Source organism: Anas platyrhynchos, chromosome 7 (assembly GCF_047663525.1).
Source record: "Anas platyrhynchos isolate ZD024472 breed Pekin duck chromosome 7, IASCAAS_PekinDuck_T2T, whole genome shotgun sequence".
Lineage (NCBI taxonomy): Eukaryota > Metazoa > Chordata > Aves > Anseriformes > Anatidae > Anas > Anas platyrhynchos.
Window position 1 is genome coordinate 21,972,897 of NC_092593.1, and position 105,763 is coordinate 22,078,659.

Genomic DNA, 105,763 nt, shown 5'->3' on the forward strand with positions numbered 1-105,763 from the left:
CTCATCCTGCCAGGAGAGCAGAGGGGAGGCCGCCAGTGCATGCTGTTGGGCTTTCTCTTTGGGTACTTTCTGCACTGACTGCTTCGTGTCTTGGTAAACTCTGGTTAACTCTCGTGGAACACTTAAATAACGTGTTTTGTGCCCAGAAATGTGTACTTGTGCTCCACTGTTTTAACTTTTAACCAGCCTACCCCTTGCCTTGGGTAAAAGCCTCTGATGTTTGTGAGATCATTGGATTTGATTCACCGGTAAAGAGCATCTCCATGATTCATCCCGATACCATCCATCGCCGCGATGTATGGCCACGTACATGATGCTGTGCACCTCCTCACCAGTCACTGCGCTACGCGGCTGATTTTTACGTGGTGCACCGACACATCCACGTAGCAGCAGTGTGATGTGATGTGATGTGATGTGATGTGATGTGATGTGATGTGATGTGATGTGATGATGTGAGGGGTAACAGGGGGTTGAGGCACCAGCGGACATGAAGCCGCCGTGCAGGCAGTGCTGGCCACTCCGGGGAGCGTGGCAGGGCAGCGATGGGCCCTGTGCCGAAGCCTTCACGATGCCAACACGAGAAACGTGCCATCACGTCCACGGGACGCGTCTGCCCCAGGACAGCGATTCTGCTTGCCCCCGAGCCCTTTGAGTCACTTCCTTCAGACGTGACAGCCCGCTCCCCCATTCCCAGTCCCCCAAAAGCCCGCCGTGAGGGCCCAGCACCGCGCTGCCACCGACACCCTCGGGTAGGGGCTGCGCTGGGGACGGGGCCGCCTCCCCGCCTCCTGCCCGACCCGAGGCGGCCATCCGAGGGCAGCCGGGCCCGGGACGGGGCTGCACCTGCCCGTCGCGGCCCTCGGTGACCCGTCACGAGCCCACCGGTACCGCGGCTGTCCCCAGGGCAGGGGCTGCGAGCCCCCCGCCCCGCCCCGTCCCTCCGGCCCCGCGGCCCCCCGGGCGGGTGGTGCCGGGGCCGGGCGGCGCGGGGGCGGCGGCGGCGGCTCCCCGGCACGCACCGGAAGCGCGGGGGACGGGGCGGGAGCCGCGGTCGCGCCGGTTGCAGCCTCCTCTCCCCTCCTCTCCCCTCCCCTCCCCTCCCAGCCGCGCTCCCTCCCTCTGCGGCGCGCGGGCCGCGGCTTCGGGGTCGGCGCCGCTCGGGTCCCGCCAGCCCGGAGTCCCTCGGGGAAGGTGAGGGGCACGGACGGGACGGGACGGGACGGGACGGGACGCGGCGGGGCCGCGCGTTGCCGCTCGGCCGCGTGTCGGGACATGTCGGCGCTGTCGGGACATGTCGGCGCTGTCGGGACATGTCGGCGCTGTCGGGACGGGTCTGCGCTGGGGAGGCGCGGGGCCGGGGCCCGTTGGTGTTGCTGCGGCGCGGTGCTCGGCGTGGGGTCCCCCGGGCTGCGCTTCGACGTGCGGGGCTCTCCCCGCCCTCCTTTTCCCCTCTGAACTTGTGAAGTGCGCCGGCAGGCTCTGCTTCCCTTCTGCTGCTTCTTCCTTTCTTCTACTTCTTTCCTTTTTCCCTCTTTTGCCAGCCCTGCCCACGCCTGGCCCTTTCCACCGGAGGCTTCGTGTGTGCCGCTGGGGAGCCGTCGGGGGGCCCCGGGCCGCCGCTTCCCCGAGCGCCAGGAGCAGGGCTGGGTGGTTGAAGGCACGGGGCGAGCTCTGAGAGCCTCAGGGCTGCCCGTTGGCGCCGCGCAGTTCGGTGTTTCCAGGACTTTGGCCTCAAATTGTAAGTCCACCGAAGCTGGCCTCTTCTCCTGCCGGTGCGGCGCGCTGCAGGCGGTGGCAGCCCAGGAGCGCGGCGTGGCCCAGGCGAGAGGGCGTGCGGGCGCTGCCACGACGAAGGCCGGGGTCCCGTGGCCACGAGTGGTGGTGCCCAGGTGGGGCTTTGCTGTCCCCTGGGCCCGCACACAGGTGTCAGTGCGGTGCCGCCGCTGCCGCACCTCGTGCAGGTTCCTCCCGGCGGGCACCGCTGTGAATGAAGCGAGGGCAGCGGCGTTGCCCTGAGATAAAATGTTTTCTATTTAAAGAGAGGCGTTCAGACCCTTCGGCCTCCGCCGTTGGTGCAGATCTGTTTGAAAATAGAATAGTTTGCTTCCTGAAGTACTCAAATTATTTAGGCTGAGTTGAGGTCTTTTTCCTGTAGCACTGATGTCTATATAAATTCAAATAAAATTAGAAATCTTATTAATGGAAGTTTTACAAAGTTCTCGTGCTCTGACAAAGGCTCGAGTGTTGTTGCTCTTGTAGCCGAGGTAGGCAGAACGCTGCCCCGAGTCCCAGCATCTGCACTGCTGCTGCTAAATCAGATCAAGAAAGTTTAGGAAATCCAGGGGTTGTTGGTTTTATTTTAACCTATTGGCAGATTGAGATATATTGAGTTCAGGAGTGTGCAGGGAGTTTGTTTGTATCTTACCAATTAACAGCTCATAATATGATTAAAGGGTCTTTTATTTATAAGAACTTCTCTTTCTGCAATACCTCTTGCAGGTCGATATTACTACAACTCCGTGTCAGTGTTCTTGTTAGAAAAGACAATGGTTAACCATATTTTGGCTTGGTTTTCTTTTAGTGTGCGTTTTCTTTTAGTTTGTTTTGGTTTTGAAGTCAAAATAAGTGTGCTGCTGCAGAAATCCAGGTTGGTATCTTCGAGGACTGTAGGCCATGTTGGATACAAAGGATGATTAGGATCTAAAAATGGATGGTCAAAGATCCTGGAAGCAAAAGGACTGTTTTGCCAAATAAGGAAACTTGGCACATTCTGCTGTGTATTTTAAGATAGCACAAGTGTAGTGTGCTACTACTTTATTGGCAATATGTTGGCAGGATGCCTTCCCGAAAGAAGCACTGAATCAGGCTTCATGGAGTCACACAGTGAAGTTGGGGGAGAGAGTTACAAAGGCATTTCCTTGAATAAATTGTCAAGGTTGTTTTTTTATTATTACTTTTTGAGTGATCGGATATTTCAAAAGCGTCAGGTGCACATGCAAGGTGTGGGATGCAATTTAAAGTTGACAGGCGTGCACCGAGCTGCAGTTACAGTACAGTTTGTGCTAAATTCTTCCCTCCCTCCTGTCTCTAACGTGCAGGCCCATCAGGGGAAGCCACCCATGCTCGGGGAGCAGTAGCTGAGTGACAAGCAGCAGGGCCTTCTGGTTTGTGCTGGAATATAGCAGAGTGCTGCTGAGTGGCAGTTTCCCTGCTGCGCGGCACTTTTTTTGGGCACTGGGGTACTGCTGAGTGCATCCTGTTTCAGTACGTGAAGGTGCAGGGCAGTGCGGTTGTGCCAGTTGCTCCCCCCAAAATGCTTTAATTTCAAAAGGTCGGTAATGGCTCGTTGTAGGCGGTTTCACACACTCAGCATTTATATTACTGCACTGAACTGAGCATGGCTTAATACCTTGCTGGAAAGTGGCTCTGGGTAATAGCACCCTGTTAGTACCCTGCATGCTAAATACTGCCAGAGGCGGCTTAGATCTGTTTCGTTGTGGTGTGAAATGACCAGCTTCTAATGTCCTGCTCAAATAAGTTACTACAAGGAAAACAATCTACACAGGAGAAGGTGGTGATATTTCTTGCACGATTACAATGTGACTTGTGACTTGTTAGAAATACACCTGAAGAGGCACAAGCTCATTTTTCCCCCAAAGATCCCGCAGGAATAATTGCAATAACCAGCAATCAGATGATTTCTTCGAATACTTGTCGTTCAGTTTCTGAACTGTGACACTTTCACTGTATAGACAGCGAGCAGCAGGGTCCCTTGAGGTGGCATTCCCCGTGCTAAATGACAGCAGTAGTTGGGGAGCCCGAGCTGTGCCCCCTTGGAAGGGCAGCGCTGATGCCAAGCCCTCCTCCTGCTGCGTGCCTGCTCAGCAGGAGCTGCCTGCTGCCTCGCCGCGGCCCCAAGCAGGGGCTGCTCTCCAGGCTTGGAAAGCCTGCGGCCTGAAAATGTGCGACACGTGGGCAGAATGATGCACTTGTTTTGGATAGAAGTAGAAGAATATGGAGTTTAAGGAAATACCAGATATTTTTCTTAACCAATGGTGTAAACTAAGATTGTTAAATATCTCTTAAAACACGGTGACAAGTTAATAACTGTGTGTGTAATTGTCACATGCAGTTGTTACTCTAAACAGTTGTTTTCTCAAACATAACAAAGGGATTGATCCCTCTAATTGAGGATTAACTACCTTGCATCAAGAAAAATGGAGTAATATTTAAACGGGTTTATTCTTTCATCTAGAGGAAGAAAACTGTATACCTGACTTAGGCTGTCATTAGTTACCGATCTCTCTTCATTTAGCATCCTGGGTAAATATCTTCCACTTTCTCTGGAAGAAAACTTCTGGGGGAACTTAATGCAAATCCATGAATCATTCTTTATATTATATTACTTACTGTATGCTGGTGACGGTAGCATCTGCAGCTGACTATTGTAGATACATTTGAAAAGGTGTTTAAATAATGAACAGTAGCTTCTGCAAGTGCTTGTGTGCCGGGCACTGCACTATAATTGCAGAAATGTTTAGGAATGGGTAATTTTTTAAACAGCAGGGAGGACACACAGAAAGGTACTTGCTTGCATTTAACAAGTGTCTGGTGTGGATTTTGTCCAATACTAGTAAATGTTGATGTCTGTTTTCAGTGAAATCTTAGAACAACATTTAGTTCCATGCTGGTGTAACTTTCAAAAGTTAAATAATTCACTTGTTTGTATGCATAATTTGGTTCTTTTGGGTGAAGAGTAATTTAAGATAATTTGACAACTTTTCAGAACTATTGAATTCAGATAGTAAAGGCCAGAAATAGTTGTTTCCTTTGATGCATTTTTGTTTTCGCTTGGTTTTGTGTTCCTTCTGCCATCTCCAACACAACCATCTGTTATCAGCTGTTCACGCTTTCCTCTTTAATTTATGGTCCAGTTGTGGTGCATATACTTTTGCCTGTGAGTGACATTACTCTTCTGAATAACTCTGTCATCAGTAAGGAGATTATTCACCAGAGCATAATTATCCACGTGCTTAAATGAGTCTCTGGATTGTGAAGCTTACCTGTTTTATTTGCCTATAAAGTGTCACATATGCGTGAGATGCATGTACACAGCATTGCCTTTGAAGAACTGCTGAGTTAAAAATGACAAATGAGCTTTTGTTTCTGAGGACCAGGTAATTAAGCAGCATTGGCAAAGAAGCAAAAGTTAGAACAGCCTTCATTATGCTCCTGATTTGCAGAAGGGACTGATTTCCTTTCCCTTCAGCTTTCCTTAAAGAAAGTATATGATGGGCAGTACAAAGGATGACTCTAATCTTCTGTAGGTACATAAGAGATGAAAGGAAATCAAATGACAACATTGACAAGGTTAAAACAAGAACAAAAGGTCAAAAGAAGAGTTCAGGCACTTAGAGAAGGAGCTGACGGGATACTGGAAGGAGACTATTTCCTGGTGCAGGGATGACCCTTGTGCTAGCTTGCAGAGCTGGCAACAGAAACTGTTGCCTCCTGCAGAGCATTGCAGACTGTTTGTCAGCAAGATGCATGGTTGAAGCCAGCTCCCTCTAAAACGTGATGCCTTCTATAAACATGTTAAAGCTGTCCTGGCCTGGGCAGCCATTGCCTTTACCCTTGTGGGTAGTGAAGAGACCTGCAACACACCATGCAGTTTCAGAAAAGGCTGTTTGTTATCTTATACAACATACAGAAAAATACTTTGGTATCCTCATCTCTCAGTTAGAGAATTGCTGCAACCAAATGGGGACAGAAATTTCTCGTCAAATGAGATCTCAAAATGTTTAACAAATTATGCACAAATTCAGGAGAGCTGGGAGAGGAAACGTGTGTCTGTTTCTGTTACAAAAGGGACAGCTTTTTTTACAGCAGGCAGAGCTAGGTATATCACAGATGCAGTTCCCAAGCACATGGTGTCTTGTACTATCTCAGAAAGCCCTGCAGGCTGGAGGCTCCTGAACTTGTGTTGTATTTTGATCCCGTAGATAGATCAGTATAACTGGAGGTGTAACTTTCACCAGCAAAACAGTATCTCTTTGTTTATTTTGCTCAGACCTATCTCTGTTTCAGTTTACACTGATAAGCTTACTTTCGTTAGCTGCCTGTATAGTGACTCTTGGTGGGGATTAAAGCTTGTTGGTCTAAGCTGGTGCAGGTTCCTACCACAAGCCTCAAGGTCCTGCAGACAGCATGTGGCAGGTTCTGCGGGATCCTGCCTGCTCTGCGCTCCTCCAGAGAAGTTGAAGCTTTCCCATCTAATACCATTTAAAAAAAAAAAAAAAAAAAAAAGATAGAAACCTAAAATTAGTCATTGTTCACTCACTTAGGTGATAATATTGCTTGAAATTTGCTGCAGGCATGAGGTTTATCACTTTGAAATCTCTGAGAAGGACGTTCTGTTCTCCTGGCAGCAAAGATGGATCGTCTCTCAAAACCGCCGAAGCCGGTCTTGGCACAGGCTGCAGAATTTCACATATTGCAACCCAGATAAATTACTGTGTGCTTACACTTTGTTGTAACATGTGAACAGAACTGACTCATTTGGAAAAAGACTTTTGTTGTGGGCAGGTTTTTCTGCACCCTGGTGAAGAGTGCTGCTACCTGGCTGGCAGCGCGCGCCCCGTGTGTGCCGCCGTGCGCCTGGCAGCCCGGCGCAGGGTGCTGTGTGTCGTGCAAAGTGATCACAACAGGCAAGAGCGCGTGCTTCGCATGCCTGAGCTCCTATGCAAGCTGGGATTTGAAAGCACATTTCCCGTCCGTCAGCGGGCTCGGTGCTGGGGAGCGTGGTGACGCGCTTGCGTTTCGCACAGCTCCTTCCAAGGTGCTCGGGAGACCTCCGCGTAACTGCAGAGTATTTTTAGTCCTTTCTGTCTCCCAGCTGTTCCTAATAGCTTGTGCAAATAATGTAAACATTTGCATAGCCTGCTGGGCTGCGAGCTCCTAGACTTTTTCCTCTTATGCTCGGTGGATTTTACTGCAGTGTGCTTGTTGCAACAGGTTCTTGTTTTGGGGTGTCTGAACATAGGTAAGAATGTCCATAAATCCGTGGAGTGAGTATTAATTACAGCTTTTCTCTTCACAGATTTTGCTGTGGTATATTTTGTCATTATGAGATGTCGTCTACCAGTGCTTCATTTGTGCAAATTAGATTTGATGACTTGCAGTTTTTTGAGAACTGCGGTGGAGGGAGTTTCGGGAGTGTCTATCGAGCCCGATGGATTTCTCAGGACAAGGAGGTGGCTGTAAAGAAGCTGCTCAAAATAGAAAAAGAGGTAAGAGTTTACTTTTAATTTCTTTGTCTGCTGTGGAAACAAGGACATACATTCAATTCTTGAGTTAATTGAAGCAATCCAACTTGTTTGTTTAATTACAAAAACCTGTAACTGGATGTTGTTACAACAAATACATACTGAGGGGGCTCTGCCTGAGTGTGTCTGATTTAAAACATTCTTGTTTTACTGTGTCTTTGCTGCCCTCCCCTACCTTTCCTGTGTAGCAGCTCCTCTCTGTCATGACCCTGAGGAGGAGAAAAGCTCCTGCACTTGTGGAGCTAGTAATTTCCACTTGATTCCACTGGGCACATTGCTAGGCAGGAGTACTTAGCATTCACTGGCTCTGCCTGCCTTGCTTTTGTCCTTACATGTAGTCTCACAAGAGCTGTGGCTGGTGCCTGTACGTTTGCTGTAGGCATCACATGTACTGCTAGGTGTTGCCTCTGCCCTGCTGCTGCAGGAGCTGTTCATGTGGGGCTCTGTGAGCTCTGAGCTGCTCACAGGTGCGCCTCTGCCTGGCCCTGTCTCGCGGTGTGGTTAAAGGCTAACCATTATACTAGTTGCCTTCTCCAGTGGCTTCCTGTGTGGCTGGAAGACAGACGGGTCCTTCAGCACTTCTGTGGGAAAAGGCAGAATGACTACTTACTGCAACTTGGCCAGCCGTAAGAGGTTTACCTGAAAATCCTCTTGACCCTTAGCTTTCTGCGGTGCCTGCAGTCCTCCAGAGCTCCAGTCTGCGTGCAGGTCTGCCACTAGCGCAGCAGCCAGGCTGCGCTGGTGTAGCACTGGACAGCACTGGGCTGTCATTCCAGCATGGTATATCTTACACATATGTATGCATCTTATGTCTTCTATGCAATACCCTCAAAGTGTTTTAGGAAGAGAGTTAGAAGCTGAATTGTGGCAAAGCAGCTCTGAGGACGACATGCTTAGCAAATAACCAGACACCAAGATTCACCTACTGTTGCAGCAACAGAGTTATCCCAATTGCGTCATGCATAGTGATGTGATAAGCATGTTTGATCATGATTAAGCAAGTTACTGTGTAAAATAATGTGGATCTCATGTTTTTTCTATTGAGGATGGTAGAAGAGGTACATGTTCTGTCCAATGTCAATTTGTATACTTTTCTCTTTGTCTTTTAACATTAACAAATATTAAAAATGAAAAGACAAGTAAAATCAGTGCTAGGCGACATCAGTAACATGCTGCTTGAAAATCATCTGACTGGCGGATCTCAGCAGTGATCAGATCTTTATTGAATATATGTGTCTGTATTAGTTAGACCTGTTACATACTGAAAGACTACTTAAAAACAGTATTACTACAACTTGTGATGGCATAAACCTTAGTGGAATGGGAAATAATGGAGGAAGTAGGACAGTTTATGTATGACCTGACGCAGCTGGACCATTCCGATGACATTTTTTCTAAACATTGAAATGCAAAGTTCAACTTGTAGTGAGGGGTACAGGTTACACACTGGGAAAAGGAAACTGTATGCTAGAAATAATATAGTATAGTTTCTAGCTTATCATGGTGCTGTTACAAATAATGTCCTTGCATATACAAATGAGGATCAAGTCATTTGTAAGAAGCGGGCATGGTTTGTCTGGGTAAGTCGCGCTGGGGAAAGGGTGTTAGGCAGTGGGAGCAGTCCTCCTTGGATTGTTTCTAAAGGAATGCTGACAAACTGGAGGGGCAGCCCAGGGGAATTGCAAAATACACTCAGCGAGTGGAAAGTATGGGGGTGCAGGGGAGTGTGTCTGTGGGTAAGACAGAAAGGATTGTCAGCAGAAGTGGGCAAGTGCCTTCAAGTACAAAATCTGCGTGTTTTTCTTCATGCCAGTCACCACTTGGAACCTAAGCTAGCAAGATGGGTTCTAGTTGTGAGCAGCATGGTATGGGCAATTTATCTTGAAAGGTTTCTGGAGAGGCAGCATAGAGGCAAGTCGTGATACCTTAGGTAAGTCTAGAAAGATTTGCCAGAATCAGTCTGTTGAAAACCTTGGGGAATTAAAAAAAAGTAAGAGCTTGTTTACAACAATTGCATTTTCATATGGAGAAAATGCTCTGGGCTTGTTTAATCTAGTGTCAAAAAGTTATTACAAGAACTAAAGGTTGGGATCCGAAGCCAGACAAATTAAAATGGGAAATAAAGCACAAATTATAAGGAGTGAGGATGAGTAATACTTGGAAAAGACTACATGGGGATGGAGTGAAGATGGAGAATCCTTTCCATCTCTTCATGTCTTCACATTGAGATGTCTTTTTGGACAACTGCTTCTGTCATGGTGTTGAGTTCAGCAGAAGAGAGCTCGGTGAGGCATGGTGGCCTGTGTGTGGTACACTGGAGGCAAGACTCAGCTATCTGAAGGTCTTTTCTGACCCTAATGGCTGTCAGTCTGTTTACATATGTAGTATGCAGCATGTTTGTCCATAGTATGTTTATCTGTAGTGATGACAATATTGAACGTCTGTGACTTAACTGTGCTTAAAGTCATGGTGAGTCAATGACTTTTCGGATAGCACTAGAAAAATAACTCGCTCAAACTGTATGTAGATATTTGGACAGCTTGCATTTAGTCCGGAAAACTAATTGTTGCCCTTTCTGACTTCTTTGAAAGGAAGTGTCCTTTTTAACTCCGTGACTGATTGTCTTTCATTTCTCTTAACTGCTGCCAATAATCCATAACAACTGAATAAAGAGAAAACAGAGGCGTTGGGAAAAGCTTGCTCAGAGGAATTTCATGCTTGCTGAGTCCAAGGGCACAAGCCAAGTCAATAGAGCAGTGGTGTCATTCTGCAAATATGTTGTATCTGTGCTTCATTTTATTAAACAAACCAAACAAAAACAGTAAATATCTTGAAGGCTTTCTATTAGCCAAGTGACTGGTAGGTTCTGACATGTAAAACAAAGAGTTTTTTGTTCCAGTATATAGCAGCATCTCATACTAAAATATGTACTCGGAAAAACTAATAAATACTTGAAAGGGTGTAGCTCAGGCAGATTTCTTCAAAAGTCTTTAAAATGTGGAAAATGGGAAGATCTCTGCAAGACATTAACTTCTTATGGAGAGATAGTAAAATCTGACTGTACAGGAAGAGGTGCATGTTTATGTGGATGAGAGCAGCTAAATAAGTGTACTGAGAGAGAGAAATACTCTGCCAGGCCTTGATTAGAGTATCAGATCTGCAGCTCTGGGCAAGACTTAGGCCGATTAGGTAAACTGTAAGAGTGTGTCTTGAGTGATTAAGTAACAGCAAAAACAAAATTAAATTGCAGTTTTACTGTCTTGTACAGGCACTTTAGCAGGGTTTGGTTTTAAGCAAGGAACAGTAGTTCCTTGTGAGTTGTTTTATGGAAAATGAAACTATCAGCATGACGTTTGTGATGCATACAGGGGAAGCAGAAATGTCTCCTGTAGTAGGATGTGTGCTTGCTCCTTCTGCCCCAAGTGATAATTATGTGCACTCATTGAAGAAAATCACACACCTTCTACTCAGAAAGTTATTTGGTATTTTTGTGAACAATTTGTGTGAGTTATTGGATAGGCCCATAATTTGTCTCCTGCTGAAGCAGATGGGAGTGAATGGGCCAAAGGCCTTATTCTGCAAATTGCTTGCAGTTTTTTGACTCCATTATCCAGAGCAGATACCTGCCTGAGCAAAATGTTACAGCCTGCTGTTGGATGCCTTCGCTGTTCACCAAACAGCATCTACCTCCTCTGTCTGTCTGTGCGGCTCCCAGGTTCACCTGTTGGCTGTCACCGTGTTGAAGGCTGTGTTTTTGGTGCTGTTTTTCAGTCCTTCTTGGCACCCGGTCAGGACTGCGCTGCGTCACTGTGAGGTTTATTGCTGCTGGAGCTTACCTGAAACTTGTGTTTAATTGCAGCGTGTCTGCTCTCTGGAGCCATGAACGGCCTCTGTGCAGTTGATGGGCAGCAGCGTTGTTTGTGGTTAGCTTACTTCAGCTGCTAAACCACAGGGCTGAGGTAGAGGGTGGCTTGGTTTCACTCAGTATGGCTGGTCCTGGACCTCCTCCCAGCACAGGCCCTGCTCTGAAGCAGCCACATGCCAGTGACGGAGAGAGGCAGGAGTAAAACAGTGTAAAATGCACCTGAAAGCTATTGGAAAGTGCTTCTGACGAACTAACAGCCACTCGGGCATAAAAAATGTTGAACTGAATACTGTTAACTGTGCGTGTTTTGTTCAGTCATGTCTGAGTGATGGAATGGGATTTTATGAGGCTTGAGAACAAAAACATGTTCTTACAGGTTTTGAGGCAGTATTGCTGGAAGTCTGGCTACCATAGAAATTAATTCTATATTGTCAGGTTTATTTTTTTTATTTTTTTTTTTTTTTGTACATATGCATTATATACAATAAGCTTTAGGGGATCTTTTCAACTGCATCATATCATAAAACTTTTCATATGGAAAGTAATGCAGCTTGTTCCCTCTTTTTATTTTATGGTTCCTTTTGGAAGAGACTGTCCAGAAGGCATTGATTGTGCCTGTAACATCCAAACTGAATGAATTAAGTTTAATCATAGGCATGTCACTAAGCTTACCTCAGTCATGTTTGTACTCTTAAAAGAGTATGTGGTAATTTTAATGTGGGTCATAAGAGTAAGGACTGGGAATGACTTTCAAGAGTAACAAGAGAAAAACAACAGAGTAAAATAAAGCAAAACAAACCAAACCGAATTGAAATTGATACGTAGCCCAGACAGGACTAAAAATAGTAGATGTTTTTGCTTGCAGTTTATAGCTATTAAGGGTGCTTGGGTGCCAGCCTTGAATGACTTGTCCATTCTGGGATCTGGCTGTAATGAAGAGCAGTTTTGGTGCTTTTTAAATTATTTTATTAGCTCTTTCTAGGACATTCTACTCCCTTACCCCTTTCATTTCTGAATCGGTCAGTTTTTAAAGTGATTCAGGATGACATCTGTCAGGAAATGTCTACATTTACTTGATTGTGACACAGAGAGGAGGGGCAACAAACACACGGATTCCAACATGTGATCCTGGGATGCACACAGTATTGCTAAAGAGCGTAAAAGATGACCTAGAGTATATGTTATAGAAGGTGTAGGCATGAAATATACAAACTTTCCAGAGAGACATGAACAGATGAAGGAAAACTAGAATTCACTTTTTTTAATTAAACATCCCTGAACTAAGTGATCTCATGGGAACATTTTCAGCCCCATCTTTATTTAAAGAAATGCTGCTGCATGTTGTGAACAGCTGAAAAGAAATAAAACTGTATTTTACTATGTCGAAGGGGGATCTTAAAATGTCTTTTTTTTTTTTTTAACAGAATGGTTATTTTGTAGGATTTTCTGTTTCTTTTTATAATTTGGTAAAGGAAATGGCTTTTCCCACTTCTCTGAGCACTAAGGTACCCCCATAATGGTATCAGGATACTCAGTATCCTTGCTATTCTGTGGCAGTTGTGAAAATCAGTTCAGATGCTGCAACTGTTTTATATTCTGTGCCTCAGAATAAACCATTTTGATAGTACAGGCTTCTGCAACAAATCTCTGGCTGTATCTGCTTTTGATTTTACCCTGCTTTTGGCCTACATTCAAGGGACATTTTCTGAAGGACATTATTTTTTAAAGGAATTACATGTTCTCAGGTCTCAAGAAAGTGTAAGAGACTTTCGGAGTGGATGCTTTGGATAAGACTTGGGCAGAATATGTGTTGCAGATACCAGCCTAATGAAAAAATGATGTAACATTATCAGAATACATTTATTCTTGGGAAGAACAGGCATTATTTTAATTTTGTCTGTTTTAAAGAGGTATTTTATTCCTCTTTGTCTCTGCTCCTCAAAATTTTCTCAGAAACGTAGCTGTCCAGGCACAGAAACATACTGGTCTGTATTTTGCTGCATTTTATTGGGGTGGATTTTTATTTTTTTACTCGTGTATTTAAACATTTTGTACTAAGTTTTTCATGAGATGAGTAACATCTTTCAGAGTTGCTTCATCTAAATAATGAGTATTTGTATTACAAGTAGTGTAGCTTAGTGAGATATTTTGTCCAGCTTAATTTGAGCTTCTTACTGGTTTGTATATACGCAGTTCTTTTAAATCAAGCCAATTTTGGCTTAATTTGATTTAAACATCAACTTCAATGAAACTGGCGTGGCACAGCTCAGACTGGCACTCTGTGGTTTCAAAAGTTATTTTGGGTCACTTGAGACGTAGTGACTGTTGATGTTGTTATCTTAGCTTGCAATAAATGAAAAGCAGTTTTACAAGTGTTTGTGAATCTTGCTGTAGCCATATTTAAGAAGTTACCCTATCCCTTTTTATCTGCTAAACCAGCAGATTTTGTATTGAAACTGTAAAGGATTAAGTTCATGTTTCCTTCTGTTGGCTGATGGACAGCTGTGAACAATAACAAACAAGCCTGATAGACAGGTAAATTAATAAAAAAGCAGCAGGTTTTCTGTGTTGCTTCCTTTCACTTGATTCTCTTGAATTGTCTTGAACTTTGTAAGAGTGAAGCTGAACTGCTTTGTCGGTGCTGCTGGTCAGGAGTATGCAGGCAGTTGCCAGAGCTTGGTTGATGCACAGAAACATGTCGTGTATCCAATCCCTTATGTAGGAGTAGTATCTCTGTGAGGTCTTGGATCCTTTCAACTCAGTTATCTTTACATTTCCCTTTTCAGAAGGTGCAACTCATCAGGTGAACAAGTTTTAACACCACAATTCTACAAATTGTGAATAAATATTGTTTTTGTAATGGAGAAAACCTGTTTTTGTCAATTATTAAAAAAGCACTGTCTTATCCTTCTTGCTGCCCGCAGTATCCAGCCTGTTAGGGTATTCCTTAATATTCTTCCATTTTTCCATTTCACAATTAATTTAATTCCATTCTGTATTATTTTCAATATTATTCTGTCAATCTGCTGCAAATTTTTGTTGGCAGTAGGCTGGAATTGGCAGTAGGTACTAAGTAGATACTTAGCCATGATTAAGTTTTGGTTTTGTTTTTCCCGTCTAGATATATTTTTCCCTTTTCAGTCGTCTTTTTGCATGGGCTCAGCTATTATTTACAATTTGGAGGAGAGGTTGCATTGCTTATTTCTCCATGCCAGTAACCCTTGACATCAAATTGTGGCTCTTTTGTGTCCCCTCCCACGACATTCACTGACCCTGGGTTTCTGTTGAAGTGATCAACTGCAAAATGGTATTCTGGGATGTTGAAGCTGTACTGAAGCATCACTAGAAATCTCATGGATGTAGAAGAGCTCCTTTTCTCTTGAGGTGCTCTTTGCAGACTCAAGAAGTTGTGAGACAGTTGAAGTTAGTTTTTATGTAACTGTAGTTTAATTTAAGTGTGTAAGTTTCTTAAGACAAAGTTACAGTAACAAAATCCTGCTGCAGGTGAAATCTGTTAGTAACTTTATAGTAAGCACTTGCATGTTTGAGTATCAAGTGCTTTGAGGGATGGGGACAAGTTAAAGGTCTGGGACCAGCACTGAAATCCACTGCTGTTGCAGTCCCTGGGGGTTCTAATTAAATAATGCACATGCATTGCAGTACGTGGAATAACAAATTATTGTTTCTGTTGGTAATAAAGTTGCTGCTGAGTATTTTATGAATCTAATAACATTCCTAGATTGTTGCACATAAGTGTGTGGTTGATCAAATGCAGTTTAGTGTTTGTGCTGGAGCTGTGATCTGAGTCCTGTCTTTTGGGGTCATAGCACAGTTTCTACTCTTTGTTACATTTAAAGCTGAGTGCAGGAGATGCAGTCTTTGGTTGGGGGTCCCCTGAAATACCTGCTATGTGCGTTGCAGCAATGGCATATTGAACAGTGAGTTTTGTCCTCCTAAGAGGGCAGTAAAAATCTCGATAGGACTGGACACGCTCTTCTTTTCTAGCCTCTTTTTTTTTTTTTTTTTCCTTTTTGTCCTTAATTTTTGTCTGGTTACACATGAGCTGCAAGAGGGTCTGGGGCAGAAGATTTCATTGAAAACAAAGCTGACAAGCATATAGATTCTAACTTTAAGGGACACATCAAAATTAATCTGGTTTTAATTGTAAATGATGCAACTCTGCCTGTAAAGGTTATTGCACGTTTACCTATTGCCACTTATTAAGGTGCTGACAGAGAAAGTTTCCTTTTTAAGAGGACAGTATAAACAGTGTGAGGCAGCTTTCAGACCTGTTTATGTTAGTGGGAGGCTGCAGAGGAACAGCTCCAGTGTTAACCCTTTCTCTCACACTCAGTTAATGGTGCTAAGCCAACAGGGGCGAATAAGGAGCTGCTTGCCTGATCCAGCTGCCTCCAAACTGCCCTGTGTTTCCTTAAGTGTGCTTCACTTCAACTTCCCCCATTCAGCTACTGGGGAGGAATCCTTTTTGCAAATACACATTGATTTACTGGATTCATCTGTGAATTGTTCTGCCTAATTTTCCATTTCAAACAGCAACCACCACAAAGGAGTTGGGAGGCAGAAGTAACAGCAACAGTGCCCAAAGGGCCAGGAGGGGCCTGAGGCGCTCGCCCAGCCCTGGGCAAGCTCACTGCAAGGGGAAGGGGCCATGTCCATTCCCTTCCTCCTCTCCACCTCTGTCTGGCTGTGTGTTTCACTCCCAAGCTTCCAAAACTCAAGGATTGTGATGTCTATGTGTTGTTAAGCAAAGCAGAGAGAAAATCATGTCATGAGACTTGCCTGCACAAATGTTTACATTTCGTGTGTGTGTGTGTTGGGTATGTGAGTTTCTAGTGGCCATATCAAAAATAAGCTTGCTTTATAGAAACAGAAAACCCTAAAACTGACTTTTGAGTTGCAGTAGGAGAAGCAAGGAAGCTCTTGGTGGACACAAGATGAGATTCAGCTGATTAAGCTCATATTTGGAAAGTGGGGAAGAAACAATAGGCATGCATGCAGCCTGGGCTGGCATCAGCTTTTAAATGAAAGCTGAGGTTCTCTATGAATTTTTGTATAGCAGAGGCAGAAAATGAGAGAGGTACGTAGGTGGTTGTTCTGGAAACTTGTTTTAAGATCATCTAGTTGCTGCACCCTCTGGTGAGTGATTGACGTTTTCCAATGCAGAACCTTTCTCTTCCTTGGAAGAGTCACAGAGCAAAGAAAATGTGCATGCCAATGTGCAGATAGAAGGGAAAAAAAGTACAGAAATTACTTTTTGTCTAAGCATATAGTAACTTGTGTTTTAATAATACTAGATGCGTTTGAGACAGACCTGTCAAAGGTGATTGTGTATAAATAGTGATTGATGTTCTTCCAGTGAACTGTGCACCTTTGATTTTCTAAACTGACGAAAAGACTTTTTACTTTGACTTCTTTGGGATGTGCCTGTGTGTGCTGGGGTAACAGGTAAAATTCAGAGCTGTTGAACTGCTTTTGCTTTTGGATGTTGCCTTGCTAATACCCCCTTTAAGAGTTTGTGTGAGGGCCCTAAAGGCAAGCACGAGATCCATAACCCCACTCTTTAGGTCTGCAATCTTTGGAGCTCTGCTCTTCACTTTTGTTTTTTCAGTTGTTCATGACTTTGTACTTTATTGTGAAGCTTTCTCTCTAAGCTGTTCTCTCTTCCATCTTGTGTAGAAGTTGGCAGTAATGTGGTTGCTGGCACTACGTCCCAAGTGCTCTGCTCTGGTTCCATGGCAAACCACTTCCCTGCTAGTGCGGTAGATATGGATGGAGGGCTGTAATTTCTCACTGACAGGGAATAAGGCTCAATCCTCCCAGGGTAAACATGCATACCGCTGTTATTTAATGAATTTGAAATTTGCAGTGTGAAACCTCCTGCCTTCTTATTCGTGTGTTCTATGGTACATTGTAAAAAGGGAGAGATTCCTTGCTTGTTCCAGGCTGTGTTACTGAGATGAACGTTAAGTAATGGCACTAACAGGGTGCCTGCCTCAAGAAATTCTTTCAGGGTAAGTGACACTTGATTCTGTAACAACACTGGCATCGGCTGTTAGCACGAGTGACATGTTCGTTGCCTTGAAACTGTGACCCGAGTTTCTTTTTTGGGAAAGAAAAAACCCGCAGACCCTTTCAAAGACTAGGGCAGTTGCTTTGTTTGTCTTTTAAAATCTGTATTTCTGCCTTTTTGCTTGGTCAGTGTTTAGAACCATTAAAAAAGTAAACGTGACATGGGGACCGAGGTCCTGCAGCTAAAGCTCCTTTATAATTACATATTCAGCCACAACAGTACAAAGGAAAATGAGAGTCCCTTTTTCTTTATGTACCACATTTCAGTTTTCCCTTAGGTTTAAATTGGCATTTTGGACTATGCTCACTGGAGCCACTGAAGAGCTTATCAGAAAAGGAAGGAAACAGAGGGAGGGAAAGAAAGATAGATTTCCAAATGACAACCTTTTGAATAGTCCAAGTTCAATCCCTAAAACAAAAAGTGGAATCTTTTTTTTTTCTAAATAATGTGCTCTACAGTCTCACCTCTCATCTTGAGAAACATGAAAGAACAAGTAAAAGAGATGACCCAAATCACAGAGTTCCTTTGAAAGAAGAAATTCAGCTGTTTTGAACACTTACAATCAAAGGAAGTGGTTTCCCTAATTACATGAACTATGTGAAAGCTCTCAGAATAGCTCTTCCACCCCAGGATTCCTTGCACTTTAGAAGTTTGCATAAAAGCTCACATGGAGAATCAGATGCAAAGTGTTTGATTCAAATTTTATTAGGCAGAAGTGAGCATACATTCGTACCTCTGGGTTTGACAGCTGGTTGGGTTTGGACCACAATTCTGGTTTTGATGGATTTCAGTCCTATACTTTAAAATCTTTCACTCTTCAGGTTCTCTGGTGAGACACCCCTTTCAAGAGAAAAGTGGAAATGAAAAAATGGAGAAGGGATAGAGGGGGCCTTTTGTGAGCTTTCAGTTGAGGATTCTTCACTCTGATTAGGCTATTCATCGTTGTAAAAATCCATCCTTGTACACAGCTTTTAAAAGAATGAGGGATTATATTTCCTCTCATTTTAAAGAAGCCATATATCTTAAAATATATATTTTGAAGAATTGGGATCTGAACTCTATAACTTTGGTATAATTCCAGTACCACCATTTCCTTCAACCTGTCAAAGTTCTGAATTCAGTACAGCTTTTCAGCAAAAAATTGATGTGTTCAGAAGGCTGTTACACCTTACGCTTTCTTTTTGTACATACAAAATAATAAAGGTATGTTAGTCTGAACTAAATAGTATATATAAAAACAGGCAGGATACTTCTAAAGGCTAAAGATCTGTGTTCCTCAAAATTTCCTATTTAAAAAAAAAAAAGGTTGTGGGTTTTTTTTGGTGGTGTGGGAGTAATGGGAACAAGTTGTATCATTAAAGAAGAGCTTAAAGCAGTATCAAGATAAATTTCAAATGTAGGTACCTACAGTTAGAGGCATCATTTACCCAGTTGAAATGCTTTGTTTTAATAAAACTCCAAATTTTGGCAAAGCAGAGTAGAATATTTCATTTGTTTGTTTTGGTAGGAAATGTCTTTATTTCTCAAACAGTTTTATTAGCTAAAAACATAGAGTTTAGCAAGAATTATGAGCCTCTATCCTCTAAGTGCTAGAGATAGGTATCTAGTCTTTACCTAGTTAAGACTAGAAATGATAATTCCTTGCCAAACTTCATCTGAAACTGATAGGACAGTCCCTGAAGGCATGATACACAGTTACTAGTGGGTGAAATCTTAATTAGCTATATTTGCCAGCTTTGCAATAATGCAGAACTATCACACTTGCTCTTTATAAGCATAATTTCCAAATGGTCCTATATTCTCCCTTCAGAGTCAACTACAGCAAATTTATCCAGATTTGCTAAAGACAGAGATAATTGATGAAATTGGTGTTGAAGAGAATTCTGAGTCCTCTAAATTGCACCAATTCAAACTCAAGAAGGAAAAAAGCTGGAAGGGTTGTGGGTGCCTTCTGGATGCACAGGATCAGCCAAACTCTTTATATAGTTAGATTAATAATATGATATCACTACCTGTTTGAAGAGAAGAGAGATCTTTCTTTGGGTGCTTCTTTCCTACCAACAATGCATCTTTCCTGTAAGAGGTAATTATCCTAAGCTCCGTGTCTTCTTTTTCCAGGCAGAAGGAAAGACTTTTTCCCTGGAATCAGGGCACAGTGTCCCAGAAGCAAACACCCTCAGCAGACCAGTAGTGTTGCAAGTACAGAGTGCAGCACAGTAGCAGTACATACTGCAAAGCAAGATAAATGTTGCGTAGCCATGCAGTGCGCTGGCAGGGTACTGGCTGGGTAGGAAGGAGTTCTGCCAGTGCCTTCTAGAGACCTGTGTCTTGGGCAGTGAAGCATTGCAGTCAGCTTTGTTGGAGGATGATATTGTTTGGATGAAGGAGAATACTTAAGGTTATCCCAGCCTTAATTGTCTTGAAGGTGGCATAGAGAGGCACATTTGCTCGTGTATGGTCCTTGTTGGGGGTTGATTTCCCTCCATTCATAAATTAGAACAATTCTGAGATGAGTTTTGGCATACATCTGGCATTGGAAAGTGGGAAGCAGTGGAATACGTGATGCTGTTTTTCTCCCACACCAAAAGACGTGCTCTAAGTTTGAAAGTGCTTCGTGCCAGGGATGTAGCTCCTGGGCCCTGGATCTGGCTGCTGATGTCTGTTCGTTGTAATGGACTTCACCAGTGTAACCCTTGTCGTACGTGGAATAGTCAGTGTGTGGGGACTGTGGGCCCTGCTACAATAGGGCTCTTACAGTTTTATGGTTGAAGGACAGATAAGATACGTTAATGAAGAAAGAGAAAGCTAACTAGGTAGCATTTGTGACAGCATTTAGTACTGAGCACTTCCACAAGTGCTGAGCTCTCTGTTTTTCCCAGCACTGTTTTCTGCCTCAGGCAATGTAGGGTCAGATAGATCTCCGTGGAGCTCCACCAGGAAACTGCGTGAGATGCTCACCAGGCAGAAGTTAGACTGTGAGACATTTATACTTCTCCTTAGTGTCTCCTCCTATTGTTTTCCTTCTGATGTGTAGATCTTTACTCCATCAGACGTTTGAAGGAACTGCCTCACCTCAAGACCTGCCTGGCCAAACTGGAGGAGGGACAAATATTTTGGAGATACAATTTTTTTTTTTGCGGCGCTCAGGTTCCGGCTGGATCTTTCATTAGCTAAAGCGTGTTGTCCTCTTAAGCTTTTCAGGTACAGCCCATGGGAGAGAGGTTTCATTGTTACGCAGCACAATGTGACTATGGCCCTGAAGTTCCTGTGAGCTCATGAAATACGATGTTCCAGCTTCCTCTTTACTGTTTCATTTATTACAGATCCTCAGGAAGCACAGTGCAAAGTGATAGAGGAAATAGTGTGAGTGAGTTATTTTGTAATCACAAAATAGAGTATCTCAATTTTCTATCTGGCCTTTTAAGTGTTCTTAATTTCCCATTAGTTTTCTATATGGTCCTCCCCACATTTAATTCTGTCTGGAATTTTTCTAATAAAATGACGAAAGAGAAAATTAAGATGAAATCTGAAGGTACAGGTTACTGATATGGAAGTAGAAACTCACAAATGGAGAAATGGCAAAGCTGAATGTGGTTGCAAGATGTTCTTTCCCTTTACGCGTTTCCCCTAAAATACATTGTGGTTAAGTAGTGGAGTATTATTGCAGTAGTGTTGGTTTTGCATTCAACTGTCTATTTACTGCTTTTTCCTACATCTGTATTCTTTTAGAAATTGTGGTATGCTTGTACATACAAGTTAGAGAAGTTTGAGAATTAATGGCAGGTGTGACACTGATTTCTTCCAAGCAACTCTCTTAAGAGGAAAAAGACCTGGTTGCATGTGCTCTCTTCTGCAAACCATCATAAAGAATCTGGAAGGGGTCTCAGGCTTCACAATCCAAGTTTCGCTCACAATTCAGTTTTGCTTTTCCTGGTTGGTTCTAACTGCAGAATCAAGTTTGCAGCATAGACATGCATCAGGGTTGTGGTACAGCTGCTGGCTGTGTCGTAACTGGGGAAGGACCTGTCTTTGGGGCATTAGTATTTGACTGGAGAAGAGTAGTCAGAATTCTGGCTTAATTTGGAATCCTGATACAAAAGTTGTGCAAGCCCACTGCTCTTTGTAGGTCTGCTGTTCATAAAACTCAGAGCAACTGCCTTCGCAGGATACAGGATCAGTCTGTAAATAGTATCTGTCCCTCTTCTAGATAGGGTCTTCTAGATTTCCAGTTTCCGCAGAGTTCAGAGATGCTGGTATTCAGGTTATTGCCTTTTTAAAAATATCTATTTTGAGGCTTACAGCTTGTATTCATATATAGATGAAGTTAAAAAAAAAAAAGAAATGAAAGTTTCTTTTCTGAAAACAAGTTTAGTATAATGAGGAATAGAAATAGTTCTTAGTAAGCAGATGGTTAGAATTAAGTCAATATAAGGAATTCATCAAAGAAAAGCTACATCAGAAATATATAGTACAAAAGTACTAATAAATTTATTTTTGATACTAAAATTAATTTTTAAATATTGCTATTTTCCCCTAAAGTTCTTAATTTAGTCATTGTTTTATTTGAAGTTTTTTAGTCTTAATGGCAAAAGAATGAGGTTCCATGAAGGCAGCGTGAAGAGCACTCCCCAGAAAATAAACACTGGATCTACTTTAAATAAAAGTAAAAGCTTCAAATTTCAGGAGTTTTGTATTGTTTCACTTTTTTGACCATCGCTACCCAGTAGGGGTAGCATTTGAGCCAAGTTTCCAAGTAAAATTCATTTTTCAACTTAGATAAAGAAGAATAACTTTTCTGAAAAGCAGGAGAGGAATTTGTCCTGAAACCTTAGTTTTGTTGGGAATGGTGCCTCTGATCATAGTGGTCTAGGTGTTGACTTAGCCAGAGAGTGCTGAATTGCAGTCTGTGGTTCTGGCTGTTGCTTGATGTGGTGGCACTGGCTGAAGGGCGGTGGTACTCACTTGGAGAAGGGACAGGTCAGGTTTTGGTGCAGTGTGTGGTGTCCTGTGTTCCCAGAGGCTGTTCTTGCTTATTGTTAACCTAAAGTAGGTGAAAGGGAGATCTGCCTGTAACCTGAGGCAAGAGGGATGCTTACTGCTTAAGTAGAGAAAGAAGATGTGGTAAGTCACATTCCTATAATACATAGCGGTCAGAGATTCAAATTATAATGATGACTTACTTTCTTGAAAACCCCAGATCTTGTGAACTTGTGCCATGGCATAAGTAAATGTGGTGTGAGCAATGCTTCACTGGAGGAATCTCAGACACTTCAGCAGAAGAATTGTCTGTAACTAGTGATTATTTTCTCTCCTTCATTTTATGTCAGCTGGTTACAGCTAGAATTTCTGTGCTGAAAACTTTGTCTTTTCAAAGTAGGTGGTCTCTGAGTAGGGAGCAATTCTGTGGTTTTCTGTAGTACCCAAGGAACAGGTAATTTTTGAGCGATAACTGAGGGGAAGCCTTCTTCAGAGCTACTACAGCTGCTGTTATCTTTGTTGGAGTCTTAGTGATAACTGGTCAGCAAAAGCCACTGTATAATGAGATTAGACTTGTTCTTCTAAGTTCTCTTATCCAGATCCCTTACTAATACTCTGTAGACCTCCAGGCTGAAAATCAGTGCTCTAGTTGGATAAATACGGACTTAGTCCAGATACCTCTTTGACATTATTTTCTCTTCTGATGTTCCTAAGCATTGCAAGAAACTTCGTTGAAAGGGGTTTGGCTTTGCCCATCACTGTCATACCAGTATGTCTTTCCACAAGGCTGATATGAGATTTGTAGTGACTTTGATCTCAGAAATAGTTTCCATAGATATTATTCCATTTGTTGGATTTGAAAAAGATTAAAATGTTGCATGTTAGCCATGATACCCATGATATTTTTGGCTGGAGGAGGAGAGCGGAGTGGAGTGAGCAGGGAGACAGAAAGTTTTCATGTTTCATTATTTCCTGGTATTTTCAAAATGTTGTGGGTTTTGCTGCTGTACTCCATATTCAAAGTAAGTTTGTGTTCAGAATACATGAGAGGAAATGGAAAAATTTCCTGACATTGTGAGAAGAAATTATTACTGAAAACAGACTGCTCTATAGGAGCTCAGGTATTTCAGATGTGCTGTGCAGTCCACACATCGATTGTTTCTACTCAGTTGCTGGTGTTGCCTTGCAGTTGGAGACAGCTTCTCACTGTAAATTGACCTGAATAAAATATTTATGATATTGCTTATTTCTAAACTCTTACACCATTACAAATACATAGTTTGTGTTTTGAAGGTTCTACTAACTGTGAATACGTATACATGGTATCTGTGCTTTGTAAATAGTAATGTAGTCATAACTCAAAATGCAATTTTCAAGCTTATTAAGCATATGTAAGGATTTTCTACAGACAACACAGTTATTTAATTGTATCCCAGATGCTGTGGCTTTATTTATACAGCCTCTTCTCTTTTTAACCCCCTGTCATGGGGAAGACCAACAGCATGATCCTGCAATCACTTGGTTACTTCTGGGTGGACTGTATTTGCTCAGCTGAGGTCCTGCAGTGGCAAGATCAAGTCAGTTAGCTTCATCTAAATTCTTTTTACTGTATAAGGCAAAGGGTCTGCTGCCACATAGCAAGGAAAAATCTTCCTTTGATTTTTGGGAGGGACTAACTTGCTTTCCATGAGCTGAGCAAACCTTTATTTTACAGTATTTTGATGGGGATGTTCTGAATTCACTAGATAGTATTTCTAATGCCATAATCTTCAAATTGTCTTTAAAACTGCAAAGTTAGATTAGTATGAAAGGTTACTGGAGATTGTGAAACTCAGTTTTCTTTTCAAATGGTCAATATCCAATATATTTTACTACCAAAAAAAAAGGCTACAACCCAGAAGTCAATGCAAGGTATTTTAAATTGTCTGTTTCTGCCACTGTATTTCCAAAAATGAGAATAAAAATTGTGTGGTGATACAGTACAGCAGATTTAAAATGACTATAAGACAATTGTATAGCAATGAGAATTTGTTACTTTCCTTTATTTTTCCACTTTTAATCTCTGGAGCTTCAACAGCATAGGACATAATTTTGGATGCAAATTTGATGCTTTGAAATGTGCTCAATCAAAATTCTTTTAAATACATGTTTTGTATGTCATAGTAGATGTACTTAGGGGAATGTAATTCTGCTGTTTACAACATTGCTGGTGGTATCAATCTGAGAATGTAATTTAACCCTTATTTTCTATGTGGTTTACAAAACAGTATCCCAATAACACTGAATATATAAGACTGAATACATAAATGCTGAGTTTTAACTGCTCATTAATGGGCTATAGAAAACACCTTTTAATAGGGTAAGTGGTCCTCTAAGTGAATACAAAAAATGAACCCCAGCCTCACACAACTTTAAGTAAGATGCAGCAATAGTTTTAAGTAATGCAAGTGCCTTTTGAGATGGGTGACAATAGGTTTGTGCTGTAAGAGTGCCACACTCATCAAAACATGTGATAACTGTTTATTGTAGTTAAAAGATCTCACTGAGGATTCTTTGATTTTGCCATGATGATGTGCTTTTCTTCCTGCTTTCTTATTATCAAAGACAATTTGATAGGTTTAACAACCATTCTCTTAATGGGATTATCAGTGTGCTTTGCTTATTAATAGCTTTCTTTTTGGAGACACCAGAGCACAAAGCCTTTATTTTTTTGTTACAAAACTTTGAGAAAGCAGATGAAACAGTAGGCAAATTCCTAAGGTTTTGGTTTGTATCTGCTTGATTTTCTTTTTAATGTTCCAAACTGTAGCAGTTGAATAATATCCCTGCTGTATAATTCTTCTTAGGAGTTTTATATTTCTGAAACTCTTTAGGTCTTCCTTTATTTATTGCATATTTTGACTTGAATGTTTGTCACCAATAATAGATTGTGGCATGAAAATAATTTAGAAGGAGCTAAATTACATAAACTGTTTCCATATCCTGCTCATTAAGAGCTATATTCAGTTTAACTTTTTAAAAAGGATAGAAAGAATGAAGTAATGAAAAATAATTTGCTTTGGGTAATTTCTGGATGCTGTCAAAACCTCAGCATTATTTTCAAAGAATCTCCATGGCATTGTATAATATTTATGTTAAAACATGTAAAACATAAATATCTTCTGGAAAAGTATCTGTTTTTTTTTTTTTTTGGCTTAATGATTTGTCAGCATTACATAAAGAAATCATAAGCCTGTAGTTTTAGTTGCTGATTATTTTTCAGACATATTATTAGACAATGTTTCGGGCTCCTTTACCTAGGGAAATGAATCTTATATGATAGCTCTGCCTCCCTCCTTCCAATAACTTCTGAGCTAATTTACTCTCCTGTTGTCAGCTGAAAACAAAAGTTTTCATAGAGGAGAGAGGTCCCCCACACACCCAGTAGATTAAAAAGTGTATTGTAAGGGGCAGTGTAGTGTATTAGACATCAGTTAATTCACAGGAAAGCATTTCTGAGGTATTGGTAAGCTGCAATTTTAATGGACAGTGAATGTATTTTTCATCAGAGATCTGTAAATAAAAGTTTAGGATTAATCTGTGTTAGCATTCTATTTTTTTATTTGATTTGATTGTCAGAATCATTTTAATAAAGCATCATCTGGCCTCTTCTAGCTGCCCTTTTAATAGACTGTTAAGACATGGGAGTTGCTAAGTCACAAACCTCCCAAGAACATGACAAAGGTCAGAGCCTTTAAACTGCTACAAGACTTGGAAAAAAATCTTTTTAAAGCTGCCTTAAGTGTGTGTAAATACCTCCTTAATAAATGTGACAAACATTTCTTTGGAAAAGTAAATAACCAAACTACTGCACAATATAATAATAAATATTAGAAGGCACTTAAGGATTGTTGTATTAATCAGATTCCTTGAGTAGCTAACCATTTCTAACCCTGTAATTTTGCACAGAGCGACAGTGCTTCTTGCTGTGCAATTAACTGATTTATTAACAGCAGAGTTTGTTGGCTGCTGGCTGCCTTGATGGCCTTGCATTTATTTCCCATGTACGTCCCAAACCAGCAGGCTCGGGCCAGGGTAGAAGGCAGGCAGTACTTTGTCCTCCCCAGCCAGCTGCTCCACAGGTACCCAGAAGAAATGGTGATTAAGTTGCTGTGGGACTGCTTTGTCCAGACTTGAGCAAAAGAGTCTTTTGATGCTGAGAAAACACTGTAGACAGATGTTCTTTTGCAGATCCAGCTGTGCTGGTGGAATAAGTTCCTAGCTCAAGCTCTCAAATCATTTCTCTTGACTAGAAGTGTGAGTTTAACAACTTTCCAGCCCATTTTCAGGGCAGAGAAGAGTAACTCCATCAGAGTGAGTAGATTGTTCTTTGCTAACTTCAGCTGAATTGGGACAGAGCTCTGACGAGAGCAGCTGGTGTGAGGAGCTGGCAGGCAACAACACAGCTGTACGCAGAGTGCTTCAGTCCGCAGCCTTGCTGCGTCTGCGGCTGCAATTAAAGATTTGACGATGAGGCCTTTTCTGCGTTCCGGAGTAGTGCCAAATCAGCATCGGATGGCCATTGCCCACACCTGCAGTCAGTGTTGACCTTGAGGATGTTTTCAGAGCTGAGCTGCTTTCCGTTCCCACCACGTACTTCAGTGGGCCTTGGGTCTACTGGTACCAACACGGTGTTGCCCTGAGCAGGAGGCCTCCCAGGAGGAGCTGCTGGAGGCTAGTGGGGGCCCTGTCCAGTTCAGGCCTTCGACTGGCAGGGTGGTTTCTCATGTCTTGATCCACATCTTGGTGGATCTGTAGGGCAGAGTAGGCATAAATGCAGTGACAGCAGGCTGTTTGGTGCTAGCACATGGTGTCCCTGCGGCTCAGTTTGCCCGCTCATGCTGCTGGCCACACTGAAAAGCCGTGTGGATGGTGTCCACTCAGAAATTGCTAAATAGTGACAAGGCCAAGAAGAGAACCCTAATCTTACTTGCGGAAAACATTCAAGATACTAGTTACTTCTTCATAGCTATTTGAACTAGAAGGGTGAAAGCAGTACTAGCAGCTCTCAAGGCAGCTGTAGTAGCGTGTCAGCCATAGATGAGGTAATTGACATTTTCACTTATGTCAATAGGCAGAGATTAAACAGGCATAAAAAGAAATTATCCATTAAGCACTGTGATCCAGTCCATGGTTCATAGTACCCAATTAGTTTGTACACTGAGGGATTATCTGAGTTCCTCCTTACACTGTAGTTGTGTCACGAATAACTGAGTGGATTTGATTTACAGTAGTGCTACAAGAACCAATAAGTGAGAATTCAGTTAAAATGTTTTTAATGTAACTTGCTCTGACCTTGACTTCTTTATAAAATTCAACCACTATCAAGAGTGTGTATTAGGTTTGTTTAGACTTCTGAATCTCTTTGCCTTCAAGAAGTGGTATCTAGTCTGTTGTTCCCTTCAGCAACACTCAGGCAAGGAACACCATTTCACCCATGCTTGTGGTGTAACTACAAGGTTGATAGTTCTAGCATGGTTTGTTGATCAGTAACAGACTGTGACTAAGCTTATCGAGTGTCTAAACACAATATTCAACACCATTGCAATCACCTTGTGTGTCTGAAGAAATCCAAAAATTTTGTATTGGTGTGTTTGGGATGTACCTTTCCTTCAGCTGAGCATCCTCTAGTTCTTGTTTCAATCCAATATTAAAAAAAAATATATATATATGATAAAGTAACCCAAGACCTGTTACTTGTCATCACCATGGCTTTAGAAGGAAATTGATGCTCATTTAGGTTATATAAGATAGATAGCACTTACCAAAGGAAGTGAGTGTGTCATACCCAAGCCAGAGAGGGCTGCATTCTTAAGTGGCCTCCAGGTAGATAGATGCATAGTAAGATTTTCTTCCAGGCATCTAGGAATTTGGGATTTAACTAGGAGTTTGGTGCTTAAAGGTGATTCTAAATGTTCTCGTAAGTGCCTAAGAGGCCTTTGAAATACTGGTCTATAACCACCACTTTGTAATTTGTTATATGAAGGTCACAATCTTTCATTGAAATATGGCACTTTCTTGTCAAAAAAAGTACAAAAGCTTCAAAGATGTGGAATGACTTGCATTTGGTTCTCACTGTAAGGAGTGGGTGTCTTTAAATTGCCTAATATATTTCACAGCTGATCTACAGCAACTGAAAAGAGCAAAGCATAAAAGGAATAGTCTAGAAGTGCAGTGCTAACAACAGCAGAGTGATTAAAACTGTTTAGAAGGATTTCTTTTACAAGTAATGGTCCTTAGAAAGAGTTGGCAATTTCTTCCTTTCTGGTTCCTAATTTGGGATATCTATGAGCAATTAGAAGGTGCCTTTCCTTATGCTTAGATGGAAGCTTGCTTTGGTGTCTGTTAAATCCAAGTTTAGAATATGAACGTCAATTTTGAGATGATGTTAATAGCCTCAGTTGACACAGCATTTCTTCAGACTCCTGGAACGTGATCTTAGTGTGCAGTATACTGTAAATAAGACAATCTTGGAAATTCAGAAATAATTATTTCTAAGCAATGAGAGCAGTTACAGCCCCTCCTGTTGCCCAGTGACTCCCGTGGGGCTCTTGGGGGCTCAGCAGCCTCTCATGTGGGGCTGACAGCAGGCAGTGGGCCTGGCTGCGGTGGGGCAGAGGGCTGTGCTCCTTGCCTGTGCTCATCCCAGGGTGGTTTTGATCAATCTCCCAAAGATCTGTCGAGTGCTACTTCTGTGGCAATAACCTGAACGCCTCATGCCACAGGAAGGTTAAATGGGGGGCCAGTCATTTCAATTCTTTAATGGCCTATTTTGGTACATACGTTGTAAATGCCAGCAAGTAGTGTGCGCAGTGTTTTGAATACTTTTAAGTACTTTTTTTGAATACTTTTTTTGAATACTTTTAAGTATTAAGATTTTAAGTACTGTTCAAGAAAATATGGTTGATTAAAGAAAAGACAGCCTAGATAGTTTGTCCAATGATGCTTGTGGCCTGGTGTACCTGTTTCATTTCTAACAGTATTTAGGTAGACAGTCAAGGAGTACTGGGTCTCCTGGTTATCCAGCAGGAGTGCTGGTAGGAACTAGAGGACATTCTTCAATTTAGTATTTCCTGAAGAAGATTAAAGTGTACTACAAAAATTTTTGAAGCGTAGGGGTCTCTGCTAGCTCACGTAGGTGGAGTTTTGAATGAGTAGGCTGTCATTAGTATCCCAGAGGATGCTACCGAAGGAGGTTGGAGGGTGCTGCGTGTACCACGAGCATTGCTGCAACTGCAGGGGTCTGGCGCAGAGCAGGTGGAGGGCAGAGCTCCTGCTGCCACAGCCCTGCCTGGCCTGGCAGATCCCGTTCAGATCCTGCAGCTGCCTGTAGGAGTATTGCTGTTCATCTGCAGGCGAGTCTTCCTACGTTTGCTTAGATAGCTGCCAGTTAAGCTCTTGGGTGGCCTTGCAGATGAGTTGTGGCCTGCAGTGTGATTTACTGGGAACAGCACAGGTTTTAAAAATGATTTTTCTGATACTGTCTGTAAGTAATGCATTGTTAGAGGAAAAAAGTATGTTATATATCTGTATTTGCACAATACTTACATTTGTTTAGAAAAAAATGTTTCTAAAATATCTTGAATATTTATTTTAATACACTATAGAGGTAAAAAGAGGTAAAACTGTTGTGAGACCTCAAAGGAAACATCTGTCTTTTTCCCTCAAAAAACAGGGGGACTACTTGTCTTAATTTATGTGGATACATTCTCATTTCTTGCAGTCTCTCTGTCAAACCTAGGAGCATTTTTCAAGTGGAATTCAAAGATTCTGTTTATTTATCCAGGTTTTTTAAACATCTGCAGCCTTCTCTGAGAAGCAGTTTCAACTGCACCGCTGGCTATTTGGCAATCTCAAGCATGCTTGCTGTGCATATTCGATTAGACTCGACAGCGCATGCCTAGCAAACTCCATGTCTCCAGTAAACATCAGATTGAGCTGTGTGTGCACGGTATGCTCCAACAGCCTGGAGCTCTGGACTTACTGAACCCACAGAGCTCTGTGCACAAACACAAATTCTGGATAGAACTGCTACAACCCTGCCAAAAATCCTGGGTCTTTCTTTGAACAAAATTTTCCAGAGCCTTCAGTTTTTCCAAACTTATCTTCTACATCTGTGCCTTGGTCATGAAAGAATTGTATGATCTTTTTTCCAAACATACTAAGCATTCATGTGCCAAACTATCTCATGTGGTTTTTGAATGCCAATCATTTGTGAACAGTCTTTCCTATATGCGTGTGTGTGTGTATATCCATGGGGGTCTAAAATAAACTAATATAGTAAATGCACTGTTCTTAATTGCCTACCTTTTATGTTTGCTTGTTTTCAACAGGCAGAAATACTCAGTGTGCTCAGTCACAAAAACATCATTCAGTTCTATGGAGCTGTCATTGAACCTCCAAATTATGGCATAGTTACAGGTAAGCATTTCTCGTCTGACCTTCATCTTGATTCTGTCAAACTCTGATGTTAGGAAGTATTAACTTTACCCAATTCCATTGTTTTCTTACTGTTTTGGCCTCCTTTGAATGTTACAATGCTCAGCACCACCTACCTCAACATGAATGGGAGTGCTGGAAGTGGGAACCATACTGCTAGCAGTTGGATCCCGGGGCATTCTTAATGCCCAAATTCAGCACTCCTTTAGATGGAAGCTTTGACTGTGTTTTCTTACCCTTTTCTGAGATTTTCAAAAGTTCTCGCAAGCACTGTGAAAAGAGAGAGAGAGAGAGCTTGAGGCTGAGAGTCTGCTCAGAGCAGAGTTGCACCATGAATTCTGCCTGTACTAAAAAAAAAACATGAGAATCTACATTGTGAACTTCCCTACCATAGGAAGAGCTTGAAACAGAGTCAGGGATTTATTAGACACCATAAGACAATTCCCATTATTCACTAGAACCTGGGTTTCATTCATTCTTGCATTTCTAGAATTATGTGGAGGTTATTTTTAAGTGTGTGGTAGTGGCGGTGTTTTTCTTATGACCCTTTTAAGCTTCCTTCTCTTATCTTAAGAGTTGGTACAGATAAAAAAAAATACATTACAGATGATGGTTTTTTTTTTTTTTTTTTACCTTTTCATGTACAGGAGAAACTAGGTAAGACGGTAGCAGAAAATACACCTAAAGCAAAGAAATCTACAATCTGCAGAAACAATGTTTGGAGAGAGAAAAAACATGAAAGTGTGGATTAGGGGATGTCTTTCAGTAGGGCTGTAACACATCAGAGAATTTGACTGTAAAGAGTAGTGTACTGACAAATGCATCTGTTACAAATCTAAGGGTTTTTAATGAAGATTTTTACCCTTGGCTTCCACTATTTACTTGTCCACTTTGTGTACATGATTATTGGGCTGATGCTCAGCAAGCACTTTTCTGTACTTTTCTGTTATCCAGTGCATACAGTGGTAAAGAAGTTGGGAATGTTTTTCCTGATCATTTTTACAGAAGAAGAGAATTCCCTTGACTCGATCATAATGCTCTTCTTCAAAAAGGACTTCTTTACTTTAGGCATAGAGGACATTTATCTCATCACCACCACCTATATAAGGTTTGCATGTGACACAGTGTAGTATCAGTTTGAAATGCTGCCATTTAGTTTTTTACTGTTCTCAGAATCTTTATGAAAGACAGGTTTGGAGCATGTATTAATGTACTCAGCTCTTTCTCTTCCCATACAACATTTTCAGAAACCTCTGATTAGAGAGGCAACCTTCAGCACTGCAGTTCTGTTTGTGTGGCCTCAGGCATAGGGTTGGTGCAGCTGCCAGGAAAAGGCATTACTATCACAGAATTGTCTAGGTTGGAAGAGACCTCAAGATCATCCAGTCCAACCTCTGACCTAAGACTAACAAGTCATCCACTAAACCTCGCAACATCCTTATAGTCCTCCCGAGTGGCCCGCCCTCCTCTCCGAAAACTTGTAAACCCTCTTTTTTCTCCTAAGCTCAAGCCACAATTCTCTGTTCAGCCAGGCCGGTCTTCTTCCCTGCCGGCTCGTCTTTGGGCACGTGGGGACAGACCGCTCCTGTGCCATTAAGATTTCCTTCCTGAAGAGCCCCCAGCCTTCCTGGACTCCTCTGCCCTTCAGAACCACCTCCCAAGGGACTCTACCAAACAGTGTCCTGAACAGTCCAAAGTCAGCCCTCCGGAAGTCCAGTACAGTGGTTTTACTGGTCCCCTTCCTGGCTTCTCCAAGAATGGAGAACTCTACCATTTCATGGTCACTCTGCCCAAGACAGTTTCCAACCACCACATCTCCCACCAGTCCTTCTCTGTCTGTGAAGAGAAGGTCTAGCGGGGCACCTCCCCTGGTAGGCTCACTGACCAGCTGCGTCAGGAAGCTATCTTCCATGCTCTCCAGAAACCTTGTTGGCCTTCCCGCTGATCCTAACCCATAGGGACTCACCCTTATCATTCCCAGCCTCAAGTTCCGCAACATCAAAACTCTCTCTGATATAGAGCCACGCCACCACCCCTTCTATGCTGCCTGTCCCTTCTGAAGAGCCTATAGCCAGACATTGCAGCACTCCAGTCATGAGAGTGGTCCCACCACGTTTCTGTGATGGCAACCAAGTCGTAGCCCTGCACCCGGAGACCTGAACTGCCGCAGTTTTGAGCGGGCAGTCGGTCTGGGTGTGCACAGACTTCCTGGAGAGCGCTGTGCCTGGTGTACACCATTGCAGCTGAGCTAGCGCTAGACCGCCGGTAGAGGAGGTGTTCGTATGGGCGGGGGGGAGCGCTCTGCCCTCTCTGCTCGCCCTAACTGCTGCGCCCCGCCCTGCCACGCCCTAACTGCCACGCCACGCCCTAACTGCCGCGCCATGCCCTGTTTGCCAGTCCTGGTCACTGCGCTCCTGCTCACTCGCGCTCCCTAGGGGCAGCTTTTGAACAGCCGGGGAGGGGGCGCTGCTGGCTCCGCCTACGCCTCCTTCTCGCCTCGTTCACCTCCCTCACGAGGGCTGCCGGGTCCTGGCGGCTCCCTGGAGTGGGCTTGGTGCCGGAAAAATTAGCCCTGCCTGTCTGATCCCCCGCTCTGCTGCAGAATGCGTCTGCCCTGGAGCCAAGTGGCACAGGGCTGTGCCATCATAGGTCTGTCCCACCACAAAGCAGGTCTAGCTGTGGTCTGTCACCTCCTGGGCAGAACCTGGTCTTTATGAATGTAGATAGCACCAAGCTGTCTGTAGGCAGTATCATCTGCTTGTTGACCTTTGCTGCCCTGGCCAGGGCTTCATTTTAGTGTAAGTTTCTCCAGGAGCTTCTGCTGCAAAGGGTCCACCCAGCATCACGTGCTGGAAAAAAAACACAACTTCTAATCAGCTGTAGAAATCCCCCTGATTGTGGACAGAACCGGTGAAAATTCAGTTATTTCTACCTGTGTCTTAGACCTCCTGTTATCACAGCAGATGGCAGTGTAATCTGGTGGGAGCACTTGTGAGATACAGAGCTGCTGTACCTACAGGCATGTCAGGCTACTGGAGGTCGCGGTGTTGATGAAGCCAGTACTACGGGGGTGCATGAAGGGTGTCCACAGCCTGCACCAATTGGAGCATGGACTGGTGATAACATATCAGAAAGGAACTTAAATACCTGGTTTAAGCAATAAAAATAGTAGAAAGTTAATAAGTCAGGTCATATAATTATTTGTAATGTAAGTTTAATAAGTGTAAACCAGAGAGCAGACTAACAAAGCAAATGTGTAATCAACACCTCAGAATGATGTCTGGATCAGAAAGTCCTCAGTTTGATCTCACAAAAGGTCAGTGTTCAGAGAAGGTCATTTGACCTGCTTGCCAGTCACAGGACAGAGAACAGCTAAAGTGGTTTATTATGTCATTGGGAATGGGGACTCTTTAACTGTCTGTGGGAAGGAGACTATACTCTGTGTGGTCCAACCACTTTGCTATTTGAGAAGCTCTGAATCCATCCTGGCTAAGGAAAAACATTTTATTTTTAAACTGCATTGGGTTCTCCATGCAACTTCCAAGGAGTCTAGAGTCCCTTGGGATGGAAGGGGAGCAAGGCTCCATTTCCCCAGTTTTCAAATGGGAGCGTGGCTACTGAGAAAAGAAATGCTAATTGTGCTTGACTTATCTTTTAGAGAGATGTTCGCTCCATGGTCTTCTGGGTAGTTTTCAGTGCTGCAGTTTCAATCTTGTGTTTAGTCAGAGATCCATGTCTTGAAAGAGAAAATCCCAAGCAAGAAATCCTAAGAACTTAATAATTCTTGAAAATGATGGAGATTAGGGCATTCAGCCAAGCATTGGCATGTGCTAAGTATTGGCTGTACATAACATCTTATGTGGGATTGTCAAATAGTTCTCTGAGAATGCCCCATAGGAACGAGAAAATCTACATGTGCAGTCAAAACATGTTTCCCCCACTGGGATGTATGTCAGTGTTACTGCTCATCATCCAGCCCCTCGAGCTGCTGACATGAATCACATAGTTCTAGATGTCGTTGACTGCCAACAGCAGTCTTGATGTCTAGCTTTCAGATCTGGTTTTTGATCACTGCTGCTTCTTCCCTAAAGATTCTTGCAGCTTGTGTGTCCCCTCTGTGCAGAAGCATATGATGTATCCCACAGGGAAAGGACAGTTTGCTATTCGCAACTTTTCTTTCTAAAGCAAATACCTCTTATCCTTTATTGAAAAAAAAAATACCCTGACAATATAATTTTCAAATCTATATCCCTCTTGTAAAAACCCGTGGCACAATAGGTACAGAGGAGAAATACTAAAGGATTGAGCTGTGTTGCTTGAAGATTGCTTGTCTCCATTCACACAGAGCAGTGAAGGGCTCAGGGATCTCAGTTATCCCTGACCCTGGCAGATCAAATTATGCATTGTAAAGGCATGCAAAGTGTCCAGCCAGCCTATTCCTGAAGAATCCATTTATAAGATATATAATGACATCATGGGTAAAAAAAGCTGATGTTTTAATTGAGTAAATGTGCAGGTCAGCAGCTTGGTCTTCTTTCGGTGACATCAGAAGCAGCGTGCCTGTCTCCTGCAGGGGCTACTTGCAGCTGATGGTCCTGCAGCAATGAACCAAAACTAACTTACCACTAGCGTTTGCTTGCAAGTGACTTCCTATTTACTCCCTCTTTCCTTTCATTTAGCGATGGGATCTTCTCATGTGGCCTCCCATATTCTAGGCTGCAGATTCTGTCTTGTCCCAGAGTTTCCTTCCCCACTCAGTAATCTCCCCATGGTTTCAGTTTCGTTGGTGATGAGCAATGTTTGCTTTGTATGCATTTACCCTACGATGATCTATCATTCATTGATTAATACTATTACAAACAGCAATCCAGATATATTTTTGTTGTCTTAGGTGGGATGGATTTTGTTGCTGCTTTCAAATGGCAGAAATTAGGCATTTCAATTGTATACCAGCTGGTTTGCCTCATTAGCTATGAAGATTTGGGGAATCTTGTTTTAAATTCTGCAGATTGCCCAAAGAGCACACTGAACAGCCTTTGGAGACAGGGGCAAAAGGCTTGGAATTGCTTCTTGCATCCCCTTACTCTTTGTGCTACTTGGACTACACACAGCAGCGTGTGCTCACTCTGTCCTGGCAATCAGAAAGAAGAAAATGTATCAGCTTCTTCAGCTGATGAGCAACATCTTGTATTTGTTCATGGTTCACCAAAAAAAATAAATAAGCATAAAGCTTATTTGGGAAATTACAGTAAATACTAAACAAAGAAGCTACAGCCTTTAGGCTGCTGAGTGTGACCTGCTGCACATGGAGATTGCCCAACTTTGCTTTAGTGTTAAGTCCATAGTTTCTTCCTTTCATTTTTTGTTAATGAATAAATTACTTGATCTGCTCTATTCTTGGATGGGGAAGTAGGAAATTTATTTTTTTTATGTCCCTTTCTACTTGCAAACCTGTTCTTCCTAACAGAACACCGTATATTTAATACCTGATTTAACTTTTTAGAAAACAAAATAATTATCCTTTGTTATGGAGCATAATTTAAACACAGTACTGCTGATTAGTGGGGAGTATCCTCTTTGAAATAATAGGGGAGATCTGGTACCACCAATCTCATCTGTTAACTGCTGTTCTGGTTGGGAGAGGAACGTTCACTGTTTAAATATGGAAGAATTTCAAGCTATATAGAAGTGGCACTGTGGAGGTTTCTGTTGTTTCCAGTTCCCCATTTAAAAGTGTGTAGGTGTAATGAGCTTGGTATTCCAGCTTGCAGCCCTGTGAGCCCTGAAAGTCAGACTGGATTCTGTCTGTCACACTCGCAAACACTGACAGGCCAAAAAAGCCTTTGTTTCTACCTGCATGATCCTGCTGTGGGTTTCTGTAGGTGTAGGTGAAAGAAGTTAGGAAAAGCTTCTGTTGATGCTGAATAAGGAGTGTAAGAAAACATCTTGCTTTCTTAGCTGTGCTGACTTGCCCTAGGCCAACAGAATATAAAGCAGTGAAAGCTTAACACCATTTGCATGTCAGCTGTAAAGTCACAAGTGGACTAAACTGCTCAGTGGCGTGTTACCATTTTTACATAGGTCTCTCTCTGAACAGAACTATCCTTCATAAATCTTTAAAAAGAAAATAATCACCAGAACCTTTTACTCCAGAATTTGAACTGCCTTGCCTGAGCTCTCTTTACACTAGAGCTTTCTAACGCCTTTTAATTTTAAAGCCTGTCATTATAGATTATTTTACATTTCTTTTCCTGTAGCAGTAAATTATGTCTGTGCTGGGACAGCCGGAACAAACTACTACTCTCCTACTACGCTACTAATAACGTTTGCTGCTGAATGCAAATTCTCTGTCATTAAGCTTGAAGTTGGCTGCTTTCTGCAGCTGGCAGAGTTTCTATTAGATCTTTGAATTTAGGTGCAGTGTTTAAAACTGTCATGTGCTTTTTTTCCTTTTTTTTCTTTTTTTTTTTCTAATAGAGTATGCTTCTGCTGGCTCACTGTTTGATTACATTAATAGTAACAAAAGTGAAGAGATGGATATGGATCATATCATGACCTGGGCAACTGACATAGCTAAAGGTAAGCAAGACCAGGGTATGTTATGTCTTACACAGTCAGCAGGGTGTAAAGCTGGAGATTCTTTCCCTATGAAGTCAGAAAAGCTTTTCTATACTTCCTTATTCAAATTGCCAATAAAAGAAAACAAACAACAACAAAAACATCAAGCATTCACTGTTTAATATGTTTCTTGATTATTTTGAGTCGGAAATCATTTCAGGAGTGAAAATGCCTTCTGTGAGCCAGTTTTACTTATGGTTTGCCCCTAAGTCCCAAGAGGATAATCTTGCTGATGTAGTGTAATTATGAGGTAAAGTGCATAATTATCCTTACATTTTATTTGAATTGGTATATTTAAGGAAGCTTGTTCTCAGTAAACATACTGACATTTTTCATATAATGATACAGAACAAACTGTTCTGTCCTTTGGGTTCTCTGTGACCACACAAGAATTAGTGTAAACTAATGAACATTAAATTCATACCATTCATTTCTCTACACATTGGAGAAAATAACTAAATATGACGTTAAAAAGCATTAACATACCATATAGGTGCTCTGAGAGATATATGAGCTTTGCTTAGTGATTTTTACTCAAACAGGTTATGGGGACCTTTGCTTTTCTCGCATCCGATCAATACAGCCTGCACATATGCCAGCCTGTAATGAGGATGAGTAATGGGGCCTAAAAAACATGACTGCTCATAAGTGAGGCCACCCTCAGCCTGCCTAACAAGACTGTTCTCTTGTTTTGTGTAGGAATGCACTATTTACATATGGAAGCTCCAGTCAAAGTAATCCACAGAGATCTGAAGTCCAGGAATGGTAAAGTAGCAAAACAATAAAATGCTCTGTATTTACTGTTACCTGTAATTGTAGCACTCAGATCTGTACCTGAGCTTTGAGAATGTGCAAAACACCTTGGCTGTCAACAAGCTGCACTGGCTGTTGCTGTGGCACAGAAAAGTCTATTTCCTTCTCCTCCCTCCTCTCTGTTCTGAAGCTGTTGGAGCTCTACTACTGTCCCTGGCGTCATTTAGAGCATTGTGGAGGGCTCTTTTCAAATTGTGTCTGGCTGACCGTGATTGTGTCCATCTTATCAGCTGTCAGAGATTGCCTGGACACTCCTCACTTGTTTTTTCTATTCAGAACTGTTGAGTACCAGGAAAGACTGGCATGCACCAGACACAGTAGACTGGATAAGACCTATTATTTCCTATCTGAAAATCTTGTTTTTGTCATGGCCTGTTTTGTGGTTTGACAGATAGTCATGCTTTTGAGTAATGCACACTCAGCATAGAGCTGCACTGTTTAGACTGTACTTGGCAGTTGACAAGCATTTATGAAATTTGCTGAATATTGATTTGAACTGAAACATTATCTAGTAGTGGGACAGGAGGGACTCAATTTTAATAATCTGCACAGGGGAATCATAGTTACAAGAAAACTAGATCTAATTTCAGTTGTAAATTATCTCCTTTTTATTTATTTATTTTTTCATTTAACAAATCTTTTCGAGAGTTTGTTGTTAAGCCTAACTGCTACATTGGAGACAAGGGAGCTTATCTGTATTTTAGTTATAGGTGTGTTGCTGTCTTTGAACTTAGTAAGACCTGAAAGGCTTTGCAGTTGTTCAGAGGCTTTCAGGTATTCAGCAGATGGTCTCCAAACCTGCTCAGAGAAACCAGGACAATTGTGAATGTCTGCATATTTGGGTGCTCACTGAGCATGGAATTGCTTTCTTGATAAAGTGCAAACTTTTTTTTTTTTTTTTTCTGTGAAAACATATCGCATTTGTTTTTAAAGGCATTCTTGTAACCTATTGTTTTTTTTTTCATTTTTAGTTGTTATAGCTGCTGATGGCGTGTTAAAGGTATGAACACTTTAATTATGTGAGGGATGCTGCTACTTGATCTTTTGATGGCTGATAAATTAGGTTGACACTCTACTATCTGTTTATTTTTGCCAGATCTGTGATTTTGGTGCCTCAAGGTTCCACTCACATACAACACACATGTCATTAGTGGGCACTTTTCCATGGATGGCTCCAGAAGTCATCCAAAGTCTCCCAGTGTCTGAAACATGTGACACATACTCATACGGAGTGGTAAGTGCCTCTAATTTCTCTCTGCATAGTAGCAGAACTCCAGTGTAACAGAATTCATGGGATGCAAGAACAACAATTCTAAATAAGGACAGCAAAAAATATCACACTTTTTCAGGCCTCACCCATAATTTATAATTACGTGTTTAAAAATGATAGGAAGAACAGTCTTGCATGTTTGGTAAGGCCCATATCTGATTAGATTAGCAGCATGCCAGTGTGAAAAATGCATGCTTTACCGCAAGTATTCAGCATATGTCAGAAGGCTTGCAGGAACCACTGAGCAATCTGCATCATTAATCTCTGCTTGTGCTTTAGTGAAGCAGAAGAGAAAAAGGTTGTATTGTAATAGGTGTATACCAGAACTGCCATAAAATGGAGTGTCACTGAGTTTATATCAAAAAGGTAGCCACTTTTCTATGCTTAACTGTTTAAAAGATTCTGGTATCGTTACCTGGTAGCTGAGAAAATAGAGGCTGTACCTCTTGTGGAGGTAGAGGCCCAATCTAAAAATACAGAGAATGCCAGCATGGTTTTGTCATTTATATGAAGGAGAAATAATCAGTAATAGTGCATTAGAATGTCAGATTTGTAGGTAGAGTCATGTGAACTATTTCACTTTGTCCACAGTCAAACTCTAAATTGGTTTTGCTCTGCAATACAAAATAGGATAGAAAGAGTACTGGTCAGACCAATTATGAATCTTGCCCCATAGCCTTTCCATGACAGCAGTAATTAATACTTTGGGAGGAAAGAAAAAGGAAGTGGGGTTATAGTCTGCATGCGTATCTGTTTATATAGCTTTTTGGGTTTAGGTTCCACTGTTGGTGACAGAATGGGGAGTTGTTTCAGAACAATATATTATAAAATATTGCCCCTTTCCCTTTGAGGGGTGGGAAGAGATGTAAGGGATGCACCACTGTATTTTTAAACTAGCACCTATGGTCTTACATAGCTAAGCTTATGTCACGGTGGAAGGCTACATAGATTACATAAACTTTTTGTCAAACATTTGTTTATAGTGAAAAAATATGAGAGATGATGTTGGGGTATCTTACAAATGAAAGGTTGACAGTTTGTAAGGGGAAAGAAGAAGCCTATATCAGCAGATTTAAAAACCCTTGCTTAACTAGGGCACAAACAGTAATAGAACATAAGCTAACAAATGTAAATGTTAATGTGAACTGTTACTGGAAGCAATCACATATTATCCACTGAAGGGAAATATTCCAATTCCAAAACAAAGAAAAAATGTTAGAGGAGAAATTCCAGAAAAGGTCTTACAGTTCAAGACTGCTCACATAGTCATCTTGGTGTGAATTGACTTCAAGTAACATTCTAGGAGTGGGAGAAGGTAAGAAATCGTTTAATATTCTATCATATCAAGTATTACCAGATGTGTAGGAACAGTATGTCACAGAGTTTACTTTACATCCAAAAAGTAAAGCTCCTTTGACACTTCTGTTCTTGAAGCTAAAACTGAACTGCTCTCAGTATGAAACCAGTTTAGTGTTACTAGAATATTTTAATGTGGTTATGGGTGTATAGTGCTACCTCAGTATGCCTAATAATATTTGACCCACATTTTTTAACATACTGTTTTTGAGCTAATGTGCTCTACTGTGGGTAAAAGCTTATGAATTCATAAACACTTAGAAATCGTTTTATAACTCCAATGCTATGTCTTGGAACACCATTGTTTTCAGAGGAGATTCAGGGGTAGAAATGAAGAATGGCAATGGCCCAAGTTCTCAGTTGATGAAATTACTGACATAATGGAGTTGTCAGAAAGCAGGAAATTGTCAGAATATAACTTTGAAAGTTGGAGTCTCCCTGCTATAAGTGTTGGATTAGCAAAGAATTAGTTAGGAGACTGAAAACAAAAAAAATCTTAGAAGGGGTATTTTTGTCTTGTCAAATGATTATCATCTGTAAAAACAACATTTAAAGAATCCTTTTTCAAAGTGTAACACTTGCCAGCAGCTTTTGTGCTAGAGAGACAAATCTGCATTTCTTCAGTTAAAGGCTTGTTAACAAAGAACAGAATCATTTCAAATGTAAACTAATAAGATGCTAGGAATAGATATTCTGTTCATGGCATTTGTTACCATTCCTATAAGTTTCTTTAATTTGTTATCTTTTTTTTTTTTTTTTCCTTTCCTGGCTGGCTTTTCTTTCTACAAACTAATCTGTGATTTTAAATATTCTGCTCAAGTCTGAGAGCACTTTTCCTGTGAAGTGTCAAAGTCTTCCTGTACATCATAAGTCCAATTTGCTTCTCACCTGAAATGAACTTCCCTCTTTGCAAACAGTTGCATATGTATTTGTAGCTAATGTTCATGTTAGCTTCTCATGCTCTTCCTGGGTGGATAAACAGTACTGTATATTCTATTTGAGATAAACAGTAAGTAATACATAATACAGCCTAGGAAATGCTAAAGCTGAATATTCTAGGAGATTTATTATGCCACAAAGATAGATTTTGAACTTCCTTTAGCCATGCTGTGATTCACTTTTCTAATCCATTTCCAAATCCATACTCTTGAGCAAGTGCCACAAGTGATCTACCCATAAGTTCACTCGCATCAGTAAGGATATCACATCAATGTCTGCATTGCTCAAAAATGATTTTCTGCTTCTCTTCAAGATATGGAAGTGTCTGTGGAGCTACAGTGTTCTCTCTAAAAGCTGTTCTGAAATCATGAAGATAGATGCTCGGAACATGTTAGCTTGGCAAAAGTGTTTGTAGTGGATGGTAGTGTGTGTTTGTGTACCTGTATAAGTACACAATGTAATTTTAAATGCTTACAAGAATGAAAAAGTAAAAGCATTAATTGGCTATTGGTAGCACAGAGATGAGTTAAATGTAGCAGCTGTTGCACTCCTAGCAATAGTTCATACATTGCTTTAGCTATGAGGACATATGTTATTTATAGAGGGAATGTTGGCCAGCTTCAGGGGTTATCCCTTACTCTTTTTTTGAAAAGAATTATGAGATCTTTAACTTCCACTTGGATCAATCCAGAGGAGACTGACCTAATTTTCATGGCAAAGGGCAGTACCTCTAAGAGAACAACGCTTTCTGCTCATGCTGTACTTCTGATAACTGTGGCTCCTGATCCTCATCTGTGTACACTTTCCTATGAAGAGAAAGCATTTCTTTTTTTTTTTCTTTTTTTTTTTTCAGTGAAGGTTTTCCATGCTTGTTGTTGTTTTTCCTCAAACTACTTATTTGGATGTTCCCTGTCCTGTATGGCACTTTCAATTTTTGTTGGCTTCGCATGGGGGTTGGCATTTTTTTCTTTTCTTCTCTAGATTGTTGTCACATAGATGACAGGATAAGAATTGAAATGCACAGCTGACCTGACAGAACTGAAGACATTTCATTCTTATCCTCAGCTTCATGTATGGAAAGAACATTCGTACCTTTATCTCTCACTTTATTTCTCTGTATGCAGAGATGATCCTAACATCTTCACATGCCACAGCTTACAAACCACTACAAATGATCTCAATTTGTTTTCCATCACCGTATCTAACTTGGCTATTTCTCTGTGAACACCTGCTGTCTGTCATCAGAGGGATGTCATGTGATCAAGAAAGCAGGTGATCTTCACCATCAAAGATGGGAGTGGAAGTGAATCATGTCAATCTCTCAAATTATACTAGAAAAGGAAGCTAGGTTAGGTTCTGTATGATAGGAGCTGAGGACCGAGTTCAGAAAATGGTCAGAGTGTATATTGCAATAAAGAGGCCAGGGTAAGTCAAGTTCAGGTGCGTTTTCTGCTGCTGAATGACCCTGGGGACAGGAAGCAGCGAATGGGAATACAGAAGATACCCATTTGATGTTGTTTTGTTTTTGTTGTTTTGTTTTGTTTTTGTAAAACGAGTAATGCTCTCATTCATCTTAGCTTATGATTCAGGGTAGCTGATTCATGAGACAGGTTGACGGTCCTATGAAACTGGAGATACTGACACGTCATCACTGGAAGGAAGATCTTTTTCTACACCTTTGGCCTGAATATAAAATTTATGTTGTTTGAATGTTGCTCTAAAGCTGTGTAAATCAATGCAAGGGTTTCTGGCATGCCAATTTTTGTTGTTTTTTTTTTTTTTTACTTTCCTATCCTCTTAGTGATAAATAAAGCATTAAGAAAAATTCTTCATGTCTAGTCAGACAGCTTTTTTCCTCTCAAACTGTGTGCAGTATAGAAGTATTTTAAGCTGTCACTGTTGGTTAGGAAAGTAGTGATCCATACAGGCAGTGGAAATAAACACTAAAGGTGTCATGATAAAGGAATTTGTTGCAAAATGTTCTGCACAGACTTACGTGCATGAATGAAACTAGACAACCCTTACAATTCAATCTTCTGAAAGAAAATAGAACAGTAGAGTTTTCCAGCTCAGGGCTCTCAGAGACATTTAATGTGTATTTCATTGTGTTCTGTACTTGGAAGAAGTATTTAGATACTGCTTGCTCTATGTGATGTGCAAACTTGGGTTTCTTCTTCATGGTTTCCTATTATTCAAATGAGCTGGTTCTGGAAGACTGCTCCACTGCATGTTTGATTTGGTCCAGGGTTTTTTGTTTTTAAACGGTTTTGTACACTGCTTCTCTGACTGAAGTACCTTGGGCTGCTAAATTATTTCATTCTCTCACAGTTAAATGTCCTTCTCAACCAGTAGAGAGGTGAGAATTGGAATTATAAATCAAAGTGCTTTTCTTCTTCTAAGGAGAATGGGTTGGGGCAAACAGGAGAAATGAATAAGTCTATGAATAGCTTTCCTCATATATTTTTTATTCTCAGGAAAACTGTTCTTTTACTTATTTTTCCAAGATATATTTACCTTTACTATTCAGTCTTCTGACTCAAGCAGAATTATTCAAATAGGTCTATTGATGGAGTACCCTGTTCACTTGATTAAAGGCCCAACTCTGCTTCAGTGCATTTTTTTCTGCTTGAGCAGCATCTGCCAATATTCTCTCATTTTTCTTTTAATTACCTTCATAGTTGGCCAGAATCCATTCAAAATGATGTAGCTGGAATGAGCCTGGGTACTAACCCAGCCAGTGAGGATGTAGAGACTTGCATAAGGCTCTTAATACATTTGGTCACATGCTAAATAGATTATGTCATTTATTGTTGTTGTGTTTGGCATGTGAATGGAAGAAAGTTTCTATGCAGACATTTGTAACAAGATAAGTATATGAAGGTTCTGATAAAAAATAGACACATACAAGTGAAGGTACAAAGTGCCTGTTAATTTGATTGAATGCCAAGATGTAGTCCCTGTGGCAGAAAAACAAGTTAGGTTCAATGACTTGCAAGCCTCTTTGGTGATGCCAAACTCTTTTCTACAGAGCAGCTCAGATTCTCATGTACCGTGTTACTAAAATGCTGAAAGCGTGTGAAATTAGGAGGTTTTTTTTGTATCTATGATTAGTGTGTCCATAAGATATGGACAGAGAATAGAATAATTGTCAATAGGCTGTATATTGTTTAGTTTAACATAATCACATACTTGGGGATTAACAATTACGTCTTTGCTTGCAATATTATATTTAATGTTTTTGTAGGCATTTTATAGGAGCAAAATACTTAATGGATCAGATTCTGACTACTTAAAAGCACTAGTTGCAATCATAAATAAATATTTTTAAATGCAAAATGACTGAAAAGCAAAGATGTGTCTACTTGGGGCTGAGAAGGAGTGGAGGAGTTCATTGTCTACCCAAGTCTCAACTGCCAAATGTGACATAGTGTACAGAGAAAGTAAAAAGCAATTCCCATGGCTCTCACAAAATTGCAGGCATTAGACCCCACACAACCCATTTTTTTATCTGGGTTGTACTGTAGAGGAAAAAGCAAAAACATCCAAATTAATTTAGTCAGAGTATCTTGCACACAAACAGTGGTCCAAGTTCCTGCAAATGGTTACTGGTTGCCTGATAATTGGATACAGAATAGTGCTGTATCAAGGTTTAATAATGTATTTTAAATACAAAGTACAGAAATAAAAATTCTTTTCTTTTTTTCTGTTCCAGGTTCTCTGGGAGATGCTAACAAGGGAGGTCCCCTTTAAAGGCTTGGAAGGATTACAAGTAGCTTGGCTTGTAGTGGAAAAAAACGAGGTAAGACTACGTTTCTACATTCAGGTACATAGATCAGAAAACAGTATTGGGGTTTTGCAAAAGACTTTTTCATCTTCTTCAAATTGAAAGTAAGTTCACGCGTATGGAAAGATTAGCAGTAGGAGCTAACACAAAGGGTCAAAGTGATGTTATTCCTCATGAATGGACCCTTTACATCTAATTGTTGCAGCTTCACGTCGTGATGCTGTAGATCAAAAATTGTACAAGTACTGTACTAGTTTCTCAGTCTCAATTGTAAAACCTAGGGGTTTGTTCTTAGTGATGAAAGAAGCCATTGCGTCCAAGGTAGGGGAACAGTTTAACTCCATCTCCTGCGTTTAGGACATCTTTTTACTGGCCGGGAGTTGATATATCTGTAAGAGACCTTCAGCTACTTCAACTTAACTCTCCCAGCAGGAGTCACTATAGTACAAGAAACTGCCGCTTAGATGAAAATTTCAAAAATAAAAGAAGAAAAAATAGTTTTAAAAAAAGAGAGAAATTACAGTTTTGCCACCTACGTTCAACACTACATTGAAGATGAGCTCCTCACTGGTATCGGCAAGGCTGTGGCATAGCTGCAAGCCTCCTCATGCAGAGTCTTTCCATTTCAAAAGCACTTCAGTGGTGTAAACACCGTTTGTACAGTGTCCCCAGCCTCGCTTTTCTTCTTCTCACAAATTGAGGCTTTCAGTTAGTTGGACATGTGAGCGTATATCTGAACACATAGTCCCTTGATATCAAAGACAGTAACTACATTTAAAAAACATTTAAAGTTGTGACTGTACCACACACAGACAAGCATGGAAATCCTCCACAAAGATGAAACCTCCTCTATCTAGACACAGCGGAAGCTTGGGAAACATTACAATGGTGAGGCAGTGCCTGTACAATACAGATTTCTATTATTCTACATAAACTGTTTCTCAAAATGCTTCAGAGTTAAACAGTAGAGTTAGGTTTCCTCCTCTTAGTTTAATATTTTTTGTTGGTGTTTTTTTTTGTCTCTTTTTTTTCTTCTGCTTGAGATTAATTCCAGTGAGTGATACTGTGATATACTCATTAGTTGGAAATGCTACATTAACAGTCTGAAGATTATGACCGTGGTCATCTACAGTGTGTAGCAGAGCAGGAGGCACAGTAAGACTCTTTCTATTAGTTTAGGAAGAGCCTCATCTATCAGTTTGAAGAAGGTGGAACCATTAAGACTTCCATCAACAGTACTACATTCTACTCTAAATGTACAGGTTTATGGAAGGGACACATAGTGGCATTGGGAATGTTGTAAAGAGATTCAGTCATATAGTGAAAGATGGCACACATTTCTCTACAGTTTTCCAGAGTGAGGAACTGTGTAAAATATAGTATGAGAAAAATGTGGACGTGACAGCTATTACACTCATGGCTGGAGAAATCTAAGGGTTGAAATTTTCAAAGCCAGCAGTATATCTGCCAGGTACCACTAGCCAGTTGGTACCATCTTCTTTGTAATTGTTCCAGGAAGCTTTGAAAACGTGAACACTTGCTTATATTGTTATTATTTTCTTTGCCTGTGACTTAGGGACCATGCCCTGCATAAGCCTTGTAAGAGTTGGCATACATTATGCTTGTATTTTTATTCCCCAGTTTCTATGTCCCAAAGCAAGTATGAGGACCGGGTTCTGTTCTCAGTTCCATCTATTGACATTAATGGGCTTTCATGAGTCCAGTTCACAACAGAATTGAGTCACTGTTGAGCCAGGCCTTCATTCTTTACACTCTAAGTCTCTTGTTAAAAACAGTGTGGGATTGAGGCCAAAACATAATTGCTGAGGTTGAAAATCCCACTTTGCAAATCTGGAGCCCAGCAAACAAAGCGGATTTTAACGACTCTATATGGATCTCTTTTGACACTCCACATTATTTCACAGTGTGATTTTTATTCTGCTAGAGTTTCTATATAATTATATATATTTTTTAACCCAGAAAAGAAAAACATGGGAGTTCAGATTATGCTAGCTATGATCTCATAAACTGCTAATGAGAAGTGTCATCTTTATTATTATCTGGTACTTTTGGAACTTGCTACTTCTACACTACTACATAAAACTCTGCCCAAGGGAGACACATGTAAATGATGATTGCAACTTATTTTCCACCTCCTGGAACAGTGAGGGTTACAGACAAATACTGTAGCAAGACTAGCCAGTGTATTTTTAGGTTAATGACTCAACCAAAAATCAAGCAGCAGTACAATTTGTTTATGCATTGTACAAATTTCTGTGTATTTCTTGCATGGAAAGCTTTGCACCTTAAGGTATTACATTATTAAAATAATCATACTTCTGCAGTGCCCAGACTCTATCTCCTGTTTCGAGTTTTCATAGTATTTACATGCTTGTGCAGCAGAACTTGTTAACTCTTACTTCGGCTGCTGTGGTTTGTAAGGCTTTGCAGATCATGTTGGAGTCACATAATGGTGCAAAATTTGACACAACTTGCTCTGGTTTACATACGAAATGTCAGAGTAGGACAGATCAAAGGGTCTTCCTGGCAGGTTGGTCTAAACAGGACTGTAATATCTTTCTTACCTGCTACAGGACAAGGAAACCTTTTACTATCTTGATTCCTCATATTTGGACTAATTTGCACTGAGGAACTGTTTTTTCTATCTAAATATTTCTTTACTTCAGTATGAAACATCTGAAGTCAATTAGCTGCCTTATCGAGAGCAGAAGGGATCTCCTTATATGTGTAACATATAAGCAACTGGAGAGGCTTGTATTCATGAATATATACACGAATACACAGATTTGCTTTTAGGCTTTCCAATCTGGGGACAGATTTTTTAAACTAAATGTCATTTAAGACTGTGAAAGAATTTTTTTTCACAGATTAAAACTCAGCAAAGGAAACCAAACCAGCTTCTAATTCTGTGTAGTCAGTTGTCCTGGCTATAACCAGCAACTCTTTGTCTTCAGTTATCAGAAAATATTTATATGAGTTCACTGTGCTCTGTGAGTGTTCTCTGAGATCTGCATGTCCTCACTAATTGTTCTGACCACAGGCTCATGAAACATCTCTTGTGTCATGTAGAGCTTCACTTAACTCTTTTTAACTCAGCGTACTCTATATTTCTGCCACTTGGTATATCAAAACTGATTATGGTGTTATACATCAGTGTGGGAGAAAGGAATTAAGCCAGCCTGTACATTATACCTATCTTGACAAGCATCTTGTAAGACAATGCAGTGCAGTAGTTATCTCTACAGACTGTTATATTTTAGTACTAATATCTGTTTGCCTCATTTTTACTTCCTTGTCTCCTAGTTTTTTTGAGCAACTCCACTGGTATATTTGTTCCATTCCTTCTTTATAAGTCTACTAATTAATTGTATGTCTTACTGGTGTTGGTCTTTTTCTTTTTTTTTTTTTTTTTTTAACGTCAATCATCAGTTTTTATATTGTGTTTAAAATGAAAGAGGAGTGTGTTTTACTCGTTTTAACTGCTTTGCTCCTACAGAAAATGTATTATTAGCACCTTAAAGGGAAATGTTTCTAATTACTGGTCTTTTTTCTTATCTCCATTAGAGATTAACCATTCCAAGCAGTTGTCCCAGAAGTTTTGCAGAACTGATGCATCAGTGTTGGGAAGCTGATTCAAAGGTAGTTTAATTTGTGTCTAACATCATCCACTGCTTGTTTTGCTATGTATGTTAGCAAATCTTTCTTTGGAGGACAAGTCTGAGCTACAATAGTTGTTGCCATGTTGGTACACCCATTTCTTCACAAAAAAATAGCTTGGGCTGTCTTTTATATATATATATATATATATATATATATATATATATATATATATAATATTCTGATATATTTGTACCTAAATGTTTCTCTTTTCCTTTTAGCTAAGAGTTCTTAATTTTACTAAATTACCTAACTACTAAAGACAGGCATTGTAAATAGGGTGAGATGGCAAGAATGCCACCATTTTTTTATCAAGTGAAGAATTATTTTCTATTTTTTTCAATAGTCAATTTTTCTTGGATATACATGAGCATTACATGTGCAATAACTATTTCAAGTTCCAGTTTTGATGTCTTTCTTGTGCTGGAAGTGTATAAAGAATAAGTTAATCCATGGAATATGGACAGGAACGGCAACAACTCTTCTAATTTAGTATTAAAAATTTCCTAGTCTTTTCCCTTAAGATTTTGAATTCAGTTTTATAATGATTATGCTGTAGTATTATAATAATAGAAGTACGGTAATATAATGCTTAACCTGCCCCTGTAAGAATAAACTAAAAGAGAAATTAAAGAGTATTTACTCAGTAAAAGCTTTTGTAGATCGTGATGATTACCTTCCTTAAATTGATTCTGCTACCATTCTATTATGCATGAACAGGCTGGAAAGAACCTGGGTACATAACAGTTTTGTTACCAAATATTATCAGGTATTTCCTTTGCCTATGAAGGTAGTTAAGAGAGGGAAGGATAAGAAACTATGCTCTTTTTCTCAGGTCAAGGCAACAGGAAGAACTCTGTTCATTTAAACTCTGAAGAAAGTTAACTACTACTTCAGAACCAGCAAGATTTATACCAAAATAAATTACAGCACTTAGGTGCTCTAAAGCCAGAACATGTTATCACTGGAGAGTAGTCATAGGAAAGCAGTGCAAGAAAGGAGATTTCCCTTTTTTTTTTTTTTTTTTTTTTTTTTTTGCCTTGAAGCAAGGAGTTACTTTCCTATAGAATGGATCTGGAAGCCTGAGATTGATCAGCAACTTATTGTCCACATGAATGCCTATTTAAATGGTGTTCCCTTAATATCGCCCTCTTTCTCCTCTCCACAAAGGGGAGAAGAAAAAATGCTTTGAATCTTTGCATCTGTTAAGGGGACTGTTTAAGTTCTAAGTCAGTAATTAGTGAAGAGCCCTTCCAAGTGGTAACTACATGTCTTACTAATAACTACCACCAAGCATCAGCTTCCCTACCAAAGGCCGCAGACTGAACTGCACATACTAGACCAGCTCACTCTTTCGATCACTCCAGCCAGATATGTGAGACTCCAGAATGCTGTTGCTGTATTTCCAGGAGAGGGAGGGATCTGCACATTGTAAAACAGGGATGCCTGAGCAGTTAACTTGGGTTTGGCCCGAGTTTCTGAGGGTGTTGTTCCCAGATCTCTCTGATGTGTGTAAAGAGTAAATGTCGGGTTAGCTGATTTTTTTCTGACAGTCTGCTCTTTGCTACATTTTTCACTCAGCTTCTCTTTTGTTAAGCAATTATAAATGCTTCATTCACATGAATGAAATGGAGTAATCTCTGGTCACATTTTGGGCATGTGACTGACATACTCAGTCACATGTTGGGTAAGGATCACTACTTACAGCTCTCAAAATGCCTTGATAAAAAGGCTGTGTGGCCTGCTTGAGCCAAAAGATGGAGCACACTCCTCTGAAATACTGCACTGTGCAACTTTCCCTTTGGCCAGGATTGGCTTCAGAAAAATGGATAGTAGATACGTGAACAAGTTACTGAAGATCAAGCAAGGGTGAGTTCAAGGATGTCAACTGCTCAAAAGCAATTGCTTGTGTACATACATCTAGCCCACAGAAAGCCTCAGGTATCTATAGGTGACTTACCCCTGAGAAAAGGGGGATGTGCATTTACTGTGGGCATAAGGAGGTACACCTGGACCGTTGCTGCAAAGCAGCCGGAGTATCAGATACTGCTCACGCCATAAATCCCTCATGGGAAAGAACACAGTTATTAACTGTGCTTTGAATTTATTAGAATTTGTTCATGCCTGGAAGATGTCCATAGTACACTGCTACAGGTGACGTGTGTTGGTAGTCTTCATTCAGTTTAAACCATGCTAGTTAAACAGTCCTGTATGGGTTCAAAGCTTTTTACTAAAATGCTAATTACTAATTACTTTAAGTCAGTAGTAATTAAAGAACAGTCTCTGTGGTAACAAGTATCTTAACTACCCAAATATTAAAATCCCTACCAAACAAGCTACTTTTGCTAGGGTATTAGAAAATTGTACAAATAAGGTTGCTTATAACTAATGCCTTCGTTTACTAGGGATTCCTGCTTTGGAAACACAGGTGACTGCATCTTTCTTTTTGATTTCATCTGTTCCTTCCGTTTATCCCCACTTTAACATCAAAGATGATTATAAATTATTGAATATTTTAATGGAACTCAAATCTGTGAATAGAGAAGCAGAAAGAAAGAAAAGCCATATGTATTAAGTATCTTGGTTTTATGCAGACCTGTTTAGTAAGAAATACTGAGTGGAAGGCAATAGTGAAAACGTTAGCCAGAATTATTTCTAAAGGGGAATACATTAAAAATTTTTGCATGAGACATCATAGATATGAAGGGAAACAATTTTCAAAGGCAACTCATGCCTTGATATTTTGAGAGTCTCTTGTAAGGAACCACTTAAGATGCCTGACTTTCTAGGAAGTGCCAAGCAGCCACCCACTGAAAATAAGATTGTTTTTTAAAGAAAGCTTCTCAGCTTGGATTCCCAACAATCACTTCTCGCCAGTTTTACCCAAGTTATCAGTCTGTACCTAGACTGCTTTATTAAATTTTTCATTTGTTTCATTTGGGGGAAGAAACCAACAAAAACACGAAGTAATGTAGGTTTGTGTCTTCCTGTCAGCTGCACCTCCAGGGAAAGCTGTAACCAATGTATCTGGCATCTGTAAAGCTGGCAGGATAGCTGGTGGCTGTTGATGGAAATTACACAGGCCAACGAGCTTTGTCAGTACTATGTGACCGTGCACTTGTTCCAGCTGTAGTTGAGCAACACAACAGCCCCTTTGCCTGTAAATATTTGCTGCATACCAGCTTGGTTCTGCTCTGCGTAGGACCCAAAGAGTGCATGTTGCTGCTCTTCCCAAATCAGTCCATCAGTGCTTTGAGCTGCCCTTAGTAAAAGCGCTGTTCTCTGTCATTGTTATCTCAACTCCAATTATTCTAGGCAGGCCTGATGGCAGTGTTGACTGTGCTTACTTGAAGTGAGCTCTGCCCAATACTTTCTTCCTAGTATAATCCTGAGAACAAGCAAGCAACGCACACAGAATCATTTTGTAAAGGACACCTAAGTAAGCCATAAAATCTTGTAATTTATGTAACAAAGCGATATTTGCTCTTCATCTGCCCCTGAAAATAGAATTAGTTTAGTAAAGGTACATTACACACCAGCTAGTCAGTCAGACAGTATATAGCAGCAGCAGTTCCCCAGGGCTTCTGTGGGGACTGGGCATTGCATGGTGACCTGAAAGCTGTCTCCAATTCGCCTCCTACAAGAAAATGCTGGTGAGGGAAAACCGTCAAAATAACAACAGGTCATTCATCAAACCATGTGCCACAGTCTTCTGTCTGACAGCTTCTTCAGCATTTGGGAGGAATCCCCTCGACACTTTGCACCCACTCAGGTGGTTACAAGAGATGGAACTGTAGCAACAGGAAGGGCACGAGGGCTGTCTGAGTGTCCTTCTTCTCCAAAACTGCACAGGCCTGTCCAACCATGTTGGCACTAGTCATAAATGTTGTGCCCATTACCCCCTGGTGCTGCATGCTCCCTGACCAGGGAGAGTCGTGCCCCTGCAGGATGCATTCAGTGGGTCTGCTCACCATGGTGAGTCCAGCAGCATCGTGCATGCAGGGGGGCTGCTGCTGCCTCCCCCAGCCTCTCTGTAAGTGCAGCTCCACAGGCAGGGGTCCCCGCTGGGCTTCCGCACTGGGAGCATATTGCTCCCATGCCACATGATGGGAGGCTCCCGTGGCTTGAGGCACCCAGGTTGCTGCTCCACAGATGATGGGCTGGAGGCTAGGTTGCGCAAGAGCAAATGACTGGGGCAGGTGCTGCAAAGAAAGGCTGCGTAGCTCACCCAACTGCCCATTTGCCTAAAATCATGGAGATGGACCAAAAAACGACAGACAAAGCCTCCAGTTGCAGCCAAATAGTGCAGCATTACAATATAAGAGAGCTTGTCTTTTTTTTTTTGTTATGCATTTGACACTTTTTCATGCTGTTTGACATTTAAAATAAAGAAATTGTCTTTCTTTTATAATGTGGAAATCACTTGGATCTTCCTGGGAGAGACACCTCAGCATTGTTCCTAATTGTTTTTGTGCTCCCAAATTAAAATGCACGTTTTAATTGCGGCATCTGTAATTTTAGCAGAAATGGTATAATTACAGGCGAGATACAGAGAGAATGCGCATCATCCCCTTATTATGTATCTACATTTTGTTTCAACCTTTTGTCTCAACCTTGTCTGGGGTCTGTCAAACAGACTAACAGAGTCAGTGCTCCTTGAAGAAACACATTTAACTGTGGCTTTTTCAGTTATTATCCTAGTTAGTAGCTTTTTTTTCGGGACTAAGGGGAAAGAGGAAAATCCAGAGAAGCTGCAACTGCTCTCTGTATGTGTCAAGGTGGTTGTGCAGTCAGCAGGGTGGGCGCTGGGTGCAGAGCCTGGCGACAGAAAGTTCAGTGAATGAGCCCAGCACAGGACCAGCTGAGGCACTGTTAGTGTAAGCTCTGCTGGCATCCAAAGCATTGCTGTGTAGCCCAGATCTTCACTTCTTCCCCGCCTACCCATGGGTTAGCTAAGTGAGAGGGTTTTCTGGAAAGTGTCCTTCCCTGCAAGTCGCAGCCAGGAACCCATTTGTGATGGGCAGCTAAATAGCTTGTTCACGCATTAAAGAGTTTGGGTTAGTCCCTGTAAAAGGTTGTCTGTCTAATGACCAGTTGCTAATGGGTCCAGCCTTCTCTTTCAGGAAGTATTTTCCTTCTTAGCTTGAAAACTTTCTTTTTATTCTAAAATCTTTATAGCTATTAAACAAAATCAGTACTAATAACGTTTTTATTGATACCACAAAGAGTACCGAAAGGTTTTACTGGTGGATACAGGAGAGTAAGCAGAGGCTTGAGTCCTGCTGGCTTATGTGACTTTTTCCAAACTGACCATTTCTTCAACTTGAAGAACAATAGCAAAATCAAACAAAAATTACAACTTTACAGTCCTCATGTAGATGTGGTATCAGAAAGCAGTATCCCAATTTCTGTTGCTTGCCATCTGTCACTTTGAAATTTGAAATTGAAGAAATTTTGTGAATGGTTTTACATGGTAACATAAATGCTGACTTTTCTTTTGTCCTCAGAAAAGGCCATCTTTCAAGCAGATCATTTCAATTCTGGAGTCCATGTCAAATGACAGCAACCTTCCAGACCAGTGCAACTCATTCCTGCATAACAAGGCAGAGTGGAGGTAAGTTTCCTGCCTTCCAAGATGGAATGATGTGGTTTTCTGAGTCCGTACTCTTTGCAGATGGACATCAGACTCTGATGAGGTATCAGTAGAAAAATATCTGCTTTGTGCTTCAGATATTTTTAGAATGTAATTTACCTTGTTGTTTTTCAGGAATGCAGAGAATGCTGTGAAACTTGTATTGGGAGCCAATACACTTAGCTGAACACTATGTTTATTACATTGGTTTAGGTATCATGTTATTTATGGTTTTGTGATTCACGTCTTAAAACCAGCTGCGTGTTCTCAGTGAACAGTGTGAGGGCCAAGCAACTCAGCTATAAGTACTGTTTGATGCAGTTCTCACAGAAAGCAGATAGGCATATCTTTATATTAAAAAATGATAGAAGACATAAAAGAATAAATTTTCAAATCAAATTTCCATTTGTCTTCACTTCCGATTTGCCATTTTGTGCATTCTTTCGCTTGTATTGACTTTGTATCCATGAGTTAAACATATGCCCGGGCTAGGCCTGCTTTTGCAAATTGCTTGAGCATATGGTTTTACCTATTGCTGATTGCAATTTATATCCGTAAGTGATTCTAAATAGAGATGAGATTTGAGAAAATGGTATTACAGGACCCAGTTTTACAGTAAAAGCGTCAGCCTATTTCTCATACGTGCCAAAACTTCAAAAAATGTCCCCAATGCATATTTGTCAGTTGGAAAGCCTGCAGCTTCACAGTACATCCCTGTGTTTGGAAAAGCAAACTGAAAACAGATCTGCATAGGCAGAAGATTTTTACCAGGCGACTGCGCTGCGGTCTATATTAAGAAGCTTGGCCTCTCTCCAGGTGAGCTGGGAGCTGAAGCTTCCCTGAAGGCCGGAGCAGGGGGCGGCCGGAGGAAAGGGACAGAAAGGAAACGAGCCTCGCAACAAAACCCGAATCCCAAATTCCCCTCGCGGCCTTCCCAGTAAAATCAAGACGCGCACTTTTAATTGCGGGGAGTGGAAAAAGTGAGCTGGAGCCGGGACGCTTCCCCGGTCACATGGCGGCGGTATAAATAGCCGCCGGGCGCTGGGACGGATCCTGCCCGGGCCGAGCCGCACTCGGCAGCGGCCCCCGCACCGCCGGCACCGGCGGCGGCAGCGCGACACCTGCTGGCGGCCGCCCGGCCTGCGCCTGCGGCCCGCTGCGCCCCCGGGGCCCGGCCCCTTGTGCCCTGGTACTCGGCCCCTTGCACCTCGGAGCCTGGCCCGCAGCCCCCGGGCCCCTGCCCGCAGCCCCAGCCCGCCGCCGCCGCTTCGTCCCCAGGTGGGGCGGTGTCGGTGCTTCCTCTAGCCTTCAGCCAGCCCTCGCTTGGCTCTCAGTGGTTTCAGCCGTGGCGTGGTTTTTGCTGCACACTGCTTGCACTCCCCCCCCCCCCCCCCCCCCCCCCCCGTATTTCACGGTTTGGCACCTAGCATGTAAAAGCTTGTTTCTTGGCCGCTGTCTGCAGGCTTCAGGCATCATACTGCGTTTTCAGTTGTACGGAGATGCAAAAAATCTCCCAGTGAGGGGTTTCTTAGACAAGTGTTGTATTCCATGGGTTTTCTGTTATTTTCCCTTTTAAAATTTGCACAGATAGGGAAAATCCATTTTTTTGCTATTTATTACTATTCCTATTTGTGCTGTTTTGGAGGCTAACCTCTTCATTCTGCAAAAGCAGACAGTAAAATCAAACTTGCCGAAGTGGGTTTGTGGAAAGAAATATTTGTTTTAGTGATGAACAAGTACTCAAATTCCTTTGGCAAAAGCGAGTATCTACTGAAATCTCACCGATACAGCAGATTAAAAACCCATGCTAGCTGACATTAGGTAAACTTCTATTTTTTCATGAAGTTGATTTATTTTTTCTAGTGTGAGCAAAGTAGCCCAAGTATTGAGACATCTTACAAAAACTATTTTGATGCATCTAAGTTGTTACAAAAGGTATGGCTGACAAGTCATGGAATAACTTCTTTACCATGGAAGGTTGTTAAAGGTAAACTTGGCACATTTTTGCCACTTGCCGAGGCGATTGGCTCCGGGGCAGACGCGTTCTGCAGCAGAGCAAGGGATCAGACAGGCAGGGCTAATTTTTCCGGCACCAAGCCCACTCAAGGGAGCCGCCAGGACCCGGCAGCCCTCGTGAGGGAGGTGAACGAGGCGAGAAGGAAGCGTGGGCGGAGCCAGCAGCGCCCCCTCCCCGGCTGTTCAAAAGCTGCCCCTAGGGAGCGCGAGTGAGCAGGAGCACAGTGACCAGGACTGGCAAACAGGGCGTGGCACGGCAGTTAGGACAGGGTGCAGCAGTTAGGGCGTGGCAGGGCGTGGTGCAGCAGTTAGGGCGTGGTGCAGCAGTTAGGGCGTGGCAGGGCGGGGCGCAGCAGTTAGGGCAAGCAGAGAGGGCAGAGCGCTCCCCCCCGCCCATACGAACACCTCCTCTAACGGCGGTCTAGCGCTAGCTCAGCTGCAATGGTGTACACCAGGCACAGCGCTCTCCAGGAAGTCTGTGCACACCCAGACCCACTCAAAACTGCGGCAGTTCAGGTCTCCGGGTGCAGGGCTACGACTTGGTTGCCATCACAGAAACGTGGTGGGACCACTCTCATGACTGGAGTGCTGCAATGTCTGGCTATAGGCTCTTCAGAAGGGACAGGCAGCACAGAAGGGGTGGTGGTGTGGCTCTATATCAGAGAGAGTTTTGATGTTGTGGAACTTGAGGCTGGGAATGATAAGGGTGAGTCCCTATGGGTTAGGATCAGCGGGAAGGCCAACAAGGCAAGCATCCTGGTGAGGGTCTGTTATAGACCGCCGAACCAGGATGAGGAGACTGATGAGGAGTCCTACGGGCAGCTGACGAAGTTGCGAAATCGTCAGCACTTGTTCTTGTGGGGGACTTCAACTTCCCAGATATATCCCGGAAGCACAACACAGCCCAGAGAAAGCAGTCTAGGAGGTTTCTGGAGAACGTGGAAGATAGCTTCCTGACACAGCTGGTCAGTGAGCCTACCAGGGGAGGTGCCCCGCTAGACCTTCTCTTCACAAACAGAGAAGGACTGGTGGGAGATGTGGTGGCTGGAAACTGTCTTGGGCAGAGTGACCATGAAATGGTAGAGTTCTCCATTCTTGGAGAAGCCAGGAAGGGGACCAGTAAAACCACTGTACTGGACTTCCGGAGGGCTGACTTTGGACTGTTCAGGACACTGGTTGGTAGAGTCCCTTGGGAGGCGGTTCTGAAGGGCAGAGGAGTCCAGGAAGGCTGGGGGCTCTTCAAGAAGGAAATCTTAATGGCACGGGAGCGGTCTGTCCCCACGTGCCCAAAGATGAGCCGGCAGGGAAGAAGACCGGCCTGGCTGAACAGAGAATTGTGGCTTGAGCTTAGGAGAAAAAAGAGGGTTTACAATTTTTCGGAGAAGAGGGTGGGCCACTCGGGAGGACTATAAGGATGTTGCGAGGGAGTGCAGGGACAAAATTAGAAAGGCCAAAGCTCATCTAGAGCTCAGTCTGGCTACTGCTGTCAAAGACAACAAAAAATGTTTTTACAAATACATCAATGCTAAATGGAGGTCTAAGGAGAATCTCCAGCCTTTACTGGATGCGAGAGGGAACTTAGTTACAAAAGATGAGGGAAAGGTGGAGGTGCTCAGTGCCTTCTTTCCACTCAGTCTTTCTTTAGTGGCAAAACCAGTTGCTGTCTGGATAGCCAGTACCCTGAACTGGTGGGAGGGGATGGGGAGCAGAATGTGGCCCTCACTATACATGAGGAAATGGTTGGTGACCTGCTACGGCACTTGGATGTATGCAAGTCGATGGGGCCGGATGTGATCCACCCGAGGGTACTGAGAGAACTGGCAGAGGAGTTGGCCAAGCCACTTACCATCACTTATCAACAGTCCTGGCTATCAGGGGAGGTCCCAGTCGACTGGCAGCTAGCAAATGTGATGCCCATCTACAAGAAGAGCCGGAGGGTAGACCCGGGGAACTATAGGCCTGTCAGTTTGACCTCAGTGTCAAAAAAAAAAAAAAAAAAAAAAGCAAGGTTCTTTTTGTATATAGTAGCACAAAAAATGCATATCCAATGCTGAGTAGACAGTCTCTTCCATGTTCTCTAACTGGCTGGCATGAAAACAGAATGCATTGAATCCATCCACAACTGGCAGAGGTGATGGGTCAAAATGTCATATATCTTACCTTTAACGTGGTCTTATTAGCAGCATTTACTGATATCAATGTTTATAGTAACAATGTGTTTTAATGTGCCTGTTCTATTTTTTCCTTAAAATATCCAGTATCTTATTTCCTAACCCTTACCCTTAACATCTTTATTATTAATCAAAAAGGGGTACTGCCTTACAACTAAGTTGCGCAGATTTGCCTTATGTTTATGTTCATATTCTGTAATCTCTTTAGAGCTCTTTCTCAAGTCGCTTTTATTATGGTAGGAAAAAATGACTATTGAAGTAATGATGTTCCAATTCAGTGAGAGATCACATTTGTCTGCATTTAGTCATATATACTAACTGCATTTTTCCTTCCATCCTCGCCCTACAAATGACTGTTCTAATGATTAAAGCAGTCTGTGATACTTACATAGTGTATCAGTAGCAATTCAAGACATACAAACAAATACCATTGTTTTTAATCTGTGAGTGTTTATCATTATAGTTTCTAGCAATAGAATACACATTATTCAGTGTCACAGAATGAGATTATTCTAGATAGCAAGCAAGCTCGAACTGCAGAGCTACAGACGTGAACAAATACATGTGCCCTACAATGTATAATGTTTCAAGCTGCTTCATTTATGAAGACTCATTAACTGGGCAATGTACGGTAGCTTTCTCTTTAATTACACAGTTTTATTATCCAGTGGAATTATTTTTCAGAATGCAACTGTTTTTGCAGACTGACCTTTTATTATAAGAGAAGTTTCTGTCTAATGAAGAGAGGTAATTACAGCACAAAATAGACTTTTGACATATAGAAAGCTATTGTTACCAGGACATTGCTAGTAGGGATTGTTATTTAAAAGAGAACCTTAATTTACATATTTTAAAAATTATAGAGTTGCATATAAGTAGAAGTGATGTGGAGAGACCAACTAAGGAAAGCAGTGTGCAGCTATCCTCCAATTGCTGTGTAGTTCCCACAGCAGTTTGCATAGTTCATGTTGCACTGGGCAGGAGGGTTTGATGACATGGAAATGAATGTTGGGAGAGGAGTCCCTTTTTGACCTTCTGTTCAATGCTTTTCAGTTTTGTTCCTTTAAAGAGTCACAAGATTTAGTCAGAGTTCTACCAAATGTATGCATCTGTACATCTGTCAAACATTGTTTGCAATATGTTCTAGACATTTTAAAACAAAAGTTGAATTTGTTGTTTATTAAGATGTGTGACTATTTTCTACCTAGCACAAAGATCAGCCTTGACCTTTGCATGCCTAAACATGACTGAGATTTTTTCTTGAAATCTGAAGCATAATAATTGCAAAGGACATTTGTTCTGACCACCACACTGAACAGCTCACTCAGCATGATTTAAGTGGGATAAATGCCCTTGCCCCAGGCGGCTGATTTTTGCAGTAGAATTAAGCGTGGTGGTAGAGTTTGCAGTAGTTTGCTAGTTATTCCCACTCTTGAATCTTTTCACTGCACTGCTGTGTGACAGAGATGTCTTACTGAAGTAGGACATATGTAAGATTTTGGTTATTTACATTCTTTTATTTATTTAAATAGGCATTTTGGGTATATGCTTTCCCACATTAAGAACCGGAACTCTTTTAGATTGCTAGTGGAAAACAGCTAAATAATTCCATGATAGAACAGGGTATTTACAGGAAAAATACACACATTTTTTCCCCAAATAGAAATGATAACTACTGTGTCAATAGTAGTTTTATTTTCTGTCTGTAAACATCATAAGGAACAGACTTTTTGCAGTGTGTTTACAAAGAGAAAATGTTGAGAAAGTTTGAACAGATGTAGTTGACACTGCTTAGTCTCAATAGCTATCTTAAGAGCTCTCTTCAGGATCTGTCTCTTTAGGAGCTCTCTCTATAGGAGCAAAATGAAAACAGTGTGATGAATTATTCTCATAATGTGAATGGGAAATAGTTGAAGTAACAGTCAGGATACAGGTGGCAGGCAGCGTGCAGTCTACCAAACAAGTCACAAAAGCTTTTTGCTAATAACTTCCATGCAAATAAAGTCTGTGATACAAACTGGAAGATTTTCTTTGGTTATTACACAAGCAAAATGTAGCTGAATTTACTGAGGGAGTTATTTTTCTCTATGTTGTAGTACACACCCATGCCTTTGTAGTGCAAAGCTTTTGTTAAACTCTTTTCCAGGAGCAGTTCAGTTCATTTGTTTAAAAGATACTGTTCATTAGAAAGAATGTCAAAGGAAATCACTTCTTTATGGGACAAAATATGTGAAGTGTAACCCAAGAGAGAACAGGCTCCCCAGGGAAGTGGTCACTGCACCGAGCCTGTCTGAATTTAAGAAGAGATTGGACTGTGCACTTAGTCACATGGTCTGAACTTTTGGGTAGACCTGTGCGGTGTCAAGAGTTGGACTTGATGATCCTTAAGGGTCCCTTCCAACTCAGGATATTCTATGATTCTATGATTCTATATCTAAGGTCCTTAGAGCACAGCCTTTGCTTCCTGTCTGCCTTGTTTTTCACACCTCTGCATGTATGGTGAAAAGCAGAAAAAAAGTAAATCAAATCCTTTTATTAATTGTTCCTAACTTGAGAAGCTCATAAACATTTTCAGGTCTGGGTCATATCATACTTTATATTGTTCCTCATGTGTGTGTACTCTTACATCTTAACCTAGAGAAACAGAAAAGTTAGCGGCAAAAATACTGAAATAGTGTTTAGGTGTATGATGAACATGAGTCCAAATAAATTTTATGGCCACATTATAAACCCAGGCAAACTGTCTTCTCTAGACTACTTGGATTGTATTGCTAATGGTTGTTCCATTATTACTACTTAATGCAGATTCTTTAGGGATAATATATTTCACAATGTTTGGGTAAGAAAATGCCATTTTAGTTTTTTGAATTGTGTTATTAGATGGCATTCCTACACCCTTTTAAATTTTATTTTCTTCAGTTGAAGGTATTGTGGTTATTCTAAAGTATAAACATTGTCAGTTGTTCTTAAAGCTTTGAAAGGCTTTGCATTTGGTAATTAAATGAACTGCCTGAGTTAGTATTGTACTTTTTAGTCTTTCACATTTAATTAACATTCAGGTGGGAATTATGAACAATTTATATCTGTCAGGAAAAGACAAGACATAACAAATTGTCTCTGTGCAGATGTGAAATTGAAGCAACCTTAGAGAGACTAAAGAAACTGGAGCGTGATCTGAGCTTTAAAGAGCAGGAACTAAAGGAACGGGAGCGACGTTTGAAGATGTGGGAGCAGAAGTTAACCGAACAGTCCAATACTCCTGTAAGTAGACAATAATTCAACCTTTCATCTTACTTCAGAAAGCATTTGGAACTTTGTCTATGCAAATCTCAGGACACACCTTGGAAATAGTGCCCCCATTTTCTTTATTTGTTGCATTGAACCAATTAAAGTCTTATAACATCACTGCAAATAACTATATATATCTATATATCTATATATCTATATATTTAATGATCTAATACATTAGATATCAGATACTTTCTGTAGTTTATTTTGTTCCATGGGTCCTTGAGTAGTTTTCCATTGATTTAATTACACTTCTTAGCTTTAAAAGTTGATTGCATTCAATAAAGTCATTTTGAACTAGAAAGCTGTTGACTTTAAATGGATGCAGGATTGGTCTTAGGAGTAAAATTTGTTTCTTAGAGAAGAAAACTTGAGAAACCTATCTAGATCTTTATAGTCTCTCCTTTTGCTATGAGAAGAGGCAAATTTCCATGCCATGAAAAGCAGGTCAACGTTTGAGGTGTTAATTTAGGGCTTTGTTCATAATTACAGTTAATGTACTTGTACTGGCCATTTGTTAGCTATTAGAACCACTGCATTTCTATTAATAAATTGAACAAAAAACTTATTTGGGTTATCACAAATTTCTTATTGAAGTATGATATTCATGATGACAGATTGGCAGAAAGAGCACTACAGGGTTAGTGCCTGACTACACATACTATGACAGAATTGTTAAGAAAAATACCACAATTACCCACTTGTCTTTAAAGTACTAGCCAAAACAAATACGAAATTGAGTTTGCAGTAGCATATGATTTACTTCTCCACAATTTTATCCTACTTATAACATTGATTCTAGCCAGAGCCATTTACATACAACTTATTTTTAAGGCATGGCTTATTCCTGTTTTTTGAATGAAGTTGCATTCATGTTCCAGCTGTGACCGTGTAATGAAATGATGAAGAGTAAATGTTTTCATATGTGCAGATACTATGTGTTCCTAGTAGATATCTGTATGTCTGCTTTAATGCTTGCATACTTCTAGTAACTGAGCTGTAGACCATCGTCTGTCTTGCACACAGCATGAGACACGGCCTTAACGAGCAAAGCTTTTCACGAGCAAGACCCTAGGGTGTTTTTTTATGCTGTATTTGCCTATGACTTCTACTTTTCACTTGTAGCTGGTATTGCTGAATAAAGCATTGTGCTAAGGCCTATTTCACTAAGCATGAACCGTCTTTCTGCATAACATTAACACAACTCTCCTATTGCATTTAAGTGCAATTTCCTATAACAGAAAAAGACAGGTTTGTTTTTCTTTTCCGTAGATCTTTAATGAACTGTTACACGGAACAGCTTTAAGAAATTAAAAAAAAAAAAAAAAAAGCCCTTTTCTTGGAAAAATTTGACTTTGGTGAAAATTGGCTTGTTCTAGTAGGATTTGTTTCTTCAGAACAAATGAAGTTCTACAAGGCACTGGTTACAAATACAACTCTCTTAAATTCATAGCTGTAAATCCTTTGGAAAATATCCCTGGGCATTCTCCTTGCAAGTTGTAATCCTTGGAGTCAGGTGTCTCCCTCCATCCATCCCTTGGTTCAGGGTATGTCTGCTCAGTAATGCCAAGCCATATGATTGCAGCAGGGAGGTGCACTGCTTGATTTTAAGCTACCCTGGCTGTAACAACAGTAGTAAAGACATGGAAATCTGGAGCTAGTAACAGCTTAGGGTGCCCACTAAGCTTATACCTGGTTCTTAGCCAACACTAGGCCCATTTGTGTCTCAGATGGTACTGTCATCCCTGCTGTACATTCTGCAGTCACTTCTTTGTTTTGCTCTGAAGCAAAGGGCAGAGGCCAGCAGATACTGTTGAAGTGGTGTGCAGGAGGAGAAACTCAAACCACGTGAAAGGAGAACGGGGAAGCTGTCCCTGCCACTTGATTCTCCAGTGTTTTAGAGTTAGTATAGAAGTTTCATCCTGCCATCCCACATGGTAGGTGGCTCTCAGTAGCAGGCTACTCCTACTCTAAAGAATAAAACATAGCTTTACACACATCAACATGAGAGAGGGATGAGACCATTCCTCAGAAACGTTTCTGTGACAGTGTTTGTCCCTGCTTTTGTTTTGACTCTGTTTCTGCTGTGTCTTATGTGTCAGACACCTTTGAGTCTGATCCCTGAAATTCCCTCTGTGCAGATGTCCAAGAGCCTCTTGCGCAAGGGAATCTGGAGCCTTGTGGAGGAGTAAAATATAGCCACAGCTGTAGTGACATGGGAGACTTCTTTTGAAAGAGGACCTGACTTTAAGAAGGGAGGGTATGTAGCTAAGCCAAATCTTATATTTAGAGAAAGACAATAAGCAAGACATGAATATAAATACTAAATACTCACTTGTGGTGCCACGCACCTGCAATTGATAATTTAAGAACAGTGACTTGTATAGAGATTGGGGATCCCAGTCATCTGTAAAAGTCTCCTTGAGATGGTCACTATATGTAATATGATACCAAAGGCAGGTCTTGGCACAAATAAATCCTAAACTTTCCATATAACAAAAGGTGGCAAAATGTGGAGGAAGAGAGGCATTAAGCTAGAAAAATGAGCCGCAACTGTGGCCCACTAACAGCTTACCCCATTGCTGAGCGTTGCACAAACACTGTCTGAGAAATGTGTTTTAGAGGAAAGCTGTTTCGCAGCTTTATTGATTTTTGTAGAGGGTTCTTCCCATGTGTCAAGGGATGCAGTTTCATGGATATAAAAGTACTAAAACTTCAGTAGCAGATGAAAGAACTGCCTGGCACTAAATCATGTGTGGTGGGCATCTCATTTCTGTGGCTAGTTCTTGTTTTTTAAGTGACCCTTCCCTATATTAGTAGGAGCCTTTGGTGTTCTTGATCTGAGTAGTGTTTTGGTGATTGTGTGGTCATTTTTTCCTGTACAGCCAGGTGTCTGGAGCCTTAGTTGGAGATTCTTCCATCACATAGACAGCCATAGGAAACAAAAAGAATATTTAGTGTTCCGTATCTCTCCAACATTTTAATTTACTTTCATTTCTTAAACACTGACCACTAACTTTTGTCACCACAACACAAACAGAAAGCCTACATACATAGGGAAAACCTGTGAGGACAAAAGACAGATATTCTCCTTTTTTAACAGCTTGTTAATGTAAGTGGTTTTGCAAAGAAATGGGCACTCTTTGAGCAGCGTGGCCATGAAGCCTCCAATATGACAGATGATGGCATCACCATAATCTCCCATGTAACCTGTTGTGATCAACTGTTGTCAACACTTCAGTCAGTTTTCTAATTAGGTTAAGAAAGATGTGGAAAAAAACATGGGCAGGTAGTTTTTCAAACAGCTTTGGAGAGAAAGACCATTTGAGTTGTTCATACACTGCTCCTTTGCTCTTGATTTAGTAGGCAGCTTAATTTGGGATTGAACACCTGAGTTTTTACTCCCTGTGAAGAGTAGGCAAGCATGTCACCGAGGTTACTCACTTGGTCACTCTGAAGAGGTGTTAATCACTATTTAGCTGGAAAGGGCATGTTTGATTTGTGGAAAACACTGTAATAACAGACTGGGAGAGGAAAACACCATTATCTTTAGGTGAAGATTGAATCAGTAGAGATTTAATATCTCGTACAACCAAATGGGGAAGATCTATTGATTTTGTTGAAAAAAACTAGTGAAAAAAAAAAAGCCAACCAACCTGAAGAAGCTGACCAGCTGACCAAACAGCCCCCTCTTCCCATTCCTGTTCCTCCCTGGGACAGCTTCCAGAAGCAATGTGCTGGCATGGGCTGGAGGCCGGTTCCTGTCTCCTTTGAGTTGGTGAGAGGCTTGTTTCTGACTGCGGCCATAGCAGGGTGACCCCTTCTTCTCCTTTTGACCATATACTCAGAAAGAATCTTTGCACAAGTAATAATACTGCTGCTGTTATTTCTGATATTTGGAGGGCTGCTACTTCTGCACCAAACTTTGGGAGCTTGTTTGGGTTCTCTAATCTTAACATGATTTATTCTTCAATCCTGAAAGGTTCAGTTAAGCAACTCACTCACACTTGTGTTGTACCTGCGTTGTCCCAGGAGCCAGTCTACCTGGCTAGGAAACATCATAATCTGTTTGATGCTATACAAAATGAAGGATTGAAGAGTTTGAACCTCCTTTTATCATGAAAGCTCTGCTACCTGTGGTTCTTGCCATGTGATTCAGTGATTTTGCATTTTCATTTAAGAACAATGACCACAGAATTAAGCTGTCTGTTTGAATGAATTCTTGATCTCCATATTGAGATTCACTAATCGTTATGCTTTCTGTTTATTGCCAACTAATCTGGTGGTGTCTTTTTCCTTGATTTTTTAAAATTGGTTCTAACTTTCACTTTTGCTCTGTCCTTTCCTCCTTTAAATAGTTTTTCTTACCTCTTGCTGCAAGAATGTCTGAGGAGTCTTACTTTGAATCTAAAACAGAGGAGTCAAACAGTGCAGAGATGTCATGTCAGATCACAGCAACAAGTAACGGGGAGGTAGCTGGCATGAACCAAAGTCTGAAGGCCTTGATGATGACGGGCTTTGGGGATATCTTCTCTCTGAACCAAGCAGGATCTGTCCTGCGTTCTGGAATGCAGATAAACATGCAAGCCAAAAAGAATTCTTCTAAAACCACCTCTATGAGAAAAGGAAAGAAAATCAACATGGCTTTGGGTTTCAGTGAATTCGACTGGTCAGATGACGATGGTGATGATGATGATTATTTTGATGACACAGATGATAGCAGCGAATGAAATCAGTTATAGAATTAAATTGAAATCGGTTTTAGCAAAGCAAACCAATAAAGTTATAGAACAAGAATCCTGTCAGTTTGGTCTGTTCAAATCCTGTAAAAGAAAAAGATGTTTTCCTGGCTGAGCATGTTTGTGTGTAGAAAGACATGTTGTTTTTGTTTAGATTGTGTTGACTTATTTCTGCTTTGATGAAATTTGGAATTAAACTTTCCAAAGTAATTGAGATTACTATTAAGAACCATGATTATATCTATAATTCTTGATGCCTGATTACAGAAACTATGGCTTGATAAACTTAAGATCTGAAAACATTGGGGGAAACTTCAATGCCTTTAATGCCATTAATGTACTTCAAATTTTTCTTTTGTGTTTTTTGTCATTTTCCTTACCCCTTTAATTGTCAATCACATGAATATATTTGTACTTCCAGATTTGCTATTCTCTACAATCCAATCTTTCTTGCTGTTGCAGTGAAGGGGTTTGCTGTGTTTCTAATTTAAAGCCTTTTTCAAGGCGGTTTTGTGAAAAGTCACAAATACATTTCTTAGGAGAAGGGAGGCTTGGTTGAGAGAAATAGAGGGGTTAGTTAAATATACAGGTTGAAAACTGAATAGCAGCAGAATCTAGATAATCCCTATTAGTTGATGATTTGTATAAATGTTCTTTTTTTCCCTCGCGTGTGTGTGCATGTGTATATAATTCACTCTAGCAAAGCGAATTGCAATCAGACCTCTGCATCTATTATCAGATATTGTGATCTAGAAGCTAATTTTCAGTTATGTTGATGTAAATCCAGGAAGCCTCATTAACTTTGATGGACTTATTCTTGTACCTGAGAGTAAAAATGGGTGTTAGCAAATTTTGATTCTGTTGCACCTCTTAAGCCCTGTGTGCTAGCTATCCTTGTGAAAGGACAAAGAGAAGTCACAATGACATTTCAGCTTGGGCCCTGCTACTGTGGCTTATGTGAAATTGTCAGTGATGGCAGTAATGTGAGGAATATTTACGAAGCTCTGAGTATCTATTTTTTGTAGCTAAATCACTTTTAAAGTATTGACACTGCTGTTATGACTTAGCGTAAAACTCAGTGTGTAACAATCTGCTACAATAATTGCCTGCCAGGCACTTGTGTTGAGAGCAGTGAGTACGTTTCTCCTGATGACCCCTTCAACAGTGATGCAGGAGGAGGGAGGGAAACCAGCACAAACACAAATGCAGGTTAGAAAGGAAGCTGATGTAAAATATTTGCCCAAAGAAGAAGGGCAGCATTTCAAAAGAAAAATGTTACTGTCTAGTTCAGCTGTAGTGGGGATAAGTCGTCAAAATCCCATTCTCAATTACTGGAGGGGTTTCTTTTATGAAAACTTCTGTTTTTGAGTGGCTTCTTTAATTATAGGCTTGTCTGTTACACAGCTCTAACCTACGTATTATGGTGAGTGTTTTTGTAGATAGCTTAGAGAAAAATAGATACATTAGATAACAGCAGGCCTGAAATCATTACATGTTCAGGCAACAAAAGAGAAAGTTCTTTGAAGGAGTTTTCCCAGAGTGACGAGTGGGCACCTCTTCGGGATGTGAGAGGATTGTTTTATTCTTCAGCATCAGCACTGGTCTGGTAGCCTGTGAGGCGGCGAGCACTTCAGTCCAAGCTCTCTTGCTCTGCTCGGTTTTCACAGGACAAGTCCTTCCCAAATGCTCAGTTTCAGTAGGATATAATTCCTCATTTCACCTTCTTCCTAATAGTTGCAAACCCATTGGCTTGAAGTTAACCCTCGTGGATCAGGAAGCTTCTGTCACGATAGAATCATAATTTAAATGATGTAATAAGCTTACTGTGTATCCCAGGGGGAAACATGCTCCTTCAGCACAGATAGGGATGGCATTTTAGGTCCATCAAAGCAACCTGACTGTAGAGAGAACAAGGGACATTGAAAGGCAAAAAATGGAAATATAAGCAAATAGGCTATTTCCAGTGCAGATTTGTACTATTTTTGTAAGTCTATGTCTGCTAACACCCACTTGCCACATTGCACACAGGAGAATTTGATTTATTTCTGTAATCTAATAGGTGCACTTAAGACCTTATGATGTGTCATTGTGCATAGATCACTGTACCACATATGCAGTGTAGTGTTGTACAAGTTTAACTGAAAATGAAATTTGGTTCAATAACATTTAGTGTTCAAAACTATATCTGTATCTAGCACTGATGTTTTGCACTTTTTAGCATCTGACACTCTCAGAGCACTTTATACACATTTATATTTGTGTGGGTTTCTAATTGAATTTTTAAATCCACTCCTTAATCTTTACAGAATTAAAAATAGTCCTTAAGTAGTATGGCTTTCTTAGTTATAAAATGACAAGATTTAAGTCTCTTTACAAATTTTTGTGCTTATTACCCTCACGTGTAACTTATTTCAGCAAAATATTGTCAGAATTTGGTAGCATCCTCATAGGAATTTCTACTATTTACTTAGTTCCAGTTCTTTTGTGAGGAAAAAAAAAAAAATTACTCTTCCCCATTCTTTCACCATATGTTATTTTTCAAAGCAAATAAAGCTATATTAAGGAAAAAAATAAACTCATAAAACTTGCTTGTGCGTTCAGAGCAGCAAAGGTCTCTGAATTGTAGAGAAAGTTAAGGATAACATGACACATACATACTGTTGGTGTGGTTCCCTCATGACAGTGTTATACTTAGGATATTGGCTCTGCTTATAAGAAAAGAATGGTATTGATTGCATTTTTACTTTCCTGTGATGGCTTTCATAACAGGTGTCTGCAGTTTACAAGCCAAAAATCATATGTGAGAATCAGCTGTGTTTTTCCTGCTCCTGTTATGCTCCTAGCTAGCTACAGATTTTGGAAGTGTCTCTGTAGGGCCTGTATGTTGGTTGGAGGAGATCAAAATATTTCGTCTTCCACAACTGATTTTGCTCTGCAGTACAGCCTGGTCTATCTTCTGCCGATGTCAGCACCACAACAGTCCACTGCCACATGGTACCTTCCCATGCCTCATAGGCCTCTCAGCACAGTTGTCCCCACTGGGCATTTTGGGATCCCAGATTTCTCTACCTTCCCTAGTGCTCTGCAGGTATCTGCAGTAAAGTAGTATTGCTGTAGTTGTCAGAGGGGGAATGCAAGAATTGGGCCTGAACTTCTCATTTTTACCAAGCTGTTGTACTGCCAGCATTGACTTGGATGTGTGGCCCAAGAGAAGAATGGTGAGGACTGTCCTTTGGCTCGCTTAAAGATGCAGGGTGAGCTGGGACCAAGACAGGATGTCCTAACTCCCAACTTTTCCTTCAGCACTGGGGGAAAAAAAAAGGGGGAGTAATTAATAGGGTGGAACTCTTGATCTGTTTGTTCTTGTGACCATCACACCAGTAACTCCTTGGAGTAGCAAGTGTTCTGAGGTACGGTGTGTAGGTGTGCTGCATCCTCAGGCTGGTCGGATGCCTGGCTTGGAGTTTGTCCCCTCTAGATTTAAAGGGCTTTTGGTATATGAGGTCTGGAGTAGCTCCTTGTCGCACAGTCGTGTTCTTGACTTGTCATTTGTTTATTGTTTGAGCGGTTTTGTTAGGTGTTGACTCCCTCTCCTTCTAGGTCTTAAAGCGGTTATTCTGAGTTAAATATATGTTGCAATAATGATTCATATTGCTATCAACAGTAGTGAGTCGGTAGTATGCATACAGCTATTCAGTATCCAGCAGAGTTACTGTGTGTCTTTAGTACTGTAGTTCCTTTTTCTGTAATCAGGCAGCTTTTACAGGTTTTTAATACGACCTCTAACTTGACAGAGGTTTTAACTACAGTCCTATGTAGAATGTTCAGGTAGAAAGATAAGTTCATTTAGTAATTTTCACAGCCCTTAAAATGCACTGGTAGGAATCTGGAGGAGAATCCTTTCCCTTTTCCCCCAGACTTCCAACTTAGTGTACACTGTAAAATCTGCACAGAGATTTCTGATGTGTGAAAATTAAATTTTAAAACTGTAGAACCAACAACCTTCTTTAAACATTTTATATTGCGTGCTAAAATATTCATAATGCCTTTCAAAGTCAGATATAGTCCACTGCATTTCTTGCTTTTGCACTACTGAAAAAGTTTTGTACTGAATAATTGAAATTGATTCTACTTACACTTCAAGTGTGAACAGGTGAAATTTGAATAGAAAATATTTTCACAGTGTTAATTTTTTTCTCCCTTCTGAAAAAACAATGATGAGCGCAATGCCTGTGCCAAAACTCTTGTGCTGTAAACTGAATATATAATTTGTGTGGAACATGCGATGTTACACTTCTGTGTGGTAAAACCTTGCAGCGTCAGTTACTCTCTTTATTGCACTTGACATATGATGTCTTGTTTTATTCACACTGTGGATTTGATTTTCCAGTGTAAAAACAAAGCAAACAACCAAAAAGAAACCATGCAATGTATTCAATTTCCTCAATTGGTGTCATAAACTTTCTTTTGATGTGAACTTTTTTCTTTGCTTCTCTTTGTTCCAAACTTCTATTTTGCAATAAACATTTTGACAGTAAATTTTATGCATCTGTGTCCCTGTGTAAAATGCTGATGTTTCAAGAGGTTCCTTGTTGTCTGCTGGTTTAAGTCATTTTTTATCTTATTTGGTGTGTGACATTTCTATTTCTTTTTTTTTTTTTCCCTGAATTTTGAAATAATACAGAACATATTCTGCCTCTGGTTATATTTAAACATGGGAAAACCTGAAAAAATTCATTGTGCAACCAAAAATACAATAATGGACTTCTGCAGTAAATGATTTAATCTCATACAAGTCATTCTACCAGGCTCCTCATGCAGCACCAGCCCGTTTGACTATTAAATACCCACAAAAGGCACACCCCACTGCCTTCATAAGGATCTTTGTGGTGACCACTTGACCTCCTTCGTGCTCAGGTGTTACCCCAGCATTACTTCTGCCCCACAGACTCCTGCACAGGCTGCAGGTAACTGTGGGCCTAGGGTATGCCTGACTAGCAGTAGGTTGAGAAGATTGTCTTTACTACACCATTTTTTCAGTCAAAAAGTCAGGAAGGTCTCGTTTTATCTAGCAAGCACATCTTCCCACCTGCCACTTCACCGTGATGCCTTCGGTGCTGTCCACTTTTGGGGAGGCAAAGGGATGGGTGTGAGGGCCTGGTAGGTCCTTCTCACAGAGGCGTTTTCAACTGGTCTCATGGATGGTTTGTGCCCAACAAGGTTTGGCTGTGATGGAGGTGGTGGAGCAGGAGGAAGAGGGTCTGAGGAGTCCTCAAGTCAGGCTGGGCATCAAGAAGTTGTGGTTACGGAGGCAAAGTCGAGGGGCGTCAGGCAGCCAAAAGCACTTCAATGGGAGTTTCACATGGATACTACAAAGGGCGTGGCTGGAAGTTGTGGGTGAATTACTCTAGAGCCTGGTCTTGGTGCCTAGAGAGCAAGGGAGGTGCTCATGCTGGACCAGAACGGGCAGCCCTGCCCTGGGGATCGGTACTCAACTGGACATAGGCAGGGTGAGGGCCTGCTGGGGAGGTACGCGTGGCCTGTGGTGGGGGGCCAGAGTGTTTGCGGGCCAGCAGAGCCCACAGGAGGTAATCACACAAACCCCTGGAGGCTGGTGGGTAACCAAACTGGCTCTCTTTTGAGTCAGTGTTACATACATCAACTAAGTTTGCAACTGCATTGTGACATTGAGCCTTTGGGAGATGCATACGTACAAATTAATGTTAACCCTTTATCCAGATAAAAATGTAAAGAAGGTGAAGCCTGGGGTAGCATATTCCTGAGTGAGTAAAACAGAAATCAGTATTGCAGTGAGGTCTTCTGTGTCAGCCTTCAAATCATCCCAGAATTTCACATCCATCCTCCTGTGCATCTTGGTGGTGTCCTTTATGCTTCAGGAGTTAACGGCATTGTGCATGCAGCGTATGTACCATGCATGGGCTGCAACCCTGGAGGGGTTGGGGATCCGACACTCACAGAGCCTCAGGCGAGGAGTTACGAAGTGTTGGCAGAAACCAAAGGAGAATTGTCCTTGTGGGATGACTAGCTACAGTGGCTTGACTCCGAGTTCTGCTTTCGCTACTGATTAGTGGCAGCTTTACTTCCATCTGCAGAAAGTACCTGGTGTTCTGGAGAGTGTCATAATCACAGCATTATTTTCATTGCAGAAATCAGATGGTATCAAATGTGTAACAAAAGCAAAAGCCTTCCTGTAGCATCAGAAACCAGAGGCAAGATAGCTGGAGAGTCAGCCTGTGATCGGTCTGAATTGAAGGGCTCAGGCTGTCAGCCATGCGAAGGGCTCTCAGTATGGGAGTCACAGTCCAACAGCCTCCCCTTCGCAGGAGAAAAGGAACCAAGTAAAATTGTCTACGGGAGTGAAATTTGGGTGGAGGGGAGAAAAACAGTCAGACGGTTTTCTTTTCAATCCGTATCTCTCACACAGTTGCTGCCCTCCTTTGATATTTGTGCATGGACTGAAGAAGATGTGGTGAGTATCTTGTGCTAATGCGGCCGGCGTTGCGCTGCTGGAGCTCTCTAGCAAATTGCAGTGGGTATGGAGGGAATGCAAGTCAGATCAGAGTATCTGGGTGAGATTGTGCTGCTAGTTGCTTGGGGAAACTTGTGTCCCAGAAAAGCTTTAAAATGACCATGGATAAATTAAGTATTTAAGTGACCTTGATAAAACAGCCACGTTCTTCAATGCCCAGAAAATTTGTGCTGTGAGTTTTCATCAGCCAGCACTGAATTCCTAAACAATCATTAAGGAAACATGGAAGTGCTGCAAGAAGATCTAAGCAAGACTTGTCCTGGAGAAGACAAAATGGGTTTGGAGGTTTCCATGTTGCTGGGATGGAAATTAACTGAGAGTTAAGGGCTTTCATGGGGTGTAGCCTTCTTTTTACTCTCTTGTTCAGTTAAATTGCCTAATACCCTATCTAGCACTCTCCTTGTGTGTGGTGCAACATGAGGTTGTTCAGCTAAGGCTTACAAAAAGATTGCAATGCCAGAGCAAAAGTGAAAATAGCCCTGGCTACTGCTAAGGGCTTAACTTTGGCCCTTTTATCAAATGACAGATTGATAAACTTTGCCTCAGTCCTGTTGTTCCTCATAAAAATAAATTAAGGAACATGGTTGCAAAGTAGAAGGCAGTTAAAAAAATGTAATCACTGATGTTGGAGAATCTTGAGTCCTTTAACCCAAAATACATATTTTAAAAATTATTTTTAAAAAGGAATGATTATACTTGTATGCTCCAGATAACTGTAGTATAAAATTTTGCTGATGTGAACTTCAAAATTGATTGATTTTTTTTTTGCAGTTTTTGTGGATGCAACAACTTACTAGAAAAGGTAAAATCTATTCATGTGTACCTTCCTGTTCATATTCATGAATATAAATACCTTTGTTTATCTTTTCCTCCCCTCAATGGAAAGCCCTGTGGATTTCTGAATAACCTCTCTTATCTTAAGGCGATGCTTCTGGTGAAATGAGTGTATATGCTAGATTGTTTAAGGAACATCATATCACTGGGAAACGATTGCTTCTACTAGAAGAAGAAGATTTAAAGGACATGGGAATTGTTGCCAGAGGACACATCATCCATTTAAAGGTATCTACTAGTATATGTTGAAAGTTAGAGTAAATTATAGTGTAAATATTGAGACGTATTCTACAGTTTTACAGTAATACTAATTAAACAAACAAACAAAAAAGTTATAAAGCAAAATAGCTTGTTTGGTACAAAAAACAAACAAAAAAATAACAACAGATAACAACAGAGTTACAGATTTATATGGCCCTGGAACCCAAAGCCACCTGAACATTCTGTGAGGTGTAAAAATGTGCCATGATCTTCATGCTCCTCCACATTTCTTAGTTTTGTTTGGGGCAGGACAAACAGTACTGCTGGGAGTTTGTCTATAGGGGCCATTTACCCAGAAGAAAGCTTTGGGTATCTTCAGAGAGTGCTCCCTAAGATTTCTCCTCAGCTAAGAGAAGATCAGATATTGAAAAAGTTATTTGAACCTAAATCTCCGAACTTCTCCACTTTCACATCTTGCCTATAACTTAAAACCTACTTTGACCAACAGAACTCCCTTAGACAACTTTTAAGCTAGTTGATTGACAACTAAGTTGCTTTGCTCTTAAGGCTTAGTTTCATGTTTTTCTGAATATCTAATGTTTGCAACGAATTTAGAAAGCTGTAGTCTGGAAAATGTGATCACAGCAGCAGTAACAGTGTTAATACTGTAGCCACAGGAGATAGGTTTCCTGGCAGCCAGCTTTGGAAAAAGATTTCGCTAAAAGCAGCGTCTGGAATTCTGTTGGGTCTCAATGACTTTACCACAATTTACTAGTAAAGAGATACTTCTATCCTAATTGCTAATCCTGCAAATTTAGCTTCATCTCTGTAAGTCACAGAGATTTATTCCCCTTTTGCTCATCAGCTGTTTTTCCATAGCACACACTATTACTGATATCTTTAATTTACATTTCCTACAGGGAAAATTATTGAAACTTAATAAAGTCAATAATGCCCAGAATGAAAGATTTCAGCTTCCTGGGTTGACTGAGCATAAATAAAAACAACCAAAACAACCCCCCAAACATCTCTTTTTCTGATTAAGCAGATCTGACTTAATGTGAAATGGGGTCGATCTAGCGAGACAGTTTCCAGAGCAGAGCTGTATTTTAAACTGCTCTCACATGCCCTAATGTATCTACAATGAAAAGCACAGTGTATGCTGAACTGCCCTGTTGTTTGTGCTGGTATTTGTGGTATTAATACAATACTGAATAATGCTCATCTGATTTTGTTGTGTTCTTTTTTTTATAGACTGCGATTGAGAAGCTAACCCACGACTACCTAAATCTGTTTCATTTTCCACCATTAATTAAGGTAAGTCTGATTGTTTATATAAGAAGTGCTTCTCATGTTGGTACAAATATTTTACTGTTCTCATGTCTCAACTTTCCTGCCGTTGGCTGGAGGGTGAGGCAGCCTCTCACATAGTGGGTCCGTCACTGCTTTGACAAATGCGGGGGGTCAACAGCAGCAATGGGTCTCATCAGAATAAGTGGTATAATACTAGAAGTTGTTTTCAATGAGGCTCTAAGATTTTGTCATGGAACCAGTGCTTCTAAATTAGAAGTCTGCTGGTTGCAATTCCTTTGCTATCATTAATCAGAAATTACATCTAAGAGCCATTCCCTTGAACAAGTCCTGCTGACTGCTTACCTCCAAAGAAAGGCAGACCTCTGAGGAATGAGCCCATCATTCCTCGGTTTATTGACGTTGCAAGGGAGAAGAATTATTTGTAATGTCTGGCTAGCCATGTGCTAACCTGTTGGTTTTCTGATCTCCCTAACAAGAGCTATGGCAAAGGGAGGGAATGTTTGGGAACTTCGGGGTTGCCGGAGCAGATATTTGCCTGATTTAATTCTGGGAGCTAATCAAGCAATTCTAGATTCCGGAGCCAAAAGGAGCATTTTTAGTCATAATTTATTGCAAGGTGATAGAGTGAAATCCACTTAAAGCAAATTTACATAAAGTGAAACACTGTTCCCCGAAGGGGAAAATGAAAGCCTGGATGTTGCTGCTATGCCATGCTGGCTGTAATTCCAGTGAAGGTGGCCACCATGGCATTATGCTGCCGAGGAGCAGCTCGATGAGGAGCAGGGACCACCCAGCACCTCCCAGGTGTGATAGGGGCAGAGTGGTGGCTTCTCATGCTACCTGGCAGGCTTGTAATGCTAGAAAGGCAAACCCCTGCTCCCACAAAAGGCTTTGTTTCTGCTTCCTGGAGGTCTGGGGTAGGCATAAGCTCTCACTTTACCTTGTTTTGGCAGGACTCTGCAGGTGATGCTGAAGAAAACATAGAGAAAGTAGTGAATCTCGAACTTGTTTTTGGCTACCACTTAAAGCCAGGAAATGGTCCAAAGGTAAGCTGGGAATATTGGATCAGCTTGGCTATCTTTTTAGTTACTAACCAGGGTGTCCTGTTTCTTCTGGATGCAAAAAATCACCTGCTGCAAGAGGCTTCTTGTGTTGGAATATGCTGAACTAATATCAAGGTAGCAAGTAGGGCTGAGCCAGTGACGGGCAAGCATGCCTGAGAGTGAGCTAGGAAGAGCATAGTGCTGCAGAACGCTTTGAGTGAAAGCTTTTGTTTCCTCATGAACAATTTTTCTAACCGTCATTTTTGTAATTCGGGCTTTGGCTTTGTTCCCTGTATCCCAACGGGTGTGCAGTAACAATCCATTTAAGCAGAAGAGCCTGTTGCAAATGGAGGAGGTTAATGCTGAGGGACAGTAGGGCAATGGCACATACCTGATGTCAGTGGACGTGCATTAATTTTGTCTTGGCAGAAAGGTGGCGTCTTATTCTGTGACCAGGAAGAGAGGAAAATGTGTGGCATGCTTAGCCGCTGGCTGGGGAGGTCCCACTGCTGCCTCTCTTCCCTCACAGCCCCAGGCAAGGTACAGCCCACTGCAGACAGCAAAACTTATGTGCAGGGGTCCAGCATGCCATATCCATACAAAACCCTAGCTCCATGCTATGTTGATTCAAGTACCTCTCATTGCACCCTGTGTAAGGGGAGTGTTGACAACCCCAGATGTTCCCGCAAAGCATTTCCACCATGTTCTCGAAAGTGAGGATTATCCTGTGCCTTTTATTTTCTTTATCCAGCCTGCCACAGACTCTGAGTTCAAGGGTTTTAGAATTAATCATCTATGTGGAAACGGTGTGCAAAGCATTTCTGAGTTAGAGTCAGGGGTTGTGACAGCAGGATTTGTTTCCTTTTGTATTTGACAAATCTGCATTGTGTGTCCATCCCAAACTTGTGGGTGGCTGACTTTCATCTTGTGTTATCTGACTGCTTTGCTTTCAGGGCATATTGTTTGCAGAAGTCTCTTGATTTCTGTACTTGGTGGTGCTTGCAGAGAAAGCATTTAGGTTTGTACTTAGTAGGAACTTGGACTCGTACTGATATCATTTCATCAATTTGAAAAAAGCATTTTGCTTTTTGTCTGGAGATTTCCTTTTTTTTGTTTGTTTCTTTTATCTTAAGCACTTTTTTTCCTATGACAATTTTCTTTATCACTATGTGAATGACTTAGATTTTGTCAGTGTTCTTGAATGCATGTACCTTATGATGCTTTACCGCTGCTGGTATGTAGGTGTCCATCTTTCCCTCCCATGTGCAACTCCACCAGAAGCAAAAAGGGCATGCAGTACCTTATGTCTCCCTTGTATTTCCAATAGGGGCTGTGAGCCTTAGTACAGGAGGGTGGGCAGTCTGCCCCAGGAATCAACAAGAGGAGGAGAACAGACCTCTGAGAGTTTTAGAGAAATTCAGGTAGCAGTCGTGCCTACTGAGTTTGAGTACAAGCAGCTATTTCAGCTGTGATAGCAAAATTTGTACATGAAGCAGTGTTCCAAATTCTATGGGACAGAAGCTAAATTGTTAATAGAGAATGGGGCTAGGTGATGGTGGTATTTTTTTTTGCATGTTTCTGAAAGCCCAGATGCCCTGGAAGGAGAGCACTTTTTTCAGTTGTTATTTTGTGTTTGCTTTCTTTTGGTCCTGCCTTCCCCAGGGCCTCCTTATTGGAGCTCCCTGCTCCCTGTGCAGTTCTGCCCCTTCCCAAGGAAGCAGCTCTCCTGTGCACTGGCATCCACCCCACTCGGTGATGCCGTCCATGCTGCAGCTCCAGGGAGCGTGCTGTTTGTCACCTGAGGTTGTCTGAGCTGCAAACTTCTTTCCAGGGTCTGTTTAAAAACCCATGCCTGTCTTAGATGTTGAAGTGAAGCCAGTTTTTAAAAGCAACCAAGCGACCTTTCAGGTAGGCTGCTATGGCCAGTGCGAGCAAGGTAGTTTGAGTGAGCAGCACATTAAATGTAACACTAACAAAGCATGCTGTGGTACATAGAATATATAAAATTTGGCTGCCTTGGTTCTTTGAAAATCCCTGGATACAATCTTCTAGCTCCCCTAGAGGCTGCTTCAAAGCAACTACTGCTGCCATCACCCAGATTTGTGGTGAAATGGATATACTGGGGATACCGGTATCATGATTGAAGGGTTTCAATTTCTTTTACTGTCCCATTTTTTATAAGAGCGGTGCCTGTTCCTGTAAAACTAGGTCAGCAGAAACACTTGGGATCATACCTTCCACCATCTTTGCAGCTAAAAAGCTGGCCTACATCAATTTAAAAATAATTTTCTCGAAGGAACTTTGCCCTAATCATCCCCTGTAACGGGCTGCCTACCTAGAAGCATTTTTCCTGTTTCAGCCATGAGTAAAAAGTGGCAATAAGCTCAAATCTGGGTTACAAGTGGAGGATTGTGTTCCCCAGGTAAAGTGTGGACTGCTAGAGCTGTGTGTACCAGGAGAGGTTGTTCAGCTCAGCTGGAGTGGGTGCAGCAAGCAGGAAGGGGGCTATGCAGGGGAGTAGCTGGTGCTGGGGGTGTTTCTCCCCTTGCTGGCTCTGCCCTATTCCCCTGGGCTGAGCACACAAGTCATTGTAGGCTAAAGGAAACACTGACTTCCCAGTATGCAACTTTACCATCTGCAGATTTGTTATCTAATTTAAACTGCATCTGCTAGTGGGATTATGTTGGTTTCCACTAGCTGATAGATGCAGTCATTTCATTACAGTTTCCTTCCCTTTTTAGCTGCATCTTTGGAGGTGATGAAAGCTTGGTTGACCTTTGTGCTCTCTGAATGCATCAGGAGTGAGCACTGCAAAGCTAACCTGGTTTTCAGAGGTTTCTCTTCCAACTCTTGTAGTTCAAGTTATGTGGTTACTTCCATTTACTTCCTTTTAATGACCTTTCCATACACAGTTCCCGCTGAGCTGAAAGGTGATAGCTTTAGGCATTTTGTAAGAATTTTTATTCCACAAATTAAAAAAAAAGGGGGGGGACCAATTAACTCCAAGATGCCAAAGAGGGTAAAAAACAAACCCTGGCAATTGTGGCTTGAGCTGATTCGCAGAACTGCAGAGGGAATTTTCAATGGCTTTCTCATCCTAGGTGGCTCATTAAAATTTCCCAATCAGGGAAAGGTGTCTGAGCTGTGTCGGCTCCACACTGATGAATCATCCAACCTTAAGAAGGATGGTTCACAGTCTTTTTGTCTCCTGTTGATGCATTCTTTATTTTTGGTCCTCAGAAAGGCAGATTTCACCATGCCTTTGAATGTTTTCATTTTTACTGAGTGTGGCACAATCTGACCTACATCCAAACACAAAGCCTTGAAGTTGGCTCACCATTTTTGCCTTATTTTTCCCCTCTCCCTCCATTTGACAAGGTAAGGAGCAGAACCTCATCAAAACATCCACTGTGTGAACTATTTTCTAGCCTCAAATATCCAAATGGGGATATATTTCAATGCTGTTTGATGCTGCTATTTAAATGTGTAGTGCAAAAGTGCATATAATATTAAAGCTACTTCATAGAGAAGTTTTGACCAACTCTTCCTGTGGAGAAACATGGACTGGCAAAATGTGGCACTACAGGACAAAACAGTACTAAAATAGCTGTATCTGGCCTGTAATTTCAAGTGTTTGAGGCCACTTCTACTGCTTCTTCCTCGCCACCCACCCACTGTGCTGATACTGATAAAACCCTTATTTACTTTCTTTAAACTAATTCCTAGTTCAGAAAGATGAGGTATAATGTCACTGGTTTAGTTTGCTGAGGTACTTGGCACATTACAAACCCAATAAATGTAAAGCAGTGTCCTAGGTCAAAAATTTTAAATTTCAGATTTGTTATTTTTCAGTTGTGTCCTACTGTCTTTATCTGACCCATCCTTCTCAAGATATTTGCAAGTAGCTTGACTTTCTAGTGTGGGGTTATTTAACCTTACCTCAAAAGCTCATCACCCAGAGCCTGTCTCATTAAACCTCAGGGCACTCCATACTAAAGGCTGAGTCAGTGCAAGCAGCACAGTGGCTGTGTTTGTGTGCCATTCTCATAGGTTTGCTCAGACTCTAATAAGTAGTCAGTAAAGTGGTAAATACTTTCTTAAGGAAAAAAAAACAACAAAACTATACTGTAAAATAATGCCACAGCCGTATTTAAACATAACCATCAAGAGTAACTGCTGTTAATGCAGTCCACCGGCAGTGGATCAGTGGCAGTGTCAGACATTTAGTGCGGGCTGCCTGAGCTCCTTGTGTGTTCTTTCAGAGGGCTTTCCTGGGTCAGGCTGTGTCTGCACAAGGGCACACATGGAGGCAGCCCCATGTCGGTGGGGCCACTGTGCCTGCTCTGCTCTGGCATGTTTCCCCCTGTGCTCGGTGGGAAGTGCCCCGCAGGAGCACAGGGCTGGAAGTGATGGCTCCTGCATGGTGGTCGCCAAAGGGCCCTGTGTTTTCCACACATCCACATCCAAAGTCCAGCCACATGGCTACCTGAGGGCACAGCGCGGTGTGTTGGCAGCGCTGGCGGCGTGCACAGGAGGAGGAAGGCCCCGCGCCTCCTCAGGCCAGCTGCCAGCCTGCCGTGGCCTGTTGCCTGGCCAAGGAGCAGGAGCTCTGGCTTTCTGGGAGGCTGAGCTGGCAACATAAACACATCTTCTGCTCGCTTTGTTTCTTTACGTTAAGAGCGTCTCTCTCGCAAAGCCTCCCCTCCGCCCCTGTTTTTCTCTTCCTCACGAGTGAAACAAAACCGGCGGCGGAGCCACCTTGTCTTGCTGGAGCCTGGCTGACAACAGCCTGCCCTGACCTGAGACACGAGCCATTGTTAAGGGTATAACACATTTACATATTTTGCAATAAAACATCAGTTATTTGCATTACTGTGTCAAGTTTTATTTGATTCTTTCACCTAAAAATGACTCATTTTCCTTTCTTGTATTTTAAAAACCAACTACTCTAAGCTTGTTTGAGAATAATCAAAAATTGCCCATTTAGCTAGAAGTCATTTTCTTTTCAAAAGGCAAATGTTATTTAATCTTTCAGCTGTTCATTGTGCCATCATAAATACTTTCTTTTCAGCACAGTTGTGGGGACTGAAATGAGCCCACTAATTGCCTCCCATTTCGACTGACATGTGGTGGTTTAGTGGAAAGAGAACACAGCGGGGAGAAGGAAATAGGAGGCTGAGAAAATGAGAGCTAATTATTTTCACTGCCTCATGTCAGGCTCTGTGTCAGCCTTGTTTTTACAAACTGGAAGGTTTAGCACTAAATAAAACAAACTGGCGTCATGTTTTTATATACTGGCAGTGTCATGGAAGCAGCTGCACATCTCAAAGACAATATAATGCCTGCATTCGCATGGACACCATCTGACAGCCACTGTGAGCCACTGCTAATGAGGATATCACAGTGGTGCCAAGTGAAAGGTGCTGAATTATGTATGATTCTTCATCAGTGCAGCAATAGTCCTGTACATCATTATGAGACATTGTTTTGCTGAAGAGATTAAAACATTCTTAGTTCCAGACCCTGCAACCTATACACGCTACAAGAGGTTATTAATGGAATTTTTAGGGAGAGTTTCTTGTGGATTTCTTTTTGGTTAAAAATATCTCATGGGACAAAGCCGTGGTGGGTCATGACACTATATATATAAAGAAGAGAAGCAAATTAACCGTAATTGTGTTATCTTCCTTTAAATCCAGAATAATAAAATATAGTGTAGCAGGGTGATACATAATGATAAATAACCCAAGTGCTGTCACTAGATGTTCAACTCTAATGCCTTTAAAACAGCAGGTTTCAGCAGCTGAGATAGATAATAGCTAAGAATGTAAAGGAGCTTCTGGGGACCTAAATAATCAACATGCTACTACTTTTAGTACCAGCATGACCAACATTTTTTTTTTCATATTTGTTTCATCTTGTGTTACATCTTACTTTTCTTCTAATATCCAGTTGCTTGCTACAATGCCGTTTCTGTTTTTTCTTGAATCATAAAAAAAAAAAAAAGTTTATTGCAACCGCTGATTTTAAAATGAATCCTGGACTTGGGCCTCCTTGGAAAATGAGGTGTCTCCCCAGCAGTAGTTTGAAGCTGCTGTTGCAGGAGACATGTTTGTTGTTTAAAGCCTGCGCCTGAGCTTTTTCATTTCCCTTTCAGTTTTTGTTACAGACATTAGTACATACGGGGTTAAAGGAGTATCGTCACTGCAGTAAGCAGGAGACTTAATTTTTAAAGTGTTCTTATTTTCTGTTTTGAAGATGAGAAGTGGCTCAAAATACATATGTGATTTGCTTTTCTGCTTCCACTGTCATTTGCAGAGGCTGCTGATTTAGTAGCTTTGTCAAAATGTTATTCAGAAATGTTTTCCACCCAGAGTTTTACTGGTTGTACCTCTCAATTATGAAACTATTTTTTTTTTAACAAAAAGCTAAAATTATTTAAATCAAAATAGAACAGGTAAATATTGAGATGTACTTTGATGTTTGAATTACAAGATGTCCAGGGAAATCTCTTTGAAGCACCTTGTGTATGTATATTTATCAACCAGACATTTTGAATAAGCCATTTCCAAATTATTTTCCCACATAAGTCTGTCACTAAATGTATTCTCGAGCCAAGAAAGCTTTTGGCTCCAATTCATCAAAGATTTGAAATACATATTCTTGGTTATTCTAGCCCAATATTTGCTTATGTTGAGCATCTCTCTCCTATTCATGGCTAAATAAGAACCTAAAAATCAGTTAGAAAACAGGAAAATATGTCCCATTTTGTGGTCACATATCTAGCATTATTTCTTGTGTGGCTGAGCAAAATAAGTTTATAAGAAAAGTAGCCAACTACTTATCTTAGATATTTCCCAAGGATCTTGATTCAGAAGGCACCAAGCTTGTTTCTTTCTCCATCCTTTTCCTTTCTTCCTTCCCTGTTTTTTTTTCTTCTTTTCTATCTTTTCTTTTTTCTGCCAGCCTCTCCTCTCTCTCTTTCTTTTTATTCTCTACTCCCTGCCCCCCCCAATCTGCTGACTATTTTACAATAGTGCAAAGTTAAAACCTTCCCAAATAAAACGAGACACACATTTTCAAGTGAGCAGGGAGCACACATTTAGCGCTGTCATTTGCTCTTTCAGTATCTGTGCGGTATGCCTGGAGAGGACTCCGAGGAGGATGGAAGGTTTGGGGGCTGGATTTTAAGGACGGGTGAGCGTGTTTCTGCCTCTGAAGCTGTGGCTTATAGCAGGGGAAAGCGGCGTTTGTGCAAGGCTTGTGCATCCACAACTGCGTGGGGCAGCCTGATTCGTTACTGCATGGAGAGGGCTCCTGCATGCACGGCTGAGCCGGCAAGGGGCTGGGCACTGGCAGGTGCCCACTGCCTGCCAGACACTGTATTTACAGAGTCTGTCAGCCTTGTCTTTAAAGATGGGAGTTTCATTTACGTGGTTGATTGAAACAAGCTTGTATTTTCCAGACTTGGTCTGTATGGAGCACAAAACCCCGAGCCGTGAAGGTGCGGGAGCCCTGTCACAAGGCAGCAGACAGCTCTGGCACTCGGTGCTTGGCGCTGGCTCACAGCAGGAGATGCGCTGAATTAGCGGAGTGGTAGCGTTTTATGGCAATGTTTTGTTCTTCACTTGGCTGAGGTGTTTTTGTGAAACTAAAAAATGTCACCAAGCATCTTGTCTCTAACCTCAGTTTAGGTGTGCAACAGGGAATCCAGGTAGCACAAATTTAGGAAATCCTGCAAAAAAGTCTGGCAAGGAGGACAGCACAGACAGGAAGAGGAGCACACTTTGAGAGGAGAGGACGAATCAAAGGCAGCTTGCTCCACTGTTGCTGTTCAGTCACATAGCATGTACAGTCCTTAGCTGACATCAGGGCCAGTGCGGCATGCTGCCCCTACCCACCTGGGAAGAGACAGGCATAACCCCAGAGGAGCCCACAACCCAAAGCAGCAGGAAAGAAGAAGGACATGCAAAGTGATGTGGTCTGTGGTTAGGAAATGGAGGCACGGAGAGATTTCAGCACCTTATCAGGTAGTACAGGAAAATGATGGCAGAACTGGAAGCTGAATTTGGTGCATCCGAGTCCTGGGCCAGTGCCCTGACCACTGGACTGCACTACCCACTGCTCGACAGGGCGATGCAAAAAATAACCCGCACGTCCACTCTCCTCGTAAAATGCAGCAGCTTTCAATGGGGACAGATGGACACACAGGGCCAAATGCTTTCATAAGCATAATTTGTTTCGTGGTTCGGAAATGATTATACTCCAGTTTTCTTTTATCTTGGAATTGCCAATTCAATGCCTGATTGAAAGCTTTGAGACTTCTGAGGGCTGAGCTCCTACGTTACATTTATGAGAGATGCACGTGCAAACACTAGCAGCTAATCGCATGTACAAACGGATATCTCTTAGGCTGCTGTACATTTGTGTGTGCAAATAACTGCTTATACCAGCCCTTGGCCATAGGCGGCCATCTGTGTCCCCATTGAAAATGTTTGCATTTTTTGAGCAGTGTTAAGGAGATGACTGCCTCCTGCAAATGATTGCACCTGCCTGGCCAGCGACACATGGGATGCTCCTGAACCCCTGGCATATCTGGAGGGGTTCCTGCCTCTGCAAAGGGCAGTCCCCAGCCTGGCTGCACAGAGATGAAGATGCCCTGCTTCACTGCAGCCCTCCCTTGTCCCTCAGGGACTGATTTCTGGAGGAGCTCACTGCACTGGACACTATCAAATCCCTAAAGCACCTGCTGAGCACACCAGCAGATCTCCAGTTCCCAGGGCCTGCTGTCCCCAATGGGAGCCTCCCTGACCATGGTCAGGGACCCTGGTCGTGCTGCTTAACCCACACCAGCTGTACTGCAGGATGCAGCTGGAGCCATCAGCCTCTTGCAGGCTCACACCTGTGCAAAGTGCTGGATGGTGGCCCTGTGTTGAGCTCATGGGATTGCTTAAAGACACCTTTCATTGCCATGATGCTGGGTGATGGCTCCCATAGGTGCACTGTGCCCCTCCTGCCATGTGAGCGTGCACAGCTCCTGTCTCCTGCTCACACGGGCTGTCTGTGCTGGTGGGTGAAGTGCCACTGTTCTCAGACCTGCCAACGTGGAAACTGTCTCTTAGGGTGAGCTCAGCAGGGAGCAAGCCAGAGAAACGGAGGGTTTTCCACTAGCAACACTTTCACTGGAAAAGTGCATATCCTGAAATATGTATATGTTGCTTGCCTTTTTTTTCCTATATGGAGAGGATTAGGTTTGGTTTGGTTAGTCTTGTTTTTTTGTTTTGTTTCGTTTTGTGTTTATATTATTATTATTATAACAATCCAACATTCTTTTTTTTTATTATTATTCATAGGATTGTAAATGGAAAATGTACATGGAGATGGATGGGGATGAAATTGCAATAACCTACATAAAAGACGTGACATTCAACACTAACCTACCTGATGTAGAGATTTTAAAGATGACAAAGGTATTTACAGCCTTAAAGCTTTCACAAATTCACAGATCTCAAACAAAGACATTAAAATACCACAGCAGTCGACTTTTGTGCTTGTGGAAGCTCAGTCTCTTGACAGCTTTTAAATAAAATGCACATTTTAAACAGATTTGTATCATAATAGGAGCTAGGTATTTTGGTTCTCTTTTAAGCTGACAATAATGCTAACAATAGAAAAATAAGAGAAGGAAGTAATTTATATTTTCTTGTTTTAATTCCACGTTATGTCCTCTGAGTGTATTACCCCTTTTAAAGATAAGAATGTTCAAAAATTACTTTCCTTTTCAAGAAGAGAAAGTGATTTGAATGTTCTAATTTAAAACTTCATGTGATGTCTGTTTTTTTTCTCCCTTTTTTTTTTTTTTTGGACATGGTTTTAGAACTTTTACATGCTTCTAAATCACCCTATTTCATGCAATGATGGGTTCCAAAGACTGAAACCCATCAACATGTTGATCACAGGCAGTACAGCCCTGAACATCTGCAATTCAGTGTCACTGGGCATTTACCTTATTTCAGAACCTGCCTGTAAGTATTTACCAGCCAGCATTTAGACTGCTTTTACCATAACCAACGAAAGCTTTGTTAATGCACAGGACATTCTGTATATTGTTATTTTAATTGATTGTTTTTATTAATAAGCTCCACTTGATAATAGCTCCCGCAATAAATGAAAAAATATACAGCTCGATTACCAGTTAGAATGCTGCTCTAATGTGCACTGATTCAAAACAAAACCAAAACAACAAAAAAAAAAACACACTCCCGAATGCTTTTAACTGTGTATTATTTTTTTTTTGCCAGATTTTGTTTGTTTTCTGAAGGAACAACTAAAAAGCATACTCTCAACAGAATTTTAGGGAAAATATGAAAGTATGTGTCTTTGATAGAAAGGATTCTCATATTTAATTCTTGTTAGTACTATTGTTATGGTTAGTGATTTCTGGAGCTTCACTGTTGTGATTTTATTGTGGTTATTATTTCATTGCAAGATAGCTTTCTGCTTAATTTTCAGAACTTCCATCCTGACCATTTTACTAAAAAATAAAAGGCTTGAAGTTAAACAAAACAATCACCAGATACAATAAGATTAACTTTTAACATATTTCAACATTTTGTTGTCTGACAGGGACTATCTCCAAGAATCTTTAGGTATTTCTTCTTCCTGGTCTCTGGAAATCTACTACAAAAAAATTGAGCATGCATAAAAATGAAAAAGTGTGATTTACCATGAAAATATTCCATGTTGTCTTATTTACAGTCAGCTTTGGAAATCTCTTCTCAGTCTTCTTTTGTAAACAAGGAAGTAAAAAAAAAAATCAAAATATATTGCTTTGTCTCATAAAATTTTAAGAAAAAGTATTGGTGTTAACAATATGGAAAAGGTTGAAAAATGGCAAAAGTTGAAAATATCTTTGGGGTGTTTCAGCAAAAGGCCGGGAGATGAAAAGCACCTTGTAAAATTTCCACCATGTTTTTTTTAGCCCCCATTTGTTATGGAGAAATGGATTGTGGGGATGGAAGAACACCAGTCTGTAGAATATGTTGTTACATATGAGGTAAGTGCTAAGAAACAAACAAAAAAATGTTCATCCAAGATAAAACCTTCATGGGAGATGTGAAAATAGCATCCTCTGGCTCCTTTGTATCCTATAATCAAGTCTCATCACCCTGTAATTAATTGTAAAATCTAAAGTTTGGAGCAAAAGCTGAAAGAGGTTTACAGAGACTATGTCCTCAGGCAGCTGGTTGAAACAGCTCTTTTTCTCAAGGACAAAAACTCCTTTTGCTTGAGGTGTGATGGTCAGTGTGCTTGCATTACCTGGAAACTGTGTTATTTACCTTTACAGTGAAGTTCTTATTAAGAGAACTGAGGAGCAACAGGAGAAGAAAGAGAATGATAAGAGTAAAAAAAAAAAAAATAAAATCTAGAAGACAATTTAACCATGTGCTGTGATAGATATTAACCTGTTTAAAGAAAGTTTGTGGTTACTTACAAAAGTATTTTATGAAGACCAGTGCTGTGCTTCACACTGAGGCTAATAATCAAGATTCCAGCTCTGTCCTGAGCAAGGATTCAAACACTGATGGAGAGATGGGGAGGTCGTGGACCTTCTTGACTTGTCTCAGATATGAAGAACAGCAGTTTTCTGTTGCTGCCACAATAACCCTAGGTTCTTTCAGGCTGGAATTTCTCACAAGAGTCATAGGCCTGTAATTGAACTTGATACTCCAAAAAAGTTATTGTGGAGGATTCCCCTGCAAAAATACCTGCTGCTACTTTTAGCAGAAAGCATTGCCTGTGTGATATTCACATTAATATGACAAGTAAAATACATTTTTTTTGTATTTGTAGAGGAAGGCCTTCAGATCTTTCCTCCATATGGTACATGAATTGAAATACTTGTTCACTACCACATTTTTAGCATAATCATAAAATACTAGCCAAAATTATTCAGAGGCTAAAAATACATGAGAACTGTCTACATGATTTTGCAAAAAAAAACAAAACAAAAACCACTCTATATTCAAAGTGCTGTAGCTGCCCAGACACTAGTGGAAGCTCTCTGTGAGGAGAGCATAGTGGGTTGTGCATTGTTATGTCCTTGTGCCTTGTGTCCTCATGTGTGTTGTGTCCTTCTTGAGCAGAGCGACGTTAGAGCTCCCAAAACCACCAGGCATGTCCAAGCTATCCACTGGAGCAAGGTGAAAGTGCAGGATGAGGTCGAGGCAGTACAGCTCATAATACAGACCTCGCTCCCCAACTCGGAGGGGCATTCACGGAGCAGGTCTGACTCAAGTAAGTCACTACAAACAAAAATACTTCTTCTCTAAAACCCCAAATGCTTCACATCTTCTATTATTAAGCAGCTTTAAATACAACACATCAGTAATCCATGGGAACATGAAAATCTCCAGGTTTTAGTCGAAATAGTTAATCTGAATACTGGACAAAAAGTTTGCCCCAAGAGAAATGCCCCTTCTCTGCACAAATTTCAGCATATGAACGGTACCCTTGCTGCTGTGCAGCCCTAGGGAAGGTGCTCAGCTCCTGCTATCTCACAGGCTGGTTGTTCTATGCTCAGAGCTGCTGCGGTGCAACCCAGCTCCAGCTCAGGACCATACAGCTGCACCAGCGTAAAGCTGTCACCATGTGTCCACCAGCGAGGTGGGACTTACCGCCATGGATGCACTCATAACAGCTTTGGGACTGGACTGAGAGCACAGGTAGGATACTGTAATTATCTGTGTAGTTGTGCCCTGGATGAAGATGTGTTTCTTGATCAGAATGTCAGCAAAGCATCTGCTGGGAAAGAAGACAACCTCGTATGTCCCTACCCTCCATCTGTTGGGAAGAATGGAGTTTTCCATAGCCCTGTTGGGAATTTTGGAAGCCAGTGCTTTCAGCAACTTTTGTCTGAAGAGCATGCTGGCATTCTGTCCCAGCAATCCAAACTCAGCAGAAGTACTGCGGTCAGCTCTTTCCTCCTGCTCTTGGCCACCCAGCGTGCAGACAGCTTTGCACAAATGTGCTTGGATATGGGTGCCTCCTGGAAGAACTGGGTGGATGCCGATGACTCTTCCTGTGCGGCCAGCACTCTTGCAATGGGGGGGCATATACCAAGGCTGTAGCCTCAACTGCACATGGCGGGGGGGACAAGAAGTCCCCTCTAGATATTATGCTGTTTTGTTAAATGCTGCCAGCCTGGCAGACCCCACAGGCGCTCCTGATGGCCAGCTCTGCTGTAAAGAGGAGTGAAAATCTTCCCAATGAACTCTTTGTCCACAGCTCAACCTGCCTGTTTAGGCCTGCCCTAAGGTTTTTTTCTGACCCAGTTCACATTAGTTCTGTAGAAATGTTTGGGCTGGGGTAGCTGAGGGGCAGCATGGGAGCTATAACAAGATAGCAGTCAGCAGAGGGTGGATTTCTACAATTATGTAGCACTATCGCCACATGTAGAAGAGTGGCCTCATGAATTGTGTGCTGGTGGTGTAGACTACAGACACAAAATGGGTGTTCTTATTCCTAAGCAATTGTACCTTGATCCATTTGCAGCACAACTGTTTTGAAATGCAGGTGGGAAACTGCATATCCTGAAAGACACATCTTCACTGCAGATTAGCTATGGTCATCCAGGTTACTCTAGTTTTGGGGTGATGAGCCATACAGCCATACCCAAGTGTGGTGTTGTATCTTCACAGGTTGGCTCTGCTGCAGTAAGCCAAGCTGCTTTCATTTTTTTATGGCGAGTGGTGGGAGAGCTTGTCTGTCCCTCTGGCACTTGGAGGAGTTGCACGAAGTCACTAATGTATTGTCAGCACCCAAGTAAATAGGCACAGTTCAGAGGAGATGGGTTACCAGCCAATGTGAAAGCTGTGCCTCAGCTCTAGAAAATCTTCTGGCCTGTCTTCTTTACCAAACCACCTACCCCAGATTTAAAACACCACCAAATCCAAGCACAAAGGTAAGGGTAATACTAGTGTAAGAAGCTAAAATAACCACCAGTGAAGACACTACCCCAATGGGTTACTGAGTGGAGCATTTAATTCAGTGTTACAGAGTTGGTGGCTCAGAGACCATATGACGGAGAAGCCCACAGCCCATGAAAGGCTTGAAGAAAGGGGCAGTTCCACGGGTTGACACTGGGAGTCCCTGCTGGGCAGCTGGTCTCTGGGCCAGGCACCACAGGCAGCCATAAGAAGCAGGGACTTAGGGGGCCAAAGGGAAATGCTCATGCAGTGCTAGTGCTTGTCCCAAATGGTATGTGGTGGTCACCTGAGAACTGGTAGCAAACAGAAACCCAAAATTAAGTCCTGAGACAGCTGCTTCCAGATTTATGAGATCTGTGTATTACATCCAAAGTCTTGGTAGGAAGGTATGGGGGAATGGCAGAGATGACAACCTAGCAAGGACAGAGCTGCTACCCAGCTCCTGCAAAACTCCCCAGGCAGGTGCAGCATTGCAGTAAGGGGTAGAGGAGGAGGTCTTTCCTCTGGAGACGAGCAAAAAGCAAGAGAGGAAGTGGAGTCCTCCGCTGTGGATAATAAAATTTTGGTTGTGTTTATCCTGCTGCAAGCTGCCAGGGCCATGCTTTCTGATTGGAATGATATTAGCAATCTTTAAGAACAAATCATTTGAATCTCCCTAGAACAAAATTACATAAGCTACATTTTCTGCCTGAAGCTGGATAGAGGCTGTGGGGTGCAGCTGTGCCTTACTATGTGAAGTATGTGAAGTGGATTGACTTCTGAATTTGTAGTGATGATAACAAACAAAATGGCTCTGGCTATCATGGTGAGAAAATGGAGAGAGGGGAGGTGAGTCTGGCAACTTCAGCAGCGGTTTGCATTGCCTCAGTCATTGTGAACGGCATGGCCAGTGCTGGCTGGGAGTGATGCTGGGCAGAGGGCAACGCCACAGTGGTGCCAGTCCTGAAGGTGCCAGTCCATGGCTGTACTGGAGGTCTCCAGGCTCTTTTATTGTGAAAGCTGAGGAGGAATCTGCAGAGACTGCCAAGAACATCACAAAAATATTTAAAACCTGTTTGAGTTAAAAATGCTGGGAGGCACTTGGGAGTAGAAACCCAACTGAGCAGCCAAATGGATGGTCCAATAAGTATTTCTAGTCTAAGATCCATGATCTGCATGGGCATCAGATATACCTGCATCACTTAGTATTTTAAAAGTCCATAATGTTGAATATACTCAAAGCTAGAATTATTTTCTGCAAGGCTGGGAGGGAAATGTTGACTGGAGATACGTAATGTTCTCAGAGAGAGAAAACCTCCTACTTAACCTCATACACGATCTAGACCACGTTTTTCTATCACTTTGCACAAAGCTGACCTTGTTTTCCTTTACCTGCCAGGCATTGACAGCCAGTGGATGAAGACGCTGCGCATGCACCAGCTAGCCAAGGCCACGTCTCTCCAGCACGGCCACCCCCACAGCCCGACCTCCATGACACAGTACCTGCCCTACCTTCGGAGCCAGGACTCCTACGCCGCCGCAGTGAGGCGGACGCGCGGTCCCGTCAGCTACCAGTTCACCTCCATCAGCCACTCCAGGAACTCCTCTCCCCTCTCGCACAGTTTGATGAGAAACCTGTCAAATCTGCACCTCAACTCAAAGGGCAGCAGCACCTCCAGCACGGCCTCAGACACCGCTTCGGAGAGGGACAGGTCCACAGGCAAGGCGAGGAACGCCTCTCACAGTGGCAACTCCCGCAGCTCCTCTGATGGGCGGCACAGCGGGACGAGCTCCCCGGTGCCCCCCAGGACCTCAGGCAGGGCCTACAGGACCTCCTCGACACCCCCGGCCCCTGAGCACCGCAGGTATTCCCGCAACCCGCCCTGGCCCAAGGCCATCCCGGGCATGCCCCTGCAGGGCGAGAGCGAGCCCAGGAGAGGCGAAGGGGAGGGCAGGGTGAGCGAGGGAGGGTGGATAAAGGTGCAGAACACGAGGAAACCCTACAGGCAGAGCACCGGCAAGCCGGGTAGGGAGAGGCCCAGGGGGAGCTGGCGGGGCCGGAGGACGTTCTGAGGGGGGCATCAGCTGCGAGCTATGGCAGAGCCAGCTTCCTCTCTTATTTCACTGAACGCTCGACTGGGAGATGACACGTGCTTCTGCTCGACGTGCTCCAGCTCTCAGCACACTGCACTGAAGCCACGACACTACCTCGCTGGGCCGGCCAGCTGCACGGCACCACGCAGTGCCAGACGGTGGACGGGAGGAACTGCCACACCTGCCCTCGGCACAGTGGATCTCTTCCCTCCCAGTACTGACAAATTTAGTCTGGTTGCATCCCCTCCCTTCAGCTGCTCATGTTCTTAGCTGACTGGATATGCACTAATTTGCTTATTATTTCAATAATAAAATCAGTAAGACACAGCCACGTGCCATAATGAAAAGCTCTCCGTTTCATCTGTAGAAAAGGAGTTGTGCTGTTCCCTCTCCCCTCCTTGCTTCTTTCTCTTGATGTTGAGCCTGTCTCTGAGCACAGTTTCCACATACTTTATTCAATCTTCTTCTGCCAGGGCTATAGAAGGAGGTAATATTTTTGTCAGACCATCATAATCAGACGAAACAGGAACACAAAGATTTTTCTTCAGGTCCACTCCAGTAACTTCACTTCTCCACTTCCAGCATGTCATCCCCTTTCAGGGTTTTCTCACCTCTCCCTTTGTTAAAACCCAGACATCAGGTATCTGACACCACAGAGCAGACACTGTGACACACACAGTTGTCATAATCAGAAGGAGAAAAAAAAAGGTTTTAATGTTTTTGAAAAAAAAGAAAGAGGGTGGGAGAACAAGACATTGCCTTTATAATAGATACATCTACCCCCTCTGAGATCTATGATAATGTTTATCCCTGGGCAGCAGGCGTTTTTTAATTGAATTTTTAAATGTGGCCAGGCTGCGTTACTTTTGTCTTTCAGTCTTCGGGTAGTAAAGACAAGGTCAGCAAAGTTTGTGATTAATGTGGTCTTTAGCTCCACTGAGAACAAAGACACAGTTGTAGACTCACTTGTCTTCAGAAAGTTCCTTGTTGGCCTTTTCACTCCAAGTTGATTTCACACAATTAAACAGGGAAAAAAAAAAAAAAGTAAAAAAAAAAAAAAAGTTAGGGTTTCCCAAGAGACTAGAGGTAAAAAAAAATAAAAGGAAGAAACAGATAAAGGAAGATGAACCCAAAGCAATGCATGATACTCTCTGAAAGGCAAGTAAATTAGAGATGACTTTGAATGATCTACTAGATCACCATCCATGCCAAGCAATGCTCACAGGCATGCAACTGCAAGCAATGCTGGAGGATGCCAGTGTGTCACCCTTGAAGGGCTCCCATCAGCCACTGCCACATCACTGGACAGTCAAAAGGTCATGTAAATTCCCTGCCTCGCACGAATGTCACACAGGGGTACATGTATTTCACCTCTTTCTGATTCTCAGCAGCCCTGATGACAGCTGGGCCCCACGATGAGTTTTCCAATACCTGGTTTACTGAATCTGACAACTAATTTGGCAGATGTGGAAAATCTACCGCTGGACACTATGCAGCAGGAGACTGGGATTTTGTCTAGGTCAGGAGATCTAACATTTCTTACCATGAGCAAGAAGGTCTGTAGGATACCAGCTGACAGTAACCACACCTGAAAGTACTTGCTATAAACATGCTCATGTTATTAAAATTTGGAGATGCACCTCAGGAATTGAGATCTTATTTAATGGTTGGGCCAGCACAAATTGTAGAAAGAAATTGCAAGTTTTGGAAGGGTACCTTTCACTTCCAGGGTGATGAGGATGGTGGTGTAGTTGCACAAGCCTAAGAACAAGAACAAGGCCCTACTCAGCAGACACTGTGGGCTGGTGGTGGCAATTCAAGATTTATCAGCTGCCTGTGGTTGATTGTCAAGATGTCCAGAAGGATTGTGCTGCTGTTTGTAAGCAATTTAATGCTGTGCCTAATTTTAATCTACAGTGTACTGTCTGTCCACATCTGTTGTATTAAAGTGTTCATTAGCATTTAAAGGAGGAGCGGATGGTATTGATCACGCCTTTTAAAATTAAACAGTCATGCAATAGTGACTGATTAGAAATCCTCTTGCTGCACCAGAATTGCTGGTTAGGGCAACAGTAAGTGATCTTGTGGAAAAAAAAAAAAATCTTCATACCTAGTGTGTGCCTCAAACCATAGCACCAAAGCTGTTTTTGTATTAAAACAGCAGTAAATAAATCACTCAGTGACAATTTTTGAAATTCCTAAAAACCCTCATATTGGAATATATTTGCATGCACTTCCTGCTTCAAGTGTGAACACTTTATTTTAAATTACAAAATACACTTCATATATTCTCCCATATACAGTCTTTCCCCTTAGCCCCGCTCAAGTGAAAAAGTCTCTGCAAGATCTAGTTTTACACCTTACCACTCTCACCATGTCTAGTCCCTGACTTGGTAATAATTCATTATAAGGCAAAATGTGCTTACATTTTCACTCCTAGTACCTTGTGAAACTGAGGAATTTATAGCCATGTTTTACTACCATGCGGCCACTGCTGGCTAGAAGACCATGCACAGCGATATGGAAAATGGGAATGTCTTTGGCAAGTACACCTCAACGAATCTCTGCTCTTTGAAAAGGATCCACGGTAATTTATTTTTTCTTTCTCATAAATCTGTTAAAACAAAGCACATTTATTTACTGCTGTGTCTAGATTTGCTCACTAGGAACTGGACACACTGCCCTCCATCCGTACACATATCTGTGGGGGTGCTACAGCCTACTTCCACATCTGCCTCTGCAACTGGCACAACATCTCACTGCTTTGGAGACAATCCTTGTTTTCCTGGCTCTACTTTCTCTAGGTTTTCATAGAACCGGGTACTGTTGCTGTTTTCTCAGTCCCCAAGAAGAACCCACGTTTTCCCTTTCCGGTTTAAAATGTTGTGACTTGCAAGAAGCCAGCTCTGAGATGTCTGCTGGATGAAAAACTGTAGAGAATTCATGATGGTAAATTCAAAACTGGATGTCCAAAGTGAATGAATACATGTATTTGAATGCAATGGGGGAGCTTATTTACAAAATCAGGTACAATATTTATTTATTTATTTGTTTGTTTATTTATTTATTTTTATGAATGTGTGAGGCTGTGGCTGTCACAGCTTACACAGGATCTGTTGGTTCATTTTGCAGTGTTTGGAACCGGTTCTCCTGGGAGTTGCAAGAGTTGCCTGGTGCCCTCTGGATGCCAGACGTTGCAGAAAGCTTCTGGTGTGACCAGCAGTATCTCTCCACAGCAGCTGGCTCTTGGCTGCCAGCAGGTTGGGAGGGAGGAAGCTGTGCTCAGCTCAGGCAGGAAGAGCAGGTTAACCTCAGCATCACGGTCCTTGGTTTCTGAAACTGTAAGGGCTTCCCCCAGCTGCTGATGTGCTCGTGGTATGAGCAAGAAAATAAAAGAAAAAAAAAAAAAGACACTGAGCCTTCTTGCTCTTTGCCAACAAACAGTATCATTCAATTTTTTAAGCATGTCTATTTTTAAGTTTTTGTGTTTCCCATATACCTAAGTATATGAGAAAAAACAAAACAAAACAAAACAGAACTCATGTGATATTTAGCCTTTCGGGACTATGCAACCTGAGAGCACAGCCATCTCACTATTCCATTTCCTTTTCTTCCTGACATTAATTTCTGCTGTCTCAGAGAGTACCTGCTTGGAAGTCAGTAGTCACTGCAAATGTTTACAGTAGTCCTCCCTCTGGCATCAGGTACTCAGCAAGCCCAACAAACCCCATCCCATGGACCACCTCTCCTCACCTGCTTAAGCAGAATTATAACACACCAGGACAGATTCCTTGAGTCCTGACAAATTTGGGAATTTGGGAAGGCCAACAGGATAGGTTTGGTCTCATCTGATGCCCTTCAAACACAATATTTTATTTTATTTTTTTAAATTTTTATAGAAAATATTGGCTATTGTAATTTTGCTCTTCCTAACCCACTCCCACTGAATGTTTTCTGGCAATCAACATCTGACAGCAATGCTACCCTTTGTGGTATGCACCAAGACCCCATGCACTCACCATGAGATTGCTAAACTGATTTAAGGCACAGAAGTTGCCAAAAGTCTCTGCATCCTCCCCGTCCCTACTCAAAGTAACAATTCCCTGCTGGGGCTCCCCATACCATTTTGCTCCTCAGCCAATGCTGCTGAGGAGCAAATCCCAAGTATCAAGTATTTTAGGACCTTCTGTAAACCTGCTGCCAAGAATACTGGGCTATGAATCAAAGATGAACACTTGAATTTTTTGATTGTGCTAGTGAACGCACTTTGACCTAATTATTATTATTATTATTACTTTAGGCTGGGAAAGACAGGCAGTTGCTTCTGTAATTGTGGAAAAAAACCCAAATCGAGAGACCTCCTGACATCTCACTTCACTTAAAATGGAGCCAAATAGCTGTTCTACCTCTGAAAATTACATCTGACAACATTATTTTCTGTGTATGTGTCCACCATAGAAGGGATTTTTACATAATTTTCTTATCTAATGAAGTGCCAAAGCTTAGCAGTTCAAGCCAGTCTGTTGCAAAAAGTTAGAGGTTATGGAGGAGAAGTCTATTATGGCAATAACACTAATAAGGGTCTGCCAAGATCGCGTTTTAGTAGGTGCAAACACAGGGCATTTGAGATGTACCTCTCAGAGGACAGCGGCAGCATGGGGTGGCTGAGAGCCCCGGGGGGTGGCTGAGAGCCCCGGGGGTCGGTGCCTCCTCTGAGAAACTTGATGAAATGTTTGTGCAGGTGAGATGTCTGAACTACACACACGGACACAGTGCAGCACAAAGTGGCTTCATACACCTGGGGCTCAACATAACAGATTTATTTTCCTGCCTCGGCAAGAAAGGTCAGGGCTACCTGCAGCAGAGACAGGGCATTTTCCTCATGCTGTGAAAAAGCACGTGAAGGATCTGAAACCTTGAGGGGGGCTTCCTGCCTGTCCCCCTGGCCCCCCCATCCCGAGGGAGCTGCCAGACAAGCAGAACCAGGGAGAAGGCGATGCCACTGCCTGTCCCCCCCCCCCGGCCCCCATCCTCTCCCAGCAGCAGCCTTTTGCTGGGGGCTGGCGGAGGCGACACAAATCAACACTCACAGTAAAGCTTATATAAAAAGGGCAAAAAAAAAAGAAAAGAAAAAAAAAACAGAGTGCAGTAAGCAATTTTGATTATTTTCTGATAGCCTCTTGTTTCCCACAGTTATGCATTTGCAGAACATTTTGTAAGCAATTTCTTTATGATGTGACTTAATCTATTTTGTGTTTTCAAAAGGAAATATAAATCGAAGCCCAAGAGTGAAAGGGCTGGGATCTTGAGCTTTTAAAAGTGGCTAGTGCATATTAACAGCAGCTACTTTTGATCAACAATTTTTTGCTATGTATTTTGTGGAATGGCTACAGGATACTCAAATGAGCATTGTAATTACACTCCATAATGTGCATCACAATGCCCTGGGCTCCGAATGATCTGTTGCGACATGTACTTGGAATAATCATTAAGATTTCTATCAAAACTGACCAAATTTCAGCCATTCTCTGAGGGTGCTGATGAATGCAGGCTCCTAGAGGCATTTATCAACTAGCACTTTTCCTCCCCCTGGGCTGTATTTATTCCTCTGTTTTTCCTTCTCTTATATTTTCCGTTTTTATGGCCTTGCCAGTTTAGGTAGAAAAAACATGGTATCAAATAGGACCAGATACGACCACCTCCAATTCAGCATGCAAGATGTCTTTGCACCCAACTTTTACTAATAAGGAAATTGCAGCAAAGCACAAGGAGATACAAACCTATTAAATTAAAAAGCAAAAAAAAAAAAAATAATAAAAAAAAAATTATTTGGAGAGAGGAAAAGTGGAAAAGATTTTTTTTTTTTTCCCCAGATCCTGTTTCTACATATCAGAGCACGGTCAAGCTAAAAAAGCACTTCAAAAAATTTATGTCCAGCAAACATGTAGAGGTCCAACTACAAATTAAATCTGTAAAAGTGGCCATCCTCCTTTTTCTGTGTAACAACAAAAGGTTTCTGTATTGCAATCAATAGCAGGCTACCTGATTATGTACCTTATTACATCTTGTATAGTAGTGTTAGCCACTGGAGGGTGACATCTGAACAAATACATATGCCTGATCAGATCTTTTACAGAAATACACCTTTCATGAGAGAGAAAAACAATTAGTGTGTTATAGGTTACCGATTTAAAATTTACATCATAAATCAATGTCTGATTATTTTAATGCAAAATGTTTTAGCTTCATTTTATTGCACTAACGGTTTTAATAACACACTATAATTTGCTCAGATGAAGAGGTGATTGGACAGCTCTTACAGAAATTTTTAATTACTGTCATTAGTGGCTGCAATCTTATTCTTTTCTGCAGAGCCGAGATACATGTTACTGCTTTGTGCCACAGGTACTCTGCGGTCATGAGAAACTGTACTCTACCCTTCTGCTGAAATACTCGTGCCTAAAAAAAATTAAAAACCAACCAAACAAGGAGCATAAAGTGCATTGTCTATAGTTAAGACTGGTAGTGTTTAGCCATGGATGCAGCACTGGGAGTGCTGTGGACAGAGAGAAGAGCTTCGCTACCATGCTGACAGCCAAAATGTGCATGCAGGGCGATGTGGAGGACAGCCCTCTGAGGGACCAAAGGTAACATTTGCTCTTTCTGACAATTGAGCTATTGTTGCTGGAGGCCCGTGCTCTAGCTACTGCTTGAAGCTCCTCATATGTCACCACTTTCGATTTCCCTGGGCAGATGCAGAAAGCATTGCATGCTGAATGTACTGCCCACCCTTCTGTAATTTCAGCCGATTTCCTTAGCAGATCTTCCAAGCACTGCTTCCATGTACTAACAACTCATTTCAAGGAAAGCCAAGATTTTAAAACAGACTTTTTCTTGGCAGTACCCCAGGGGTAAGCTCGCCAGGCAGTCCAGGGTAGAACAGAGCTGCCAAAGGGACACAGGTGCCCAGCAAGCATGCAGACAGAGGTCTAAGAATAAATCTGCAAAAGTGGCCATCCTCCTTTTGCTATGTGACAATGAGTGTCCTTTTGGGGTTGCAGTCACCTGGGGTTCAACATAGAGATTTATTTTCCTGCTTTAGCAAGAAAGTCAACAGCCCCTCACTGATCCCCTTTGCCTGCCCTGCCAAATGGTTTTCAAATGTCCTGGCCAGTTTCCTCAGTAAGTCCCTGCTCTGGCTGATAAATTTTAAAGCCAATTGATTACATATGTTGCTTGGAGAACGTGGTTTCCATTAAGCATTAAATGGAAAATTAGCTGCAGTCTGAAGCATGGACTCAGCTAGCCCATCAGTACTCCATAACATTTTATATGATGCTCTTAAAAGCTGTGAAGGTGGGTTATTTTCTAGTAAAGCCCTGACTCAAAATATTGATAAGAGCTGCTGTCATTGAGAAATGGGATCTCTTTTTTTTTTTTTTTTTTTCCTGGAATTAGTAAATCCAGGCTCAGGAGGCACCCCTCTGCCCCGAGGGGTCTTGGCAGGACACCACCTGGGAGGCAAAGCTCCGTGAGCGCTGTGTGTGGGATCATGCATGCGCTGGTGTCTGGTTCTCACCGGCTGTCCCACACAGCCTTTTGTGTGCCATGCAGGTAAGTGTGTAATTAGGGACTTACTGAAAATGGAGATGCTTTCACATGGCAGCTTGCAGCACACCCACAGAAAATATAAAACCTTGGTGAGGGGTCTTGTGCCCCATTGTGTTGTAGCCTAATGATGGGCTCGGGTCTGGGGCTGATGCATGGTTTGCTTTACATGGGCACAGGTCTGCGTGCGGGCCGCACGCGCGGGGCCTCCTTCCCTCGTGCCTGCTGACAGGGGATTCGCCTGCTGCCAGGAGGGCTCCTGGAAATGCTGAACAGCAGCCCTGCTCCAGCCAAGGATAAAGGGAGGATTACGGCAAGCAGCAGAGCCACAAATCCCAAACAGCTTCTTCAGGGCCTCTCCCGTTCCTATTGCTAACAAGTACCGGCTGTGCAGGCCTCGTTGTGCTGTCTGTAGTGGCTGTATTGGATTTAATGTGATACTGCAAATGTCACATAAAATGGTTTACAGTGACTGGAGATTTATTTTCCTCCAGCCTGCCTTCAAGTAACATCTTGTTCTCAGAGTAACACAGCCAATTTTTTTTTTCCTAAAATCTTACCGCAGTGCTGTCACTGTCACTTTGCTCCTAACGCTGCACGGCACTGGTGAACCAGCAAATAACCCAGCAGCTCTGATGGCAACACAGGAAAGCCTGCATGCTGCCGGCTGGGATTCTGCACGGCCTGCACGCCTGTCTGGTGTTTGCTGCTGGGCTGGGGCTGGGGCTGCAGCTGGAGGGGCCCCAAGGGGCACACAGAGGCCCTGGGGGCTGCGGGGACGTGGGCCCCATCCTTGCTTGGGTGGGGATGTGGGGCACATGTGGTGAGAACAAGCCTGGCCCTTGAATACTGGTAGTTGTGTGGTAGTTGTTTATTATTATTATTATTATTATTATTATTATTATTATTATTATTATTATTATTATTATTATTATTATTATCATTATCATCATCATCATCATTATCATCATCATTATCATCATAATCATCATTATCATCATAATCATCATTTTATTATGGTGTTTTATGATTATTATGGTGTTTTTTATTAACTATTATTATTTTTTTCAGAGAGCGAAGGACAAAAAGTACTGCTTTGGCACGTAAACGGAAAAAAAAAAAAAAAAAAAAAAAAAAGAGAGAAAGAAAAAAAGAGGCGCGGGGACCACGCGGCCGCCCGGCGCCTCCCCTCTGGCGCACGCCCCCCTCCGCCCGGGAGATTTTCGCGCCACACGGCCAGGTCCTTGCAGCTCCACAAACCCCGCACCTCCAGGGGAAAAAATAAAAAGGGGTGGGGGGATCCCCGCACCGACCCCTCAGGAAGAACACATCAGAAGAGCGGTGGTTTCCCCCCCGTAGGGGTGCGGGGTCGGTCGGGGGGCGCGCGGTGCCGCGGCGGGGCGGGCTGCATCTGCCAGGACGCGGGCGCCGTGGCGGGAAAGGCGCCGGCAGGCCCCGCCCTCCCCATCCCCGCCGCTTTGGCGCGAACGTTGAGTTCCCGCCACGCGCCCCGCCGCCAGCATGGCTCCGCCGCGCCCGCAGGTGGGGGACGGGACGGGACGGGACGGGACGCGACACGATACGATACGATACGATACGATACGGGGGCCGCGGGGGAGGGCATGGGCCTGGGGGGGAGCCGTGGAGGGCGTCCCGCCGCTCCCCGACACGGGGGGACGGCACCGGGAGTGGGGCGGGGGGCTTCGGGTGGCTGCGGCTGGTTCCTGCGGTGGTAAAAGGCTGGGCTGGGGACGGCTGGTGGGGGCTCGGGTACCCGGGGGGGTGAGCAGGGTGTAGGGGGCCCGGGAAGTGAAGAGAGGAAGCCCGGCAGACGGGGTGTGCCGTCCTGCTGGGGGAAATTGATGAAGCTGTTTGCAAGAGTCGTATTAAGCCCTTAATGAAGGGGTCTGAGCTAATTCCTTAACAACTACAGCGCGCTTGGTGTGTGCCTTACCTTCAGTGCAATAGATCAGTGCAGCTTTCTAGAGAGGCTGCTTGTGTGCTCGTACGTCTTTCCATCATTGTCTATAATGGCTGTACTTACACCACGCGGGAAACATGCACGTAATGAGTGGAGAACAACATGACTTCTGTGTGGGTTTTCACCTCGTTGCAGTCATAAAAAATGTTTTTGGATGCTGAACAACACTCATCCATAACAATGATCAGAAATGTGTGAGAGCAGAACCTATTCCCATGTCTAGCTTAGGAAATACTTCTTGTGATGATGATGATGATGATTCTGCTGGTGTGAGATGTTTTGTGTCGTGTCCAAGTATGTTAAGAATTCTAAAACGTTGAAGCTTCCTCAGCTTCAGTTTAACGACATGTCTAAAAGCTTGCAGCTGGCTGCCCCTATTAATGCTGTTGTCACTGTTCTTTACAGCGCCGAGGTTGCTGGGGAAGGAGAAACTTCAGGGCATTCCGAAATACGAAACTGATCCCCATGGAAACGTCCTCATCCTCTGATGACAGTTGTGACAGTTTTGGTTCTGATAATTTTGCAAACACGGTAAGTACGGTATAAGAACAACTAAAACTGAATGTGCAGTGCTGGTAAGGACCCGCATGTTTTGTGCATGATTAAAGCTGTTTGCTCTGCTACAGTTTTGTATGGTAGCTATAAATCTGTGCTATGTGCTGTAATTTCATTTCACTGTTCGCTCGTGCTTCTAGGTGGTAATTGTTGGAAGTAGATTAGCTATTTATTCTAGCCTTTGAAATGTCACCTAACCTAACACGCCTGATAATTTGCAACTGCAGTTTTGAAACCACTTGTAAATCCCTTAACTATTTTTTTTTTTTACTGAGAAAGCTGTTAGCTTGTATTGTGCTTGTAAGTGTGATTTTTTCCTGTACAACTAAAGTTAAAGGATATTTTATTCTTCATAGAAATGCAAGTTTAGGTCGGATATTACGGAAGAACTGGCAAAAATCTTTCATGAAGCCTCTGATGATGAATCCTTCTGTGGCTTTTCAGAAAATGAGATTGAAGATGCATTGGTAAGACAGTTGATTTTGGTTGGCCATTTTAAATTTGAATCCTTACACATTCTTAATCGAAAAATAACGGCAACTTCAATTATTGTCAGAAAGAGTCAGTTTCATTTAATGTAATATACCATCAGTCTAAGTAGCCATAGTTGCATTTTCATTTTGTTCTTCAATGCAAAATGTTATGCTAGCTCACAGACTCTAGCAAACCTGCGAAAAATCTCTGTGTACGCTGACATGCATTCAGACTGCACTCTTACAGTGTAACAGAAAATGCTGTACTGCTTGAGAGCACTGTAGAAATAGTCATAAGTGGTGACATCCTGACTTCAGTACAAGATCAGGTTTGTAAAGTGTTACCATGCTTGGCATAAAATAAGTTTCTGTTGTAACTTTAGAACCTACTGAGGAATAACTAGGTTAGCATGTGATTGAAAGAAGATGTGTACTTGAGTTAATGCACAGCAGTAAGGAGAATAGGAGACAACACTAGAATAAATATGTGTCGAAAAGGAATCAATAACTACACCTGAATGAACAACCAGGACCAAATATGTGGTTTAATAAAACCCTGTGAAAATAAGAATTGACAATTGAGACCAGTGAAGACCTTCACACCAAAGCAGGTTGTTTATGTCTAGGACCAAAATATGACTGTATTACCGAGTCTAAAACTACAAGCCTATCACAAAATGGGCTGTTCACTAAATAAACTATTTCTTGTATTCGCCGGACCCTTGATTCTTGTAAAAGTTCTTATCAAGGTATCAGAACTCAAAGATAAGAAATTGCTGTAGTTTTATTCATCATTATTTCATTGGCTAGTGTTAGAAGGAAGTTTTCACTTGCTAGCAATCTCACAGTATCAGTGATAGAAATCCTTCACAGTTTACAAACTCAGTTTTGACCTGTGATGAGAGCTGAGTAATGTTTTTTTTTTTTTTTTTTTAATACAACCAAATACAGTATGCTGAGAAATTGAGCCCTTAAAATGCTATTGTTTCTCAAACTCGCACACAAATTATTTTCACTGCTAGGCCTGCAAGTGACAGCTTAAAACTTCTGCAAGTGAAGTAAGGGTTTTTTTCTGATGTAGTACGGTGTGGCTTTCCTTGATAACTTTTTGGCTTTTTAAAAATTAAAATACACTAGACCATAGGACCGAAAGCTTAAAAATAGACATGTGTATTTCCTCTTTTACCGCCCCTAAACAAAAAAAAGGTCGAACTATGTAATTGCAGACCCGCTCACTTGGATTTGTACACTTATGATTTGTTAACAGAAACTGGAATCAGATTCAGAGGAGAATGATGGAAGTGCTGAAAGTGAGGTAGCTCAAAGAGCGCAGAAATACCCTGCTCCTCTAAAAGTAGCTATGAAGTTTCCACCTCGAAGATCGGAAAGGAGGAAGGCTGAGATGGAAACTCTTCCTGAAAAGCTGATGCCTGCTCTGGATTCCGACTCTGATTCTGAAGAAAAGGGCTCTGTGTTTTTAGAAAAAAGAGCTTTAAACATCAAGGAAAACAAAGCAATGGTAAGTACTCAGTGTCTCCCCTCCTTTCTCCCATTCACCCCCTGCCTTGATTCTTGGGAACCTCTTTGGTTATTCAGATTAACTCTTAATGTATTCACATAATTCCCATTACAGGAATTTGTATTCCTAATATTTAACTCTGATACTCTATGTTTGCTGGCACATGATAATCCATAGGCTAAGTCCTTTAGTAAAAATTCTAATATTGAAGGCCTATTCCTGTTTAGGCTTGCAGCCTATTAAGTTTGATTGTTTTCAAATTACCTGCGGTCTCTAGAACATAAAAATGAGATGTAAAAGTAAAAAGTTGAATGGCAATGCTTCCTGCAAGTAATTGTACTTCAAGCCAATTGCCCTAATCTAACAGTTTGTAGTAGCACATAAACTCCCTTTTAAGGCTCTGTTTCTTTTTTTTTTTTTCCTTCTATTGTTAGCTCGCAAAACTAATGGCGGAGCTGCAAAGTGTTTCTGGTATCTTTGGTGGGAGAAGGTCATTGCCAACTGCCAGTCAAGTAAGTATTAACTTCGTGTATTTGCTTTCAGGTTTCTGGGTCTCAAATTGTTGAATTACAAAAAAGGACTCT

At 41.9% G+C, this 105,763-nt stretch overlaps 2 protein-coding genes across 7 annotated transcripts in view; both read left to right on the plus strand.

Annotated features, from left to right (window-relative positions):
- Positions 1 to 761: 761 nt before the first annotated feature.
- Positions 762 to 93,370, plus strand: MAP3K20 (mitogen-activated protein kinase kinase kinase 20). 6 transcript variants are annotated; one of them, XM_027461181.3, is made up of 20 exons: positions 762 to 1,191; positions 7,100 to 7,289; positions 30,631 to 30,718; positions 37,214 to 37,315; positions 38,054 to 38,119; positions 39,139 to 39,167; positions 39,264 to 39,401; positions 45,445 to 45,531; positions 49,102 to 49,176; positions 54,702 to 54,808; positions 62,139 to 62,274; positions 73,486 to 73,530; positions 74,362 to 74,392; positions 74,513 to 74,652; positions 75,880 to 75,942; positions 76,893 to 76,985; positions 86,336 to 86,452; positions 87,964 to 88,038; positions 89,129 to 89,279; positions 92,349 to 93,370. In XM_027461181.3, the coding sequence occupies exons 2-20, from the start codon at positions 7,131 to 7,133 to the stop codon at positions 93,020 to 93,022; spliced, it is 2,376 nt and encodes a 791-aa protein (XP_027316982.1). In that variant the 5' UTR covers positions 762 to 1,191; positions 7,100 to 7,130; the 3' UTR covers positions 93,023 to 93,370. The 6 variants fall into 6 exon arrangements, with proteins under 6 accessions (XP_027316982.1, XP_027316984.1, XP_027316981.1 ...); XM_027461180.3 differs by lacking the exon at positions 762 to 1,191 and adding an exon at positions 1,330 to 1,738; XM_027461179.3 differs by lacking the exon at positions 762 to 1,191 and adding an exon at positions 6,709 to 6,838.
- Positions 93,371 to 102,035: 8,665 nt separating this feature from the next.
- The window catches only part of CDCA7 (cell division cycle associated 7), an 8,789-nt gene continuing 5,061 nt past the window's right edge, over positions 102,036 to 105,763 (plus strand). Inside the window, exons 1-5 of the mRNA XM_038182373.2 lie at positions 102,036 to 102,193; positions 103,038 to 103,163; positions 103,544 to 103,654; positions 104,928 to 105,179; positions 105,614 to 105,691. Of these exons, the coding sequence (XP_038038301.2) occupies positions 102,173 to 102,193; positions 103,038 to 103,163; positions 103,544 to 103,654; positions 104,928 to 105,179; positions 105,614 to 105,691 (588 nt within the window). The 5' untranslated portion in view covers positions 102,036 to 102,172. The remainder of the gene's footprint in view (positions 102,194 to 103,037; positions 103,164 to 103,543; positions 103,655 to 104,927; positions 105,180 to 105,613; positions 105,692 to 105,763) is intronic.

Excerpts from the sequence above, each read along its gene's own strand:
- MAP3K20 (XM_027461181.3), top strand. The coding sequence starts at position 7,131 with ATGTCGTCTACCAGTGCTTCATTTGTGCAAATTAGATTTGATGACTTG. Across the intron at positions 39,402-45,444 it reads ACACATACTCATACGGAGTG|GTTCTCTGGGAGATGCTAAC; the intron begins GTAAGTGCCTCT and ends TTTCTGTTCCAG. Across the intron at positions 49,177-54,701 it reads GTTGGGAAGCTGATTCAAAG|AAAAGGCCATCTTTCAAGCA; the intron begins GTAGTTTAATTT and ends TTTTGTCCTCAG.